The sequence below is a fragment of the Manacus vitellinus genome, unplaced genomic scaffold (genome assembly GCF_001715985.3).
Source record: "Manacus vitellinus isolate BGI_N305 unplaced genomic scaffold, ASM171598v3 scaffold_25_pilon, whole genome shotgun sequence".
Taxonomy (NCBI): Eukaryota; Metazoa; Chordata; class Aves; order Passeriformes; family Pipridae; genus Manacus; species Manacus vitellinus.
Window position 1 is genome coordinate 5,402,658 of NW_021939882.1, and position 111,935 is coordinate 5,514,592.

Below are 111,935 nucleotides of genomic sequence, written 5' to 3' on the forward strand. Positions count from 1 at the left end.
CTCCCCCACGCCTTGTCGAGGGGCTGAGCTGGACACTCTCCTCCTCCCTGTCTCCCTGTCCTGCCAGGCGCCATGTCCCCGTGGCAATGGGGCTGTCACCCCCTTCAGGCACTGGGCACAGCCCAGTGCCCTGCCACGTTTCTGCTGGTTTGTTTTGCTTCTTCCAACTCCCAGGCACTAATTTGAAGCCACCGAACCCGTCCACGCCCCGGCTGCTGCCGCGCTCCCATGGCAGAGGCTGCAATTTCATTTATGTGGTGGGGCTGGGATGGGGCTGGCTCTGTGAACCCTCTCCCCACAAGGGGCACAAGGGCTGGACCCTGAGGGGCTGTACCATGCCCTGGGTTCCTATGGGAAGGGCGGAGGTGCCTGTGCCCCGAAAGGCAAAGTTGGGCTGGTTTGGTGTTTTGGATCACTTTTCCTTTGGCTGTTTTTTGTCTGGGTCACCACAGAGCTGTGACTGGCAGTGAGGAAGGGCAGGACCGAAGGGGGATGCAGGAAAGGGATGATGCTGGGGTGGACCTCGATCCTGCAGCAGCTTGGGACTTCTCTGGCCCCACTGGTTTCCCAGGGCAGATGCTGTGGTACCGTCTCACAGGTCTCATGCCGGCTCTGCCTTCCACCAGCCTGTCCCATGCTGGCTGCAGTGAGCAGCTGGGGTTTGCCCCTACTCCTGGCTGAGGTTTCCAGCTGGTGCATGTGGCTGACTGAGAGGTGTGGTCACCCTGCTGTGCCTGCAAGGTGTGATTTTAATGAGTTGCCCCCTGGGATGACCCCTGTGTGCCTGCACCATACCAGGGTGGTGGTGGTGGCCTGTGCTGCCAGGGGTGATGCCAGCAGGGCTTTTGCTGCAGCTGTGGGGTTTTTCCTGAGACATATCCAGTTCCGGGGTTGGCGTGCAGCTTAAAACGTGAAGTGGGGTGGTGGGGCAGTTCCTGGTGGTGCTGTTGGTGTGCTGGGCTCTGGGATGTTCTTGCACACGGGTTCTGTTCCACATCTCAGCAGCATCTTGGCAAAATCAACCCTTTATAAAACGTCTGTGCCCATGGCTGTGGGGTGGCAATGCTGTACCCAGAGCTGTGCCCATGGCTGTGGGGTGGCAATGCTGTACCCAGAGCTGTGCCCATGGCTGTGGGGCGGCAATGCTGTACCCAGAGCTGTGCCCATGGCTGTGGGGCGGCAATGCTGTACCCAGAGCTGTGCCCATGGCTGTGGGGCAGCAGTGAATGGAGCTGGCACTGATTGTGCAACAGCCTGGAAACGAAAGTGAAACTTTTGCCCAGTGTTTACTTCGTTCCCTTTTGACACAAACAAGGCTTAGGCGGGTGATAAGGAACTGTTTCAGACTGGCCAATACCTTCAGTTGCCCAGTTTGCCACTGTCACTGCCTCTCCCTTCCTGCTCTGCATGGCCCCTGGCTCAGCACACTCGGTCTCCCTGGTGGGTGGGTCTGGGGGAGCCTTGACTCAAGTGGGCAGAGGACAGGTAGACTGTAACAGGGTGCCGTGCACTCAAAATGCCCTTGTGTGGCTCTGGAGGGGAAAAGCCCTCAAATGTATTGGGGGACATGCCCTGTCTTGTGCTGCTTTGTAATCCAGTTCCATCTGGAGTGTCTGGTCCTTGTGCCCCACTGGTGCTGGGGAGGAGGAACCCAAAGCCCATCGTAGGTTATTTTCATCCTTTTTGCCCTTCTGGTCCCCGAAGCCCAAACCTTCCCACCATGTTTGCACAGAGGAGTGGAGTGATCGAGGTTCAGAGGTTTAGGTCTGGCCTTCCCAGGAGCAGCTCCCTGTTTGTGCAGGTGCAAACGTGAGTGCTCAGAGCTGTGCTGCTGGCCAGGAGAGTCCTGGACTTTGCAGGCTCATGTTTGGAGGAAAAGGAGTGTTGTGCAAAAGTAACCCCCCCGCTGGGTTGCTGTGACCGCTGGCACTCGGTTCTGCTCCAGTTGTGCTGTGAGAATTGATGTTTGGCTGCTGCCATTGAGCGCTTGGTGCCAGCCGCCCACAAGCAGCATTGGGTGTGGGGTGGCCAAGGTGAGTCACCTGCGGCATCTTCCCAGAGCTGGGGAATTGCTGCCTTGCGGCACAGGAGGATTTCCCGGAGCGTCCATGCGGGAAGAGACTCTAGTCCCTTCCTGGGTGGTGGGAGGCAGTGTTGTCCAAAGAGCTTACCCTGTGCTCAGAAGGGTTTGGAGTCCCTGCCTGCACCCCCAGTGTGGTGGGTCACAGCCAGGCCCCCCTTGGTTTTCCCCCCACCTTGGCCAGGTGAGCAAACCACAGGGCTGGTCTGGGGGAAAGCACGTGGGTTTGGGGTTTGATTGGTAAAATGATTTGCTGCTGATTTTTCCTGCTTTGTTCACCTAGCCAAGGTGTAACATGGCTCCCCTGTGGTGTCAGGATGTATTTTCTCCTCTTCCTTCCTGTGGGAAATGTTTGGTGTAGGGAATACTTTGGGCCATGGAGAGGGATGTGATTACAGCCCAGTAAGTCCTGCGCCAGCAGGGCCAAAGGCACGGAGGACGACTTCTTTGCATGACCTGTGTGGCTTGTGCAGCCACATCTTTAATAGCTTGCCTGGGATTTTATTCAAATGAGGAGTAGGACAGGTGATAATACTCTGCTTAATTTTCAGCACAAATTGAAAGCTCCTGCTCTTCCTCCCCAGTGGAAATTAGCAACAGGAATGTGTTCCTGCTTGGGAGATGCTCTTTTTTTGTGATGGTGGGTCTGCACTGTGATCCCTGAAGGGATTGTAGTGCTAGCAGTGCTGGCTCCAGAGGGCTGCATGCTTATCCTACCTGGCTCTGCCTGAGAGGGAAACTTGCCCTGCCTGGATGCTGCAGTGGCTCACCCATGTGCGCTGCTGTGGTTGTGATCCGTGTTGGAGGTTCCTCACAGCTGCCCTAGGGACCATTTGCCCATCTCCCAGGGGTACTCCTGCCCCAGCCACGACCCCTCAGTTTGGGAACTGATGGTGGGAGCCAAGCTCCCAGTTGGGGTGGACTTCTCGAATCCTGTGGTAGCCACCAAACAGATGCCATGAGCTGCTGAGCTGGAGCCAGATCCGGCCTCTTGGCAGTGCTAGAGAGGGAAGCTGGTTATCAAAAGGGTTTGGGTGTGCAGGAGAGGCTGTGTCGTGATTACATCTTTTAAATTATGCTGACAGAAGTCTCATTAACAGGGCTGGGAGATCTCCTTAGTTGGGAGTGTGCCACGGAGCACCTCTGGGCACATGTCTTGATATGCTGGTGTGGTGATGGAGCCCGGAGAAGCCGCAGGCTCCGTATGTGCTGCTACCTGGCCATGGCACCTGCACCGAGAGTGTGTCCCATGCCGGGTTAAACCCAGCCTTTTGGGCTGGAGGGGATGGACTGGAATAAACAGTAGCTCTGAGAGGCATGGGCTGGAACTGCCGCAGTGCCAGAGCTGGTGTAGCCTTATGTCACACCCCAGTGTCCAGGGAGTGAATCTGAGCTGGAGGTGGATGGTCCTGGGGAAGGGCATGCGAAGGGGCAGGTTGGATGTCCCAATGTCCCTCCAGCACCAGGAGCCAAGTACCTACTGCATCCTGCTCACACTTCCAGCGTGGAGCAGATTTGCCTGATTTGGGTCAAGAGACTGTTTTTCCAAGGCTGTGGGTGTGCCATCACAGCTGCATCTTCTGTCTCCATTTGTTCTCCCTGCAATGCTGCCAGACTGAGAGGTACATGCAGCGTGCATGGCATCACCTGTGTGCCCTGGACATGGGCTGGAAGCAGTGGGCTCTTTAGATTTCCTTTCTTTTTCTTTCCTTTGAGGGTAGCAGCTCACAGTGACGTTGGGAATCCATGTGAGGAAATGCCGTTCCCATGGTTGCTGCGGGGAGGGTGGGAGGCAGCGGCGGTGCCGGCTCTGTGTGTCCCTGTGCTTTCTGCAGGTTGGCACACGTGGTGCTTTCCTGGCTGATCCCAGCCCACAGGAGCCCTTAGCTGGGATGGAATGTCTGCCCTTGCTGTGCTGCCAGCCCCCTCCCTGGCTGGCAGAGTGGGACCATCAACTCCTTTGATTTCACCCTCTCTGCACAGGCACCCTAAAAAATTGTTGTGTGCTTCTCGCTTCTTCCTGAACCCCGTGACCAGGCATGGGCTTGCCATGGCCAGGCAGCATCCCTGCACAAAACAGGGCAGGGGTGCTCAGGGGTTGGCATCCCTCCATCTCAGCAGAGGGGCTTCAGTCCCCCCACCCTGTCTGAGAGGCAGCGGCATTGTGGCCAAGCGAACTCTGCCTGTGCTGTGGTTCTGATTTGGGGTGTTCTGGGCCCCTTCTGCACCATTCAGCAGTGGGGCAGCAGGAGGATGGGCTGCTCCAGGGATCCATCACCGGGTTCGGCCTTTTTTTTATCCATCACTTTTAAGGATCTGGGTTCAGCTGCGGTGTGATGAGTAGCTGTAGCGTGACCGAGGTGGGTGGGAGGGGAGGCAAAGCGAGGGGGAGCTCGTACCAAAACCCGCACAGCTTGTTCACTTCAGCGTGAATCATCCTCCTCCTCCCCCGGGCACGAGAGCGGCTGTCACCGCGGCCGGCGGAGACGAGGCTGTTTTGCCTTTTTTCCTGGCGTGCTCCCTGTGCCAAAGGTGGCTCCACCCGCTCTGTGCAAGCGGCTGGTGACCCTGGGCTTGTGGGCTCCTGACGAGGTGGGATCTTTAGGGCATCACCCAAGCTCTTAATAGCAAGGATGGTCCCAGGTGTGGCTTGGAGAAACTGGGAATTGCGCTGCTCTGCCTCCGCTCCCACGTGCTGATGGGAGCTGGGGAGTCATGGCATGTCTGGGGTGCAGGATGTACGCTGGGGAGGGATGGTAGCTGCAGGATGCTCTGTGGTGTGGGGACTGTGGCACCGAGAGGGAAGGGGATGTCTCTGCGGTGATGCCAAGATGGTTTCTAGCTGGAGTTTGTGGGAAGCACACCAGCCTCCGGACCATCTGGCTCCCGCACGTGGAGCGGCGGGTACAGCCATGCCATGTGGGGGCCGGGGCTGCCTGTGCCAGCGTGGGGACTGGGGGCCAGCAAAGGGCCTGGGTGCTGCTTTCTCAGCCTTCCCTGCAGTTTGGACCCTCAGGCAGGGCTTGGAGCAACCTGGTCTAGTGGAAAGTGTCACTGCCCATGGCAGGGGGGTAGAATGAGACGAGCTTTAAGGTCCCTTCCAACCCAAACTGTTCTGTTATTCCATTATCCATAACGACGACAGAAGTGTGAAGGGTTCTCTGCACCAGCTGAGTGACCTGTAAAATGAGCTGGCATGTGCCTTTTCTGTAATGCTGCCTGCCACAGCGTCCCTTTGCTGTTTTTATATTCTTTTTCTAGCTGAAACAGCGTCTGTCCACAGCGATGCCCTCACTGAGCGCTGGTTGCTTAGCAATGTTTCACAAAAAATCCAACCATTGCAGAGGAGAGCACTGGGTGTCTCTCCCATGAATTCCGTAAGAAAGCCCAGGTTAAAGGCAGTGATTCCTTCCCAGAAAGAGTGATCAGGCACTGGAACAGGCTACCCAGGGCAGTGGTGGAGTCACCATCCCTGGAGTTATTTAAAAGATGTATGGATGTGGCACTTGGGAACATGGTCAGTGGTGACCTTGGCTGTGTTGGGGGAAACGACTGGATTTGAGGACTTAGAGGGCTTTTCCAACCTAAACTATTCCATGATTCTGTGATGTACTCTGGGCTGTGCATCCCTGTTCTCACCCTGCGTGCCTCCCTAGGCTCCGCTGGAGATTTTAATTTATATTTTTTTTCCTGCCAGAGCAGGAAAAATTGACTCACTTGCCAGTGATGTTCCTGTGAGCACGGTGGGATTTTTCCTGTTCTTACAGCTGACGTGGTGGAGCACTGGAGACAAAAGGATTTCCGCAGCCTCCTTGGGAGGAGAAGGAAGCTGGTTGTGCAGAACTGCTTCTGGAGGGGCTGGGAGCTGACCCCATTTCCCTACCCGGGCTGTGGGCACAGCCCCTGGGATGGGGACCCAAGAGAGGGGATGCACTGCCGCACACTATGGGCCAACTGGGATTTGCTGGGATGTCCTGTCCTGCCTTCAGGGACAGGGTGTGGGTCCCCTCCCCACCTGGACCATGGGGGTCCTTCGACCCACTGTCCCCTGGGGACCCCTATGCTTTGGCGCCTTCCCCTTGAGAAATCAAGCTGGCTCCCTGCGGCCCACCTATTAACTAATTAGGTTTAATAACAGACTAATCCAAATGTGGGGCGGTGCCTGAGGCATCTGCTCCTGCCCTGCATGATGCCTGGTGGGGGGCTCTGCCATAGCCCCCCCGTCCCAGGACCCCCCTCCCAGCCAGACCCCCGCCTGGCCTTCTGCTCTGCTAATGGGCATTGCCTCGGTCAGGAGCAAATTTCTTCTGGATTAGTGTCCTCTAAATCGATTAGCTGTCTCGGGCAGGGCATTCTGTCCTAATGAAATGTGATTCCAGGCTCCAGTCGATGAAATATTGTGGCAACGAGGGTAAAGTCATCTGCAGCCTTCCTGTAGGTTGTGCCAGGGTTTGGAGAGGAATCACAGAATTACAGAATGATTTAGGTTGGAAATGTCCTCCAAGATGATCAGCTCCAACCTGTGACCCATCACCACCTTGTCACCCAGACCAGAACATTGAGTGCCACGTCCAGTCATTGCTTGAACACCTCCACGGTTGGTGACTCCACCACCTCCCTGGGCAGCCCCTTCCAGGGCCTGACCACCCTTTCCCTGAAGAAATTCTTCCTAATGTCCAGCCTGAACCTCCCCTGCCACAGTGAGGAAAAGGCTTAGAGGAGAAATTATAGTTATCAAGGCAGTGTTACACTAACACTAACCTGCCCTCCCCAGTGAGGGGACTAGGGGAAATGGGGAGCTCTGAGAAAAACATGGCATTTCCACCTGCTTTTGGAGGCACTTTACTTGCAGGTGTAAGGCTGAAGGCATTTACACAACCTGCCTGGAGCAGCAGCAGTGGGGCAGTGTGCAGGTGTGGGGTAAATGCAATATTCAAACCCCTTGCTTTGGGAATAGTGTTCAGGGATTGGGGTTTGCAGGTCAGGCAGCTTAGTGCAGTGAGACAGCTGCACTCCGCAGGTCTGCCATCTCTCTCTGTGAGCCAGTGCTGTGCCTAAATCCCTGGCCCTGGTTGGGATACAGGGATTTTCACTGCTGCTTCCTCACATTGTTCACTTGTGCAGTTGGCTGCCCATGGAAATGCCAGCTGGGGCAGTAGTTTTCCATTTCCATGTCCCTGATGTTTTCCAGGCACTTAAGCTGTTGCCCATGTTTGCTGTTTGGATGCATCCCTTCTCTGTCTTGGAGTGGTGAATATTTACATTTGATTTTATTCAGAGACCTTACCTGCTCCCACCTGAGCTCCCGTTGCTCTGATGCTTGGCCACCTGCCCAGCAAACTCTGCTGGCTGGGACGGGACGGGGGGCTCTGTCATAAAACAACACCAGGATGTGAACGAAAATAAGCACAGGGAAAAGTGCCAGACATGGAGTTGGGTGGGGAAGTGGAGAAATCCCGTTTTGTTTTGTTTTGCTGCTAAGTGCATGAAATGCTCCGTGTCCAGGGCCAGTTCAAGAGATCAGGGGTGGCACCTCGGTGATGCTACCCTGTCCCAGGGGGCAGATGGGCTGTGATCCACCGGGAACTGTGGGCAGTGATGCTCTGGAGGCTGTGGGAGGACTGGGGTGTTGCCATGTTCATGCAGAGCACCTGGAGGCCCCCTGGGCAGGGAGCATGGAGGGCTCTACTCGGTGCTGGGCAGTCAGAGGATGGCTGTGCTGATCCGATGTGCTGATTCCCGACACAGTGATGGTCAGCCTGGAAGCTGCCTGCCAGGTTGGCAGTACCTGGCTTCAGGCCCCTTATCTTCCAGGGCCATCCTGAGAATCTTGTAGGAGTTCCCAGTGTTGCTGGCAGGGTTCTGGCAGGTTCCTGCGTTTCTCCAAGTCTGGCTGCTCCTTGCTGGGAGTGAGGACCTGCGTTACGCTGTGCCTTCCTGCAGCTGCAGACATCTGTCTCCTCAGCCTCTCCAGGAATGGGAAGCCTTTCCGGGGTTAGTTTGCATCGTTTATGGGTTTTATGTTCCTCCATGTCCTGACTGCAGGCAGGGCTGGCTTGCAGTGCTGTGTTGACCTGACACCTGCGCCGGGAGCTCTCGGGACATTTTGTCTTCCGTGGCTGTCCTTTATCCCCACTCGGCATCACCTCTGTCCACCCTCCCCCGTGTCCCTGAGCTGAGAGCTGCTGCAGCTCATCAAAATAACCTGATTAATGCAGAGCTGGGCCAGGGCCAGACTCTGCCGGGCACAAAACAGAGCACTTCACTTTGGAGTGGTTCCTGCTGAAAAATCCTGTTTGGGCAAGTAGAGAAGATCATCCAGAGTTTCCGTGCAGGACAGATGGGAGTCTCCCCACGTCTTCCTTTCCTTGTGGGATAGAGAGGTTTGATGGTTCACATGCCCAGTGCTGAAGTAAGGGTCCCTTCAGGTGGGACCCTTGGCAGTGGTCAGGGACACTTCATTTTGTTAACCTGTCCCTGCTGCCTGGGCCAGTTTCTCTCCCACCAGTGTCACAATCCTGGCGACACTGTGAGTGGGGAAAGGCAGAGCTGTTTGCATGAACTGGGCTTCTGCAGCGTCTCTGCCTCTGTGAGATAAGGATCTGAGTCACGAAAGTGGCTGCTGGGGCTTTGTTGCAATAGGAAGTGATGGACAAGTGCTAAGAAAAGATGAACAGGAAGGATGGAGAGAAGCAGTGAGACCTTTGCTCTGGGTGTCTGAGGCAGAGCAGGCTCAGCACTGGGCTTGGGGCTCCAGAGCCTGAGGAAGTCCAGGGCTGGTGCAGGGTGGAGAAGTGGGGCAGAAGGGTGAGGGCTCTGACTGACCATCAGCTTCCTCAAATCATGGGGAAATGGAAGGGTGGCTGTAGCAGCGTGAGCCAAAGGGGACAGCTTCTCCCCTCTGTGCTGCCGCAGCCCCGGTTCCACTGCAGGATGTCACACTGGACATGCAGGACTGGCAGCTCAGGACCTGACAGTCCTTCTGGCTTCATTTCCTTTGGATCTTCAGTGCCTTTCATCAGGAATATTGGGAAGCTTTGCACAAACGTCCTGGCCTGGCAAAGCTCCCAAGATAACTCCAAACATTATTGATTTGAGGGTGGCACGCTGACGTGGCCGGGTGCTGGGCTGGTGGGCAGCAGGGGATAATTTTAACTGTGCAGCCAGGCAGTCCTTTCCAAGGGAGAACTTTGTTTTTCATGAAGCGCAGAACCTTTATCTCTTAAAATACCATGGAAATAATTCATGTCTTCAGCGTGTTACTCAAATCTGATCTGCTATTTGAGCCCGGTCAATGGTGCCATTCAGCCCACAAAGGGTTCTCTGTGCCTCTGGCAAACGTGTTCCCGTATGGAGCCACGTTGAGTGTTTGAAGGGAGGCATACGGGGATGCCTCGGCCGGCAGCAGTGCCGGGCGCTCCCGTGGCTGCACGGAAAGGCTGGGCAGGAGCTCATCCTCCTGGATCTGCAGTCTTGGGGCATCTTGGACAGGTTGTTCAGTTTTTCTTGAACTTTAGCACATCTGAGCAGTTCTGGGTTTTTCCCTGGTTCGTAGAGTGTGTGTGTTTGTATACTTACTTTCCATGATACAAATTAGGTTTTGGGATTTGGGAAAGTGGGGTTTGGCCTCCCTGTGTGTGCCATTGAGCTGAGGCTTGGCGCTAGAGGCTGTGTGTGTGGAAGAGGCACCAAAATGGGGTCTGGGGGCGGTGTGGGGCCATGGCAGAGATGCTCTCCCCACCTTGGGGGTTCTGCCTGGGGTGACTGCAGGGACTGAGCTCATTGCATTGGCCATTGGGGTTACCTTGCTGCCTTTGGCACCCTCAGAGCTCCATGTCTGACGTGTGCTGAGCCAGTGCAGCCTCTTCATGGGCTTTTGTGTGGGAACATGACGGCAGAAGCTGCACTGGAGGTGGGGTAGGCTCTTCCCATCTGGGTTTATATATTTACTCAACGATGATTCAGAGGGGGAACCTGCCAGCAGCTGCCGTCCCATCCTAAATCACTGATTAACTCCAACCGCCTAGTGGAGTTGTTTAATAAACAAATCAGTGCTAATTCTCTATGGAAGAGACTTGGGGATTGGGCTGGGTCCAGAGGACTGCAGTGTCTCTTGGGACCAGGGCTTTGCTGACCTCGCTGGGAAGTGCAGAGAGGGGATTTAAACCTTCTGGAGCAAATGAAGCGTTTAACGATGCTGCCCTGATGTTTGGTGCCAACCCCTGCAGAACATGGGCTGGGACTAGAGGGTAAAATTTGATGCTGGCAGCTGCAAATGCTGATTTTTAGGCATGAATTGCTTGCTGCTGGATTCCTGTGTGAACTACAGGGCCAGGTTTGGACAGTGTCCCATGCATCCATCGGTCAGGTCCAGTTGGCCATTCCCAGCTTCGACCTTTCCCAACCCCCCATCCCTGTGTATCCCTGGGCACCAGGAGGTGTTGTGTGACCCCACAGTGGCTCACTCTGGTGTTGTGCCGGCAGCCCCGGCTCGCTGTGGGGATAGACACCATATTGCTGCTTTCTAAGCACCCTTGGCGGGCTGTAATCCGGCTGTTTTGGCTGCTGATTAGAGCAGCTGTTCCCTGGATTACCCATCCCGGCTGGCTCCTGCCTGCCATGGGATTGCTCTGTGCTGGCTGCATGGCTGGGGAGCTGAGGGGCTGCAGAGGTGCCACGAGAGTGGCCAACTGTTGTGTCCTGTTTTCTCTGCATCCAAATGGGGGGTCTCCGGTGGTGACCCCCAGATCTGCTCTCTCAGGGCTCCTGCATTTGGGCTGTTTCCCAGGGCAGACACACTTGGGCCCATGGGGCTGCTGATGGGGATAGGCAGTATCACTGCTGGCAGGAGCAGGGGACTGGGGACCCTCCTGTCCCTCTGTGGGGGCTTGTAGGGGACATGCAGCCTGAGCCTGCTGTTCCCGGCCACAGGGGAAGGAAGGGGCAGGAGTCCTGGTTCCTGTTGTCCACTTGAACATTAAATGCAGGCTATTAAGCAATTTTCTTTGCAGGAAGTGTAGAAATCCTGCTCTGTGTGAGCACAGCCTGTCAGAGCCCAGAGCCTGGAGCTTGCCTTGCAGCAGCATCCTCTGCTCCCCCTTTGCAGCAGCATTAACCCTTCATGGTCAGACCCAGCAGTAAGTTTATCTTTAACCTGAACCACCCATGGCATCGTGCTGCTCCTGCCCCTGTCCTGGGCCCAGCTGAGCCTTTTGCTTTTTCTAGCTTACATAGCAAACTGGCTGCAGAGTCAGCTGTGGGGAGATCCCTGGCCTCTGAGCCAGCAGTTTCACTTTTCTCTGGCCAACCTGATCTTTCCAACACGGGACCAGGCATTTGTCTTCTCAACATCTCATTTTGCTGTGTTGCAGTTTCCCTCTGTGTCCTGGGTCACGTTTCCCAGCTGTCCATCTAGAGCATGCAGGTGGAGGAGTTCCAATCTCTTCTCTGCTCCTTATGAATTTTGGTTTAAGGGAACTGCTCCTGCTCTTTAGCTGTCCAGGCTCTCAGCACACTTTACCTCTGTTCCCTTTGGAAAGGCCTGAAAAAGTTTTAAACACTCAAAGAGAGGTGTGACGGGGTGTTGCACAGAGGTGAGGTGTCCAGCTGAGGAATAAAGCTGGGGAAGGAGCTGGAAGCCAGTGACCAGGAGAGAGTGGCTTGTGGCAGGGCTGTGGTGTAACTTACTCCTTCAAAGTGGTAGAGGCTCCATGTGCTGGGTCATCTGAACCAGGGACGTGTTAGATCCAGCACCTGTGCCCTGGGGAGCAGAGCTGACCCATCTCACAGCAGTGTGTCCCTGGGGCTGCCCCACTGCAGCACCATCTGTAGACCTGGCTGGAATGGGGTCATCCCTGTTGTTCCCAGGGTGCTGGATGTGAACCTGGCTGGGATGGGGTCATCCCTGTATTGCCCGGGGTGCTGTGCACATGAAGGAGTGTTGTGAAATCACATCTTCCTTCTAGAAACAGCCTTTTCCAGTAGTTACAAATTCCTTTGGAAGGGGCTTTTTATAAATACCAACCATGTCAAGCTCCTTGCCTGACATCCTCTTCCACAGCAACCACTTCCAAGAAAGATTTGACTCTCAGTAGCTGAGGAGGAGGGTCTGAGGGAGCACGAGGTGCTCCCTTGCTGCTGATCCCTTGCAGGGCTGCTGGGGCCTGGAGTAGCTTTGGCTTCAACTGGGTTTGGAGGGAGCCTGGGAGTGTATGGCTGGAACAGGAATTCAGCCAGCAATTACCTGGCTCCCTGGCTGCAGAGGGAGGAGAAATGTGGGGTGACCCCTGAACTGGCTGTGAGAGAGGAGGGACAGACAAAGGGGTTAAATGAGGCTGCTGCCCTCTGTCCTGCTGGGAGCTGTCCTCCTTCCTGCTGTTCCTGTGGTGGATGTCGAGAATGGGATGCTGTGACTGTCGAGGATGCAGTGGCTAGGGAGGATGCATCACATTTAAAAGGACATTTTATTTAGGTTCTTGGTTGCCGTAGCTGTGCAGCTGGACCTCCGGCTTGTAGTGTGTGTGCCTGTTTCCTGTCAAGTGGACTTTCCCGAAGGGATCTTCCCATCCCCACCAACTCTGATGGGAAGGGGGAGCCATAGAAGGTGATGAAGATGAGGAGGAGAACTGTGACCTGAGCTGGTTGTGTTGCTCAGGCAGAATGATTTTTCAGGCTTTTTGTGGTGGTTTTCCCTGATGTTGCACTTGACTGATCAAGCCAGTGGAGAACTTGGAAGGAAAACTTCCAGAGCCCTTGGCACAGCCTGGCTGTGACTCATGTGCAGTGTCCGGGTGGTTTTACCCATGCATGAGAGGAAGCAGAAGTTTCTGTCAAGCGTTTGTAGGATTTTGGGTTTGCTTGTTCACAGCCCTGGGGAAGAAGAACCCACAGGAGCTGAGCTGGCCTGTGGGGGGGCTGCCTTGCTCTCACCATGCCTTCCAGCTTCCACTGGAGGGTTTTTTCCCCGAAATGTAGTTGAGAGGTTCCAGCTTTTAGGAAATGGGGATGCTGGGGTGTGGGTGGGTCTGACGGTGTCCCAGGGAGGACGACAGGGCCCCACAGGGCAGGCACGGGTGCCCCTCTCTCCATTTCTGACTGATCCTGCTGCTAATTTTATCCTTTATCGCTGTTGCACCAGGAGTTATCTCCATCTCCCCCTGCCTCTCCCTTGCCTATTTATAAGCACCCTGGGCCATTGCTGTCAGTGCTGCTGGCTCCAAGGGCTTCTCGGCTTCGCTCTGGCTAATGCCTGGTCCCAGAGCCCCAACCTTGTCCTCACACTGAGCAGGAGGGATGGTTACCCTGCCCTGGGCTGTGGGAGCTTGACTCTGTCTGGGTGTTCATCCCTGTGCTGGAGCAGCCTCCGGCTCTGGGGTCCTGCCCAGCTGGCAGTGGGCACAAGGGGTATCATGTGGTCGGGTTCGTGTGGGGATGTGTCACATGTAACATGGCCAAGGGCTCAGGGAGGCCACAGTATATGTGGAGAGAGTGTGGCTGGTGGCTGCTGGTCAGCACGGGGCTGCGGGGGAGGAAGTGGCTCCTTGAGTCATTAACGTCATCTTCATTATTGTTCCAGAGGAGGCAGGAGGCCACTTGGCTCTGGGACTGGTGAAAGTCCCCAAGCCCCCAGCACCAACATTAGCCCGTGGTGGGGGGTGGAAAGAGCTGCCCAGGGCTGTCCCAGTGCCCTTCACTGAGCCCCAGAGCTGGAGCAAACCCTCTAACCCCCCGAGTCTCTCTTTTCAACCCTGGCAGGAGCACTTGGAGAAGCTGCCCCTGAAAAACACATGGCTTACATCTGTAGGTGCCGATGGAGATTCCTGGCAGCTCCAGGCACTGGCAGGGTGTAAGCCGTGCTCATTCCATCCTCCAGGGAGCAAAGTGCAAATCCTGTTATGTGTGAACCTTCTTCTTGGAGAAGCCCCCCTCTGTACTTTTCCACTGGGAAAGCTCCCGGTGCCTTCCCTCTCCCTGCCTGCCATGGCTTGGTGGTTTTCTGCTGCCTTAGGAAGCAGTGGTGCAAAGGCAGCCGGGACTGAACTGGGCAGGATTAGCCCCAGGGCTGTCAGCAGGAATACTGGGAGAACAGCTTTAATGCTTGGAGAAAGCTGCCAACTCCCTTATCCCATGGGAAAAGCAAAACACTTGGATTCTATTGTGGTTATCTCTCGGCTGTTGGTGTCTGAGAAGAGGAAACGGCCTTTGTGTGCAGGCATGTTTTCCACCGGTGCTTGGAAAGGGGGGAAAAAACCACTGAATTTTGAATTTTGGGCTTTGAGTGAAGAAATGCACAGGGGACTGAGCATTGTGTCTTCCTAATACTGGCAGTGCTGGCAGCCACAACTTCCCTTTGGAGCCAGTGGCCTCACGGCGCCCGGGACCGTGTCTGTGTGTGCTGGGTTACGGGGCCGGTTCGAAAAGCCAGTCCTGGATCCGCTCAGGTCACTGCAAGTAAGAACTTAATAGGATCCAGATCGCAGAGAGAATCTGCAGCTTGGGAAGAATGAACCTCTGCATTATTGCATGTCTGTGGGGCCTTCCCTCAGCGGGACCGGGAGCCTGGCAGAAGTGCCATCTCTTGAAGGGCAGTGTCACTGTGTGTCACTATTTGCCATTGCCCCACGGCTCTGGGCCTAGGCTCCCATGGTGTTCTCATGGTGTTCCGAGGTTTTATCCACTATAGGGTATTTTGAGGGCTGCTGACAGGGACCCCAAAATGTCCTGGGGTGGGTGCAGAAGGGCAGTGCTCGGGAATTTCTGTGGTGCTGGGGGGCCCATTGAATGGGTCCCTCTGTGGGTGTTTGCCAGCTGGGATTACGTATCTGCCTGTATCCTGCTGTTGGGGTACTTTTCCGTTTCTAACAGCCCTGTTTTCCCTGCTCCCCCTCTCCCACAGACCTGTCGGCCGCCAAGCGCAAGTTCGCGGATTCCCTCAATGAGTTCAAATTCCGCTGCATCGGCGACGCTGAAACGGATGATGAGATTTGCATAGGTGAGTCCTGGTGCCCTGGACCTCACTCCAGATCCCTGAGCAGGGCACAGCGGGGGAAACACATGTGAGGACACCAAGGGGTCCAGGAGTTTCGACGCTTTCCTGTTCTCTGAAAAGGGCATATTCCTCCTGGTTCAACATCAGCAAAGCCTTTTCCAGGGAATCACTTGTTGCTTTTTGGCCTAAATCTGTCACTGCCAGATAAGAAACAGAGAAGATTGCCTGTATCTGAAACCGTCTTGGTTATCTGGGTGTTTTGCATTGGAGAGCAGGATCTGGATGTGGTTGTGGCTCGATATACTGCAAGGGGCTGTGACCTGAAGCAGAGGAGCAGCAGTCTCACTGCTGGCTGCAGGAGCACAGGGCCCTGTGCTGGTGGGAACCAGCAGTGCTGAGCCTGGCAGTGCTCCCTGAACTGGGCCTTGCTCCACCACAGAGCTTCTCCTGGCACAGGGCAACAGCTTCAGCTGCTTCCCTCCCCATTATCCTGCTCTTACCCCAGCTGGACTTTTAGAGCTTATTGTGCACATCGTCTGGAGCCAGGAGAGCAAAGGAGCTTTAGCCCTGATTTAACTTCACTTGTTTATTTGTGCCCAGTCTCAACAGAAATAGCTCCTCACTGGCTCCAGGTCCCTGTGTTGGTGAGCTGCCCCTTGTGCCCTGGGCGTAGCTGAGCCCAGTGCTGCACTATTGGGCTGGTCAGTGACCAGCTGTTGGCTAGGGCAGGTTTGAGGTGAGGGTGTTGCTCTCTGGAGGTGAGAACCTGGTCCTGGGGTTGCTCTGCTGCCAGTTGATTCCATAGGCAGCTGGAACCTTTTTAGGGAGAGAGCAAAGAGGATAAAAAAAACCCCAAACCAACAACCCCCAAAACACAGACAGACAAAAACCCCCTGTTCAGTTTCTCTCTTTCTTTAAAAATTGAATGTTAAATGCTGACTGTGTCCCTTCCAGCCAAGTCTCTGCAGGAGTTTGCCACGGTGCTGCGGAACCTGGAGGACGAGCGGATGCGCATGGTACGGCCCCATCTGTCCCTGGGAGCAGGGGGTCGTGGCACTGCTGCTGCCCACAGCTCTACTGTGGCACCCCGGGCACTGACGTGACAGTGGCTGCCACCCCAATGCTCCTTCCCTTACCCTTAGTGGAGCCACAGGGGAAGCAGAGGGAGGGGAGGGTGGCCTTGGCAGGAGAACACTTGAAAAGCATCAGAAATGGAGTCTCGCTGTTGGAAAATGGCCAGTGCTGGTGCTGGGGGGGCTCACAGGTTTGGTACAAGCCCCTCAGCCAGTGCGGAGCCGGAGGGGTGAGGCCTGTGGGTGTCCATGGGCTGTGGGAGGGTTTTTGTGGAAAGGCTGTTGAGCAGCACAGGTCAACAGAGCTGTGTCTGTCTTTGCCCACAGATCGAGAATGCCAGTGAGGTGCTGATCACGCCGCTGGAGAAGTTCCGCAAGGAGCAGATTGGGGCTGCCAAGGTAACCGACCCACTTGTCCCCTCTGGGAGCCCCAGCTCAGGCAGAGGAGCAGAGCCCAGAGCTGCACAGTGATAGCCACAGAGGTGGCCAGGACCTGGCACACTGCAGGGAGGAGGTGATGTGCTGCTGTGGGAGGGACACGGGGATGAACCAGCTCCCGGGAAGAACCTCAGTGTTCTGAGTTCACCCACAACCAAATAACATGCCAAGGGCCAGAAATCATATTCCAGTTGAAGTGAACTTTTTCCTTACTCCAAGCAAGAATTAGGATTTTCTTGGAGGGGTTCCCAATCACCCAAACCCCCTGGTCTGCACTCCCCACCCCGGTGTGTCGCACGGGAACTCAGACGGCTTCTGGCAGGACAGGGAAGCGCCAGTGTGGCTGAGAGTGGCTGTGAGACAGTCTGACCCCCCCACTTTCTTTCCTGCCTTTGTTCTGAAATGAAAACCACTGTCTGTGGCTCCCCTGTTGTTATAACAACCTGCTGCTGCCTGCAAGAAGCTCATGCCAGCGCCTGGGGCCGCGTTTGCATGGCAGCGGGGTGCCCAGCCCAGCAGTGCTGCCCTGCTTCATGCAACTGAAAACAAAAGACAAAGAGGAGTCCTCCAGAAGGGAGTTGGTTATGAGCAGGTGCCAGCATGGATTTGGTACTGGTGTGTTGGGATTGCCTGGTTGGGATGGGGGTACAAAAGAAAGTGAAGTTGACATCCTTTTTTAATACTCCTGCCATAAACAGCCATACTGTGTCATAGTCCTGAGTGACATGAAGGAGAAAGTCTTGCAAGGATTGACAGGGGTGGGATATGAAATTGTGGTAATATTCTGGTTCAAAAGCACTTTCCTCACTGTTGTCTTTGGACCAGGCCTGGTCTGTGTGTTTTACCAAGCGTTGGGCCCCAGGAGTAGAGGAGGGGTTCCCCCAACCCTCGGATTTTGGAAGCATAAGCTGCTTTCTTGTAGCTGCCTGATGCTGACAGATAAAAGCAGCTTCACCTGCTTCCAGCTGATGCCCCCAGGCCATGGTCCTGTCTCGTGTTAACTCCCACCTGGGATGTGCTGTCCTGCCATGTGCTGCAGGGATGCTGTGGGTCCTCATGGCTAATCTGGTGCCGTTGTGTTCAGCGTCACACATTTTGTTCTGTTTTGTAGGACGCCAAAAAGAAATATGACAAGGAGACTGAGAAGTATTGTGGTGTCCTAGAAAAGCATTTGAACTTGTCTTCTAAGAAGAAAGAATCCCAGCTTCAGGAGGTGAGAGCAACCTCCGTGTTTCCATGTCTGGCTGTCACTGTGGAGAGCTTTTTGAATGCCTTACCCAGCTTATAACAATGGTTCTCCTGACTGTAAACTCATTTTTTCCATCATTCTGGCTGCGAGTGCTGGGTTTTCCCCTCTTCCTTAATGAAAGGGAATGGAGCTGTTTTGGTGAGTAAATCAGAGAGATCCCAAAATGGATAGCAATCAAAAAGGAGAGAGGGTTTATAATTAAAGAGTGTAACAGAGGGGAACTGGTTCTGCTGCAGGCTTCCCATGTGCCAGCACAAATCAGGGATGTCTGATCTCCTTCTCTGCGAGTGGCTGTGCTGCTTTGGGCTCCAGGGGAGGAGGGATCAGGCTTAGTGCCTTAAACTGCTTTAGGAGCCATCCCTGACTCAGGACGTGGTTTGCTGCGGTGCCAAATGCTCTTACTGGATGACTACACTGAGTTTTCAGTCACTTCTAACAAAGTTTGAAATTCCCTGTGCTGCAGTTGGTCCCCTCAGTATGCGTGTCCTTGCCTTTGGACATGGTACTGGTGTGCTCCTGATCCCTTACTGGGGGCACTCGTGGGCACAAGGCTCCTGCACCAGGACAACACAGGTGATGGGACAATGCCCAGCAGAGGTGGGAACTTGAGAGCAGAAATACCTCTGGCATAGGTAATCTTTCACCAAATCAGGGCTGAGGAGGGGTCAGAATCCAGGCAGATACGCCTGTAAGCCGGCTTTGTCCTCTTTGCTTGTAAATAACTTCCCATATGGAAGCACCCCTGTGTCCCAGGGGATGATGGTTTTTAAATGACCCTCTGAACCCCTGGTTTAGTTCATGTTTGAGATACTGATGGGCATGGGAGTGGAAGGCCTTCTGTCCAGCAAGGGAAGGATCCACTCATGGCTGTCATGACTGTACAACGGTTGCTTTTAGAGGTGTGATCCTGTGCCCTGGACAGAGCATGGCCCTGCGAGGCTGCCTGGAGATGCAGTATGGGATGCAGGCGGGATGTAGGTGGAGGCTGTGTGTGGGATGCGTAGGCTGTAGGCAGTGGCTGTGTGCGGGATGCAGGCAGTGGCTGTGTGCGGGATGCAGGCAGTGGCTGTGTGCGGGATGCAGGCAGTGGCTGTGTGTGGGATGTGTGCAGGGTGTAGGCAGTGGCTGTGTGCGGGGTGTGTGCAGGGTGTAGGCAGTGGCTGTGTGCGGGATGTGTGCAGGGTGTAGGCAGTGGCTGTGTGCGGGCTGTAGGCAGTGGCTGTGTGCGGGATGCAGGCAGGCTGTAGGCAGTGGCTGTGCGTGGGATGCTGTGCAGGTGCATTGGAGCAGGGCTGGCTGCTGGTGCCATCTGGTGGCATCTCCCACCCCAGACACTGACTTGGGCTGTTTCTGGGAAGGCAGGAGGAGGCTGGAGCCCGCTGGAACCAACTCCCTGTTGGGGTGCTGGGGCCTGCTTCCCCGAGGCACTGGGAAGTGTACATGGTTTTGATGGCTCAGGCCCCACCAAGGGGGAGTGCCTTTGAAAGAGTGTCCAGCATGAGGGCTGTGAAATGTGGATGTGGCATTCATGACGTGGTGGAGCACTGACTCCATCTGGCACCTCCCTGGGGGCTGCCCATCACCATCCCTGCTGGCTGTGGGGCTCTCAGGATGGGGGGCTGCAGGTGTGTGCACAGGAAAGGTGCTGGTGGGTGCAGCATTTCTGGGAATTAACACCACTCATTTCTGACAGTCTGGAGCTCCACTGGACTCCCCAATTTCCTGAGACAAGAGTGCTTGTATGCAGGAGATTTGGTGGTTTCTGTTTCCTAACCTCTAGCTGTCCACATCTGGAGGGTGATAGCAGCCACATGTGCAACTGCTGTGATGAGGCGGGAAGAGGAGGAGACCATGGGAATTCTCTGCTGCTTTGGCTGTTGACCAGTTAAACAACATGCAGAGTCTAATTTGCCATTTTACTCCTGGCAGACTTACACGATTGCATCATGTTTTCTGCTTTTCAGAACTCAGGTTGCTGACTCCCTCAGCCTGCACACCGTGAGCACAAAAGCTGGTGGCAGTTCAACGAGGGGAAACGAGACATTTCATGGACGTGTCACTCAGAGAAGCAGGAACGAGCTGCTTTTCACATCCAGGAGGGTGTTTGCCAGCTGGATTTTGTAAGGGCAAAACCCCAGTGACACTCTCGGTTGCTCTATGCAAAGTGTCACTTGCAAAATGTCACCTCAGCAACCTGGTCTGATGGAAGGTGTCCCTGCCCATAGAAGGGGCTTGGAACAAGATGATCTTTAAGGTCCCTTCCAACCTAAACCATTCTGGGATTCTGTGACACATTCCAGGGATGCTTGTGTCCCTCACATTGCTTTTGGTGCAGCGGCTCCACTCTGTGTGCGTGACTGGGTTATTTTTAGGCATTGGGATTGGGGCATGTCCCTATTTTTGCTCATTTGGGCTTTCAAAGCAGAGGGGATTTGCTGTCTGCTGATCCACCAAAGTGACATGCTGGTGGTGGGTGTATGTGCCACCTGTCTTTGCCCTGGGATGCTCTGGCAGATCCCATCATGGTGCTTTCCAGAGAGAGGAGGATTGCCTTTTCTTGTCAAGTATGCAGTGATTTCCCGTTTTCCTCGCCTCTCCTGCGTGTTTTCTGCACAGCTGTCGGGGAGGTGAGAACATGAGTCATAAAAACATTTTTATTGGCTGAAGGAAGATTCATGTGAAGCGTGTTCAATGTGAATCAGGTTTATATTTATCACTGTGCCATCTGTCCAGTCCATGACTGGGGGCTGAAACTGAATTTGTCCTGCATGGCCATGTTGCCATCAGACCCAGGTGTGCTCTGGTCAGAAGGCCAAGTGTTTCCATTCAGTACTGAGCTCGAGTTTCCTCTCCAATCCATCTGCAGGCAGACAGCCAGGTGGACCAGGTTCGCCAGCATTTCTACGAAGTCTCTCTAGAGTACGTCTTCAAGGTGCAAGAGGTCCAGGAGAGGAAGATGTTTGAGTTTGTGGAACCTGTAAGTGAACGCTTAAGCTCCCTCAGCCTGCAAAAACCAGGGGATTGTGTGGTGGAATGGGGAGTCATGGGGAGCTGGGCTGTGGTGTGGGTTGTCCTGCAGTGGGGAAGCTGGGGCCCTCCAGCCTCACCCCCACAACCCCTCTTAAAGAGGGAGGTTTGAAGGGGAAAACACTGTGGGAGCCTTGGGGCACAGAGCCATTGGCTTAGTGACCATGTGTGTGCTGGAAGCATTTCAACATTTAATTTTTTAACTGTGGGGACAGTTATTGGGGTGGGCTAGGCTGAGGGACCTGAGCAATTAAAAGAAAAACACTTTTGATTGGGAAAAAACCCCAAATTATAATTAACATTCACAAGGAAAGAAGAGTGCAGAAGTGACAGAAGTAAGGAAAAAAGTGTTTTCCAAGATGTACCTTTGCCCAGGCGTTAAATCCTTTAAAGCTGCTCTGGGAGGGGCCAGACCTTCCAGTTCTTTGCAAAGGTGATTCCTGCTGATCCAAAAGTAACTCAGAGTTGGAAGAGGTGCAGCATGCTGTGCCTGACCCCTCCTGGCTCTGCTCCTGGTGACTCCAGGGCCTGGGTAATGCAGAAAGGGGGACAGAGGTGTGTGGGGTCCTGGGATGGGGTCTTGCCTTGGCTCTGGGGGAAGGAAACACAGCCTCGCTTTGGGGTCCATTTGGGGAGGTGTGAAGGTGAAATGAGGAGCAGGGCATCTCCCCAGGGCCGACCAGTGAGTCCGGGGGGCTTCAGGGCCCCTTCCCCTCAGCAGCAGCGGCTCTGGGGGCAGCTGTGGGTCTCAACTGACCATCTCCATTCGTTTTGCCCCGACACAGCTGCTGGCATTTCTGCAGGGGCTTTTCACGTTCTACCACCACGGCTACGAGCTTGCAAAGGACTTCAGCGATTTCAAGACAGAGCTGACAATCAGCATCCAGAACGTGAGTGTGCCTGTTGCTGTCACTGTCCAGCCAAGCTAACTCACCTTTTGGTGTATTTTAGTCATAGAACCACAGAATGGTTTGGGTTGGAAGGGACCTTAAAGCTTGTCTAGTCCCAACCCCCTGCCATGGTTCCGCTAGACCAGGTTGCTCCAGGCCCTGTCCAACCTGGCCTTGAACACTTCCAGGGATGGGGCAACCACAGCTTCTCTGGGCAACCTGTGCTAAGGCCTCACCACCCTCACAGGGAAGAATTTCTTTTTAACATCTAATCTAAATCTCTCCTCTTTTAGTTTAAATTCATTCCTCCTTGTCCTATCACTATTTCCTCATGTAAAAGGTCAATCTCCCTCTTTTTTGTAAGCCCACTTTAAGTACTGGATGCCCTTGCCAGTTATGATAATATTTTTCCCTTAGCTTAAATCCAGGCCCAGGAAGCAAGCCTGTCCTGTTGTTGTCAGTGGGCTCCCCTGTCCCATTTCCCACATGGCTGTAAGGACCCAGCTGAAGTCCCACCCCTTATGGTGCTTCTGTGCTGCAGAGCCCTCTGTGGGTCCATGCACTGGAGAAGACATTCCTGTTTTAATTTGCAGACAAGAAACCGTTTTGAAGGAACAAGATCAGAGGTTGAAGCTTTGATGAAGAAGATGAAGGAGAATCCTCACGAGCACAAAAACATCAGCCCTTACACGATGGAGGGTTATCTCTACGTGCAGGAGAAGCGTAGGTGTTGGGGTGGCGGAGCTGCCTGATGGGGAATGCGGTGGGTGGGAGTCTGGGGAAGGGGTTTGTCAGGGTGTAGGACACAAAGGCTGGTTCAGCAGGTACACAATCCCTGAAAGAAAGGGATTGGCCCAATGGGTGGGATATTGAGGTGGGAATGTGGGAGCCGGGTTCTCTCTGGTAGGGAGAATTACTGCCAGTGCCTCATAAAAGTCTTTCCCCTGACTAGAAGGAGGGTAATAACACTTAATCCAACTGGAAACTGTAGGTACAGGAATGTGTTATGTTAAATGATCATTAAGCATAGCAGGTTGTTAATGGGAGGGCACTGGTTCTGGGAATAAAACCTACATTTGCTCTGTAGGTCACTTTGGGACTTCCTGGGTGAAGCATTACTGCACATACCAGAGGGAATCGAAGCGGATCACGATGGTACCGTTTGACCAGAAATCAGGAGGAAAAGGGGTGAGTGCTGGCATGGAGCAGGATGGTGTCCCGAGGCTCTGCTGGGAAACACACAGCACTGCTGGCTGCAGGCTCTCCTGGGAGCCAGACTCTGTCACCTTTATAGCAAATTGACACAATGCAGTGAAGTGGGGCATATTCATTCCAGACTGAACAGGTGCCACATAGGGAATTACCTTGTCACCTTGTTTGAGAAAGAAAAAAGACAGAAAGCCCCCCCAAAGCTCAGAGATCTTTGTTTGCCATGTGAAACCACCACACTACAGCACCATGAGTGCCTGCTTCTCAGTCCCACATTCCTTCTCTAAGACCTGGACAAGAGAACCTCTTCATTATTTTGCTCCTTCCCCAGTGCCTGTAACTTATTCAAGTCCAGGTTGGATAGAGCTCTGAACAACCTGGCCTAGTGGAACATGTCTCTGCCCATGGCAGGGGATTGGAATGAGATGAACTCTTAAGTTCCCTTCCCACCCAAACCATTCTGTGATTCTTTGATGATCCTATGACTTGGCCAATGAAGTTGTTTTGTTTTGGACAGAGCCACAGGAGAGTCTGGAGCTCCCTTCAGCCCTGAGGGAATGTGAGGAGCTGGGGGACCAGCAAACACCGTGTGCCCACTGCTCCTGGGGCTGTATCCAGGACTGGCTTTGCTCCTCTATGCTGCAGGAACAATAGACTCCTCCAGAGTATTCCCAGCTGGGACGGTTTGCAAACGCAATCCCCTTGCCAGGGAGCGCCTCGGGAGCTGGACAGGCTCCCGCATGGCTTCCTGCTGGGGGGAGGGCAGCCTCTAAAATTAATTTCCTCTTGCCTTGGAGCATCTTCATTAGAGCTCAGCATTAACATATCCCAGCCCTGTAATCGTCAGCGGCTGCACAGTGTTTCATCTGGGCTCTTCCCATTTCAGGGCTCCCCCTGCACCTGGGGCACAGGCGCTGCGGGCGGCACCCTTAGCCTGTCTCACACCTTGCAGGAGCCCCACTCCAGTGCTGTGCCAGGNGGCTGCTCACCCAGGACTTGTGACTTGTGCCACCCTGGCATGGAACACTGCCTGTGCCAGGGCAGCTCTGGATGGGCCGCAGGGTCTGTTAGTGATGACTGGCATGAGCATCCAAGTGTGGAGCAGCCCAGGGGCTTGGGGGCTGTGCTGCAGGGAATTTCAGGATCTGGCTGGAGCAGGCGCCAAGGTGCTGCAGGAGGAGACCCATGGCTCATGGGTCACACAGGACACTGCACGTGGTATCAGCCGCTCATGACTGTGCCTTGAGCTGTGGCTGGAGCTGGATATTAGTGGGATAGAAGCGGGGGCATTCCCTGAATACTGGACAGGGAGCTGGGCAACGTGGGAGCAACCTGGTGCTGGCAGCAGGCCAGGCTGGGAGGACCAGGGGCAGGTGGCCTCTGCTGAACCCTGGGGAGATGCACTGCACAGAGCTCTCAGGTCTGTGAGCTGGGTTTGTTCTGGGTTCCTTGTCTGGGACATGAGGCTTATTCATATGTTAGAAACCACAGAAGCACGTGAGAACGGTCACATAGGAGTTAGGGCTTCTTCCCCCAAAACGTGGTGTGTCCTGCAACATGGGCAAGGAACAGGAGGTGCTAGAAGCCAGCAGGAAAACTGTGGCATAGTTGCCATCACGGAGACATGCCATGTGTGGACATGGGTTACTGGAGGGCTTGACTGTTCTGGAGGAACAGTTGAACTCAGTGATCTTAGTGGTCTTTTCCAACTTAAACGATTCTGTGATTATAAATATATTTCCTAGAAAAATGAGGATGTCAGGGAACAGGGTGGTCAGCCAAGGTGTCATCAGGAACAGCACAGAGAACACAGAAAAGTGTCCGTCTCCAGGAACTCCTTTAGAATTCATTTTCTCTTGAATCATCAGTGGAATTTAACAGTTGCAGGAGAAATGTCTGTGCTGGCAGGGGCTGAGCCAGGATTTCCTCCAGCAGAGGACAGCAGTGCACATGGATCCTGCAGGATTGCTGCTCAGCCTGTGGAAATCCAGTACAACTTGGACACAGAGAGGCATTCTCTGGATGAGAGAATGATTTTGTCGTTGCTTTGTTATATAATAAACATTTTAAGGCATGTTTGCTCCTGTTAAGAGTCCTTGTGTGCAGAATGCTGCCAAAAATGCAGCCTGGAGTGAAAACTGACAGCCAGGTCTATGGTGTGTCATTCAGCAATGGAAAATAAAGCTGACTTTGCCCAGAAGTTGTGGTTCAGCACTCCCTGCTTGCCTGAAGCATGGGCTGTGTGATGCTTAATGCACAGATTTGGTTGAGGGCATCCTGAAGGGAAGGCTCCTCCTGAAAGGTTTTGGACCAAACAAGAGTGAAAAGACTACTCCTTATGTCAGAGGTATAAACAGATATTTCTAACAGGGTGATGTTCCCAAATCCCCCCGGTTTGAACCTGTTCATTGACAGCGGTGGGTGCTGGGGACAGGCAGGTGTTCTTGGCCTCACCTGCGATTTTGTCTCTTCTCAGGGAGAAGATGAAGCTGTTACCCTGAAATCCTGCACACGGCGGAAAACAGACTCGATCGAGAAGAGGTTTTGCTTTGATGTGGAAGCTGTGGATCGGTGAGTGCCGAGGGGACACCCCCGGGGTTACGGTGACCGTGTGTAGGGAGGGGCTGTGCTCATCTGCACTTGGCTTTCCTGTGCAGTTCCCACGTCTCTCTTCTCCTTTAGTCATATCCTCTGTGAATGGAAAGCATTAATCCATGGAATCACACCTCTCTCTCAGCCAGGTGCTCTCCGTATATTGAGTTGGTGCTTAAGTTTACAAGGTGCCGAGTTTACTCAAGTCTCTCTGATTTTTATGTTGCTTTAGCACTTCTGCAAGGCTCTGGCCACAGAAGGGAAATGCTTGTCAGTCTGGAAAAGATGCTCTGTGAGTGTTTTGGCAGGGATGTGATGCCTCTTTCCAGCTCTGGGTATGTGTTGGTCAGCTTTTGTGCTGGAGCACGGCTGTTGCTGGTCCACCAGATAATGGATGTCTGGCTCGTGCCTCTGGGCACTTTCGATTCACTTCTTTTTCCTGAAGGAGTAAAATGCTGCTGCTGTGAATTCTCACGTAGCAGCTGAACCAGAGATATGTGTGGATTCATTCTACAGCACCTAGGAATGGGAGCCTGTTACCATATCTATTAGCATTGTGCATGGGTTATGTATATAAACAGGAAAGCCAGGCTGGCGTTTGTATTCCAAACGGAATTAGTCACTGCCTTGGATCTCCCTCGCTGCAGGAAGTTCACATAGTTCACAAAAGCCCACTCCAAAGCCACTCAGTGTCTGTGTCCTCCCAGTTTTCTGCCTGTCAGTGGTCCAGCTGTCCTCCCCTCTGCAGGAATGCCCAGGAGGTCTTGGAAAAACCCCAGCCCATGGAAATCCGAGGTGTTGAATAATGCTGGAAAAACCCACGGTGTCTTTCCAGCCTGTGCTTCGGCAGCATTTCGGTGCCAGCCCATGGCAGGGAGGGGTTGGGGTGATGGAGCTGTGCCTGTGTTGGCTGAGGGATAAGATAACCCGGGGCTGCCTCCCACTCTCTGGAGCTGTGCTTTCCTCCAGAAAGCTGCAGTATTTCAGCTGACACAGGGATTTTTTTTTTTTCCTTTGCCCTGAGGATATTTTTTTATAATGTGAAAATCAAACTAAAAGTGGGAGGAGAAGAATAGAACTGCCACAATAGTTTTCTTCTGTAGCATGTTCAGAGGCAAATGAGCCTTCCCTTGATGTTTGGAGCCTGCCAGGCATGGGATCAGGAGCTTCTCCAGAAATCCGCCTGCTCCATGTAATCATGGCAGGGGAGTGGCACCTGAGGAATAGCTCCTTTCATGTACAAGTTCCTGCTGCAGGAATGTGCTCCTGTCCAAGAGGGCAGGGGAGCAGGATGCCTGAAAGAAAAGGCTGTTTCTCCCCAGTGTACAGGTAGCTCTGCATACTTTGGTTATCAGAATTTTTAATTAGTTATCTAAAATATTGATTATTCCCAAGATAAACTAAGAAGAAGAGGAAACAACAGGTTTTGTCATGTCTAAAAGAGAGTGTGATGTGGGCAACCTGTCTCCCCCTTCCTGGGGTGGATCTGGGTACCATCAGAGCATTGGGTGATGCTGTCAGTGCCAGGGTTTGCTGGAGATCACCTTCACCTTGCCTGGCACTCAGGGTTTGGCCTGTTTTACAGAGCCCTGTGTGTCAAGGAATGGTTTCCTTGCCAGTTTAGGGTTATTGGGGCTTGGCAGTGTGTGGGTGCCACCGTGCAGCCACCCTACCAGGCCTGGCCTGGCTTCACTGTGAGGCTCTGGGGACATGGGGGACCTGGAGCTCAAGGTGCAGAGGGGTCTGTTTGCAGCTGGAGCTGCTGGGGCTCACCTGGGAGAGCCATCCCACTGCTCCAGAGGGCAGCCAGGCTCAGACAGCAGGGAGTTTTCCTCTCTGGAAGCATCACTTTCCATTTCGTGCTGGAGGAGATCATCTCCAGCATAAGGACCCGAGCAGAGGCAAAAACTTCAGCTCACACTCTCCACCCAAGTGTGGGACCACGAATGATGGAGTATCTTTGCCCAAGGACTGGCTGGAGCTGTGCCTGTGTTCGCAGAACGCAGAAGGCTGATCTGTGGGCTTTTTTCCCTCAAGCTGGTTTTTTTTGGGATAGTTTGCTGCTTTTTTTGGTGGTTTATTATTGTCTCTACTATTAGAGAACTTAGAAAGTTGATGTCTTGTTCCTCAACCCCATGCAGGAAATCTGGATACAATGAAGGCAAACATGCCCAAGATGCTTCTCTGTCTCCCATATGCACTGGGTTTGACTTACAGCACTTCTCCCCTTTTGCAGGTGTGACTCAGTTACTCATCTCACTTGTTGCTGTGGGGACAACGTGAAGTCCATTTCCTTCCCAGACCCTCCTAAAGCCTATTCAGTCGTGTTTTAAGCTCTCTGTGCGTGGACTGGCTTAGTTCCAGTTTGTTTCGTTTTGGCCTGGCAGGTTGTGTCCGAGGTTGTGTGTGTCTTACTGACTGTCCGTGCTGACTTGCAGGGTGCTGTGGGACACAGTGCGATCCCGGTGCTGTGCTGACACGGGCACACGGGCCGGGAGCTGGAGCTCCTGGATCTCTGTACAGCCTGGAGGTGGCAGCCTCGGCTGGTCCTTCTCGAAAAAGGCATCGCACAGAAACGAGCTTGTTGTCAGTGTTGCATTTTGGGAAGCTGGTACTCAGGCATGGGGTGCAGGGCGGGAGTTTATAAATAACACCCTAAATAGCAACAGCTAAGCTTGTTAGGGGGGAAAAAATGTGGTTTTTTTTCTCCTGTAAAGATGATTCAGCATTGTTGAGATGAAAAACTGGAGTCTAATCTGTTATTACAGCATTGCTTCCTTGTCACAGAATTACAGAATCCCAGAATGGTTTGGGTTGGAAGGGACCTTAAAGCCCAACTTATTCCACCCCCCTGCCATGGGCAGGGTCACCTCCCATTAGACCAGGTTACTCCAAGCCCCATCCAGCCTGGCCTCGGCATTGGCAAATAGTTCTGTTGTTCACTGTAGCAAGTTTTTTATTGCTTTGTTACAGCAAAATTAGCCCCAGAATGGTGTTCTAGTGTCTGGCTGAAATACACCCCCAGTGTGATGGATACTGTGTTTTACTCTTAATGCTCTTTTTTCATTAACTAAACTTATTTGCAGTCTCTGCCTATTAAATCAGGTTTGTAAACAAAGTAAACAGGGATGACAGCCAGTGTCTTACAAAATGAGCCTGAGGAGGAGGAGTATCTCATTTGACTGATGACAAAAGCTTTGTCATTTAGGATAATGTAGGTCACTGCTCTGGGCCAGAAGCGAAGTGCTTCTACGTGCCAGTTGGCTTTTATGGGAGCAGGAGGTTTTCAAAATGGGGAATTTGGTCTCCTGGTCATTCATGAAGGCAGTGAGCTCTGCAGGTACCACCGTTCCCCTGGGCTGTTCCTGAGGGGTCTTGGCACTGTGTTCTGTGGGCAGTCTGATTGTAGAATAGAATCCCAGAATCACTGAAGTTGGAAAAGACCTCCAAAATCATTGAGTCCAGCCTGTGACCAATCCCTACCTTGTCAACCAGACCAGAGAGCACTGAGTGCCATGTCCAGTTGTTCCTTGAACATCTCCAGTGGTGGTGACTCCACCACCTCCCTGGGCAGCCCGTTCCAATGTTTGACAACCCTTTCCACAGAGAAACTGTTCCTGAGAGAAGAATTGGCATGGCAATGGCTACGTGGTTGCCTTGGGGTGAGTGAGCTGCCAGGCACCTGCCAAGCATTCCCCTGACCAGATGGTTTTCCCTAGGAAGACTGTTGGCCTTGCTCTGGGTAAGCACCTGACAGGTCTGCATGTCCCTGAGAGCCACCCTGACCGTGGCAGGACCTTCTCCCCTCTTCCCTGTGCTGAGACTGGGAGGCTGGCAGGGACCCCACCTCTGCTGGTGTCCGCAGCTCTCGCCGGTGCTCTGGACAGCACGTGCAGTTCAACTTGTGCTTGTTCCTCTGCCAGTGTCGCCTTTCCAGTGACCTTTAAAACAAAGCGTTGGGGGGTTGTCACAGGCAGGCTGGTGATGAGGGATGAGGCTCCTTTCCTTGTCAGCGGCCACAGGGACCCACAGAACGTGCTGGTGGTTGTTGTACTGATGGTGCTTTAAGCTCTACGCGGACACTGAGACTTTCTGAATTCAGGAACACAGTCTTCCCCTTATTTCCATCTTTCCTCATCTGTGTTTTGGGTCCACATCTGCTGCCCTGACCCGTGGCTGTGGGGACTTGTCTGGGGTCCTTGCTCTGCTCAGATTGGGACTGTGAAGATCTCTGCACGTTCGGCTCTGCTCAGCCCTCAGCCCCTCTTATTAATCCGCTCTTACACGTTTTCATCCAGCAGTTTAGATTGTCTCACTGTGATAAGCTACTATAAGAGTTGGAAGTTCTTATCTGTTTCTATTGCTTTCCTTATTTATTTGTTTTTCTGGAAGAAGGAAAAGCTATTGGACTTTCTCATTTTCTCGGCATGCTTAGTCACAGCTCCTTAAGGCCAGGCTGTTTGTCACAAAAGCTGAGATATTGAGAAAATTCAAATTTCCTGTGTGGTCTCACATGGAAAAATCTTCCATTTTTAGATTGTAGCATATTGAAAATATACTTTCTTGTGAAGTGTTTGCCATGTTCTGCTGTGGTCTCACCCTCCTGCACCCACTCCATTTAGAAATGGGTTCCTTCTGATTCCAAATCTCCACCTTGCATCCCAGAAGAAGGCAAAGGGGTTTGGTGCCTGGAGGTGGAAATGCAGGATGCAGATCAGGAATGAATGAACAGGTCCTTGATCTTGTTTGACACAAGAACTCCTGTTTGTGCATCTTGGATGACAGATCCAAGAGGGCATCCTGCTGTCCCGATGCCACTGTTGTGGGCTGGCTGGGATTGGCAGGCTCCTCCGTGTGGATCTGGGTACATCCCACATAAGGTTTTGGGAGAGGATGGGAGCTGCCCCGCAGCAGAATGTGTATTTGCTGTGTATTACCTGTATAAATAATTATCTGTATAAATGACCCCCAGTATTCAGGGTGATTTGTTGGGGGGGGACAAGGACAGATCCATTTTGTTTATTTTTTGGAAAAGTCACAACAGGATATCTTCCCCATCGCTGGATAGCTGAGATATCCCTAATCTAACAAACACACTTTGGGAAGTAGTTGATCTTCCAGGAGACTCCATGAGGATGAGGCTGACTGCAGGCAGTATTTCAAGGCGGGCTGATGCTGACAGTGTTGGCAGGAGGCTGATCCAGCGCCAGCCATCAGACCTGGCTGTAAGCACAGGGTACTCCGTGGGCATGGGCCACATCAATTATGAATGAGGTGTAATGTGTGGGTGCATTTTAAATTTATCGCAGCCAGGAAGATGGTTCTGCTCAGGAAAGTGATGCAATGGGTGCCCTGGCAAATAAACACTGGGGGAGGAAATGCAGAGCTATTTGCAAGGGAAATTTGGCTTAATTCAATTTTGCGGCCCCTCCCCTCGTGCTGGTAAAGAAGTTTGACTTTGAAGTGAAGCCAGAGGAGTTGTTTGTTATCTGCTCAGACTCAGAACAAACATTTTCGTGTTATCACCTCTGCCCTGCTCTGAGGGAACCTGGCACGTCAGATACCAGCACTGCCACACCAGGACCAAACGCTGCTGGTACTCTGCTCTGGTGTACCCTAAATGGAGGGTTTAAAATTCTTTGTTTTAATGTCTTGGCTAAAGAGACATAAATCCCAATATTTTATTTTCCTGTGTCTCCCTAGCTGAGCAAGAGCCCTTCCAGGGCTTTCTGCCTGGGATATCTGTGCCTTCAGCAGCAGTTTGGCTTAAACTCAGACTTAAGCCCTGGCTTAAGTGACCATTCAACTCCCCAGGTACCAGTTGCTTTGTACCTACACAACAAGGAGCTTTGTGCCGTATTTTGAACATATTTACTGTTGGATGTGGAGCATTTTCCCTGTCAGATGGGGCAATGGTTAAGTGGTTTCCTCTTCCCTTCAAAGTGAGTAAACTTCCAAACCACTAAGCTGGTGAGTATTGACTGACTCACCAATGGGATTAACAGAGATCAAGCACATTATGTCTGGTTTTCTTGGACCCGGGCTTGGTGCAAGGCTGAGCACACGGCATCCACTGGTGGGACAATGCTGAGCTGCTGCACATGCTGAAAGCCAATGGCTAGGTGGGTTGGATGGGGAGCTGAGTCAGGGAGAGGGTTTAATCCTCTGTTCCTTGCCTGTACGTGCCACAAAGCAATAGAAGACGGGCCAAACCCACCACTTGAAAGCCCCCGTTGTTGTTTACTCTTCTAACAGAGGACTGGCTCTTATCAAGGACCAAAGGGCTTCTGCAGACTGTTGGTGCTGCTCACGTTCTCCTCCTGAATCACCCTTGGGAAGTGCAAGTTGCAAATCACCCCTCTTCCCAGGCTTTATCAGTTTTTGAGGATTTAGTTCTGAACAGAACCTACGTGCTCTGTGGAACACTCTGTGGAACACTCCTGCTCTCCGCAGGCGGTTGGCAGCTTCCAAGGTTTAATCACTCTTCCCACCTTGTGCCCTGGCATCCTGGTATCCCAGAGCAGTGATCCTGACTCGTCTGCCATTCTGGAGCCTTGTATTTTGCCGTGAGTGGGAAGAGCAGTGTCAGAGGTGTGTCATAGTTCCCATGGATGAAACCCCAGGAGCAGAGAAGCACCAGCAGCCCCCCCGAGCCTGCTGAGCCACGCGACGCTCGGGCCGTGCCTGTGTCTCCCCGTTGCCAGGGATTCTGCCTGCTCTCCTCCAGCAGGAATAGCTGCTGTGCTCTGCTAATGCGTCTGAAAATAGCCCGTGAGGAAGCAGCAGGGCTGGAGCAGACACCCAGAACAGATCTCACTGTCTGGCTGAGCCTGGGGGCTCTGCCCAGCCCTACTGGGGGGAGCAGCAGTGGCACGGGATGCAGCCACCCCTTAGGAGCTGGAGACCCAGTTCAAAGACATGATGCTGAGGAGGTACAGCAGTAGCGGGGCTGTGTGTGGGGATCAGCTGGCTGTGGGATGAGCTGGGATGTGGAGATGGAAATCCTGACAGCTTGCAGCCAAGCGAGGTGCAGTGAGTCGCCAGCCCACGACGTGGGAGCACAGCACTGGCTTCAGTGCAAACACACACCATAACTGAGGTTGTGCAAACACTCTCCAGAGTGTTAAATACATCCTGACCTTGCTGGTTGTGCTTATCAGAGCACGTAATTGAGGTTTAACTCCTTGCATGGAAAGGATGTAGCGTCCACTCCGAAGCGTGGAGGTGGCGTTGGCCCTCAGGCGAGGGCGGGACCAGTGCTGTCCTCTGGCTCCTGTGCTGTGTGTGCAGCACTCAGGCCTTTCCCCTTCTCATTACAATAAATGAGCCATCATTTTCTGAAGGCTGGATTTACAGGGCAGCTCAGGGCTGTTGTGTGTGTGTGATGGCAGGGGCAGGACCAGCACCCTGGGGCAACCAGGGCTCCTGCAGTGCTCCCCTGCTGCTGGAGGGGTGCACAGACCAGGATCACCTCGCTGCCACTGCTGCCTGTGACAGCAGGGTATGGGCAGGGTCAGGGCACTGGGACAACCGTGCTGGCACCAACGTTCTGGGGATGTAATGCTTCTCACAGCAGAAGGTCCCCCCCATGAGCTGGTGCATGGGGTGGTGGTGGGACATGGAGGGCTGGGATGTGTGGGGCTCCTGCTTGCTTGGTTACCTTCCTTGGTTACCTTCCTTGCCTTCTTCTGTTGCTGGATGGACCTGCTTAGCCTGGGGCAGGCTGAGGGCCAGAGGAGGAATTTGGCATCCAGCTCTTACACTAAACCCACTGGAAAGGTGTGTCAGTCATTGGAGATGTCCTCTGCTTGCTGGCTGATCCTGGTCAGGACCTGCAGGGATGTCCATGGAGAGGTCAGGCTCGGCTCAGCCCCATTTTCTGGGACTTGGCTAGAAAGAAGCTTGTCCTCTTTCCCTCTTCTTCTCATGGGAAATTTATCTTTGCTTATTTTATTTTATTTTGCTTTCCATCCGGCAGTTTATTTACGGCGTCCCCTTTCTCTCTGCAGGCCGGGCGTCATCACCATGCAGGCGCTTTCGGAAGAAGACCGGAGGCTGTGGATGGAGGCAATGGATGGCCGGGAACCGGTGAGCAGAAATATTACCCCAAAAGCAGAGAAAATTGTGGAGAGCTTCTGGTAGCCCAGGGCAGATTGTTTGCTGCGGATCCCGCTGTCACGCAGCGCCTGGCAGCCGGTGTGAGAGCTGTATCTGTGGGGCAGCTCCTGCCTCCTGCCAAGAGAATAGTTTAATCCCTTGGTTAAATATTTGAGGTAATACTGTATCTCCTGTGCTTGGATTGCTTGAAGGTGCGGTGGAGAGGAGGAGGGTAGGCTTGGCCAGCACAAACACGCTGCTCTGCCGTGCTGAAAGGAAAACATGGCAAAAAGAGCAGTGGAAGGAAATGTGCTGTAGATTTCCAGGGCTTTTTTGAGTCCTGCGACTCCTTGGCAGCCGTTTCTCAGTCTGGTAGAGAATTGCACGTTTCGTGTGAGCGGAGGAGCGTGGCCCCTGTTCCTCGTGTTTGCTCTTGCCCTGCCAAAGGCTTTCTCACCTCTGGAAGGGATTCTGGAGTTTTGCAGGTTGTTAGTTTTTGTTTCTGAATGCGTTTTCAAACCTTCCTGCTGGCTCGAAAAGTTGGCCGGTTCCAAGCGGGTCCCTCGGAGGGTGCAGGTACTGGTGTGGCCCGTCCTGGCTCGGCATGGGGGCTCTCCCATGGCACACACAGCAACACTGAGCAGCCAAGACATCAGCCTGTGACCTTCATTCCTTGGCGTGGCCAAAAGCATATCAGGACACGGAAAGAAGCCGTGCACAGAGCCAGAGCAGCCCAGGCTGTTCCATGACAGCTCGTGTGGTTTGGAGTTGGGTGTCTGTGCTCCAGGCTCGAGTCAGGCTCTGGCAGTTGGAGTGGAGTCCATGTGGCAAGCAGGGTGTCAGATCCCAGCACAACCCACTGCCACAGACTGGTACTGGTTTGAGCAAATCCCCCCAAATCCATGGAAAGGTTCTTATTTACCACAGAAAATGTTCATTGAAGCCAGGTGAGGTGTGGATACGTGGGGTTGTTCGGAGAGTGCTGGAAACCACGTGCTGGGCTTAGTCAAGCACTTGCTTTTAGAACATGCAGCGGTTCAGAGATCAGGAGGCTAGGTGTGGGAGGCTGCTGCCCTGCATTTCAGGGAAAGGATTGCATTGTGGATTACAGCCAGGTCCCAGACTGGAATTTTAGATCCATCACGTAATTCAGGTAGGACGGGAGCTCATGAGGTTTCTAGTCCAACCTCCTGCTCAAAGCAGGTTGCTCGGGGTGTTACCTGGTTGGGACCTGAGAGTATCCAAGGGAGGAGAGGGCACAGCCTGCCTGGGCTCAAACCTGGCTGCTTCCCCAGCCTCCTCGTCCCCTGACTGAACCTCTTCTGTTTGAATTTTCACTTGCCCAGAGAACCTGTGGCTGCCCCATCTCTGGAAGTGTTCAAGGCCAGGTTGGACATGGCTCGGAGCAGCATTGTCTAGTGTAAGATATCTGCCAATGGCAGGGAGTTGGGATTGGATGAACTTTAAGGCCTCTTCCAATCCAAACCATTCCATGATTCGATGAATCTGTGACAGCCTCTGCTCCCTTTTTCAATCACCTGTTGAAACCTTTGCTTGGGATGACCAGCCAGCTCCTCCACCTTGACTCTTGAGCCCTGGGAAAGCTGTACTGAGACAACCCTCTCCAGCTCCGGGTGCCAGCTGTCTTGATCCCTCTTAAATGAACCCCTGCTTTGATTCTTGTTGCACCCCGAGACCAAATAGATAATATTTTCCATTTCTTCAGAAGCAAAATGTACATTGTTGCTCCCAGTCTGAGTGGAGCCTTGTCCTCCTCCAGCCTGCTCACCTGCTTCCTACTGCCCACCTCTGCTGGGAGCTGCTGTTGCAGGGATGGGAAACCCAGTCACCTGCAGCAAGAGCTGCCAGAATATGGTCATCCAGTTGTGTGTTGACCTGTAGATGTTACCAGGATGTGACACAAGAGCAGAGCCACTCTGTAGAGGTGCAGACAGAGATTTTGGGTGCTTGCAAAATGCTGTGCATGTGAAAGGAGCTGTGGAGCAACCAGTACAGGACTGCCTGGATTATCCTGTTCCAGAATGTGGTTATGAGAATTCCTTCAAAGACACGCAGGTCTTCGTGCCGCCTGTGTGTTGCTGTTCCTCTCTATCGTGCCCATCAGCTGAGGGCAGCCTGCTCATCCAGCGTGTCAGGGGTTGTGGCTGCGCATTAATGCAACACTTCATGGCACTTAAATGCTAATGGCTTAAACTGGCCTTCCAGGTGTGGAGTGGGAGCCATGGGAATGCAGCCCATATGGAAACAGATCCAAGAGGCACTTTACTGACGAAGGTGGTGTGTGTTGACAGATGAGGCACCTCCTTGTCCTTAGATATCCTCCTCCATCCATCAAAAATGGAGTTGTGGGCTGTTCTGTTTGGGTTCTTATCTCGCAACACCAGGGTGTGGTGTGTTACCTCTCCACAGAGATTTCCTTGAACAAGAGACAAGGATTTAACCTTTAAACTCCTAGAAATATCCATCCTATGCTTTCACTGTGTTTCTGTAACCAAAGAACCCTACTGGAAAGGATGTCTGGTTTTGACTTGACTGTTGAGTGTGGGGAAGGCTTGGCGCAGTGGGGGCAGTAATTCCATGTGCAAATTCAGGCTGTGAAGAGATTAACGTGGACTGGAGTTCGTTTCCTAATTATAATGAAGAAAGTAAACCCAAATGTCAAATTACATCTTAGTGAGATCTAAACATAGAATGTGGCTGCATTAGCCAAGACATTTGTCACAACTTGAGAAGATTTATGCTGTATCTCACAGCTGGAGCAGCCTCCAGACAACTCTCATTGCGCCGTTAACTCTTACCACTTGTTATTAATTTGGATAAACCCCCTATGTTGACTTTGGGTTTTCTTTGGTATTACAGAAGCTGGAAATAGGAGAGACTGCTAACTCCCTGACGGGTCAGTGGTGTTTGGTTTTATTTAGATACTGAGGTCAGTTTCCTATGGATTTTCTCCTCTGGTGATGAAGTTTGCAAATACAGGTGGTGGAGGCCAGAGTAATTCTGAAACTTCCTTAGAACCTGAGTCAGGAATAAAAGCTATGTTGGCTGATGGTGGTTGTGGTAGGCTGCAAGATTAGGAGAGGCACAAATTAGACAGTGTGTTTTGTGGCAAAGAACAAGGTAAGCATTTTGGTAAGGTTGTGGCTTTCTTGCAAAGCCTGTAGCTAGAGTGGAAGAGGAGGCTCAAGGGAGACTTTGTCCCTCTCTACAACTCCCTGACAGGAGGGGGGAGCCAGCTGGGGGTCGGGCTTTGCTCCCAGGGAACGAGGGACAGGACAAGAGGAAATGACCTTAAACTGTGCCAGGGGAGGTCCAGGTTGGGCATCAGGAAGAATTTCTTCCTAGAAAGGGCTGTCAGGCATTGGAAGGGGCTGCCGAGGGAGGTGATGGAGTCACCACCACTGGAGGTGTTAAAGGATTGACTGTGTGTGGCACTCAGTGCTCTGGTCTGGTTGACAAGGTGGGGATCTGTCACAGGTTGGGCTCGATGATCTTGGAGGTCTTTTCCAACGTAAATGATTCTGAGACTCTGTGCCAGCCCGGAGAGATGTTGGTGCCCTGCAGCTGCTCCCCACTAGATGGCAGCTGAGACCGGCCACTCATGGCACTTGTGACGTGGGGCTGGGCCAGGACCCCCCCACGCTCCCGGGCTCTGCGGCGTTGCTGGGGCTGCCCCTCACCCCTGTCCCGGGGACTGGAGGTCTGAGGGAGGGACGTGCCCCCTGAGCCTGCCCCCAGTTCCTGCATTTAGGCTGCTCGGGGTGGGGACAGCGCTTGCTTCCCAGCTTTATCCCTGAAACCCGGCACAACCCCAAATCAGAGCCACTTCTCCCTCCTGCCACTACACAAGAAGCCAATAGTTTTGGGATGGCAGCGTTTAATCTGGGTACACTGAGGGAAGGAGACCTTTAGAAGGGTACACAGACCTTCAGAACCTGTCAGGTCTCTGGGCTTCTCCCTCTACAGCTGTGGGTGTCTTTCCCCTCTCCCTGCCTCTCCATGTCCCCCCCGACCTGAGACTGAGTGCTTCCACAGTGACCACTGCCACCGTTCTGGGAGCCATGCTGTGGTGGTGGTAGTGGTGGTGGGTTTGGGTTGGTGAGAGGAGCAGAGGTGAAGCAGCAGCAATGTGGTTGCATCTCTCCACCCACTGCCAGCCTGGGACCGTGGGGCAGGACTCCCTTCCCTGTGGGTTTCCCACTCAGGGTCTCCGTTGGTTCGTCCACATGGGCTGGGTGCAGTGGCTCTCCAGGAGCTCTGGCCATGCACTGAGGCTGGTGGTGATGGGTGGGATGATGCCTCTGGAGCTCCCCATGCCGTGATCCTGTTCCCAGCTCCGCAGCCACGCTCCTGGTGGGACAGCAGGTCAGTGGTCCAGGAGCTCCTTCACCCCTGCCACTCTGGAGATGCTGTGTGGTGTTTGTGTGCCCAGCAGTGACAGCAGAGCCCAGCCCCACATTCCTGCCCAACGCACGTCCCGCCTCCTCCTTAGATATTGCTGCTGGGAATTCTTTCTGAAATTGTTTTTCATTTTCCTTGTCTAATTATACAAAATGGTGAGGGATTTATTTCCCAATGGAAATGATGTCTTTTGAACTCACTCCAGTGCTTTCAACCTCGGCATTCCTGTCATTTTGGCTCATTCAAAAAATAAATTAACTTGAAGGACTTTGGTTCCAGCGCCCGTGCGGCTGCTGGGGAACAACCTTGCACCCACCACACCCCTTCCCAACCCCCCTCATACTGGGCTGGGACTCACTGGAGCTGCAGATCTGCTTTACCCTTTTAATTCACTCCATCTAAGTTGTCAGAGAAAAATCCTCACCCAGAGCATCTTTTTGTACAGACGGTGTCTTTGGCTGAGTTCTCTTTGCACGGGGAGCCCATGGACAAGTGTTGGAGTGATCACCGTGTTCTTCCCCCTGCTCTCCTCAGGGCTGGGTCCGTGTCTGTCTCTCCAGCTTGTTTTCTCACAACCTTTTCCATGCTGATCTTTGTACGCTCCCGATCCCACAGACGTGTGTTTTTGTCAGCTTTCTGGAGAAGATGTTTTTATTGTGTACGCTTTATCTTGCAGGTTTTCATGGCCTTCGTCCTGCCTGGGTTTGTTTTCTTATAGCAAATTTTTTTTTTTTGTTCTCCATGACCTGAGTCATTCCCATTGTTGCTTTTTCATCTCCCTGTCTCTCTCTCTTTGCTGAACAGAACGTTTTTTCCCTGCTCTGCCTGCTCTTAATCTCTAAGTTCACCCAGTGAACTTTCCCTGAACTGGAGCTCAGTCTCTCCATGCTTTGGGAGCATCCGTGCTGCCTCCCAGTGCAGCACCACTGCCTTGGTGGAGCCACACTGGTGGTGAGTCCCACTGGGCCCCAACCTGGCCCAGGGGAGCTCCTGCTTGGCCTATTTTTGCATCCCAGACTTCAAGATTATTGCCCCAAAAAATGCTTAGTCTTTTTTGGAGACAAGGTGGTAGCAGAGGATCCTCAGAGAATCAGCTGGAGCTTTCAGATGGAATGATACATCACATTCCATGTTAGTTCTTGTATCACATGCTCTTCTCACTGTTCCCTCCCTCTCCCTCCCCTCTTTGGTAACTCATTTAAGCCTGTAATAACAGTAACTTTACATGGAGTTCATAAGCTTTTATTTTGTTTCTAAAGCACTTAAGCCAGTGAGGTCTTAAGCCTTGACTTCAGGCTTTTATTCCTGGTTCCAACAACTGCTGCTTCACTGGCTGTCGTCTCGCCCAGCCACAGTCACCACTGGCTGCAGGCTGGCAGGTTTTGTCCTTTTCTTAAGCTACTTGGCTGACAGAGAGAACAATACTGAGAGAAGCATTCTAGATGATTTTTAAAAGAGAAAAGAGCCCTCTGGATTGCTTTTACACACCTAAAAGTGCTGTGCCACCCAGTTTTGGCAAGTTTGTGACCTCTTCTTCCCGCTGTGTTGTTGGGGATGTGCAGGAGTAGAGCAGTAGCTCTCCTGTGAATACCTCATAATTTCTTTAATGCATTCCTTGCTCTTCCTTGGGGGTCTGTGCTGCAGAAATTGGCTACGAACATTTGGCTTTGCCTGAAAATGGGTTCATTTGGTCCCAGGAGACCAGCTGGGTTTCACTCTCCCTTTGGCAGATGATGTTGGCTCTGCTGCACGTCTCCTCCCATGTTGTGTCACTGCTGATACCCCGCAAGGGAAACTTGCAGAGGGGTGAGAATGGGGATGTGAGTGTAGGTCCCATCAATGATCCACAGGGCATCATACAACACTCATCTCCCCTGTGGGACACCCACCAGCTTTGCTGCACTATGGGTTTATTGTTTTGGGGGTTCAGGCCAGAGGTGAGCGTGGTGGTGAGAGGTGGGTTGAGTTTGCAGAGTTCCTGGGGAATGGTGGTTAATTGAACCTGGATTGCAGCACAGTGTGTGGAACAGGACGGATCAGCTGCGTGTGGCAACTTGTTTGTGAGTCTGGGCCTGGAGAGGTGAACCAGCCTAAGGGAAGGGTGCAGAGGGGTTACATCCAGGGATTTCGTTGCATAGTTTGGTGAGAACTTGCTGTCCACCCTTTGGCTGTGCTGGCACCAATGTAGGGAGGCACAGAGCCTTGGCTGGAGTGACAGATCAAAGAGTGTGTGCTCGCTTTGCTTTCCTCTCTGCTCTTCATCACCTCTGCTTAGAATTATTTGATCAGGCAATTCAAGAAACATGTAGAAATTCAGGGAATAGCTTGTTTTTAGGAGAACAAACTCCCCTGCCAATTTGAATAGACTATTAAGAGTATTGTTTCCTACTTTAAATTAAAAATTAAAGTGAATGTTTCATTGTACAATGAGTTGCAAAACTGCCCTCTTCCTTTATTTCCTACTTTATTGGTTCTTACATTTGGTTCTTACATTTGGTTTTAAGCAGTAATTTCCTGTCCTGCTGCAGCCCCACCACTGTCCATGACCCAGGGGTTTTTCGTCTCCCAGCTGCAGCCCCAAGAGAAGGTCTGTCCTTTGAAACTCTGTTTTAATCATCTTATTTCTGTCCTTCTGGTCTCTCTGTTGTTCCACCCTTGATTTGCCATTTCTGGCAGATCCCTATGTGGAGCTGGGAAGCTTGGCTCTGGCAGGAGCAGGATTGGGATCAGGAGCCCGAGCCAGCAGGCAACAGGCTCAGGCCACACCAGTGTGCAGGTAGACATGTCCCACGCTGTCCCTCAACCAGTGTTTGTTGGATGCCACATGGTAGAAATGCTGCTCACGAGTGCTGTGCAGCTGTGAGTGCTGGGTACGTGCTGGGGTGAGTGATTTCCCAGAAAGGTTATTAGTTTTGTAGAATTTCAGGTTCTGTCTGGAAGGGGGTAAACATCCTGCTGCAGTTTTGGAGAGGGACAACCACCATTTAAGCCTCCGTCGGGCTGGCTCCCAGCTCCGGGGAGGAACCCTGTGCTGTGTCCCAGGGCTGCTCTGAGAAACCCTCTGCAGCCACCCTGGGCTCACAGGGGTCTCCCTGGGAGCAGAATGATGGAATTGTGTCCCCTTTCTGCTGCCTTTCCCAGAGCCTCAGCCACGTGGCTGACCCAGGTGTCCCCCACCAACAGCTGTGCAAACGGGGGACTGACAGTGGTCTCAGCTCAAGGACTGCACAGTGTTTAAACCAGCAGCCAGTGGTAGTTTAACCAGTGCTGGCACTAAGCCACCAGCGTTGTTCGGAACACCCGGGCAGTGTCAAACCTCTTTCACAGAGGAGGAGCGCCAGGCATGGCTGTGTTACAGTTATTTTAAAAATAAAGATGACACTGCCATTTAAAATTAGGCTGGTTTTGATGTGTTGAGAGCCTGTGTTTGTCAGCAGACGTTGGGAGGAGGAAGGGTGTGTGTGCTGGCTGGGGCTGGCTGGGCTCCAGGGCAGAGCTGCTGGAGGAGGATGTGCAAGTTGTTGCTCAAGCATCCTAGAAAACTTAGGGGAAGCTTAGACTAATAGAAGTTTTCAGTTTTAATCAGTCATTCGAGTGATCCCAACATATCTGCTCTTCTGGACTTGCCTAAAAATGCTGCTCTGGGAAACTTTAGGCGCTTTAGTTATTCCAAAAATGTATTTTACTGAAGCAGTTGACCTTTAGCTGCGTTATTCTGAGGCTGCCATATATCTGACATGCTCTGCTCTGTTGCTTCCACATAACCCCCAGAGTAGGTGCTGCTGGATTCCCTTTCTGCAGTTACACATGGGAAGTTGACAGTTTGACCCAGGTAATTTTTTCCCTTAGTTTGACCCAGGTAATTGTTTCCTTGGGTGACAAACATGGTGGGTTATATAACTGAGCTGAGCTAAGCAGCCCAGCTGGCTGGCAGGGAGCCCGGCCGGCCTCGGCTCCGGAGGCCCTTGGGAATGCCTGCACTTGTAATAAAACGTGGGCTTGTTTTTAATTAGAACCATCCTTTAGTTCAGCTCCGAGAGACAGGAGAGCAAGACCCGTGTAGAGGATTCAAGCCCCCAGATGCTTCACTTCTGATAGACTTCTTTTCTTCGTCTTTTAATCAGGCCCAGAGTGTGAGTTATGAGCTGAAATTTATGTTGGAAGGAAGGAGGAGGAGACAGAAAGGGGGACACAAGGTGGGAGATGACTCTGACAGTGATGAACAGTAGGTTGTGAGGAAAGGAAGGAAGGAAGGAAGGAGCTGCCAGGGTCCCTGGCCACCCTCTTCCAAATGAACAGCCTCGTCTGAATGACATAAACCAGCATTTCACAGTGGGTTTCTGCTGCCCTGCCAAGTTCTCCACTTGGGAAGCAAGGCATATTTTTTCCTCCCCTGCCACTGCAGGGAGGTTTGCAGGGATGTGGGCTGGGAGAGATCATACTCCTATCGGTATCCTTCTGGCTCGCAGAGCAAGGAAGGTTATTTCTAACCACAACACAGTGTAGTCTAGCTCTGAAAATCCTGCTTGTACTACAAAAACCTGGCTGTCGGACAAAAATAGAACAGGGTTGATAAGGCAGAGCCAGAAACAAGGGCTGATTTCATCAAGGTTGCCAGGTGTCCTGCTTTTAATAAGGAAATAGGCTTTTTGTACATGATCTGCCCTGCTTTGCTGGGATCCTGCTACTGGGCTGTGTCCCAACGCAGCATCTCTGCAGTGCTGTGCCAAGCGCGGGTGTCAGGTGCAGAGGATCCTGGCGTGGCACATACCTGTGCCATCTCACTCTTCTCTTCTCCTTTATTCCTTTCTATCCTTCCTCTTTCCTCTTCCCTCTTCCCTGTTGCTGCGGGGACAGGATATAGGGTGTCCTCCCCTCCCCAGGCTTGTTTATGCCATCCTCTGAAGGTCTCCCTGGGTGGTCAGAGGCTCTGGCCCCACTCTGGGCATCCCTGTGTGCACCATGGATATGGCTCTCTGTGGGATATGCTCTGGAGTGCGGGGACACGATCAGGTGCATCGCTGGTGTCCGAGTGAGGAAGACATTAAGAGGAAAGACTTGTTCCAAGTGGATCTTCTGTTGTCGGGCAATTAACGGGTGGGAAAAGGGATGTATGAGAGTTCCATCCCGTGTTTCCCAATGCTGGGCTGAGTGAAGCCTTGTGCAGGGGCTCTGCTGGAGCTCCAGGGTACTTGGGGTGCTGCAGACACCCCCCAGCACCAGCTGAGTCAGTCAGAATGGCTGGACACCAGCCTGGTTTTCAACCCATTTTCCCTTTTCTTTTATAAAAGGGTTACAAAACACCCACATGGAATGTCTGTGCTACTCCTGCCCATATCTTCCCAGCCCATCCTGGGTGGCTGGGAAACCACTTGGGCTACCAAATCTGAGAGAATATCTATTTATACCCTTTTGGCTTGTGCATCTTCTGAGCTGAAAGTCGAAAGATTCGTTCCTGGTTGTTTTGAGGATTTCTGAATATGAATCACAAGGAAATTGCATAATACTGCAGCATTTCCTCCCATTGCTCTGGGCCTTGCAAACACTGTGCTTCTCCAGGGAGACCAGGGAATTCTGGCAGGACTGGCCCCTTCTGATAGTCCAAATGGAAAGTCTGGATTGAAGGGAAGGTCCCGGCACAAGTGAAAGAAGTGTGAGGTCGAATCTTCCACTCCAGGGTATAGTGCTTGAAATCCTTCTCAGATGGAGGTTTCACTTCTTCCAAACCAGGTCTGCTGGCCTCTTGGTCTCCAAGGCTTTCCTTAAATCCCTGTTCCCTCTGAGAAACTGGACAATTCTTTCCTCTAGATTTTAGCCATTGTGCAGAATTTCATGCTGATGTTGGAACCTGAAGGATTTTTGGAACTCTGCTAAACACTGTGCAACCTCCAAGGGATGCAGCTTAGGTTGGGCCATTTTGGATTTTAAATTTTAAATGAGAATTTGCTTTTTGTATGAAATATGTGTTCACAGAAGGTTCATGGCACCCCTACAAGTGCCTTAAGAGAGCACAGTCTATGTCTTGTGGAGGTAAATGGACACCATGGGCAACAGTGTGACCCCTGAAATGAGGAAACAAACATTAAATTACCTAACATCATCTTTTCGTAGTTCCCCTTCCAACCCCCAGCTACTTCCTTTTCCTTTTCTTTTCCCACAATCCAGTTTCATCCCAAACCACCCACACACCCATTTGCCCTTTGCACACTCACATGTGTGATTTATTTAGGATCAGGTTGGAAAACTGATGGATCAGATTCTTCTTGGTTTATTTGTGCACAAGCAGAAAGTGCCATCAGATGATGAATAGTGGCTGTAGGACTATTTTAGGCTCTGGATGGTGGGCATCAGTGCCCGTGGAAGTATTTTAGGCTTTGTGTGGTCACTGTTGGTGTCTATAGAGTATTTTAGGCTCTGGATGGTGTCTCTAGAGGTGTTTTAGGCTCCTGATGGTGACTGTCAGTGACTGTAAGGGTATTTTAAGCTCTGAATGATGGCTCTTAGAGCATTTCTGATTAGGAAAATCCACAGCTGATGTTTGAGTTACCCACAGCTCCAGTGTTGTGTGTATGTGTGGTCATGGCAGGACTGAATTTGGAGGGGGCAGGAGCAGATGCAGTGTCTCCGTTGCTGTCTCTGCCCAAACTTTGGTGCACATGAAGTTGGGGACGTGGATTGAGGAGCAAGCACTTGGCTGTGGCTGTAGGTGGATGTGAGTGAGTTACCCTCTGGCTCAAATCACCGGCTCCGAGGGAGCAGGATGGCTGGTGGTGCTTCCCAGGCTATGTGTTCCTCTAGCACACCTTTGAACATTGCAGACCTCTTAATCATCCCTATAAAACCATTTCCTCATTTTATAGGAAGTGTATATTTGGTGAAATAATCTCACCAAAGGAAATAACTTGTTTTTTGATGAATTATCTTAAATATCAAGTTCATAATTGAGCATAGTGCAAGTGTCAAAGTAGTCATGAGTTGCAACTGCTGTTGTGCTCTTATAAAATTTATCCTTCTGGATTACTTAGAGATGCATCTTAGAATTTTTCAATAATAACTCATAAAGGCCTTGTTTAAACCTCCAAACAGCAGTGATCCTACAGGAATGAAACAACAGTAACTTCTTCTGATAAAAAAAAGATACAATCTGGTTTTGTTCAGGATATTTGGCCATCTACAGTATGAATTTAGGAAACTAAATTCAAGTCATCAAGGTCTGCAGATTTTTCATTAGGTTAATATATATTTTTTCTATACACATCACTTCTGAAACTGCCTAGTAAAGATATTTTGACTCTGAAGATACACTCAAAATGGGAATAATTAGTGAGAGGGTGATGTTAAAGCATCGCAGTGCTGCAGGGCAGGGATTTGTCTGCACGTTAGTCACTAGCCCCAGTTCTGAGTTTTATAACCCAGCCTGTTCCCACACGTGTCTGTGGGACATGGACCCTTCACCTCTGAGTGATGTTCTTTCCCTCAGATTTCCCACCCTTTGTCCGTGACTAATACTGAAAAGTGAAAGAAGCTTTTTATTCCACTGCAAGCTTCCTGGGTTTAGGTCTGTTTTCTCCAAAGTGTGTTAACAACAGGAAAACAGCGTGTGGGTATAAAAATACACTTATTTAATGGTATTTTATTGTCTGGCTCGACGCTGGGTGATGTGTGTGTCTGCAGAGCTCCTGCCTGGCCTTTTGCTGTCCTTGGCAGCCCTCCCACGTTGGGTGTTTGTTGGGTGCTGTCACCCTGTGAGGTGTCACTGTGCCATCCCTTTGCGTCGGAGCCCCATGTCCCGGTGCTGTATCCTGTGTGAGGCAGCCCACAGCCAACATGAGCATGGGAATTGTATGCAGACATGCAAGAGAGAGGATGTTGGGTGGGAAAAAAAATCAAATCCAGCCCTTGGCAGTTGTTTGGAAGAGGGTCCAGAAGAGGTTTTCCAGGACCATGTGTTCCCGGCTGGCTGCCCATCTCTCCTGGGACAAGAGGTGCTGCAGGCCCAGTCTTGGTGCTGTGTGTGTAGTGTAGGGAATAGAAGGAACCTCTTTAAAATTCCACACCCTTCCACAGGGGGAGGTTGGTCCATCAACTGACTGTCTTATATGTGAGGCTTAATCTTCAGAAGCATCCTTGTGCTTTAAGCCTGTAAGCATGTAAGCATGTTATCAGAGCTGTTTTGGAAAGAATAGAATATTAACATCCCGAGAGCCAAGCTGGGCAGGAGCCCAAGGGGTTGTCAAGGGGGCAGATGTGACCTTTGGGGCACTGGACAAGCCTCACTCTTGGACTTCTTGGACCTCTTACACAGCAGCCCCTTCCTCAAACTTTGAAACTTTCTCTTATCCTGAAAAATCGCTCTCCAAAAGATTTGAGGCAGTATAGGAAAAGTATTTATTTTAAAAAGTAATGCTTTTCTTGGAAAACAAAAGGATATTACAGATTTGAGGCTTGTTTAAAACCCTGATGATGTAGAGTAGTGTTAATGGATTAACACAGATGATGGATTAAAGGTTTGTCCTCAATAAGATGGATATAGGATCACAGTATCTCCTTGTTTTATGGTTGCACTTGACCTCTGCATGAAACTTCCTTCTCGTTGTGTGCACACTTTGCAATTAATGGCATAAGCATGTTGTTTCCTTACCTGCCCTTTTCCCTTGTTTTAGGAGCAGTCTCTGGTGATTAACAATCTCTATTGTTTTATGGATCCAAACTGGAACAGCGAATGCACAGGGTGATGATCTCCCTGTATCTGAGGTGCTGTGCACCATGACTCGAGCAGGATGGTTTGGGCTGGAAGGGACCTTAAAGCTTGTCTCATTCCACCCCCTGCCATATGCAAGGGCATCTTCCACTAGACCAGCTTGCTCCAAGCCCCATCCTTCACTGTATATAGTGTTACCTGTATGTCTGGGGTGAGCCAGGGCACGAAGCCCGCTTGTGATCCCAAGGAAGGGCCATGTGTCTCCAAGCCTTTGAGTAGAGTCACCTCAGGCTTTGTCCCTGGTCCCTTCAACAGAGGCTGGAGAGAAAAACCTCCTTAGGGAAGGCTGACACCATGGCTGGGGCTGCTGGGCAGTACCATGGGCAGGGGAACCAACGAGTGGTTTCCTTCCCTCTTTTCACATATTTTATTTTCTTGATATAAACACTGTTCCTAGAGGAAAACTCACATGCTGACTGCAGCTGGTTTTGCTGCTGAATCATCCCCCGCTTGCCAGATGTGGCCTGATGGATTTTCTCCTGCAATTAATTGTCTCTAGTTGGTCTTGCATTGCATAGCCAAGTGCCCTGAGAGGGAGGGAGGGGAAAGGTGTTCCTTGGAAATATCCTAGGAATTAGCATTGAAGGGTCGGTCTCTGCCCAAACCCCTGGTTTTGAGCTATTCCATTAGATCTGTGCTTCCCAGAGCGTGTCCTGGGTGGCAGATCTGATCCAAGGTGTCCTGCTGCCCTCTGGCTGGTGCCCAGACAGGCAGGAGAGCACAGGAATAGCCTGCGTTTGAGTGACCTGCAAGGAAAGAATCTGTTTATGTGCCCAAATGGTGACATGCTGTGTGACACACAACCTTTTTGGGGTGTTTTTGGTTTGGGTGGTGGGGGTGTTGGGCTGGTTTTGGGGCACCACGGTGAGCTCTGCTGTGGTGAACAGCGCGTGCCCGGCTGCCGCTGGCACTGAACCTTTGAGGACACCACAGTCAACTCCTCAGCCTCATCCTTCTGCTGGAGTTCCTAGGGGAGATCCCAGCAGCAGGGACACCGCTGGGAGCACAGACCCTCCCATTTTCAGTGTTAGTGTCAGGGATTGGGATCCCGTGGAGGGAATGCCGAGCCTGCAGCCCGGCGCCTCTCCCGTCCCCGCTGCCGAGGCTGTGCGGCTGTTGCTGCCGGTGTGTTGCTGTCAACACGGCCTTTGGAAACCTTCCTTCCCCCCCCGGCTATTTTGAGAGGAAGCATGTGATGCAGGCAGCTCCCTGTGCCGGGCTCCCTATGGAAGGGGCTTCCAGCCCTGTTCCCAGCAGAGGAAGGGTGTGAGCGATGCAGCTCCAACAGCCTGCATCGGCTTTTTGTCCTGTCCTATGGATGGTGCAGCGGTCAGCTCCAGCTGGGATGCTGCTGGAGCTCTGGGGGGGGAATGTGTGTGTTCCTGTAGGGACTCTGAGTACTGAAGGATTATTTTAAGCCATTTTACTCTGTTGAGCTGGAGAAATACAACCTGTCTAAGGCTGATCTTCTTACAGCTGCTCTTGGCATTATGCTGGGCTTTTAAACCGCCCTCACACCATGATTAAAACCTTCTGCCTGTGTTTTTCCCCTTTTAGTTGTATCCACTGAAACATCACTTTCGTCTCAAGTAGCCAGGCTGTAGTAGTGATCAGGATGGGAGAAGGAGCACTGATATTTGAAGGCTGGAGAGGCTTGGGATGGAGTCCGGCGGTGGCTCTGCTGCGGGCAGTGCTGGATGCATTGCCTCATCCTGCTGCACTTCATGTCCTCTCTAAGTTAATGACATTTCTTTTCCTCTTGTACTCTTTGCCTGACTCATTTGCTCAGGCTGTAAGTACCTGAAGAGGGTGGCTGCTTGCTCAGTGTCTGAGCTGCACCTACCAGAGATTCCTGTAATGCCCGTAAGGGAATTGCCTGCTTTGCTCCAAGGTTATATCTCCTTAATGTGTGTCTTTTAGAAGAGGAGTCATAGAATCATGGAATAGTCTGGCTTGGATGGGATCTTTAAAGGTCATCTAGTCCAACCCCACCTTCATTTTGTTTAAAAAGCCCTGTAGTTCTGGTTTTACCTGGTCCATCCCATTTGCATTCTCTTGTTGTAAGTCCTGTCCTAGTTATTATTTTATGACAATTCCAGAGCTGCGGCCTTTGGGTGCAGAAAGTCATGGTGGTCTTTGGGGACCTCGTTGCTGGGGGAGGTGGAGGCAGGTCCTGGCAGCAGACACCATTGGGGTGACACCAGGCATGTCAGCAGGCCCTTCCCAGCTGGAGCCCAGGTCCTCATAATACTTTCCTCTTGTGTTTTCCAGGTGTACAACTCGAACAAGGACAACCAGAGCGAAGGCAGTAAGTATTTCTTCTCAAGCCTGACCCCTGAGAGGTGACTGAGCTATGTGGGGAGTCAGCAGGAGAAGCTGGTGACACTGGGCTGTACTGGGCTCCCCTGGGCCAGGGGGTGACAAGAATTGGCATGGGGACCACAGGGTGACCCAAGGAAAGCTGTGTCTGGCACCCAGCAGGGACCAGGGGCAGAAACCTGATGGTGGGACCTGGGGCCATGGGGAGCAATGTGAGGCAGTTCCCTCTGCCCCTTGGGATGTGTCCCCTCCTGCCCCAAACTGTGGTGTCTCAAGGACAGTGCAGGGGTGCTGGTGGCCTTGGGACCTGCTCCTGATGCTCAGCAGAGGGTTCAGGTGTCACCTGGGACCAACCAGCTTTCCTTTCTGAGCCAGAATGTACAGTGTGAATGTGCCTTTCCAGAGGGGAATTGGAGCACAAATACAGGAGTGAGGAGGTCCTGTCTCATCAGGATTGACAAGAGCCCTTAAAAATAAAAAAGCTGTTTTTATTGTAGTTCAGGCAATCAAAGCCTTGAGTCAAGAAAGCACTTGTTTTTCTTCTTAGAGGAACAGTCGCACCTGGTCCTGCCTCTTATGTCCTGTGTTTTAAAACCCTTAATTGAGCCATTTCCCAGTAGGTTTGATTTGCCATAATTGCAATACTCCAACCCTCAGTCCCTTCCCTCCTTCCCTCAAAACCGGTCACGTGGTGGCCTGGGCTGACGGTCAGTACATGGTTCATTTTTGTGCTGCCTCAGACACGGCATTTTCATCTTGAGCCGAAGCATTTTTCTCACAGTAATTGGTATAATTTGCAGCTAATGTTCCTCACACGCATTTCAGCCCTTGCACAAAGCAGTCTCTTCCCCCTCTCTGCCATGGTTTTTCGTTCCCTTTGGTCCTCCCTGGCATCAGCTGCACATCTATCCTTTCTTTCCTCTGTGTGTTCCACCTGGCTCTGTGCATCACAGGTCATCCTTGCAGAGCTCAGTGCTGTGCCTCACACTCAGGAAGGGCAGCATGGCCAATGCCCTGTGGGGTAGGAACTCTGCTAGAACAGCTCATCTTGTCTCAGTTTTCCAGAGGGGCAGAAGGGGTTTTTGAGACACAGAGACCAGGACTGGCTCAGCTGCATCCTACCTGGCCGTGAGCTGTCACCGCTCTGTGTTCCCTGCACACAGCCCCTGGCTCTGCCAGGACTGTACCTGGTGATTTGGCTTAAGAGACCATTTTGATGGTCTGTCTTAAAAGTGAGAAGGATCTTCCCTATCTGCTCCACAGACTGTCCTTCCTGGCTCTGGAAGAGGGTTGGAACCCTTGGCTGTGTACATAACAATGCTTCTGAACCCTCCAGTTGGGCTGGGCTGGTGTGGTCAGAGATCTGAACTGCCTCAGCCCTCATTAAATCCGTGTCTTGGATCTCTGCTTGCCTCACCAGCCACTCTAAAATTGATTCAGGGACTGGCTTTCTGCCAGCAGCCCTTGATACAGGAGCTTCCTATAAGGACTTGAAATGAGTGCAGTGATTGAGTGGGTCCGGATGCAATTCCTGACCCTGGAAACCTCTATACCTCTGCTTCCTGCTTGTACTTATGGGAGCGTGACAGCACCTCGCAGTGCTGTAGTGGCACTTTTTGGCCACTGTCTAAATTTACAGAGCTTTTGGGTTTACATCCTGCTGAGTGGCCAGATGGCCATCGGCCCACAGGTGATTTATCTTAATCTGCTTTGGGAGGGGGGAGAAAGCCATGCTGAAGGGGTGAGTGGGTGTCACTGAACTGCACGGGCCAGGAGGATTTAGATGCACTAGTTTGCAAACCAGAAGGACTTGCCCTGCTCTGTGGAAACAAATCCTCCAGGCCATTTGTGCTTATTGCATGGAACAGCACAGAAGAACTCCTTTCCCTTCTCTCCCCATTTCCCTCTCCTTTTTCCCCTTCCACTTGGTTCCCCATTAGTTGAGGACCCCATCAAAACTTGTCTTTATTTTCACAAGCTCTTCACATACCTTGAGACCCTTGGCTGCCCTGTCTGCTGTGCCCTTGTCTGTGTGGATCTGGCCACCCCAGCAGGCACAGTCACGGAATCTCAGAATGGTTTGGGTTGGAAGGGACATTTAAAGGTCATTTAGTCCAGCCCCCTGCCAAGGGCATGGGCACCTTCCACTAGAGCAGATTGCTCCAAGCTCTGTCCAACCTGGCCTTGAACACTTCCAGAGATGGTGCAGCCACAGCTTCTCTGGGCAACCTGTGCCAGGGCCTCACCACCCTCATTGTAAAAAACTTCTTCCTTTTATCTAACCTAAATTAACCCTCAATCTTCCTTTCCCAAACTTGGCAACTCACTGGTAGTTTGAGACTTGAAAACTCATTTCTGGTAAGACTTGAAAACTCGTTTCTCTCTGGTCTCTGCTTCTTGGTTTCTCCCCGCCTCTGTGGCTCTTATTTCCTTGAAGTCTTTGAAACAATTCAAGCCAGTGATCATTTCATGGCACAGAAATGTGTGGTGGGGAGGCAGAGGAGCTGCTTTGACCTTGCACTGCCACGACCGACACACAGCTGGAGCCAGCCAGGCTTCACAGAGCTGATTCAGTCCTGCCCCCTTCCTGATGCTCTGATATGCCACATCAGCGTAAAGTGAAGGAATTAATGGATTAAATAGAAATAATCTGCTAGGCAAAAATAGAATGGGATGAGACCAACTCACCAGCACTAGAGATGTGATGCTACTTGAAGGTCAGATGGGTGTGGGGGTGTGTCTGGGCAGCAGCTGCAATACAGGTGATGTGTATCACTCCTGCCAATGTAAAATGTTACTGTGATAGATTAATTACAGCCTGGCTAGTACATCTCCTTGGCACTGGAATGCTGCTGCTGTAGGAAGAGCCTGGAGCTGAGTCTCACATCCTTCCCTGTGGAAGGAGGGCCTCAAAGGGGGCTCTTTTACTTGCCCTTGGACAGGCAAACAGGGCCTGTTGGAAATTAGGGTTGTCCAGCCCTGGCTCAGGCTGCCCTGGGCAGTGATGGAGTCCCCATTCCTGGAGGGATTTAACAGATGTATGGATGTGGCCCTTGGGGACATGGGTTAGTGGTGGCCTTGGCAGTGCTGAGGCAACAGTTTGACTCTATGACCTTAGAGGGCTTTTCTAACCAAGATGATTCCATGATTCTGTGATGTGGACAGCAGTAGATCCAAATCTGCCTTTGATCTGGGCCGTTGCTGAACTGAATCATTGGGTAAATGACTGAGATAAAGAGCAGCTGCTCTGTGAGAGGGGAAATCAAGCTTTTACAATGCTCATTAAAAGTTAAATTTAAGGATGAATAAAGGCACTTTGGATATTTAATCAGATATTATTTCTGGATGTAACTACTGCAAATAAATCCCCGACCTTTCCTGATCCAGAGCTCAGCAATGAGTGGAAGAGCTTATTCGTCTGCTTAGGGGGATTATTCCAGGTCACTTCCATCCAGGGGGACTGCTGGGTTTCCTGCCCCTGCTATTGCTGCAGGGAGGTGGGATCCCAGCCCTGCTTGGCCATGGGGCAGTTGGCTCTGCAGGGTTATAGAATCATGGAATCAGAGAATGGTTTGGGTTGGGAGGGACCTTAAAGCTCATCTCATTCCGCTCCCTGCCATGGGCAGGGATACCTTCCACTAGACCAAGTTTCTCCAAGCTCTGTCCAACCTGGCCTTGGGGGTTGGAGGTGTCTTTTGCTCAAGTCCAAACATGTGAGGGACAAAAGGAAAATTGTTGTTTTATGAAATCATTGACACTTCCATAAACCAGGCACTTCAGAGAGCCTGAAACAGTGATCTGTGTTGGCTGGACAGCACCATGCAGGGACACCCAAAGGTCAGGGTCATATCAGTGCCAAGCCAAGGCTGATCAGACCTGCTGAACCAGGTTTGCTGGTACAAGAGTGTTTCCACACTGTGGTTTTGTGCTTCTCAGGTACCCTTGTACCTGAGTGATCTGAGTTATGGCAGCTGTGCCCTGCTGATGCAGAAGGCACGTTGGTTTTATGCTGCATCTGTGTTTGGGGAGTGGTGCTTGGAGCCCTCCACGTGCCCAGGAAAGGGCACTGCAGCTTCTGGATATCCACACGTCCTATGGCACAGGCATCCTGCAGCTTGTGTGCTTATGTTGGCTCGGCAGGAAAGCCTGCTTGCCCAGAAAAACACAATAGAGCTGTTTTACTTTGCACTGTTTTGGGTCCTTGTGCCATTCATCAGACAAAGAACACCCCCAGCAGAGAACTCAAAACAAGGGATTAGGAAGGGACTGCTCCATGCAACCGTGAGCTGGCAGCTGGTCATGGAGCAGCAGTGGATCCATGTGTGAATAACAGTGTGAGCAGGGGGAATGCAAAGGAGGGAAGTTGCACGTGCCTTTCTGTGAGGGCACTGCCAGCCCTGGGCACTGGTCCCTTTCTGCCCTGCTCTCCACAGAATGACTTGTGTCTCTCACAACAGGGCATTCTCTGGAGTCTGGAGCCCAGGGAAGCTTTGCACACTGTGGGTCTCCTTCCTATGGAAGGTTTCCCAAACCCTTCTGTAGGAAGGAAGTAATTTTCCATAACAAATAGCTGTGTGCAGCGTTTTCCAGGCAGTGGTGGAAAACTGTCTGTGGGATGAATTTTTCCAGCAGGTGTTTGGATCTGTGTACAATTAATTCCTTGAAATTAGAAGTGAAAACCTGCATTGGCACGAATGAGTTGAGTTGTACATCCCATTAACTCCAATGTTTTAGCTCTCAGTCTCAGGCAGAGTCAGCTGCCTTCGGGACACCCTAATTTGCTCCAAATAAATATTTCATTTGTGCTAATACAAGAACCTGAACCGTGCACATCTGTGCTGGGTGAGGCTGAGTGGGATGTGTGTGGTGGCTCACAGGACAATATTGTTCAGCTGGACTTTTGCCTTGCTGGGGGCAGGAGTGGTTAGGGACAGTGCTGATGGGCACCCCAGGGGCAGTTCTTCTCCCACTGGGCATAGGAGGTGCTTCAGACAGAGATTTGACCCAAAATTTATTCCCGTCTCCCAGTTCCTAATGCTCTTCCACTGTCATGTGCTGTCAGCTCTCTTCATGTGATGTTTTTACCTCTACGTTTTCTTAGAATCACAGAACTGTTTGGTTTGGATTGCTCTCCAACACATGTGTGGCTTGGTTAGCTGGATGCAGAGCAGAAAGGATGTATAGGAATTCCCTGGGACTCATCAAGAATGCTACCATTTTGGGGGATTTGTTGTGTCAAAAATATATGATTTCCTTTTTTCCAAGCAATCTGTTGTCAACTTTCCAGACAAGTTTGGGTTATCTCACCTTGATACTAAAATAATTTTTGACCATCCACAGAAGTAGATGCCTGGCTGAGCCCAGGGCTCTGCTTCTCAGTGGGTGTGGAGGGGCTGGTTCAGAGGGATGTGAAGTCTGGAATGACGGTCAGCGTCTGTGCTTGCCTGAGTTACACCTGGTACAAGCTGCTGTACTCAGGCTTTTCTGCCCTGAACACCTCATTTATCTCTTTCTCCTCCTCCCTGCCCCATCTGGGCAGTGGTGCAGCATTGCTGGGGATGGCAGGGATTCAGGAGCATTGTGCTCTGTCCCTCTGCCAGGTGTTCATCACTTCTCTCTTCTCTTCCCCTGCAGCTGCCCAGCTGGACAGTATCGGCTTCAGCATCATCAAGAAGTGCATCCATGCTGTGGAAACAAGAGGTAGGGCAGCTTTGGGGCAGCCCTGCAGCTGTTGGTAGTGGAGCAGTTGCTTTCCTGCTCTTTTCATGGACAAAAATGACTCATTAACCCTCAGATCCACATCAGATGAATGTGCTCGAGCCGATGCTGTTGCCGAGACATGTGTTGGCCCTGTGGTTGGACTCAGCAAACATTGGGGCAGAGTTGGGCAGTAACACACTGGGTGTGCAAAAGAGGGGATGGGACCAAAGCCAGGGGTTCATTTGAGCATCCTTGCTGCAGGAACACTGCAAAGCACGTCCTTTCACGTGGGATAACAAGAGGTGGGCATGGCAGTCCTTCCCCAAAGCCTCTTGTGAAGACTCCTTGTATACAGATAGGATTGTTGTGAGCCTCTTGGCCCTACATGAGGGAGTGAAGAAATGCAAAAGGCTCAGACCTCAACCTGAAGAATGTGGCACAGTAAAATTTTCCCAAACTTCCCTTGTTAAGTGCAGATCCTTCATGGGACAAACTGTTGCTCCCCTGATGGCTGTGGGGAGGAGGAAAGGTATCCTTAGATCCTTATTCCTGAGCTAATTGAATGTAACACTTTTATTACGTGAAATCCTTGATATCAAACCCAAATTTTACCCTCTTCTATGATTTTTTATGTAATTGATGAGAAGGTTTCAGTGGCTTTGCTATTCGAGAAGCCAAAGAAATGAGAGAAATATTAGCAGCTCTTGTGACCTTCTCCTAATAAGCTCCTTGTTTTTCCTAGGGATCAATGAGCAGGGTCTCTACCGGATTGTTGGAGTAAACTCCAGAGTTCAAAAGCTGCTCAGTATATTAATGGGTGAGTATCTGGTATTTTGTTAAAGGCAAGCTGACTGTGCGGCTTTGAAGTCTTGCCAGCTGGGAGCAGAGGCTGTTGGTGGAGTCCCTAATTGTGGTGAATGTGCCCTTAGGAGCATGTGCTGGTAGAGGCTGGGAGGTCCCTGGGCACCGTTGGCAGGTCAGAAGGTAGGACTCGTGTAGGACGTTGCTTTATGAGGTCTCTGGTGCAGTCACTGGTGTCCTGCTCATATGCACTCTTTAGTTCTGGCAGCCTTCCCAAATGCAAAGCAAAATCTTCAAAGAAATAGCTGAAAGCTTTGGGTTTTCATCTCCTACCTGCCCCCCTGTTCCCAGCACACTTTGAAATTATTTTCTCCTGCGTGTTGCATGCTGCCTGTGACTCTTCTTGCTTTCCCTACGGACCTTCTTGTGCCTGTTTATCACGGTCTTGCCCAGACCTTTTCAGCATGTGTTTCCCTTGTGCCTGAGGCATTGGACCTTGCAGTTTTGGATGCTCAGGAGAGAAAAGCTGCTGGATCACACTGTGACAGAGCTTGGTGATGACATTTTGGGGCTCCCAATGTGCAGCCCCCTGTGTCTGCCTAGCAGCCTCAGAGCCTCTCACCTCTCACAGGGTGTGATGACCAGAGAGAAGGAGGTGTTTGCTCCCAGTGCATTTGTGCTCTGAACCAGCATTCCTGTGGGCTGGATCTGAGCACTGGAATGTGTAGGAGCAAATAGGTCTGGTGTCAGAGAGCTGGTCTTTGTTCCTGACGCAGGTCTGGGGCACCATGGCTGACTTTTCCTGGACTGGTTCCTTTTTTGGAAGTATTGTGTTTCCATCACCCACCATGGTGCAGAGCCCTGTGTTGGGTCGCACTTTTTGGGATATACTGGAGAATTGTTATCCTGACTCCCAGCCCAGTTCTATGTCAGCTACAGCCTGGGGGTTATTCTTGACCCAGAGAGGAACTCAGCCCTCCCTCTCTCTGCTCTGTTTACTGCCCCTCCAGTAGCACCTTCCCTGCTCCCTGTGCCCTTCCTGTGGTCCAGGCTGGTGCTGAGATTGGCTCAGGCTGTGTGGGACAAAACCATTTCAGCCCCTGACCTTGCAGTTAGCATTTCCATCCCACAGCTGTAGCCCTAGGCAGTCTGTGTGTCTGTCCAGGCATGTCTTGGACACACAGTTGAAGAGAGAACACATCTGAGCTGGAGCAGGGCAGCTGCCTCTCAGCCAGTCCTGTCTGGTGCTGCTCAGACTTGGCAAAACCACCTATGAAATTGTTGTGGGAATGGGGAAACAAAAGCTTAATAATTTGTTAGCGCCCTATTAAATGTGTTTGTTACTCCTTGGGGGAAATAAGTGGCATTTCTGGTCTCTTTCGTCTTTCCCTTCACTTATTAGCATTCCTTTGCTACAAGACTTCATTTTCCTTGCCCTCACAAAACTCCAGTGCTCCTTTCTCTACACATTTCTCCTCACAGGAAGTTTTAATCTGTTATGTTTCACTTTAAACATCTTTTCCTTCTCCTTTTCCAATTCCCCCTTCTTTTTACACCATTGAGGTGTTCACTGATCCAAGCCCATAGTGGCTGTTACTGCTGTCAGCATGAACCTATGGAAAATTGGTAATCCAGGGGTGATTGGAGCAGAAGGACACAGCACTATATCCGGGCTCAGGGGACCTCTGCGTGCCAGCTTTGCTCTGGCATTTGGAAAGTTTGCTGCAGTCACAAGAGCTGGTGACTGATGCTTTTATTAGAGAAGTTTGGCACAGGCTGTGGGACACATGAAGGTGCCCTGTGGCCCCCCAGGTCCGATGGGGGAGCCAGCGCTCTCCCGTGGCACACGTTGGGCACGGTTGCTTTAGAGCATCAGATGAAGAGCATTGCTCTGGGGTGGGTGCTCAGGGGTGCAGCAGGCCCACAGGCAGGTCCTCTAGTGGTGCTTGTTGTGCTGCTGCACCTCGTCCCGTGGGCTGGCAGAGCGATGGACCCCGAACTCTCCTCTAAGGGAGAAGGGTTGGTCTTGGTGAGTCCTGGGGCTGTGACAGATGGCAAAACTCACTTGGGTGAAGAGCTCTCAGGAGCTGGGAGGGATCCAGTTTTGGACGCCATCCAGCATCCATTATCTCCTCGGCGACTGAAGCCACTCAGCTGTCGACCTCGTGTCTCATAACACGGTGATATATTGCTGGTGGTTTTCCTTTGTCCTGGTGTGTCCTCGTTACTTGTTGGTGCTGGAAGCCCTGTTACAGGCGAGTGGAGGCTGGAAGCAGGACCCTCTTTGGGGATCCCCCGTGCCGTCAATCGTTGGGATGCTTTGCAAACCCATGACTCCATATCTTTCCCCGAATTGTGGGTGATCAAATCTTCATCAGCCCCAGTGTTTGGGCTGTCTGTGAAGTCAGTGTCACGCAGAAACATGCCCCTTGTCAAACCCCATCTGTTCTTGCTGCCCTCAGGGCTCCAATATCCTGCTGGCAGCAGCACCGCTCTGCTCGGACACTCCCGTTTGGATCCAACCCTTGTGAACGGAGGAACCAAATTGTGCTTACAACATCAGGTTTCCCTTATATTTAGAAATGAATGTGGGCAGCGTTACTGCTTCACATACAGTTTAAATGGCAAAAAGATCAAGTTTCCCTGAGCTGGTGTCAGTGACACTGCTGGGAAGGGCTTTGGCATGAGGTGTCCCTGCAGGAGGTCGGTGCAGGGACTGTGGAGCACCAGCTCCCCATGGGCAGCAGCTGGATCAGGGACAGCCCCAACCTGTGGGTTTCAGGTTGGGGCAGCAGAGCTTGTCACTGTCTGATCCAGTGTGAAGCAGTGAGGGGGTGCTTCCAGGGGCAGGTCATCTCCCCAGCCTTCACCAGCACCAGGTGCCATCAAAATGAGGACAAAACCCAGCACCTAAGCAAACTTTTATCAGTGGGAGCTCTTGTAAAAGGATTTATTGTGGTAGTGTGTCAGAGGACAGTGGGGGCACCAGCAGGTCTGAATTCAGCACTGGCATGAGTTACAGCATCTGATCTGCTCTTGCTCCTATTCCCTGTGGGCCATAAGGGTGGGGAGTGGGTTCCTTCATGCCCCTCACTGCTGGGATGAAACGTCCCTGTGGCTGTTTTGGAAGTCTCTTGGTGAGAATTACAACTGGGTGATGAGGTAGTGCCCCAGGTGATTCCCCTCGCCCTGGAGAAATTCGTGAGAGATATCAGATCAGTGATTGGCAGCAAAAAGCAGCTCCAGGGTTAATGCTGACTTTGGGCTAGGGGTGCTTTTCCAACCCCTATCCCACATTGACCCCAGTTCCTGTGGAAGTGTGTCCTTGTGGGAGGCAGAGCTGCGGCTCTGGCTGCAGCATCGCTGCCTGGGGAGACAGATGCTGCAGCTGGAACCCACGGCGCTCACTTTTTGCAGACTCATAAATTTGAAGGTCAAGGGGAACTGATTAGCTGCTCTGAGCCTTTTCATGGGACCGACTGTGGAATTTCACCTCGTGTGCCATGATCCTGCCTAGAAACTGCTAGATGAAGTTTTGCAGAGACACACAGTCCAGACTTGTTTGTTCTACTTAGGTTAAAAAGTTTTGTTTAAAAAAAGGTGGAACTTTTGGGGGGTTTTGTTTTCTTGTGTTTTTTTTTTTTTTTTTACTTTGCCAAGCTTATTTTGACTCTATTAAAGTTTCCTCCTTATAAAGGCAGTGCAGTAGGAAGTTTCCTCAGCATTGACATGGGAGGATGGAGTTCATTTGCGTGATCATTGTGTGAGACACGCATGATCTTTGTGTGAATATACATTTCTCACATGTTTACTTTTCCAGGTGCACCTCTCGATATTGTTTTTGAATTAAAATAAACCCATTGCTCCAAGGGAAAGCCAAACTCTATTCAGGGCATTCTTTTAAGTAGGTTGAAAATTACCCAATGCTTACCTGGGGCTTTAAAATTCAAAAGTGCATTATTTGTGTCTGTGAAAAGGCAGAAATACCCCCTGAGCTGAGCCTGTAGGAGCAGATGGTGCGAGCAGCTGTGGCTGTGTCAGCCTTGGCCTTGGGCATGGTGGGAGCCCCCGCGCCTGCGCCGCTCCCCAGGGACGCTTGGCACTGATGGGATCCCGGGATCCCCGCAGAGGCTTTCCTGGGATTTTGTTGGGAGCAGGATCCTGACTGTGCTTCCAGCACTGAGTTAGCAAAGCGTGTTCGTGGAGGAGCATCCACGTGGGAGAGATCAGCACATGGGGCACATCCATGCCCTGCCTCTCCCTGGCCGTGCTCCTCACCCCGGCACGGAGCCATTGCCGTGTTGGGACTCAGTGCTGTGCCTGAGGTATCCATGGCCAGGCCACTTCCTGCTGGCCTGATGGTGGCTGTGCAGGAGATGGGCTGTGATTGCCTCGGTGGGGAGGCAGATGCAGGATGACGTTTGGCATCAGTGGGAAGAGGGTCCCTGTGTCCTGGGTCTGTGTCCTGTCTGTGCCTGGCCATCACCGCTGTCACTGAGCACCACAGGCTGCTGTGCCCTCTGTCCTGTCACCCTCAGAGCCAAACTGCCCATGTCCTCGCTTGGGATGGATGATTCCCTTTCCTTTCTCTCCTCCCATCCCAGTGAATGTGGCCCATCCCAGGTGATGGACCCCACTCCCCTGCCAACATGTCTGTGGGGATTGGCTGTGGTCCCTGGGCTGGGAATAGTGAATAAAATGGGACATGAGAGTCTCTCCACACAGCTGAGGTGGCACAAAATGGAATTGTTTCCACTTTGCTTCACTTTTGTCTTTTTTGTCTTTTTCCTTAGATCCCAAAACAGCCACAGAGACAGATACAGAGATCTGTGCAGAGTGGGAGATCAAGACCATTACTAGTGCACTGAAAACATACCTGAGGTAAGGAGAAAACCCTCACCTGGCTTCAGGAGGGGTTCAGTGGTGGTCTGGGACATTACTGCCCCTTATTGCAGACCTTTAGCAACAGCACTTTGATAGAAACAGCAGAAACTGCTCTTAGGTAATTTATTCTGGCTTTTCCCTGACCTTCCAGCATGTGTGAGTATAATCTGGGGAACACGCTCATTTCTGACAGATGCACATATCATGCCAACATGATTTTAAAAGCTCATTCTTGCATCTCCTGCTTTGATTTAAGCTTTTCTCTGAGCTTTTCCCAATGGACTTGCACCTTCTGAGCTCGTGGCAGGAGCTGTGTGAAGGGTAGCGGCTGTAGAGCTTTTCCAGACGCGGTGCTGAGCTTTAGTGTAGTTATAATTTCTGTGTGTAAGTCGATGCCTTTATCGTCCTGGGTATCTTCCCACCGGGCTCGGGTGTTGGCAGCCGGCAGCATCTCATTATCCACAACATGCTTCTACCTGTTGTGACCACAGCTCCTTGCTCCCTGTGGCTGTTGTGTGCGTTGGGTTGTGTTTGACAGAGTGAGGGAGCACAAGAGAGAAGCTAAATCCAATTAGGCTGGTGAGGGTAATTAGCATGGTGGGTCTCAGCCTAGAAAATCACAGAACACTACAGAATTTTGCATGATTGGCAACATTTGCTCCAGAGTTTGAACTGTTGGCAAAGCAGAGGAATGTGGGCAGCACCAGTGTGACCCTCTGAAGGGATGCAGCAGTGGGAGGGGACAAGGGGAATTGAATGGGAACAGGGATTGGGAAAGTTTTACAACTAGTCTTGTTTATCTTTTTAATTTATTTTTAAATTTACTTGAAAGTCAAGGGCTTGGTAATGCACTGAAACTCCATGTTACTGAAGGAATGCTAAAATTAAAGATTAATTTAGTGACGAATAAATCAAAGGTACTTGCATAGATCTTATTCTTTCTGATGAGGGGAATTAATTAGAGTTGCTGTTGCTTAATTCTGCACTTTTCAAAATGGAGCTGAATTTGTGGTAGAGGCAAAGCTTTCTGTGTGTGGACTGTGTTCCCCAGATGTGTTTTGTGCCTGTTTCCTTTTTATCTTCTAGAATGCTCCCAGGGCCCCTCATGATGTACCAGTTTCAAAGGAGCTTCATCAAAGCAGCGAGTGAGTTTGTTGATGTTTATGGCCCCGCTCCCAAAGTGGAGCCTCATTTGCAAGTTACTGAGATTCCCTCTGCCCTGCTGCCTCCCCACCGACCTCCCGGGCTCCCGTCCCAGAAAGTAGAATAAGAATGGAGAGCCACGGGGCAGGTTGTTGTTTGGGAGGTGACCAGATGAAGAGGAAGCACAGATGGTGCTGGGAGCACAGAGCTGGCGGTGGTTCCCGCTTGTTGTGACCATCAGCTGCCAAGGCGGGGGAGGTTGTTGTTCAAACAATGCCCACGGGTGTTCGATGGCACCAGTGGTGGTTCAGATGTCTGTGCTGTGTTCCTGTCACTTTCCTGGGAGAAGGGGCTTTGCTGGGAGCAGGTAGCTCTCTTTTGGCAGCTGTACAAGGAACCAGGGCCAGGAGGGCTCACATAGTCCATGGCCACAGTGTTGGTGGCCTCTCTCAGCAGCTCCCACTTAGTACCCGTGGATCCAACTGTGGATGCTCCCGCCTGACCTTTGCTGGGCACACTGAACATACAGAAGGGGAACGTGCTGATATTCCTGTTGCTGAAATCACTCTGGTTTACAGCCAACCCTGCCCTGCCCTGCTCACCACTGGCTGTTCACAGGCATCAGCTCTCAGCTCACAGTTTCAGCCCATTAAGTGTCTTCCTTTGGATTCAACTGCTTGGAGATGGTAGTAAGGAGCAGTGCCATGGATAGTATCCACAGCATGCCTGGGTGTGAGCAGGTCCTTGGGATGTCTTTTGGAGTTAGTGTTATGAGTCTTCCCATAACAAGCCCCTGATGCAGAGATAAATCATCTTCTATTTCCCATACAGAACTGGAGAATCAGGAGTCCAGAGTGTCAGAGATCCACAACCTCGTTCATCGGCTCCCGGAGAAAAACAGGCAGATGCTGCAGTTGCTCATGAACCACTTGGCAAAGTATGTTTATGACTGATGTGTTTTTCTCTCCTTTTTCCACTTCCTCTGAAAGTTAATAGTGGTGGAAAAGTTTCCTTGTGTGTGTGTGGTGTTGAGTCATATCTGGTTGGCGAGAAACTGGAAACCTGAGTCTGAGTGAACCAAGGGCTGAGCGACAGAGTGGAGTGGGAGGGAGGAATGAGAAGAGGAGGGATGAGGGAGGCAAGGATGAGGGAAAGGGGCTTCCCGACCAATCCCCAGCCCTGTGTTGGCACCAGGAACCCATAAGCTACTGGGAATCTCGTGTTGCTTTTAGTGACCTGGAGTGGGGTTTGGCTGCCCAGGAGGCAGAGCAGATGTGAAGCTCCTCTCGGGGTTTCCAGTCAAACCTGGCATTAAAGGACTAAAAGTGATTTCTTTGCCCAACAGACAACTGCTCTGGGGTGTATTTTCTGCCTTTATGCACCCCAATGAATCAGTATTTCTGGGTGACCTTGAAACTTTGCGAGGGCAAAGGAATGGAATAATTTTTTTTCTTTCAGTGATAGAGCTGACCTGTAATTTCCCATCTTCTTCCTGCTCCTGCAGGTTCCCATAGAAACCTTTGATTAGTGTTTTAAAAGTGAAAGCATCATCAGATGTTTGTGACAGCCTCAAGGCTGGGGGGTCAGACCTGCTCTTGCAGTTTGCACTGGTGCTGCAGGAGCAGCAGGGATGAGGCAGGACTGGGAAACCTGGGGAATGAGTTAATCGGGATGACTGCTTAGGAGAAGGTCTGGGAGAACCCAAGTTATCTGTTTAAGGGAAAAAAATAACAAACGGTACTTGAAATAGGCTTAAAACCAACTCCAGATGCTTTCTTGTGACATGGGTTTGTGTCTCCATGGACTCCCTGGCAAGGCTGTTTAAAAACCAAAGAGCTGGTTTAGGTGTTGGTTTCAAACCTTCTGTATTTACAGCCTGAAGCCAGAGCCAGGCTCTTTCGGGTGCTCCCCTTGGCCAGTTGAGATTGCCCAGAAAAGTTTTGGCTGCCCCATCCCTGAAAGAGGGGTGGAATGAGATGAGATTTAAGGTCCCTTCCAACCCAAACCATTCCAGGATGCTATGTGTGCGAAGAATCCAAAACTGTTTAAATGTTTTCCATTTAAAGGAAACCCTGGTGATGGAGTGAGACATGGAGGGGGAGGCAGGTGTACAGTGGGGTTTGTGCTGTTTTGGTGGGGAAGGAACTGAAACAAAACAAACAGCGAGTGTGGTGGTGTTGCTATTTTAGGAAAAGAAACAGCTCATAGTGTTATTTAATAGGAAAAAAAATTATCTCAGAGAAAGGCAGGAAGCTGAGGAGCAAGAGCCTGCTCTGCTGAGCTCTCCCAGCCCTGGTGCTACTCCTGGGGGATCCTGGGCTGTGGAGGGAGAGGCTCAGCCAACCCCAGGCATGGACTCACAGCATCCCTTTAGTGTCGATCCTGCAGCCCCTGCTCCAGGAGCATCACCCTGATCTGGGAGCAGCACCCTGCTTCAAGGAGTACCTGGGGAGCAGCTGGGGACAGGGCTTGTTGCCACAGCTCTTCTAAATGAGCTGTTTGAGGCTGCAGTGCCATAAAGCCATATTAAAGGCATAAGTGGAGATAAATCTGCACATCTGCAGCAGATGTTTGGAGGGAGGGACCGTGTTGCAGAAGGGATGGGGCCTGGCTGTCCCACAGGGATGCTCTGAGGGTGGGACCAGCCAGGGTCTGGGTGCTGCTGAGAGCAGGGCACCCACAGCTAACGTGGGCAAAGCCAGGGTCCACTGCCTGGTCCTGCCAAGCTGCTTGGAGGGGATTGTCTCATCTGTTTCTGTTTGGGTTTTTTATTTTAAGTAACATATGAATAATCAAGATTTGCGTGTTTATCAGATGAGCTAAAAAATATTTCTCACAGTCTTGCTGCGGAGATTTCTGATACTAAAAACAGAACTTGGGCTGTGTCAGTTGAATAGAAAAAGAGCCTGTTCTCGCTGGTCTATGGCTTCTGGGTTTTTGGGGTGTACGTGCACTGGTGCACTGCTGCACTGACGAGGGACGTGGGGCTCCTCATGTGATGGGGCTGCAGTTATTAACAGCAGTAAAACTGTGCTAAGAAAGCTGATACATTCAAAAATGGCAATTATTAACACCAGTATCAGACAGGATAAGTGCCTCTGAGGTAATTTAGCAGTACCCTTCCTCCTGCATAGCAGAGAAATGCAGTGGGTTCCCTGTGGCAGCTGGGTGCCCCCCAATATTGGAGTGCAGTGAGAGGGACTAGCAGAGGAAGGAGAGGACAGATCTCAGAAACAGGCACAGATAGGATGGAGAGAAAAGAGTATATCAATAGAAAGTGAACATGATTTCTGCCTCTTACTGCATTTCCAAGACTGTTTACACTATCTCATGTCTGTGTGTCCAGGCAGTTATCCATTAAGACACACAGAGCAGGAGTGATTCCTGTTCATGCTCTTTCATCAGGAATGTAATGCTGCAATTCCCTCCCCTGCTCTGCAGACCCTAGTTTCAGTGAAACTTGCTATTACAGTTTTATTCCTTGACCCATGAGTAGGTAAACCCTTTAATCTTCTTTGCTGGGACATGTTCACACTCTCAGGATCCCCATAATAAACCCAGCTGTGTTTTGCTGTTCCTGAGAGCAAGAAGATCTCTTTGTTCTGATATTTTTCTGAGGAGATCTCAGCAGGGAAACCTAAGCACCCACAACCCAGACCGTCCCCTGAGCCTGTGCCTGTATCCTGATGACAGTCAGTGAGACTGGATAACACTGGCGCAGGTTTCCCAGAGAAGCTGTGGCTGTCCCATCCCTGGAAGTGTTCAAGGCCAGGTTGGACGGGGCTTGGAGCAACCTGGTCTAGTGGAAGGTGTCCCTGCCCATGGCAGGGGGTGGAATGAGATGAGCTTTAAGGTCCCTTCCAACCCAAACCATTCTGGGATTCTATGATTAAACCAATTTTTTTTCTGTCCAGTAAGTCAAAGCTAAGCAAGGCTCCCCCAGTGGTGCTGGGCTGGCAGTGGCACTGCCAGAGTTGAGCTGGTTGCAGAAAATTGCCATTTTTGTTTGTGGAGCTGCAATATCATCCCTGTCTCTTTCTTCTTTTTTTGTGCAGAACAGGAGGATTTCACTCTGTTTATATTTCAAGCATTTCAGGAGTTATTTTTTGTGCGTGGCCATAATTTGACACCTGAGCTTTGCTTTGTTCTCGTGGCAGTGAGTCCAGCTCTCCAATGAAGGTGGTGCTGGGCTCGTGCATCCTCCGCAGGGCCCCCAGACCCTCCCGTGGGTCAGCATTCCCCCAGCATCGCTGCCACTGCCCCAAGTGTCCCCTGACCTGCACACCCACTCCTCTCCTGGCCAAGGTCAGGACCGTGGAGCAGGCTGCAGCCAAGCTGTGTGTATGTGTATTTAGCAGAATTAATTATCTCTAATCTCTCCCAGCTGCAACCTGGCCAACACCGACTGGTTCCCTATGGTTTTACTCCGGTGGTGTTTTCTAGTTTGCGTTTTTTAACCAAGAAGACAGTGATTGTTATCTCTAGCACAAATTGTTTGCCGCTGATCAGCACGATGGTTTCTGATGGTTTCCGTGGGCTCTGCAGGGCAGCTGCTGTTGGGGATCCAGCAAAACCCACGTTGGCGCGACAGGGCAGGGGCCGGGCACGGTGTGCGGTGTGTTCCGGAGGGCTCGCTGCTGTACGAGGGATTGTTGGCAAAGGAGAAGAAGAAAAAAATTCCTCCAGGTCTTCTGCCTAAAAATACAACCCGTGCTTGTTTTCCTCGGCGTGGAGCAGTCCTGGCCTTGGCAGCCCTGTGCCGCGCTCCCAGCCATACTGCCCTGCAGAGCCCCTGGGAACTGGTCCCCAGTGCTCACCACGGTGGGCTCTGTGCCCACGACTTCAGGAACCCACCGAGGCACCTGCATGGGACCAGGGGTGGCAGATCCCCCAGAAATGTGCTTTTCCTTGGTTTGTTTTCCTGGTTTCCCCCGAAGGTGCAGCCGGCAAGGAGGCTGACGCCTCTTGGCACAGCAGGTCTGATTTCATCCCCATGGCAGCTGTTTATGCTGCTGTCTGGTAACTATTCATTTGCTTGATTTATGTATTGCTTCCAGTAAGTCATTCTTGTCCCGGACATTCTGGAAATTTCCACTAGCCACTGAGGCCTCTGAGATGCTCCGCTCTCTTATACTCCTCACTTGATTTGGCTGCCAAAAGCAAACAGGGAGCATTCTCTGAGCTAGTGTACCCCAGGCCAGGCAGTGGTCCTCATTGCTGCCTTCGGGAATGCCATTTTTTTGCCCAGTGCCTGTTTTTGCTCCTTTTGGATCACAGCACTGCTGGCTCCTGGGCAAAGCCCTGGGAGTTCGGGTGACTCAGAGGATCTAGATATTCCCATAGGTAGCGAAAGTCACATGGAAGGTGACTCCCTGTAGGCACGTCCTGCCTTGCTGGAGATGGGAGAGTCCTGTCTGGAGCTCGACTGTCCTGGTTCAGGCTCATGTCAGTCTCCTGCCGTGCTTTCTTTGCCCGTTTTTCCTTTTTCCCTAGTTGGAAATAGGTGGGCTTTAAGGTCCCTTCCAACCCAACCCATTCTGTTGGTTCCATGATTGTATGATTTGTGCTTTGGAACCAGAGGTGTCACAGCAACACCTTTGGTTTCCCCTTTGCTCTCCTCTACCTCATGTGTTTTGGTGGAGGAGCCGGTGATGCTTCCACAGAGCCCAAACAGCACAGTGTACCCTGCAGCACTCTGTGCATGCCTTCCCCTTGCCTGCTCTGCCTTCCTTTTACTTCTCTGGTTTTGTTTTTGAGATTCTGCAGAACTAAAAAGAAAAACCACGACAAAAAGCCCTGTAGGTGTTCTCTGGGTTTTTGGGCTTGACTTCCTGTAATGTTTAAATTAGCTATCTGCTTCTGCAAATGAACTTTTAACCCCCTCAACCTGGATTGTCCATGGAGCAGCTGTGTGTGTGCTGGTAGCTTTTCCTTCCAAGCTTCTCCAAAAGGTCCTTATGTTTTCTGCAGTTTCCCCAGTTTTTGGCTGGAGAGGAATGAGCTCTGGAGCCTACAGCACCTCTCGTTAGGTTCTTCCCACACAAGACTCATGTCTATAGGTATGATAATGGGGGTCTTGGACTAAAGCTGATGTCACCAACCTGGCATGATGGTTTAGAAGCTCGTAATGCAGCACATGCCTGGTTAGCTGTGGAGTTTCTGTGGTTGAACATCTCTGCTGAGCTCCCACTTGATGCCTGGGATCTCCAGGAGCAGCACCAGGCATTTTGCATTCCTCAAGTGTGAATGCTTGTGGGCTTGTGTTTGAACTTGGTGTGGTGGGATAGAGGTTGTTGATAGCACATAATTATATCTGGATTCTTTTTAATTGTTTATCACAGTGAAACTGAAACTGTGTATGGAAACAGATTGAAGTGAGAGTGAGCAAAAGATTTCCAATAACTGGCTGGTCTTTCCCTGGTGGTGTCTGTGCCGTTGCCTCAGACAGAGTGGGATGGAGACGTCTTAATGAGCACATCCCTTGATTGCTCTGTATGAATAGACCCAGCACATGGACCAAACTCAGTGATTTTTAGTCCAATCTTTTTTCAGCACGAGGAAGGAGACCAGAAATCATCAGCACCAAGATGTCTTTGAGCAACAGTTTTCCCCATGATCTCCAGCTCACAGAATCAAGAAAAGTTTGGGTTGAGAGGGACCTTTAAAGCCATCTTGTTCCAACCTATATGTGTGTGGCAGGGTACACAAGACTGGGGGAATGAGGGATGTTTTCAATCATTGGAAAAGGTGGGACAAGCATTTTTCCTGCTGTTTTTCGCCATGACTTATTCTGCAAAGCTGGTTATTCCTGTATTCTCTTTCTTCTAAAATTGTTGTTCTATGAAATTCAGTATTTTGGAGGAGTGGGCACTAACCTTTCCTTTGTGAAGCAAATGTGCTCCAAAACACCTCTAAGAGGAAAAAAAAAAGTCAACCCCCCTTTTTGTTCTCCTTCCCCGTGGCCACTGTACTCGTGTGAACGTACAGGTGTGCACCAGGCACCTCCTGCATGTGGCCCCACAACCTGGCTCCAGCTGGGAATGATTCCCTGCAGGGATGGTGGGAGGTGCACTTGCTCACCCCAGTGCCAGTTCCTGACAGGAGGCTCCCAGGGAGCCCATTTACTTTGGCTGTTTTCCACGCAGCAGGTTGTAGACTTCAGCACAGCGCTTACCGTGGCGGCAGATCTTTCAAAGGATTGTTTGTAACTTATACCTCTCCTTGGGGCTTTCATTGCCCTGCTGGCCGTGTGGGTTTCTTATTGCAATGTGACAGCACCAGCGAGTTCTGTTTTTGAAGGAAAACCTGCCTGTTCAGCAGGGGCTTTGCCGGGGTGCTGGGGTTGGGGATGGCAGTGGCACAGGGGATGGTGTTTGTGGCCGTGGCAGCCCCCATTCCACCCTGTCCCTGGGGTTGTTTAAGGGTGAGGCCCCTTTGGCTGCTGTATTTGTGCAGGTGGAAACCACAGTGACATTTAACATCGTGGCTGTACCTGTGGCTTTCACCAGGGTGTCAATGGAAACCTGCAGTGCTGCTGATGCTGTGATGAGGTGCAGGGAATGTGCCAGCCCGGTGCCACTCAGCCCTGGGCTGAGGGTCGGTGAGCAGATCCGAGATCCCTCTGAGATCCCCCATCAAGCTCAGCTTGCCCAAAGCCAGAGAGGACGGAGAGGATGGCTTTGGAAACCACATTGGCTTGGTCTGGGAAGCCTGAACCAGAGCAGCGTTGCAGGTCCCTGCGTGTTTTCCTTGCAAGTTGCAGCACGTTTGGAATTCGCACTGATCAGACTCGCTGATACTGAACCTCACATTTGGCCTCGGCATCTTCTCAGTGCAACATGAGCCTTTTTTTTTTTCCCTGGGAGTGAACCCAAGCATCCAGCTGTGGCCAGATTCACCCAGGAGAAAAAGAGTCTTGTTGGAGCAAGCCAAAGCACCCAGAATCAGTGCAGGCACAGTTTTGATCCTTGCCTGAGCAGGAAACTCGAGAGCAGCGTGGCTGCTTGCTGAGACCCCTTTAGTCCTCAGTGTTGCCTCTGAAGGTTTTTGCTTTCAGCAAGTTTCCCCTTGTCATTCCCTGGTGATCTGTCCTCCTTCTGGATCCGCTGGCCTCCATCTACATTCCTCAGGCTTGGCTCTCCTCTCCGGAATGGCGGGGCTGGGGAGGGTGCGGAGCTGTGAGCTTGTGGCCTGCGGAGCCTGGGCTGCCAGCAGCAGGGTTTGTCTGTATTCCAGATGTTCCCAATTCCCACAGATGTGGCTGACTGAGCCCAATGACCTCCTGCCACTCCAGACTCCTCTGGCCCTTGCAGAGCTCCCTGCATCCAAGAGCAGCCCAAAGAGTGCAGTCATGTCCAGAACCTCAAGAGCAGGATAAAGAGGCGGTTGTGCAATTTGGAAGTGTGGCAGTTCTGTGCTTGTGTGCTCCAGCTTGGGAATCATGGAATCATGAATGTTGGAAAAACTCTCTAAGGTCATTGAGTCCAGCCGTTACCCCAGCACTGCCAAGGCCACCATTAACCCATGTCCCAGGTGCCTTTGGAACATGAGATGAAGCAGAGCTGGCCAGACTCCTTTGAGGTGCTACACTCCTTGGTTCCCCAGGGCTGTCTTCCAGCAACCACTGCAGACCAGTGTCCCTGTCACCTCCTATGATGCACGTAGCCTTTTTAGGAATGGTTTAGGAATGTGTGATTGACCAGTTTAGCTGCCTGGTACACCAGCGGGCGCTGCTACAGGTGGAATTGCACCGGTGGTTTCACCAGCTCTGCGCTGGGCACCGTGGTCACAACATGCCTGCAATAAACACCTACTGCATTCCTGGCCATTGGACACGTTCCCAAGGCTGGGAGACCCACCGTAGGTTTGAGCAAGAGTGAGTCATCCCCAGGGAGCTGCAGGGCCACCATCTCCTGGGACACAACTCTGCCAGCCCCTCGGAGAGGGGTGAAACCGAGTGGAGGCCAGCCCAGTCCCTCAGCTGCTCTCCACCTACATACACACTCATACACTGCAGCCCAATTAAACTCAGTAATGTGCAGGGATGAGTTAAATGCACCCAGGAACATTTCCCAGAACTCATTAGATCGTATCTGATAAATACCAGCAATTGAGTGCGCTCACAGCCGCCTGTGTCCGTCCGTCCATTCCTGGGTGAGATCCAGATTAAATGGCTGGAAGTGGGGGCAACTGGGAGCAGGGAGCTGTGGGGTTCCACCTGGACAAAGCTTGGATGTGCTGCCCCAGGAGGGATTTCTGGATCGTGTCCAGAGACAGGCAGCAGAGCTGGGGAAGGGTCTGGAGCACCAGGAGCAGCTGAGGGGCCTAAGGGAGGCTCAACCTGCAGAAAAGGAGGGTCAGGGAGGACCTTCTCATGCTCTACAACTCCCTGACAGGAGGATGGAGCGAGGTGGAGGTCTGGTCTTTTCTCAGATAACAAGCGACAGGACAAGAGGAAATGGCCTCAAGTTGTGCCGGAGGAGTTTTGGGTTGGATATTAGGGAAATTTCTCTCATGGAAAGGATCGTCCAGCCCTGGCACAGGCTGCCCAGAGCAGTGGTGGAGTCACCATCCCTGGACGGATTTAAAAGCCATGTAGATGTGGCAGCTGGGGACGTGGGTTAGTGGCGACCTTGGCAGTGCTGGGGGAATGGCTGGACTCAATGATCTTGGAGAGCTTTTCCCACCTGAATGATTCCATGATACTATGATTCTTTGGATGAACTGGGTGGGAACTTAGCTGCCGCCCTGGTGGGCTCTCACTAGCATGGGGTAAGTGCAGTTCTGCCATGCACCAACACCCCACCCAGGATGGTGGATCCACAGGCCCCCCTCAGATCCCAGCGTGCTGCCTGCACTCCCTCTGCTTTTTACCTCTCATGCACATCCAGAGTCAAAGGTGAGTGTTTAATTTCTGTCAAACTACCCAAAGCAGCCTAAATAATTTTGGGAATTACTGGCCTCTGTGTGACTGGCTTTTCACATTAAACAGCTCTATTGGTGATGGCAGACAAGAGATGGATTTTTACCTGTAGCAATAGGAATTAGCTGCATTATTTTCCATCCTCTAAGGACTTGCTAGGCCAGCCACAACAAGCACTTTGTTTTCAAAGGTTTGTCCCAGGCATAGAAATAGAAACACTCCAGACTTTGCCTTTGTTCCCTTCAAATGGTTGTTTGCTCAGAGATTTTTTTCTGAATCAGGGAAGATATTTGAACTAATAATGGCACTTTGGGCTGATATGCAGATACATGTATTTTATATATAAAATACATACACAAAAATTTTTATATATATATAATTTTATACACATATATAAAATACATGCACAAAGTATGTATTCCAGACACAGGAAACAGGAGTTCTGTGGGGAGCAGAGCCGGGTGCCCTCGTGGCATCCACTGGAGCAGCCCCCATGGAGCTCTGTGGCTCTTGGTTCCCAGTGTGCTGGGCAGGGGCTTGGACTGTGTCCACCAGTGTCAAGTGATCCCACTGGTGCCAGGTCAGAGCCCAGAAGTCTCATGCTGGTCTATTTTTTGTTGTCCTGGGCCCTGTGCATGATGTTCAGCTGCAGTGCTGGCTCTTAATGGGAGGACTGGAAGCACCTGTGTAGTTTGCTGGAGAAGCAAGTGAATTCTTTAACTGGGTCTTAGTGAAAATGAGTCTGAGCCATTGAGCAGGGTGAAAAGACCAAATTCATTAATCTTGGTAAGAGGAGTGAGGGCCCACGCTGTGCTGCCTGCCCATGGCACCCGCTGCCATTCTCCTCTCCCACATAGTGCCGACCGCGAGCCAGCGCAGCCAGGGAATATTTACTGTTCCTGCGCTTTCCCTGCGCTGAACCTTGGCTACCAATTACCCTGTATTAAATTGTGTTTGGTCATGGCAGTGATTATACGGTATCCAGGCAACCTGGGCATAATCTAATTTAACACACAACATGGATTTACTCCGCTCCTGTTCTCCTTTGTTTTGCTGAAAGTGAGTGTAAAGTGAGCGGCGTCCACAGACACCCTGGGGAATGACCTGCTGGGATGGAGCTCCCACAGGAGCGCTGGGCTCCTGGCCCAGGGTGTCCCAGGCTCGGTCTCAGTGCCATTGGCTGGGTGCTGGCAGCATCCAGCACAGCTCCTGGGTCAGCACCAAGTGGGTCAGGCCTTCATGGAGCTGCGCGTTGGTGAGGCACTGCTGAGCGCAGATATTCCCATGGCCAAGGACTGTCCCACACTGCCAGGCTGATCTCCCACTGATCCTGGAGGGAGGCATCATGTGTTGAGAGGAGGAGGCACAGCCCAGAGTCCAAAAGCCAGTGGTAGTTTGGCCTGTTGGGAGCCCCAAGCAGGAGTGAAGAGGTTCTGCACATTCCTCCATTAATTGTTGCTTCTTCCCTGTGCTGGATGTGACTCCTCCAAAGTGGGTATGGAGAGGGAGTGGGAAAAGGACCCATCAAAGTTAATGTTAGTGCAGTTCTTTCAAAGTGCACTGAGGACTGGAAAGAAACAGCAGGTTAAAAGGAAAATACAGTGAATGCTTGGAAACCTTCTAAAGGGCAGCTCAGGAATGGCGCTGCCAGTCCCTGCTGAACAGCCCCAGCATTAAGCTCACTTTGGGCTGAGAACACCCCATCTTTAGAAACTGTGGCATTATTTCCTAGTACAAAAGATGATGAAGAGGTATAATTTAGAGTAGATTATCCTGTGGGTAATGGTTGTGGAATTTGAAGGATGTGAAAGGTGAATCATGTTTTGGAGCACAGCTGTGGTGACCCAGTGTGGGGAAGGCTATTGCTGGAAAAGTACCCAGGATGCAGATCAGTTCATGTGCCACTAAGGTTTATTCCAGAAAGGAGCCAGATTGCATAGCTGCAGAATGGCTCCCACACTTCCAGAGGCAAAATAAAACACAGTGGAGTTTGGTGATGGAGGCAAGGGGCCACCCGTGTGGGCATTGCTAGGGCAGGTCCGTGGCTGGTGCTGCAGGATCATGTCCTGCCTGGGAAGCCATTAATAGCTCAGTCTGAAATAATTACCAGGGCCACGCACAGCTGCCTCACCCTAATGAGCTGGTGACAGTGCAATTTATTAGAGTGATGTAGGACATGGTAACGGTAATGAGAAATGGAGGGACCTAATTTTGTATGACTTAGATCAATTAGATTGTTTTTTTTTAATAAATGAACATTGTTTTACTAACCGCAGAAGATCACTAAAATTATTATTTTATTAGTACTTTTCAAAGCCATTTGAATTGCAGCTGTGTTTTTCCAAATCGAGTTAGGAGCACGTGAATGTGCGTTTGAAATGTAGATGTTGCAATTGGAAAATGTCTTTGGGGTTTGTAAGTGTCTTGGTGAGGAGATGGGTGGGAGTGAGGGGAAGGTTTGAATCCTCGTAGAAGTATTATATAGCATATAATGTTTCTTACTGGACTTCTGCCTTTCTCACTGTTGCATGGGGTTGTGACTCCCTAAGGAAAGTTTGCTCCCCCTCTCCCAGCTCTGCGGGTCATGGTGGGTGGTGCCAGTGTTGCAGTGCACAGCTTGGTGTACTCTTGGCTGTGGTGAGGATGGGGATGGGGATGGGGAGAGGCTCCGTGCCCATCTGGGGATGGGAATGTCCAACCTGGATGGGATGACAGCAGCCCTGTGGGCAGCACATCATCTCAGCACTGGCAAAGTTGTCATCTCTGTGCTGGAGCCCGTTTCCAGGGCAGCCCATCTCCCACAGCGTTTACTGACACTGGAGATTTCCCGCACTTTTGTGATAAAATATTCAGAGCTTCCTGACAGTGGGGGGAGTTACGGGTAAGAGGGAGGTTCCACCAGCTCCTGAGGGGCTTTGGCCAGGACCTCCCACCTTTAAGCGCAGACTCGGTGGAGGTGACAGCTCTGCCTGTTCTCCAGGGATGTAACATGCACCGAAGTGAGGCTTCTTGCCTGGGCAGTAAGTAGGGCTGATGCTGCTGTTGGGAGAAGCTAGACCAGCAGCACTGAGCCCTACTCTGTGCTGAGGTCCCCATCTGCTGCCTGAGGAGCTGTATATAGAGATGAGGAATGAGTTCTTTCTGGTTCAAGTGAGATTTGGATGGAAAAGGATGGAAAGCATCTTTTCTTTTAAGCCAGCCTGTGCTTACAGTGTGCTGAAATACACTGAGTATGCCCACAAATATCTTGGCCCCAAGATCAATAGTAAAAGCTCGTGGCAATGAATTTTTGGGGCAGTCCAGCCTCACTCTGTGCTCCTCCGCTGCATTTATCCATGGAAACAGGAGAGAAAGAGTGAAGGGAAAAGACACTAAAACCCCCTTAGGCTAAAACTGTGTGAGCACACAGCCTGAAGCTGCTGTGTTTCCTGGTTGAAGAGGTGAGGAGAAAACCACAAGAAAGACTCGGGGAGACGGGGCTGCAGGGCTGCGCCGCAGGTCCCGGCTGCGCCGCCCGCACGCGTGTCCCCGCGTGACTCAGCAGATTCCATGGTACCCGGCGAGTTCTGTCCATGCCACAGCCAGGCTTGTGCCACGGAGCAGCCGAGCACCTGGTCCCTGGCATCCATGGTCTGACATGGATGGGGGCTACTGGGCTGCCTCCTGCATGCAGTGTGTCCTCAGTGCACGGTATCCTCAGGGTGAGACAGAGCATAGGATGTGCCCCATTGGGACTGATGGGGATTTGCATCACTAAGACCAGGGACCAACTGGAGCTGCTCCAAGTTAACCCCTCAAACACACCGTGGCACGTCCTCAGCGTGAGCTGCTTCACTTCTCTGAACTGGTCTGTGCCCTCGTGAACAAAAAAGAGATGGAGGTGGCAGGGAGGAAGCTCGAATATTGGTGGGTCCCTGGGTGAGCGGGTCCTCATCTCAGGTGGGTTCCTCAGCAGGATGGAGAAGGGCAGACGTGGGCCATGGGGATCTGGGGGTAAAGACCCATTGTCACCTCCCAGCCAGTCTGGATGACCTGGATGGGGCTGACCTCTGGTGCAGCCCAGCGCTGGAATGGCTGAGAAGGAATTGGCCTTTGGAACATATGAGGTCACTCATTGAGTTGGAGAGCAGCGTGTGTCAGAGGTCCAACAATTTGTTTTCAGAAGGGTTTTAAGCATTAATGATTCAAGATGTTTTTCTGGGAGTGGTTTGCAGCATGAGGCTCGGTGGCCGGTGCAGGGTTGGGGTTTTGTGGGATTAGTCAATTCATGGAGGCTGAAAGGTCTCCAGGAACACAACAGTTAAATTTGTACTTTTCCACATGGCTGAGCCTTCAAGGAGCTCACCAGGAGCGTAAAAAATGTAAACAGGGTTGTAAGCCTTGTGCCAGCCACGAGTCAGGGAGAGCAGAGAGGGGGTTCCCTGCGGATTAGTTCCATCACCTACTTCATTTTCTTTCTCTTTTTATTTTTTCCCAGAGTTGCAGATAATCACAAGCAGAACCTGATGACTGTTGCTAATCTGGGTGTGGTGTTTGGGCCGACGCTGCTTCGACCTCAAGAGGAAACAGTCGCTGCCATTATGGACATCAAATTCCAGAACATTGTGATTGAAATTTTAATAGAAAACCATGAGAAGGTAATGGCTTCCCTGGCTTCTTTCAGTGTCAATTATTTATGGGAAGGAATTGGTCTCTCTTTCCCAATGGGAGCCCCCTCTCCCAGGGCCCCCCTCATTCCCTATAACCAGCAGCACTGGCAGCTTTGCTGCAGGTGGGGGGGCTGTGCCAGGGAAGGGACAGCCGGCACCTCCCTGGCACTGTCACTAGTGAGGGACACAGCTCAGGAGAGGGCACAGAGGTGCCAAAATTACCTGTTCCTGGGGTGCAGTTGGGTAACCAAGCTGTTCCTGGCATCCCAGTATGAGTCAGCATGTCTGTGCCTCCATCACAGAAATCCCCTTTCTCCCCCTTTTGCACTGTTTAGTAGAAATTTGTCCTTGGTTTCAAGAGAGATGAGCACTAAAGGAAGCTAGTGCAAGATGTACACCTTGGCTGGCTCCTGCTTTGCTGACTAAATCTGGTTTTATCAAGTACTGGCTTTATCCATAGCATTGATCTCCTGAATCCTGATGCATTTGTGTTTGTTGGCCATGAGGATGTTGTTTGTCAGTGGAGCAGTGGTGGCTCGGTGGGGCCATCGTGCTGGCTGTCCCTCCCAGTTGGCTGCATGGGGTGACTGCATGTGCTAAAATATACCATTTTCTTCTGAATTCATCCAGTTCCATGATTATGCTCTTTTGTTAGTCTGGTTTTGGTTGGAAAGAAGTAACTAATTTGTGCTGCAAAGGTAGAAGTAGAGACCAGCTTGCCCTGACCAGGGTGGTGGTGCAGGGTGGCATCACAGCTGTCACATGGGACTTTGCTCACAGGCATCTTGGGGGACATCTTGGACAGGTTTGTTGTGTGTTCACATGCAAGGCTGAACCTCTGCTCTGTGTGGTGTGGGCAGCAGTCCTGGGGCACAGCTGCATGGGGCTGCAGTGGGGCCTCAAACATGCAGCCATTGGGGTCAGGGAGACAGGATCTCTGATTCTTGGAGATATTGCTTCTGTGGGCACAGAAAGGCTGTGGTATTGGTTTGGGATGGAGGAGCTCAGGCATGTTCTCCTCAGGAAGATCCCTATGCATCAAGGTGTTACATCCCTTGCATTTGTCTTTAAATTAGAGCTACCATTGGGAACTGCTGTCCTTTGGGCCAGTCTGACACCAGATCCTCTGGAAATGTGGAATAACCTTGGGATGGGAGTAGGATTAGGGCTTGGAGAGGAAGGGACGATGGCTCTGTTTGCCTGCCAGGTGTTGCAATGGAGCAAACAGGAGCCTAAGGAAGCTGAGCAGGAGCCACATGCCCTGCTCTGCTGCCCAGCACTTCCTAACGAACCCCAATGCCACTTACCTTAACAGGATTTATCCATGAGTGATTCTCGGCCTTTCCTCCATGTGCTTGTGACTACAACACATTTATGTATTATAAAAGATATCCTAATTCTCTGTAATGCCTCCTGCGCTGCCCACACCTCTCCCTGCCTCCACAAGAGCAGCTGGAGAGCCTGTGTTGAGGGTGCAGTGCAGGCCATCGGCTTTTTGGGCTGACTGGGGGCTTTAACAGAAATGCAAAGTTATGGTAAGATCTCAGTGCTGAAGGTTTTAGCAAAATAATGATGTTCCAGCTGCATTTGAAATGAGGCTGCTTTTAGTCACTGAGTTCCTCACTGAAGAGCATTTGTATCTTCTCTTGTTATAAAAGACCAAAAAAACCCCCAAAAACCTGAAACAGAAACCTGGAAGTTTATTTTCAAGTGTGCCGTGGGAATTGTTGTGTAAAATGCAATTCATAAATTAATGCTTTTATCTTGCTTGGTTTATATATTTCATTATATTTCCCAAGGTGAATTTATTACTGAAAAGCAATTTGAAAGCAGGAGCACATTAAAGCAGGCAGTGGCCGTGCTGGGTGTGGGGAGTGGAGTCCAGGGCAGGCAGGGTGCCCTGGGACCGATTTCAGCCCCTGTGCTGAGGATCCTGCCTCCCAGGAGCTGTATTTAGCCTGCTGAGCACAGGGCTCATGGTGAGGTCCCAGAGCCAGGGAAGGCACCTGAAGCATGTGCAGCTGTGTGAGCCACGAATAGCCCGGCTAACTGGGACTGTGAGATGTACTGGGCAGGGCTGGTGAGGTGCTAGGGTGGGCTGGTGAGCTGCTGGGGGCTGGGGAGGGCTGGTGGGATGCAGAGAACATGGTGCATCATCCATGGAAGAGGCTGGGGAGACACTGGCCCCCAGACTCCAATGGGGAGACTGGGAACCAGCCATTGCGGAGTGGGAATGGCTGTGGGCAGGCGTGTGGGGTGACAACATTTGGTGCTTCTTGCAGAGAGTGTGACTGGGGCAGCCTCTCTCTCCACTAATCCCTGAGCCCATGAGGAATGTGTGAATGAGCACTGCAGAGCTCCCCAGGAAGGGCTCCATGATCTCTCCGTCTGTCCCACTGTGCAGTCAGATCCAAGCGCTCACAGGGCCGGTCAGGGGTCCTGCTGTGCACACAGGAGCTGGACACAGGGATTCAGCTCCAATTCCTGTGCCTCACCCCAGCTACCGGCTTCAGGGCTGATCCCGAGCCCAGACAGGGAGTCCCTATGGACAGAGAGACTGGGGAGCAATGTCCTCAGAAAGGCCAGGGAGGGATGTCCTTGGCCATGTGATGCTTGATCCACTGGGAACGGGTCATCAGCTCCTCTCGAGGGCCGAGCGCTGCCCTTCCCACTGCCCCTGTGCACTTTTGGGAGGGATAGGACATTGACATTTTTGGCTGAGGCATCCTGGCACTTAATCAGGGATTTTTAGGAATCATCGTGGAGGGCTGGTGTGTGTGTGTGTGAAGATGATGTTGTTGTTTCATGAAACAAACCCGTTAACTGCTGGCAGCGGCTCCGCTCGCTGGTGGCATGTGGTGGCCACTGGAGAGGGCTGATGGTGACCGTGGTAATGGCTGTTGGTGACCATGGCCATGGCTGTTGGTGGCCACTGTGATGGCTACCAGTGACTGTGGCAACAGCCATGTGCTCCAGAGGAGCCACCCCATGCTGCAGCGGGCAGTGAACTGTGTCAAAATGCAGTTTTCCTGTTGGGAACCTCTGTCCGTGCTGGTTGACTGTCTGGCTGGGGCAGGTAGAGCAGGAAAGACACTGAGGGATGGGGTTTAATGAGCTCTAGCAATGAAGTGAGACCTTGAGAGAGCTGGTATGGAGGCTGCTGTTGTCTGAGCCTGGGGATCCAGAAGAGGAACAATAAAAAACCAAATATCAACAACCAACAAAACTGCTTCTCTTTGGGTTCATGCAGTTTTAAAATTCCATCCCCTTGAGAAAAATGTGATTACTCAGTTTTCTGACAGCTGTGGCTGAAAGTTGCAAAGACTTTCCCAAGCTGGCCTGCAGGCGTGGGAGCGTGGGCGCCGAGGCTGTGCTACAGGGGGCATGGGGAGGGTGATGGCTGGTCTGTCTGGGACACTCGCCATCATCTGCACCCCCAAAAATTCAGCAGAGTGCCAGAGTGTCAGGGTTCTTCCCATCCTGCAATGTGCATCTTGGGTGAAAAATAGAGAAGAGGAGTGCAGACAGAGCAGGAATGTAGAATTTAGGAAATTCTACCTAAAATATTGCCCTGTTGAACACATATCTTCCTCAGAGGCTGCGCTGCAGAGTGGCTGTAGAGTAGTGCAACCCAGGCAGGTGGGCAGCTGTCCTGTTCGAAGGATGATGCCAGAGAACAACTTGTTTATTATTTTTAACAGATATTTAACACGGTGCCAGAGACTCCGGCGTCGAACTCACAGCTGCTGTTATCCCGCAAGAAGAGCATGGACTCGAAGCCTCCCTCCTGCAGCGAGCGGCCGCTGACACTCTTCCACACGCCCCAGCCCAACGAGAAGCGTAAGTGCCCAGCCGCCCTCTCAGCCCTCCATATTTGCCCTAATCATGCCTAACAGATTGTCATTCCCATGCCATTCCCATGCAGTTCTACTGCTGTCAGTGGAAGAGATGATTCCATAACAGGGTCAGGCTTCAGTTTCCTCCGCTGTTGCATCAGTGGGGAGTTTGAAGCTCTCCTGGCATCTGAGCCCTTAACCAGGGTTCGACACAAGGCTGCTGTAGCACGGGATAAAGTGTTGCTGTCCCTTCCCCACCTGACTGGCCCCTGCGTGTTCCCCTTCTCATGTTCCTCGCCCCCATCATCGCTGTCATCAGCTGCCGGGACGCGGGTGCCACACCTGTGCCGAGGGTGGCCACCCGCCGACATCCCCACAGGGCAACCCTTTTGGGATGCCCTCAGGCACTTTGCCTTTTACAGACAGGAAAACTTGGCCAGGAGGTTTGGCATTTTCCTGAGGATTATGTACCATGGCAGTTTAAAAATGTTGGAGCTCATCTTTCCATTTCTGTCACTAATTGATGCTCCAGATATCTGGGTGAAAGAGCCAAGGCCCCATCCCTGCTCATGGGGTGGCAGAAATGTGTCTGCTCAGGCTGTGGCTTCGCCTTACAGCATAAACCCAATTCCCAGCTCTCTGGTTCATCCAGGCCATGTGTTCCTGGAACCAACTGGGAGCTCTCCCAGTTTGATCAAAAAGCAAGAGAGTGCCCTGGTGAGCAGAACAAGCACGCATGGAGCAAGGAGCAGGGGAGGGCTGGAGAGAACCCAGCTTCCCAGGGTAGACAGAGTGGTCACTGTGGACTTTGCTGACTCTCAAAACATGTGGGTTTCTCTGATTGAGTTACTGTTAATTACCAGCCACTGTCATTTCCGAGGGTGTCGAAACAATCCGTGTGAGTTTGAGGAAGCAGTGGTGGCACCAGAGCGTGCTCTTGGAATGGTGTAGCACAGCTGTCGGAGGAGCCTCAAATATCAAAAGTTCCTTTTGAAAAATTCAGTCCTAGTGATTTATTTTCTGCTAACTAAGCAGTTGCTTGTCATACTCCAGGGTCAATGGGCTGCTGGAACCCTTGTGTGCCATCCTCCCCATGCCTGGAAGAGGAACTGAGCTCATGTGTTTATTTCTGCATTTATTTATTCCCAAATGAAGCAATGTTTTCTCAGTTTTCCTCCTGTATCTTTGGGAAGCCACTACCATTTTATTCGGTGTTTGCCATCCCTGCTGCACATGTCACTTGAGGAATAATGTGAGGTTTCTTTTTTCTTTATTTCTTCTTCCTTTCTTAGTCCTTTCTTCTTCTTCCTTTCTTCTTTGTTTTCTTTCTAACTGGTCCAGAGATGGGCCAAGGCTCAAAGTCAGGTTGAAGCACGAGGGCTTGGGCAGCAGCTCAAACACAACTGAGCACCACAGAAATTGAAAGCTGAAAATTGAAGCTAGAAATGTTCAAAAGGGGAACAAGGTGCACATTTTTTAAGACTGAGAATAATTTTACCATAAGAAGTGAAGTGGGACAGTGGATTTTCCATTACTTGAAATTTGTTTATCGAAGTCCAATATCTTTGTAAAATTTTCAGTAGAATTCATCATACAAAGCTGTGTGTAAGTCGAAAATTATCATGTTCAACAGACAGGGTAATGCAAGAGAGTGGATTAGATCATTATGTTTAATCTATGATTATAGTGATTATTTTGTTGTTAAACATTCCCATTTTTGCCCACAACTGACCCAGGGGGGGTCTAAGAGAGAAGTTGCAGGTTTGGTTTATTAACAGAAGCTCTTGCTCTTCTTCTTCTTTGCAAAGTGGCTCTTCTCCCTTCTGCACTCTGGAAGTGCTCTTTAGCTGAAAGGCAGTTCTGCTCTTGTAGCTGTAAGACCAAATTAAACCTCCCAGCAAAGAATCCTTCACATAAGCATTTAAAAACATGAAGCAAAACACAGTTTCAGCCTTTTAAAAAGGAGGAAATAAAATAAAGCAGGAGTTTCAGATTCTGCCATTCATCTCCCTTCCCCTTTAGCTGAAACACTTCCAGTTCTGTGGCTGACGGGGACTCTAATTTGATATTGGCTGGTGGCTGGTGTGGAGATTAGGCAGACAATCCACACTGATCTGTCAGGCTTATGGAGCTTATTCCTGGACTTCAGTCTTGGGTAGAAAATGTTTGGAAATAATAAGCTGTAGTGTTAGTCCACACTCCAGGGACTCAGGTCGGCCCTGGGTCCAGCCAGGCTCAGCGTGAGCAATCCCTGAGCTTGGTCATCTGTGTTTAGGTGGTCTGTCACAGGCTGCCCAAAACCTGCTCTAGCAGACACAAAAATAGAGGGATTTGGGGTTTTTAGGTCCTTAGGCAGCTTGATTTCTCTCTCATTTCATCTACTGGCTCCCATGTCTGCATGTCAATACTTGTGGAGCTCAGCGTTCTGCTTTTCTTTACTTTTCCATCTTTGTCTTCTGCATGGATAATCTTTTTCATCACAAGGTGCTGGTGCCCTCTGAACCCAGAGGTTTCAACTTTCACAGAGTTGGGGACAGAGAGGTGTCTGTGCTGCTTGTCCCCATGGTGACTCATTGCAGATCAAGATCAGGGAAACCCAATTTCAGGAACATGTTGATGCGTATCAACATAATTAACACATCCTTGACCTTGGCTCATCTCTGGCAGATAAGCTCAACCTCAGATAAACCAAGGTTTAACCCTGTCCTGCTGCCATGTAGGTGCTGATTTTGTCCAGGTATCTGGGAAATGCAGCAGCTCCAGCAAAGGAGCAGGACAAGGATTATCGGACCCTGCTCTGGACATCCACAAACCTGTGGCTGATGTGGTTTTTCCCTTTAGAGCAGTGGCAGAGCTGCCCCAACACTCTGAGACAACGCTCCTGCCAGGCTGTTTTACAGGCAGTTCCTTTCTGCTGTGTGCTCAGGATTAACTTTTCACATATCCCAGGAGTTCCTCTTGCACTCTTATCCCTCTTTAAATGTGCGCAGGATACGGATGCATATTGCACGTTCTCCTTGCACAAGCAGAGATAGCAATTAAGGGAGATTGAGAATGAGGATTTCCATATTTCTTTGTGCTTTTTGGTTGTAGTTGGACCATATTATTGTGCACTGGAAAAATAATTTTGGAAAGATATATCCTTGAAGTAGGACTCTCTGTGTTTTCCAGCAGGTGCCTGTCTTTCAGGAAAGCATCATCCCAGAAGCAGCAGTTCTCTGCCTGGGGCTGCTGTCGTGCCATCAGTGTTGCTAATTGCTTCTCACAATTACAATTACTGCTCATATGGAAAAAGCTTCTCCTGGAAATGAGTTAATGGGATTTTAGGGGATCTGGGGCAGAGATGAGGAGGGGCCCATGCTGTGGTGTCAGCTTGAGATGCACAATATTGTCAGTGCTCACTGCTGAAGTTACACAAATAATGAGGAAATCTCTTAATGTGATTGAGAGAAACAGGAATCTCTGAGAAGCTCTGGACTGTCAGCAGAGCAATGATCCCAGCACCAGGGGATGCCCAACACATCCCATTCCTTTCCAGATCCAAAACCGGGTCTTTGTCCCACCATGGCTCTGCATTTTGAAAGAGCTGAGCTGAAATGGAGCAGAGACTCCATTCCCTTTCCCCTTTAGACCTGGACAGGAACAAGCAACAGTAGTGATGTCAAGTATGAGACTGAAGCATTTTTTGCTGAGATAAACTTAGGTCCTTAGGCAGCTTAGGGTGATCTGTCCTGTTCTTGATCTAAAGTGTTGTCTTGCTCTGTTGTCCAAACACTCCATCCCTTGGGAGCTGATTTCAGTAACACAAATCCATTCCTGTGCATAGTTTGCATTTTAATTTCTTTCAGGTTGGGGCATTTTAGATGTCTTTGGGAAAACAAAATGTTAATGCATTGAGAAAAGTGCGTATTTGCTTGCTAAAAATGGTGCTTATTTAAATGTACCTGCATCTTAAAACCAAAAGAACCAAAGAGTACCTGGTATTTTCTGTGGTTTAATGTATAATATCTCTGTAACTAACTCTGAGCTCTGGGTCGATGCTCCCAGTTTGCATTGGGGCAGGGTTTGCTGGGAACACTCGATGCCTTCGCAGTCATTTGCTCTTTACTTTGCCTTCAGTGGCAGCTGATGGTTCTTGGATTTTGGTGTTTTTTAGAGGAGAACAGGAACAGTATCATCAACTCCAGCCTGGAATCCGTCATCTCTTCAAATGTAAACAGCTTCCTCAACTCCAACAGCGCTCCCCAGCCCAGCCTGAACTCAAGTGATCTTGAACTAGAAGTAATTAAACCCAACAGGCCAAATTCCCTGTAAGTACAGTGGTAATTAGTGTTTTATGGACTCTCCATCCTTAATCTTTAATCAGGGTTGTTACTTACTCAATCCCAGCAGTTTGCTGAAGAATACAATTTAACATTTTAATTTTTAATGGGCACCAAGCATGTGCCCTGCATTTTTAACTTGGTCTAAACGGTGGAATTTGTTACTGTGGGTTACATCTGCCAGTGAGTTCCAGCTCTGGGGGTTTTGCCCATGTGGAATATTTTTGAGCAGAACTTCCAGGGCTGCCCAGCCCATCTGGTGATAACTCCAACACACACAAAGGACTTTTCTTCTGAGTTCAATTCTCTGACTGTTGTCAGTACAGTTGATCTCCAGCCAAATCTGTGCTGTTGCTTCTGCTATTGCTTCCTTCATCTGGAAAGTTCAAGGGAAAAAACAGCGACCTTAGCAATGCCTCCCTGGGGATGGCCGAGTTATTTACGAAGTCCCTGAACTCGCCACAGCAGAGCCCTCGCGCGATGGCGGCTCCGCTGGGGGAATTTCCTTCCTGCCGTGGCTTGGCCAGGCCCGATAGCATTTTCCCACAGAACCTCCCCTCCTTGTCATGTGAAGATCTGCTCAGATCTTCAGGAGCTGAACCCAGTTTCCCCCTGGTGCTCCTCGGCACGCCCCTGCGCATCCCTGCGGATCGGCCGGCGGGAATGCTGCTCCCACCACGGCCGCTCATGGCCTCGCTGCACGCAGCGACCTTCTCAGTTCAGGGAGACCTTCCTTCCCACCCCTCCAGTCCTCCCACAGGCCTCAAACACTTCCAGTTCCTGTTCATCCAGAGCAGCCCCCATCCCCTGAGAGCAGACAGGGACATTCCTGATTTAGCTGGATGCTGGTGGAGGGCTCGGCCAAGTGCCAGGGCAGGTGCTGCAGAGATGGTGAATCTCGTTGTTGTTGGCTTGGCTGGCACCGGGGTTGGGTTTGGAGGTCTGGGGTCCAGCCCTCACTCCAGCAGGTGGGATGCCTACGGGCCCTGCCCATCTGAGTACTCCCAACGGGAAGGTAAGTGTGGAGCAGCCAAGACAGGCTTCATCCAGCTTCATCATCTGCTCTGCCTCCCTCCTCATCATCGCTGCCACTAAACCCTCAGCTGCATGAGCACCACACTGACCTCTCCTCAGCATTCCTGGGAGCAGGACTGTGAGGCCCAGCCCCACGCCATGCCTGCTCCCTGTGGATTTTCCCACTCCGAGTGAGCTGCCTGGCAGAAGCGCTCTGGGGGCAGGATAGAACATCCAAAGGTAGGACACTTCCAAATCAAGATCGTGCTTTATATGTGTTATATGCAGAGTAAAGATGCATCTCTGTCTCATGCCTGCTTGAAGCTCTGGAGTCAGTCACGTCCCATTCCCCCAGTAGGATGGTTTTAATTTATTTATCCTTTAAGGAGAAAAAAATGATGTGGCTTATAGAGCAAGGTTTGTGAACCCAGGTCTTGCTGGGACCTGACAGGGATTGTTTGCCACATTCACAGTTTTTCAGATTTCAAGAGTTGCCTCTTCCTAATAATTTCTTTCTTAACAGAAGTTATAAAGAAATTCAGCAGGATAAATCAGTTAAAACTGTGTGACACTTTGGAGAGCGGAAGCACCATGCTGTTCCCAAGGGATTAGGTGAGCAGCCTGGCACTGAACCAGGTGCATGTGCCAGTTCAGGGGCCTCTAGTTCTGCAAAGTAAAACAGGGCCAAGCAGGGCAGCACTGGCAGCTTGTGGCTCTGACAGTGCTTGTGGCATTCAGTGTTTTTCCTCAAATCCAGTGATTATGGGATGATTTGTGCACATGCAGGAACACATGAGTTTTTGGTCCATGTTGAGCTGAAGTTTGAAAAGTAAGTGTTAAAGTGAATAGTACCACAAGGCAGATATTCTCTATGACCCCAAATATTTAAATCAAATGCCTTTAATCCAGTCTTCCAATGAGGCATCTGACTTAATTGTATTGTGATTAAACTGTGTGTACAGACGTCACTCACCCCTCTGTGCCTGCTTGCCCAGGAGCAAAGGCTGTGCTTGTGGTTTTGACAGCTCCGTGGGGTTCTGCCCTCCATGGGCAGTAATTGTGGGGGGGTGGCTTTGCAGTGGTGAGGATGAGGAGAGTGAGCAGGGCTGCCAGCAGTGGGTCTGTCCCCACCCCTGCCCTGTGGCTGTGGGCTGGGTCGGGGCAGGGTGTCTGAATGGTGCCAGTGTCCAGTGGCTCCGTCCCCGCTGCTCCGCGGGGCTGCCCAAATAATGTCTGTATAAAGCTGCTTCTGTTTTTCCAAGCAGCTGAGTAATCTGGGCTTTGCAGGAAGCCTCGGGCAGCCACACGCTCTGCCGCAGGCTGTGGCATCTGGTGCTGCCATGTGAGGGTTTCTGGCACTCCCCTGGAATTACCAGGCCCACAATTAGGGACTGTGGCCACAGGGAGGGTCTTGGGGTGCCTTGGCCTTTGAGCTCCTTCAAACACTGCCAAATTCTCTTCTGGTCCTGGGAGACTCATCTCTGGGCTCTGCTTCAGGACTTTGGGTTTTTTCTTGCACTCTTCAGTATTTTCTGTAATTTTTTAGCTGTGGACCAGGGCCATCGTGTTGAGGCCCCGTTCAGGAGGGGTTGGCTCTCCTGGCAGCCCCCACGAGCTGACTGACCACTGAGCTGGGAGCCTGCACTCACCCAGACTGGGGAACTGCAGGGAAAGGAGTTGGGTCATTTTGGTATTCTTACTTCTTACTAAGTTGAAAACCGATGTTCTTGTGGAAATAACTCCTGTGGGTCTTAGTGGGAGGCTCCTTGGAGCACAAGCGTTGAGGCCTGCAGGTCTGGGGGATTTCTTGTGCAGGGAGCACCGATGTGCCCAAGGTGGCCTTTAAATGTGCAATGCTGTAAATTGTGAGCACCATCTGTGAAATGAGAGATGTTTGTTTGAGCTTCTGTTTACAAAAGCCTCTTGGCTCCCTGTTAAATGCTCATGTATCCCCCAGGTCTGCTCCACCGGGAGCTGCGCCAGTTCCTAAATCCCCCTCATGAGCGTGTGTCGCTTCTTCCCTGGTCTCTGGGCATGATGGTGTTACAGCAGTGGCTGGGGATGAGGTCCCCCTGCCTCAGTGCTGGTACCCTTGTCCCCCTCCCCAGGGGAATGGGGTCCTTCTGACATGCCTTCTCTGGAGCACAGTCCTCCTTCACCAATCCAGAGGGAAATGGTTTTGCTGCAGGGCGCAGGCTCTTCCTTCCCAGCCACCAATCGGGCTTTTACGATGGGAATGCATTTATTTATTAAGGCTGGGTTTATTTTTATGGAAAAACTGCTCTGGGCAGGAGTTGTACTGGGTGAGTCAGCGGGACTGTCCTGTGCCAGGAGCTGTCACTGGGCTGTGGGTGCCTGGAGACCGCAGCTGGTTCCCGGGGCCACCAAACCCCAGGGAGGCATTTGTGTCCAAAGCAGCAGTGTTGGGTTTCTGTATCCCACTGGGTTTCTGTGTCCCCTCAGGTTTCTTTATCCCATCAGATTTCTTTATCCTGCCTGTGTAGAAAACATGGCAAAACCCAAAGGAGAAAGCACCGTGTAGCATAGACACATACTTCAGCTGAAGTGGAGGAAGTTTTCAAACTAAAATACATGATCATGAAAATCGAAATATTTAAGGCTGTGGGTTTTAAACCTTTTAAGAGAAGCACAGTGCTGTGGCAGCTCTGCCTGGACAGCCTGTGGTGTGGAGGTATTGCTGTAGATAACCAACACCTTGACTGGAGTTTGCTTGTGTTTTTTCTCCTCTGTTTTATTTGTCCGTTGGTCTCATCTGTGTCCCCTGTATTGTTCAAAGCCTTCCCTGTGTGAGGGCCCTGCTGTGCTGGGGTTATGAGCAGCTGCTTGGCATGCTGAGGGCAGGTCAGAGGTGGGTGCTGCAAACACGGGCAGCAGTAGCCAGGTCGTGCTACACACACAACCTCCTTAAAATCACCTTCTAGTGCTTAAAATAACCATAATGCCTCAGTCTGAATTAGCTGTTGGGCAGTACTGGGTGCTCCTGGCTGGCCTCCTGTCCCGCTGTCTGCAAACTGAGCAACCTGTGTGTGCAGCTTGGGGAGTAAACAGCAGCCAAAACAGGCTGGAGGGGTCAGTGGAGTCACAGGAATTCAGTGTGCTCTCACAGTCATTTCTGGCTGTGCAGGGCTGGTGAAGGTGGGCTGGGGCCAGCTGAGGGTCAGCCAAGAACTCTATGTGCGAACGGTACCCACGGGCTGCTGCCTTGGCTTTTCGGATGGGAGGGAGTGCCAGAGCACACAGGGACGGCTGGGGTGGTGACAGAGCACTTAAGATTCCCAGCTGGCCCGTGGGATGCTTGCCTGGGTCCCAGGATGCCCCGTTTCAGGAGTAGCTGTGTACCCCTCTGTCAAGTTGTCATGGGAGAGTGCCAGGATGAGCTGCTCCATCCACCCCTTCTTGCTGCTGCTCCACAGGAGGGGAAAAGGGGAAACAGCAGTTATTTTATGCCCAGCAAATGGGACTGTAGCAACTTGCAGTGTCTGAAGGGGCTCCAAGGGAGCTGGACAGGGCATGGAGTGACAGGACAAGGGGGAATCACTTTGTACTGCCAGAGAGCAGGGGTAGATGGGATATTGGGAAAAAATTCTTCCCCATGAGGGTGGTAAGGCCTTGTCACAGGTTGCCCAGAGAAGCTGTGGCTGCCCCATCCCTGAAAGTGTTCAAGGCCAATTTGGACGGGGCTTGGAGCAACCTGGGATAGTGGAAGGTGTCCCTGCCTATGGCAGGGGGTAGAGAAGGAGATACAACACCACCCTAATGCCCCTGCCCGTGTTCAGCAGTGTCTCTTGCTCTCCACAGCTCTCAAGGCCCATCAGCATTCCCAGTGGTGATGTCCATTCTCACCCATGGGCTCAGGGCACTGGTGGCATAGGGACCAGGCTGAGCCCCTCGTACTGCCAGCCTGCCCCACCCCAGGCTGTTTGCTGCCCCTCCTTCACCACAGGGACTTGGCATTTAGGGAAATAGTAACCTTGGGAAACTCAGATTTAGTCAGATCATGTCTATTTGCATTTAACTTTATTTTCTCACTGACCAAGTATGGCTATTTCTTACCCTCCATGGGTATGGAAAGAAATGAGCAGCAGATCTAAGGTCTAGTGGTCATGAAAAAATAACCCAGTTAATCCAAGGAAGAGCAGTTATTCCCACATGCTTTTGATTTACAGGACTGGAATAAATCTTCATTAAGCATCCCAGTTAAAATTGAACATTTCTCCTTCCGTGCCTGAAGATGAGAGAAATTTCAAATATTACTGTATTTGCAAAACAGCCTCCACCAGGGACTTCTCTAAGTGGTTGAGAGGGAGCTGTGGGGCAGTGGGAGAGGGAACAGCACGTCAGAGCCATGGGACTGGGGCGATGCTGCACCATGTGAAAGGCAGCTCCTTCTTCCCATTGCCCCATCCCTCTGCTCTGCTGTGAAGTCCCTCATCATCCCGAATCCAAGTCCAGCAGGAAACAAACTGGTGCAGAATCATGGAATCCCAGGATGGTTTGAGTTGGAAGGAACCTTAAATCTCATCCAGTCCCAATACCCTCCATGGGCACAGACACCTTCCACTAGACCAGGTTACTCCAAGCCCTGTTCTGGCTTTGAACACTTCCTGGGATGGGGCAATGTATCAAACAGGATAGGGTAGGGTTGTTTGGTATAAATGATCCCTTGAAAATGCAAATAACTTTGTCAGTTATCAGCTGTGACATACAAAAGCATGTGAGGAGAAGTAAATAGACCTTTAAATGCTGCTGGTTCCTCCCTGGAAGAACTGGATGGAGCCTCAGGAGAGACCAAGCAGTGCCCACTGTGCTGTGTCTGCCCATCTGTCCTCATCCAGAGGGGCTGTGGTGTGCCAGAAATGAGCCCTTAACCTGCCTGACCTCCAGTTCCTTTCCCTTTGCTCCCAGGCCCTTGTTATGCTGAGGTTTCATGGCTCTCTGTTCTCTCATTCCTGTTGTTTATATTCCTGAAGAATAATGGCAATTAGAGGTGCAGAGGCGCAGGAGCAGGTCCCACCCTCATCCTGCCTTCCTGGCAGCCACTTTGGGAATGGCCCTCTGAAATGGTATCTCTGGGACTTCTGTTTAAGGAATCTGCTTATAAATCAAGTGCTCCTGTCCCCAAGGAACCTGGATTATCACCCGCTCTTTCGCACCCTGATATTCAGCCCCAGTTTTGATTTGGAAAAAGACCAGGAAAACACACTGGTGTTTTGTATTGCCATGTGTCATGATAAGAAATGGGATGTTTTGTGCTCAGAAGAGTCCAATTCAGGAAGAATTTCTTTGCAAAAGGGTTGTCAGGCATTGGAAGGGGCTGCCCAGGGAGGTGGTAGTCACCACTCCTGGAAGTGTTCAAGAAATGATTGGACATGCATGGCACTCAGAGCTCTGGTCTGATTGACAAGGTGGAGATCAGTCACAGGTTGGACTCAGTGATCTTGGAGGTCTTTTCCAACCTGAATGATTCTGTGATTGTGTGAATTCCTCCTGGGTGGGAGAGCAGGTGCCCAGGAGGGGATTTCAGGGGCCAGAGGCTGGCAGGGATGGGGCTGCCAGCCTGCCTGGAAGGGTCCTGTATTTCTCTGGACTCTAAATGCCACCCGGGTGGTGCCTGCCATAGTAAAGACATTTCTTTTTTACTTCGTTTTCTGTTTCTCTGACATGGGTGGAAGCTGCCTGGTGCATTTGGGGTGGAGAACATGGGACTGCGAGGAAATAGGAACTTGATTAATTGCAAGGCTTTGGGTAAAACAAAGCTGTTTCTTCTTCCTTCCACCGCATTGTGGCCGCCTGGCCGGGAGCCACGGTGGCTCCAGAGAAAGCTAAGAGCTGGAGAGGCGTGTCAGGGCCAGCAGCACAGGGCTGGGGTCCCCCTGGGACCCTCATCTGCCACTGTGTGTCCTCTACTGCCCTTTGTCAGGGGAATTGATTCTCTGAGCACTCTTAGGTGAGGTACAGCGAACCCCAGATGGAAACTGGGGCTGGAGGGCAGTGTCTTCCTCTATCCTAGCTCTGTGCAGACATGCAAAGCTCAATCCAGACCCCAAAACTCTGGGTTTCTGCCTAATCTGGGTTTGGATTGCTAAGGCCAGCCCCGAGGGTCGGATCTTTGGACTGCCAAACAATAAATGGCATTTTTTAGGGATTATGTGAAATCTTGTAATCAGAGCTGCTCCGGAAAAGCCTTATCTAAATTGCTTTATAAGAGGAGCAGACCTCTTTCCAGCTGCGGTCGTAGGCTGGGACTGGGGGCTTTACACCTGGAATCTGTGGTCCCATTGGGGTGGGATGGCTGGAGCTGGTGCAAGAAGTGCCCCCAACCTTGGGTCAGCAACCCTGGCTCCTCAGCAAAGTTGCTGCTCACAGTGTTGCCTTCCAGGCAGTGCCACGATGCACAATTATTTTTTCTCCCCTCCCCTTGATACCTCCTCGTGTGGCTTTTTGGGATTTGCGTCTTTCTCGTCTTCTCACAGAGGTCTGAGGTGCTGTTGCTTTGCTCGTGGGAACAAGGAAATACCCTGGGACACCCCTAAAACCAGATCTGCTCATCATTTTGTCTGGAGGGCAGAGTGGTTGTGGCCAGGAACTGTCCCAGCAGCTGAAAGTCAGCCTGTGGCATTTGACATAGAGTGGACTGAAGTTACCCCAAATGTGTTTCCTCTCCTGTTTGGAGTGACAGGAAACATTAAAAGTTTATGAGAAAAGAATAGGGACAGCACAGCAAAAATGAGGTGTCAGGTTCTGCGTCCAAAAGAAAACCAGGTTTGCTGCGGTGGCTCATCATGAGCACAGTGAAGGATGGTTGGCAGCACTGCAGGGTGGGCTGGGGCCTGGGAGAGGAGAAAAGGCCAAATTTGGGGAAGAAAAAGGCAGATGCTCCAGCCAGCAAAGCCAACATCCTGCTCTGGGGATCTGCTGGAGGACCTGGGCATTCCCAGGAGCAGGGATGTTGCAGGTATGGGGCAGGGATGGGACAGAGATGGGGTAGGGATGGAGCAGGTGGCACCAGGCAGTGGATTTTGTGTCTCAGACAAGGGTTGGTTTGAGCTCAGGAGGAGCAGAGATCATTGCCAGGTTAGAACAGAACCCGCCTATCTCCCAGTCCTCTTAGTTATGAAAAGCTCCTTAAATTCCCAGTCTGCTGCTTGGCTGATTCCAAATGACATAATATTCAAACTATCTTATGACTTATTTACTTTTTTTTTGGTGCAGACTGTTTCGAGGGTGTCTGCATGTTTGTTTCTTTTAAAACAGTTTTAGCTTGGGAGTCCTAGATCGTGCTTGTGGTGAGAAAGCTCAGTAAACCAGAGTGATTCAGGGCTCTGGCAAATGTCCTTAAACCTGGCTCATGGAAAACACAAGCAGCAAACTCAGTAAACTCCACAGATAAATATACCTGAGACTTATTTGCTGATGGCCATATGTCTTAAATTTTCTATATATATACATATATATCATACAAAGTTTGATCTTGAAGGTCTTTTGCCAGATCTTGATGATTCTATGAATTCCTTCCCATGTTGCATTCAAATATCCAGAATTTATTTCCTGAGCATCTGTGTGCTTCCATGAGGTATTTTAAGATGTGTGGAAAAGAACGATGCTAGTGGGCCACAGGAACCAGGATTTGTTTTGAGAGGGGAGAGGGAAGTGACAAACTTCCATTCAAAGTGGGATATTTGGGCAAGAGAAGCCCTGTGCCGATCGGATGCCGCCTCCACCAGCCCCTCTGGGCTCGTAGGAGGAAAAGGTGGGATCTGTTCCTTTGCTGTGTGGGATTTTCACATGCCCTGGAGTTTGGCACAGCAACTGTGCAAAGCTTTGGCTCTTTTGCTTTTCAGTTGGCTCTTGGTCTAGAAACTTTCCACAAATTGAACTTGAAAATTAAGCCAAATATTCTCATAAAACAAGTCTCCAGCCCTGTGGCCAAGCCGATGTGATCCAGTGGTTGTATGTCAAAGTATTTTCTCCAGGCTCATCCATTAAAACAAAAATAATTTGTCAGACTGAGAGCCCTTCACCAATGGGGTCAGGTGCCCATTATTCCTTTCCCAGCTTTGAATCCACTGCCTTGCTGTGTCTGTGGGTGCTGTTTCCGTGTGGGATGTGTGGGTGGCTGCAGGGGACAGACAGACCAATGGCCTCTTCAGAAGCTCCACGCTCCAGGTCATCCTGCAGCTCCTCTAGCCTGACTGCCATCATCCACAGCTTTTCCCAATGCTGCCTCTCAGGAGACTTCTGAGAAGTTTCTGCCTTTGAAGAGAACTGTTCTATTTGGGTGATGCTCTGGGAACATCTAAGGGTGCTTCTCGAAAGCTGAATTAAATTAGATTTCCCTCCAAGAGATCTAAAAAAAGCACCTTAAATTTCAGCAGCACATGATGCTTAAAAGGCAGCTTTCTGGAAAGCCCTGGAAAAAAAAAATACAGACCTTGCATTCCCATTGCTTTCCTAATTCCTGTAATTAGTGTGGAGATCGCTGCATAGCAGCATCTTCTTCAAAGAAACTGCCTCAGACAAATATTGGCTGCTGGAAATTTTACTTTCAAATGGAGCAGGATTTCAAATACATCCCAGTCATTGTGGGGGTCAAAGATGCTGCAACAAAGCCTTCCCCGGGGCACTTGCAGGCACTGTGTGTGCCTGTGATGAGTGCTCTGCACTGGTGTGTGGAGCTCAGGATCATCATCCTGCCTTTCCTTTTCTCTCTCTCCTCTTCTGCCTGCCTGCCCCCTTTGATTTCAGAGTCCTGGGATGTTCTGTTTGGTCCGGACTGCTCAGCCTCCTTACCCAACCTCGCTCCCAGCTCTTCTCTCAGTCGGCATCTGAGTTTCCCTTGGGCAGAATCTCAAGCGCAAGCCCAGCCAAAATTTTTATTGAGCCTGCTGAAAGCAAAATGATGGTACATTAGGTCTTCCTGCCACCTATAAATGTCACCTTGGATGAAATATTTTAGTGAAACGGCCGAACGCATTCTTTGGTTTCTCTTTCTGTGGGGAGATCGAATTCAAAATCGAGGATGTAGCCCAGACTCTGTCTTGTAAAAGTCTTTTGACGGCTGTGGGAGTGTTTTTGAGGCAGTGCTGGCCTCCAGCAGCACCACACAGGCACTAGAAGTGCTGAAAACGTCCCAAACCTCCCCAGTGGCCCGGCAGCTCCAGCTGCCAGGGCTGGGAAGGAGCTGGGCTGTGGAGCGGAGCGTGAGCAGGGTTCAGATGGGGACCACCCCCGCGGGGCGGCTGTCCCGGGGTGACCACCCCTCCTGAGCGATCCGATTTCCCAGCAAAGGGCTGACAATTCCCCCTGAAGGGGCCGAGGAGAACAGGGCTGCTCTCTCACAAAGACATCCTGTCTCCTCTGAAAGGAGATCCCTGTGCCTAATTAACTTTATAAATTAGCTGGAGCTGTAACAGCACCGCTTTATCTCACCTGGGGGTAACCCAATCCCCTGGCCGTGCTCACCCCGCTGTGCAGACACTGGTGACAGGGCTGTGCTAAGCTGGGACATTGTCAGGAGCGCAAGAACCGCTGCCAATTCCCTGCCTGCCCCCGCACACTGGCACTGATCCCACTCCCGGCTCAGCACCGCGGCTCTGGAGGGAGTGAGGGATCCACAGGCGTCCAGCAGGGAAGGTGTCCTGGACGGTGTAGCCAGCAGTGGGAAAGGAACTGACAGGAGAAAGGAGCAGTGTTTCATCTTTTGTTCTTGCCTGCACCAACACTTGCTAAAACATGAGCACCAGTGGCTGTGTCCCCTGCAGAGGAGAGGAAAATACCTCTGGATTCTGACCACACCAGGCTGAGGGCTGGGAGAGGGGAGAGGGGAGGGAGATGTGGGCACAGAAAGCGTTGCCTGCTTCAAACAATGCGTGGGGATTGCACTAGAGACTGACTCTGTGGGAACCCTGAGGAGCAGGGAAAGTTTATCCCCTTTTTTTTTTGCTGCAAAGATGCTCTGAAGGCTGGAGCCCCTCTGCTCTGGAGATAGGCTGGGAGAGCTGGGGCATTCAGCCTGGAGAAGAGAAGGCTCTAGGGACACCTTAAAGCCCCTTCCAGTGCCTAAAGGGGCTCCAGGAGAGCTGGAGAGGGACTTTGGACAAGGGCTCGGAGTGACAGGATAAGGAGGAATGGCTTCCCACTGCCAGAGGGCAGGGTTAGATGGGATATTAGGAAAAAATTCTTCCCTCTGAGGGTGGTGAGGCCCCTGACACAGGTTGCCCAGAGAATCTGTAGCTGCCCCATCCCTGGAAGTGTTCAAAGCCAAGTTGGACAGGTCTTGGAGCAATCTGTTCTGGTGGAAGGTGTCCCTGCCCATGACAGAGGGATGGAACTGGATGGTCTCTAAGGCCCCTTCCAACCCCTGCTTGAGGAGGAGGTTGTGTTGGAGACCTCTGGGGGGACTCTGGGCACAGCAGTGGGTACAGCACAGGGAGATTTGGAAGAGCACGAGGAATAAGAAGTGGGAGAATAACCAACCGAAAGAAGTGAATTGAATGTAATAATCTTTGCTGTATTTTATTACTGGGAAAGGTTCTCCAAGGATACATGTCCAGCTTGGTGGTAGGGAGAGGAATTGAGGCTGGGCCAGTAAACTGGGAGGGTTGTGGTGCTCACACCTCCCAGCTGGGCTGCACTGGGAGGGGATGTGCGACTGGAGGAGGAGGAGGAGAGTTTTGCTGGTGAGAGATGCTGAGGCAAAAATGTTCTTACAAAGTTTGGTGTTTTCAAGTGAAAAAAGGATGAAAAAAGAAAGAACAGAAAAAAAATGGGATTTCTTTTGATAAATATGATAAAGCTGGATCATTTCAGTATTGTGTTTGTTGGGTTTTGCAGTGAAATGCCCTGCTCAGCTTTCGTAACTGATGTTTGCAGAAAGCTGCAAAACAAAGCAGCACGAGGCCAGATGAACAAAAGGAAATCAGGGAAATCAAGTAAATGCAGAAAATTATTATGCAGTGGCTTTACTCATCTGTTATTCTTGAATCACCTTCTCAGGCCCAAATAATCCCCATTGTTTTTCCCACTGCATGTGCCCTACGTGGGCAGGTGTTGGCTTCTTACGCTGCGGGGAGAATATTTGTATGGTAAAAAATGAGAGTTTGATGAGGCTTAAATAAACTGTCTTTGTTTTCTGTTAGGATTTGAGCCTGGAAATGGCCTCCTATCAAGTTATGCGAGGAATATTCCTTAGCCAGGAATGAGTTTTTTATGGTGGGGAGTAGCTGTTCTGGTCATTTCCAGAAATTACTTAAAAAGTAAAGGGAACTTCTCTCCCTTTGGAGAGCTGGCAGTACTAGCTCGTGGGGATGGTTGCTGCTGCCGTCCTGAAATCTCTGCTCTCCTTCATCCCAAAATCTCTGCCCTCCTTGGGTGCTTGCAGAGCATGGCTTTTCCTTTGGGGCTCCTGTGAGAGCCTGAGACCCCCTGGGACAGAGCAGTCAGCTCCGGGCATCACTTCCCTTGGGTAATCCCTCCTGGCTCCCTGCAGTGGAATAGCTCTGCCAGCAAAAGGGAGACTTGTTTTTGGCAAATAAAGACCAAATCCCCTTGCCCTGCACTCAAAGCTGGGCTCCCAGGGCGGTGCTGCAGGGCTGGTCCTGACAGAGCCTCGGGCAGGGGGTCGGGGCTGTCGTCCCCCAGTGCAGGGTGATGGTGGCTGGCAGCAAGGACAGCATCGTTCCATATCAGTCACCTTCCCTGCAGCTCCAGCTTCCCGAAATGAGGTCACCCTCAGCCACATACCTCAGGTCTGAGCTGCTTATGTCTGGCAAACCTGGCTCGGCATCGGAGCAGGGCTGCCCAGTGCACAGGATATGTTTAGCTCAAATATTTGGTCCTACCAACCCCTCCTGGCTGATCTGGGAGCTGTGCTCCCACGGGGACTTTAATTTCCTTCATTTTCCAAGAATCCCATATGGTTGTTGGGGTGGCAGATGGGAGAGTTTTCTTTTCTGGGGGGTGTAAGATAGCAGTGCATTGAATGCCAGGGAGAATGAGAGATTTCTGGAGGACTGTTGAGCTCTCCTTAATTGTGAACACAATTTGTTGGTGACTAATGCACCCAGACTTGCAGAATTACCTCGTGTTAGAAGCTGCAGCACGATGGAGAAGCTGTGACTAAGATGCTGGCTCCTGATTTACCAACACTTCCCTTCTAAACTGCCAGTTTGGCTTCCTACAGCCACATTACGACTTTTCTATTAATAATTAAGAGCTTTAACACAGTTTGAAAGCACTCAGTTCAACATAAAACTCTCCAGCTTGATTTTGAGTCTGCTGAGAGCCTTTTGGGCAGAAAGGAAGAGTTAGGGGGGAATATTGATGGAGCAGAAAATACAGCTGCTGAGCAAATGGTGGAGCGAGGCAGAACATGCCCCTCTGCCCCACTCAGGTGAAATGCCACCTGCAGAGCTGCCTCCAGCTCTGGGGTCTCAGCACAGGAAGGACATGGACCTGCTGGAGCGAGTCCAGAGGAGACCAGAAAGGAGATTAGAGGAATGGAGCACCTTTGCTGTGAGGAAAGGCTGAGAGAATTGGGATTGTTTCACCTGGAAAAGAGAAGGCTTCAGGGTAACCCAAGTGCCCCTTCCAGTAACTGAAGGAAGCCAGCAGAAAAGATGGAGAGAGACTATTTGCAAGGCCTGGAGTGACAGGACAAGGGGGACTGACTTCCCACTGCCAGAGGGCAGGGTTAGATGGGATATTAGGAAAAAATTCGTCCCTGTGAAGGTGGTGAGGTACTGACACAGATTGCCCAGAGAATCTGTGGCTGCCCCATCCCTGGAAGTGTTCAAGGCCAGGTTGGATGGGGCTTGCAGCAACCTGTTCTGGTGGAAGGTGTCCCTGCCTATAGGAGGGGGATGGAACTGGATGATCTTTCACATCTCTTCCAACCCAGGCCATTCTATGGCTCTCTATCATGTCTAGGTTGGGTGCTGGGTAGGACCCAAAGCCCCATTAGTGTGGATCTGTGGTTGCCTCCATTCCCCTGCCCTGCCTGTCCCACTTCAGTGCTGGTCCCACATAAGAGCAGTGACTGGTGGGCCGGTAACTTGCTGGTGATGCTGGTAATTCTCTGTTATAAATGAACTTTGTGACTATTAATGAAATACTGTTCCATGTTAAGATGGCACGATGCTCCCATCACCTGGATCTCACCTGCTGGGGAGGACACCTGTGCTGACACCACGCTGGTCCTGCAAACTTCCTTCCTGCAGTGCCTCCAACGCTTACTCATGCTGAAAACACATCCATTGCTTATTCACTCACTTTCTCCAGCATTAACAGCAGGCTGTAAGCTCCGTGCCAGAATTCTGTACCAAACCAGCACAGTCATCACATCCCTCTGCACCACTGAGCACCATCCGGCTCCGTTTGGAAATGGGAATGTCTATTAAGTGAGACAACAACTCCAGCTCTCCTTCCCAAAGTCAGAACTCATCTGGTCTCTCTCTTATTCCAGTAGAAAAGCTTTTAGATGGTTTATGAAATGACTAAAACAGGGAAATATTTCTACATGTGGGAACTCAACCAAGCAGCAAAGTGACAAGACACACCCATGTGCTGGGTGTCACCAGGATTACAGAGGGACACGTCCGTGCTCTTGGAAAGAAGATCCTGTAATCTGTGTTGATGGAGATGGGAATGGGGAACTGGTAAATGGAGATGTGGGGAAGGTCCATGCTGAAGAATTTGAGCTTTTTTTTTGACCAGTTTGGTCAAACAATGCTGACCACAGGGCATTTTGGCTGCTTATTTCCCTAAATGTGTCATTGTTTTCACCCAAATGACCATGCAGCAAGATAACTCCCGAGAGAATAACTCTGGAGAGAATTTATCATTTTTCTTGTGTTAAAGTACCAAACAGAGGAAGAACCCTGCCAGTCTGGAGCCCTGTGAGCTGGTGGTCAGGTATGGGGTGGTGTGTCACTGACCCACAGTGCAGCCAGTGCCCAGGAGCTGCTTCCTAGAGCCCATCCATCTACTCCAAGCTTTGCTAGGATCTGCAGCACTGCATGAGCTCCATGAGCTTCCCAACCCAAGGCTGCATCCCATTTCATTCAGGCAAAAGAGCCATGTCTGCTGGGGACCTGCAGTCTTGTCCTTGTTTCAGCAGAGTTGAAGTGCCCTGGCATTACGTAAAACTGTAATTTTCTTTTTTCTGGTTATCTTTGAGAAGAACCTTATGTTCTGCAGCTTTGTTCTAGAGGAATGGATCAGGGAGTAAAGGGCTGGATGATCCTTGATGTATTATGCTTCAGTCAGGTACTGATCATGTCAGAAAGGGAATATTGTTGTTTTTCTTGAGGTGATTTCATGAAAGGGCTTTAATCCCTCAGTGGGCTCTGCCCATCCATAGCTGTGAGATGTTCTGTGTCAGAAATAGCCCCAAGTTCCACAAAAATAAACAACAAGTTGTAAACATGTTTGAAGTGGAACCGATGTCCTCTCAGCCCAGAGAACAAAGCAGCAGAAGTTGTCTGGAAACCCACTGAGAACAGTCCTTCAGAGCTGCACATGCCTGGAGGGCCTGAGCTGGGTGAGGAAAGCGAGGCAGCCGGGGCGGATTGCAGAGGAAGAGGAATGAAAGAGGCAGGTTATGAAAACAGGTTAGAAGAGAGATTTTTTAGCTCCAGCAACTCCAGCAGAGTTTTAAAGCAAGAGTTACTGCTTTTTTTAACATGTTTGGGCAGCAAATTAGACATCTGCATGGGAAAGGCAGTGTGTACAGCAGGCACGAGAAGCAGGGAGGAGGATTTAGCTCCTAAATTCATTTCTAAGTACACTGTTTGCTGGAAGAGTGGGATTGTCAGAGGGATTGCCACATGCAGTAGAAGGTGCAGATGCCCCCGCAGAGGCTGTGGCACAACACCCTCCTCACCCTGCCTGTTCCTGGCAGAGGTCCCTCCCCACGGGGTCTCAGTCGCTGCTTCCGAGGGCACAGACGGACCAGCAGGAAAGGCGAGAGCCTCGGGATGCCTTGGGCTACAGAATCATGGAGTTCCCTTGGCTGCTTCTGCTGAGGAAATGTCCATTCCCACCTTGGAAGACTCTTAATTTGAGCCACTTCTTTGTTTGCTGCTTCTGGTGGTTTTGGTTCTTAGCAATTTTCTCTGTTTTGTTTCCACTGTGCACCCAACAGGAAGAGCCCCTCGCAAAGCCCTCCCGAGTAAGAAGAAAGAAAAAAAAGGTCCAGGTGACATTTGCTGCCTGCAGGCAGCAGCCAGCACTTCCCCCCAGCCTCTCACCACCTCTGCTCTTTTCATGAGAAACAAAGGAAATTGGATCCTACAAAAAACTGTTTTCCAAAATGCCAGAGATGCTGGGATAGTCCGTTTGATCGCATGCACTGACATCTCCAATGAGACAGGACTCGGGTCTTGCACTTAGATAAGCTCGGAAAGGTGATATTCAAGCAGCATCTTGAAAATAAATACCTGTATTTCATGGAAGGGAGATGAACTCTTTGTGTGCATCATACGCTGAGGTCTGTAAGTGCTGGGCTGCAGCTCAGGTGGGTCCTGAGGTATCCATGGGTTCTTCTTGAGGAAATGTGCTGGACGGACTTGCAGAGCTGCACAGGAGCAGCTCGGCCATTGTAAGACCATGTTCATCTCTTCTGTGAGCAACCTGATGGGAACAGAGTGGTCTGCACACCAATTAGTTAACAGTTCTCTCTGCTGGTTTGGTGGGCGTGGAGAGTGTTTTCTTTGCCACCAAGGATCCAAAGACACCAAAATCCTACTCCAAATTATTGATAACTTCTTAGGGAGAGGCTGGCCTGAGTGCCAGTGCTTGCAGTCGAGCTTTTTTACCCACCACTGCAGAGACATCTAGAGTCCTGCTGATTGCATTCCCCACTGCCATTAGTGTAGCGGGTGCGCAGTTGTGGAGCGATGACAGAGCGACTTTAGGGGAAGTGAGAGCTGCATTCTTTTGATATGATTTCATCTCAGAAAGTGCATTGGGAATTTCTAGTCCCAGAGCCCTGTACAGTTGGATTTTCCTTCTGTCGTGCAGTGAGGACAACCAAGGTCAGTGGCGGAGGTGGTGGCTGTCCCATCGTTGGTGCACCCCGTGGGATGTCACGGTGCCCCATCCCACACTGACACACCCAGTGAGATGTCCTCTTGCACCCCAAGCCCTCTGCCTGGAGCCACGGTGGGTGCAGTGGCAAGAGGGCTGGTAGGTGTTGGTGGCCACTCTCAGTGGGTCAGGCCCAGCCACATTTTGGTCTCCAGCTCATTGCCCCTCCAAGTTCCACCTTGGCCAGGCTTCTCTTGGAGAAGGGAATTATTGTGCCATCTGTTCACAAGAACTGGTGCTTGAAGGGTTAATTTTGGCAATTTGGGATGACTTGGTGGTCTTGGTAGCACCTTTGGAGGTGGCAGTAGGTCGAGTATCTGGTAAGTACCAATGGCTGTCAGGTTCGCTAAAGACCAAGGCAAACAGGTCATTTTTCAAATGACAGACAGTTTTATTGATAAAAAATGCAAAAAAATTGTTCTTAAATAACGATTATTATTAGCAGAACATTTTGAGGATCTCTGGTTGTAGCCTGTCTGTGAGCATTCCCTGTTTTCCAGCCTCTGGTGCTGCACTGTCGTATCCCATTTCTATACTCATATAATCCTCTGACATAATAAAGGTGTTGCCTGTAATTCATCAATGTCTGTTGAATCCAGTGACACAGCTCCTATGAGGAATAAAGCCAAGAGTTTGGCCTTAAGCAGGGGTGGTCCAATTTCCAGGGGGAAAGTGTCCATGTCATGAATATCCCTGTGCGGTGGCAGCCAGAGGACACTACAGAAGGTTAAATTGTTGGTCTGAACTGCTCCAGCAGGGCTGAGGTTCTCCCACATGTTCTGTATCCCTTCCCTCTCCCCTGGGAGGCCCCAGCTCAGGGACAGGGATGAGGACATCCTGGGGGTTGCTGGTGGGTTGTGCCCACCTCATCACAGACCTGTGTGATCAGAGGTACTGTCCCTCTCGCAAGGGAAAAAACATAAACCATGATGCTTTTACAAAACTTCTCACTTTTACAGAAGCATTTGCAGTGGGGAGAGGATTTTCTGTTGTTTTATCAGGGATAGAGTTTATAATCTGAATTGGACAGGGAATACCAATGAGTTCCTAAACATAGAAACAGTAGATGAATCAGAGTCAAATTGGTATTTTAGTACAATAATTGCTTTTCAGCGAACCAGAGAATGACCTGAATCGAACAGTTTTGAAGGAACCAAACACTTCTGCATGCATTTACCAGTTCAGTAAATTGATTCAGCTTCAGTTGACAGCTGTGTCTTGAAAGTGAAGAGCTGTTTGCGTGAGGGGGAAAAAAAAAAGAGTTCTGCGATGTAAAACGTGGAAAACATAATCAATGACAGTTTTATAGCACCAACTGCATGAGCACTGCAACAAGTGACATACAGAGGGGGTGGAGGCTGGTCACAGGCATCATTAATGTCCAGAACTACCAGCAGCTATTTCTGGCAGCACTGGGGGAAATACAAGGCAGGTAAGTGGCTGGCTTGCCAGCAGTGAGACCCCTCCTTGGCAGAGGGGACGATGGATCAGGGGTTAATTGGAAGATCCAGCTCTTGTTGTCCACAGAAATGCAGATCCGGCCTTGAAACACTTCCCAAGGTCTTGGCACTTCATTTCGTAGCTGTGTCTCATGCTCTGAATATTCCCAAGGCACTTGCTATCGTCGGCTGTCGTCTCACTGTCTCTCGGTTGCTGTTTGTTGCTGTGGTTGCACATTGATAAGGTCTCTGGTTATGTCTTGCAGCCCTCAGAATCCAAGCCCAACGTCACCCCTCTCACCGTCCTGGCCCATGTTCTCCGCGCCATCAAGTCCTATGCCCACCTCCTCTACGTCCAGCGACTCATCCCCCATCAGGTCTGTTGCACAATTCGCTTTGCTTTTTGTTGCTTTTGCTATTTCTGTTTAATTTCCCCAGTTTCTCCCACTTCACTTCCCTTTCCCTTTGCATCCTGCTCAAACCCCTGCAACACAGCTGTCTGCACTCAGCAAGAGAGGAGCTTTCAAACCCTTCTGCCCCAGGAGAGAGTCTTTGAACCCCCCTGGGCCTCTGGGAATCTCCTGCCCAGGCGAGCAGGAGCTGGTGCTCACAAGGTCGTGGCCGCAGTGCCCGGTGTCGCTGCTGGTCTTGGTGGTTTTCTCTGGCCACTTCAGCTCCTGAGTTGGCTTTACTCTGCTCTGCAACAGGTAAGAAGTGTACTACAAGGAGTAAAGTGCCTTTGAAAAGCACAGTCATCCCCCATTTTCTGGCCTCTGCTTCATCTGGGATCTGAGGAGGGTGAAGGACATGGGGCAGCGCAGGTGTTTGCTGCTCTGTGCCCATGTCTGTGCTCTTGGGCATCTCTGGAGCAAATTGGTCCTGGAAGTTGCAGATGGACCAATGGAGGATTCCCAGTGGCCCCTGGAACAGTGGGTCAGGCTGTGCTGTGTGCCAGCCCTGTGAGGTCCCCCCGGGGTGCCAGGAGCTGGAACGGGTGCTGCAGTGCCATTGTGCCACATTGTGGACACAGGGCCTGCACTGCAGGTCCCAGCAGACACTCAGTGTCACTGCTGGGCCATGTGCTGGGTGCCCTCCAATGGAGTTCCTCCTGTCTGAGCCCACCCTGGCACAGTGGAGCAAGAGGCTGTTGCCATTCCTGGCGGATCGTGGCTCCCAGTCCTTGGCAGGTGCAGAGCTGGGGCACCAATCCCTGCACTTGGGAGATGTGTCAAACCTCTTTGGTGGTGCCAGGCACAGGCCAAGCTCTTCCCCCACACCTGCAGCCACACAAATGCTGCTGCCCCTTGGCAGGGCGTTGATTTGTTCTGCTGCACATCCGTGGAGGCTGCCAGTGCGTGATGCCCTGCGAGCAGCCTTCCTCCTCAGGGACAGGCTCAGCATCCTCCAGGTGCCCACAGAAGGGCAGATGGGTGATGCTCTGGAGTGCCATGCTGGCCTTGGACCATGCCTGGAGGCAGGAACTGAACGAGAACAACCATCAGGGTCCCCAAAAGCCCCACAGGGCTTGGCTGGGCACAGTGGCAGCGAGAGAGAGCAACCAGTGGGCAAGGGGCAGGTTGGGCCCAGGGACACCAGGCTGCAAGGGTTGGTTTTTGGGGAGAAAACCAACAACTTGAGTAATTCAAGGTAGTAAGCCTGAAAATACCTTTTGTTTTTCATCTGATGGTCTCTTAAGCACTCCACGTGAGTGGTGCCTCCCCAGCAGTGAAGGACCCTCTGGAGTGGGAGGACTGTTTGCCCATCCTGGGTTTTAAGTGTTTGGGAGCTGCTTGTGTCAGGCAACTGGAATTTTGAGAGGAGAGACCTTCATTTCAGGGCTCTCTTCACTGCAAAGCCAAAACCATTCACAGCTCCCCTGGTTTGGGGTTTGCTGTGAAAGGGAACTGGTTTTGCCACAAAGCACTGCCGAATCCCTGGGCTTGCTCAGAGGGAACTCTGAGGAAGTTCAAGTCCTTGGAAAGATAAAAGCTGGTGAAAGCACTGACCTGAGAATGGTGACGCCTTGTTCCCCACCCCAGCAGCTCCCAGGGGCACTTCCATCACTTCTCTTGGCCGTGTCCCAGCCGAGCAGCCTGCAGAGTGCTGGATGGAGCTGGCTGGTGGGGTGGCCCAGTGCCTGGGCAGGTTGGCACTGTCACCACCACCGTCACTGTAGCGTGGCAGTGTCCCAGCTTTGCACCAGCCTTGCTCCAGCCCAAAGCCATGAGGCTCCATGTGTGGGGACAGCTTTGTATGCCTGCACTTTGCTGGGGGGACCGTGAGGTCCCTCATTTTCCCTGCTCTGTCAGTGGATCGCTCCATTCCTGGCTCTCTGCACTCTGGTTCCCTCCCCCGCAGCGTGGGCACGCTGACACTTCCAGCAAAATCTAATGGCTGTTAAATCTTTTTTACCTTCAGGTACAGTCTCTAAAGAAGTGCAGCAAATTCTTCATGGACCTGCTTGGTTTTCTGTTTTGAAATACCTTTCCCCCAGTGCTGATTTTTCTTTGAGAAATCTTGTGGTTGCAGCTGCACCCGGGAGTGATGGGTTTGGCAGAGCAGGGCTGGTGACACCTTTGCTCTGTACCAACCTCTGGTTGGTGATGGCCCCTCAGAGACTCACAGAACATTCCAGCTCCAGCCCAGTGCCTGGAGTTCTCCTGGGGACCTTGGCTTGGGCTGCTGCTGTGTGGGCACCAGTCTGGGCTCTAGTCCTCGTGGTGCCAGCTGGGGTCAGATTGGGATTTACCTTGTGGTGAAATGTGGCTCATCCCCAAGAACCTTCAGCCTCATCTGGTGTCTTCTTCATGCTTCCCCCAAGCAGTGTAGCCGTGGACCCTCAGAGCAGCAGAGGCCTTTGGACCCCTCTTCAACAAGCAGGTGGCCGCCCCTGGGCACAGCAGGGGGTGCTGGTCTGTCTGGGTGGTTTTGTACCAACCTCTGCCCTCTCTTTGCAGCTCCCCACTGCGCAAAGCCCGCGCGCTCTACGCCTGCAAAGCCGAGCACGACTCGGAGCTCTCCTTCACGGCTGGCACCGTGTTCGACAATGGTGAGTCCTGGGGGTACATGGGCTCATTTTTCAGTGCAATATTTAGGATGTTGTTCCTGGAGTGTTGGGAAAGCAGGATGGCGAGAGCTGTGCCCGGTGCCACCAGCAGAGCAAGGCTGTGTGACCGTGCCAGGTCCCTCCCATGGGTACAGACCCCTCTTCTGAGCCATTCCTGGAGGGCTTCTGGGTAGAAGAGATTAGATTCCACGTACCAGCACCAGAAATATTCTGTGCAGTTGCTGTCATGTTTCATGCAGAAGATGGAAAAGTATCATGTGCTTTGTCCCTCTGGATACTGAGCACTGGAATAGGTGGGCTTTGCTTAGTGAAAGACAACATTAATGAACACAGATTTTTCTGTTTCCTGCACCAAGTAGCTGTGCCCCATGGAACTGAGCAGCTCTGGCTTAGTTATAATCCCAGTGTAAAGAAAAGATTTTTTACTACTTTCCAAGTAGTTCTTGGCTTTTATGTGTTATGCATTGTCATTTGGGAAGCTGCTACCACAGACACTGGTTTTGCCCTGGGATATAGAGGAGAATACAGCAGAAAGGGGAAGATAATGAGTCCATGTGAATTAAAGACAACCCCTCATCTAAGCAGCTCCATAGTCATCTAATAAATAAACATGGTCTCCCCTTTGAGAGCCCGTGGGAATCAGAGCAGCTCGGAGGGGAATTAGGAGGGGAACAAGTTTGAATTAAATACATTATGTTTGCTGATAAAAATCAATGGATTATTCAAGGGAAAAAGTACACAGTGTGTTCCAGTCACTCAGCAGCGCAGTCGGGGCTCATGTTGGCTGGAGTTAGAACCAGCACAGCTTGGTGGGAGTCTTGCTGTGATCAAGGGGCTTTACAAACCCCAGCAAAGGCAAACAGATCTCAGAAATACATGCAGACAGGTACCGGTTGGACTTTAAGCTTTGTGACCAAGCAGCAGCTTAATCCAATGGGGATACTGGGGTACTGCTGCCCACAGTGAGCAACACCCACATGGTCAATAATGGCACATTTGAGAGCTCTGGTTAAACTCGTGTCTTGTCCAGGTTGGTTCCAGACATGGCATGAACAGTCAGACCTGCAGAGTCATGGGAGGCTGGGGCAGCCCCGAAACACTGCATCAGTGTAACCCTGGCCTGGCTCTTGCAAAATCAGCAAATTTGCAGGAGTTGATTGAATAAAGAAAGGCTTTTGAGGACTGATGAGGTTTCTGGTTGCACACAATCAGATTGCAGGGTTTGCTTTCCCGCCGGGAGCATTCGCTAATGCAGTTTCCCTCCCAGACTGGGCCAAGGCCGAGCCGGGATGTGCAGGGTTACGATGTGACCATGCTCTCCAACCTCAGAGAGATTTTAGCCCAAATCTGGAGAAAGTTTTGAACCCCTGTTTTTATCCCAAATGCTTCACTTCCCTCAGCCCAGCAGCTCCAGATAGTATGTGGACACACCATCTGCAGCTGAGTGTGCGGCTCACTTGGTCGTGTGGTGGGATTCACTTGGGGAAGGAAAGGCCGAGGAGTCCCCCGGGAGAGCAGGCACAGACAGAGCACTTCAGCTGTCTGAGCCCCTTGGTGTGTTCACAGAATCATCGAATGGTTTGGGTTGGAAGGGACCCCAAAGCTCATTTTTAACTCTGTTAGTTTTCCTTTCTTAAAAATAAACACAAATTAAAGGTCTCACTCTCTTCCAAGAGCAGCTTTGATGTGGTCAGCACACAAGGAGCAGCAGCCCCCGTCCCCTCCTGTAGTGACCTGCCCTTTCCTTCTCTCCACAGTTCACCCATCCCAGGAGCCTGGCTGGCTGGAAGGGACCCTCAACGGCAAGACAGGATTGATCCCCGAGAACTATGTGGAGTTCCTATAACTGTGGGTTTGTGCAGCGCCACTGCTGAGTGTTCCATGGTATCCATGGCAGAGTCCTGCAGGCCCCTGTGTGACGTGGGGTGAGGACATCGCTGTGCCCGCTGGATGGATGTTTGTGTGGATCATGACATGCTCCTCTCCTCCCTGTCCTCCAGGGCTGCATGGGAGCAGTCCTGGGGAGATGGAGAGATGCCCGAAGCCTGCATCCCAGTGATGAGAAAACCAGGAAAGGGACAGCTCCACACTGCAACCAAGTGCTCCAAGGGGCCGAGCCTGCAGACTGTGAATGGCACAAGAGCCCCTGAGCAGGATGTTCCTCACAGCAGGACCGTTCACTGGCTGCATGGAGCATCAGTGGGAGCTGGGGGACTCCCACTCACCAGTGTTCCTGCCAAGGAGGAGCGACCAACAGCGAGTCCTGTGCTCCCAGATCCTTCCCTGCATTCCAGCTGGCCTGAGCGACACTCTCCATGCTGCCAGGGAGCACCCTGACCTTGGGGACAGGGGAAGGGTTGGGGTGCTTTCGGCTGACACCAAACCCCAGACTGGGGCTGCAGCAGCGCTTTGAGGGGGCCGAGCCCCCGTGGTGACTTGGGCAGCCCCTGTGGTGACTTGGGCAGCCCCCGTGGTGACTTGGGCAGCCCCGGTGAGGCGACCGCCCTCCTCGTGCCACCGCAGTGCCGGGTCTTGCAGGCGAGAGTGAGCCCTGGGTGGGCTCTGTGGGGGCTCAGGGCTGGTGGGGCTCAGCAGGTGCTGGCATGGCAGAGTAAGGATATTTTGGACCAAACCTCTCAAGCTCTTTTTTTTTTTTTTTTTTAAGGATTTTGATTTTTGTGAGATAAACCTCAGTGCTGGGCGAGGTGAGCAGCCCACACTGCCTTCCTAGTGCAGCCCCAGACAAACCCTGCTCCTGTTTTTTGGCTATTTGGTACCTCCACTTCCTAATTCCCATTGCACAGACACATCCATGCTCCCACCAGTGCCCAGGCCGCTGATGTGCCGTGTTGAAGCTGTGTCTGCCACTCTCCAGTGCTGTTTTTTAGGCATCTCCTTGCTTGCAGCCTGGTGTGTTGTCTGTCCGTGCCAAGTCTGTGCAGTGCTGCTTGTACAAGGTGAATTATTTCCATCCTCACAGAGCATTTGCTGTTGATGTGGCCAACCTGGGATCTGTGGAGAGCAAAGGACGAGTCCTTCAGCTCCATCTGCCCTCAGAGGATGCTCCTGCCTCCGTGGACACACTGTGAGGGCTCGGCAGAGCGAGTGTGCAAGTCCCTCATCATTCCAGATCATTTATACGGGGGAGGGTGGAAGAAGGAGCCCTGTTTGACTGCAGAGCCAGGATATTGAGAGCTTGAATTATTATATTTTATAAAAGAAAGTCTCAAAAGAACCCCCAGCCCGCCGTGGTGAGTCCTGCACCAAAGCGCCGCTGCCACTGCCCTGGGGATGGATGTCGTGGCTTTTTGTAATAATTTTTAAGACTCTGAGTGACTGAATTGCTGTATGTGTCACTTTTTATTTTTGAAAGAATTAATGTATAAATAGAGTATCTTAAAATATTATGAGGGAAAGATCTATATTTGATATTTTTAGAAGAGCTGTAATGAGAGAAGTGAAGGACATTTGAAACCGGTCACAGAGACGCTCCCAAACACCCGGATCCCCCAGCTACCCCAGCCTTGGGCTGCTGCTTCGTTTGCTCTGTGGTGTCACTGAGAGAAGAGGGAGCTGAAATTTCAGCCTTGTTCACGTTTCTTCCACAGTAATTAAACTTCCTGGGCTTTTGTCTTGGGGAAAAAAAAAAAAGAGGAAAAAGTCAATCATTTTTTTTCTGCTTTCCGGGGCAGGCAGCACAGATTGTTCCCAGGGGATCACACCCTCTCCATAACACCCCAGTGCCTTGAGAGATGCTCTGGGCTCCTCACCTGCCTGGTGTTATTTCAGCAGGGGTGAAGTTCCCCACCTGCCTGGTGGTCTCTGCTCTGAGGTGTTGGAAGAAGAGGGTGAGAGGTTTGTAGTGTTTCAGTGTTTCAGTGGCACATTGCTGGTTCATGTCCATCCTTGGATTTAATAGTCAACATTTGTGCTGTTTCTTGGTTTTCCTGAAGCTGAGGATGGGGCCAGTCTTTATCCAGTCCTGGCATCAGATGGGGCTGGGCTTTATCCAGCCCTGGCATAAGATGAGGTCTGGCTTTATCCTGCCTCGGCATCACTCCATGGCTGCGGCTGGTGCTGGGACCTTGGGGCTGCTTGGAGCTGGCACTGGCCCTGCCTGGGGCAGGTGTAACAAAACACCTTCCCAGAGGGTTAGGAGAGGGATGGGAAGGACTAATGGAAAGGATTTTTTTAAAATACTTAATATTTCCTGTCACCACTCTTTGCTTTTGTTTGGGACTGTCCCATCCAGAGCTGCTCCTCCATCATCACTCCTGCCTTCGCGGGATGCTGCCAGAGCAGAGAATGCTGTGGATGAATGGGAATTGCAAACACGCCAAAACCACTCCAAAAGGCATTATTTAGGGACATGGTATTTAAGGGCCTGTTTAGCGATGCTGTGTGAGCACCAGCACAGCCCACCCGGTGCCAGGAGGCTGTTGCCAGCCGTGTCCCCACAAAACCTTTCCATGCAGTGTCCCCCTTTGGCTCCTCAGATGCTCCCGTTACTCTGAGACGGGAGTAAGTTCCTTTTCCGAGGCACATGGGAGCTTTTGGATGTGCTACCTAGAGGGTTTCTGGGAACAAAAGTCCCATGCAGACATATTTACAAGACGTCTCCTGGAGGAAAGGGAAATCAAGCCTAAGTTATTGCTCTTACAGGAGAGCCAGTGGAATATTTTTTTTAATTAAAACTTTCCAAAAAGAAAAATTTGGCTGGAACGCTTACTAAATGTTCCCTTTTTGGGCCAGCTTTAATAGTGTCGTAAACATCAGTTTATTCCAAGACAAATTAAAGATAGGAAATACTTTTTTAAACCAGCCTGACAGGGCATTTGATGCTTAATATTAAAGTCATCAGTCAAAGTGATATGAAAGCTGGGTGGTGGCATTGCCCATAGGCAGAGCCTCTCTCATGGTCCCTGGCCTGTCATTTTGGGCATTAAACCAAAAAAAAAAAGAGATGGTGCAATAATATCTGTTGGAACTGACATTGGACAAGTCTCACAGTGCAGCCCTGCCATGTTTCAGGTCAAGGACACAAGTCTCACAAGTTGGCCATGGCCAGGCCACCATGGTCCAGCCTTGGTCCCAGTGTCCCAGTGGCCACTGACACATGTGGTGTTTCTGTGGTCAGGCTCCCCTTGTCTCTTTACTGATTTTCAGGACTTTTGAATCAGCAAGTGAAGCAACTCAGATGGTTTGAGAGCGCCCAGACTACTGCCACTGTTCCTGTCACACCTCCCAGTGCCCTGCTGGGCGCTTTGGGTGGGGTGGGTTGGATCAGGTTGGGTTTGGGATTGTGTTGGGTTGGGTTTGCATTGGATTTGGGTTGGATTTTACTTGGATTCGTTTTGGGTGTTGGGTTGCACTTGGATTGGGCTCGATTTGGGTTGGGATTAGGTTGGGTTGGATTGTGGTTGGATTAATTGGGTTGGGCTGGATTTGTTGGGTCGTGGTTGGGTTTGGGTTGGGATTAGGTTGAGTTGAATTGGGTTTGGTGTTGGCTTATGGTTGGACTGGGTTGTTTGGATTGGATTGGGTTGCAGTTGGACTGGGGTTCCAAAAAAAGCATCCAAACCCCCTGGTTCACTGACAGCAGTTCAGCACATCGAGGGATCAGGTGGGTCTGTAGCCAAGGGAAGACTTTACCTGCACAAACCCAGAGCCTGGTGGTGGAGGGACATGGTATTTTATCAGCGAGCGTGTGGTATTTTAATTATTCTAATGAACCATAAACCTCAAAGCAATTATAGTTTGTACATGTGGGCTAATTCAAAATTTTAGCTTTTGGGAAATAAAGATTAAAAGCAAAGGGGTTTTTTTAAGAAATAGCTGTTTAAGGCTCTATTCTCTGGGTGAGGAACTGATTGTTTGCAGATGAGCTCGGCAAAGCAGCTGGTAAT

At 51.2% G+C, this 111,935-nt stretch overlaps 1 protein-coding gene and 1 long non-coding RNA gene across 2 annotated transcripts; both read left to right on the plus strand.

Annotated features, from left to right (window-relative positions):
* The first annotated feature begins 14,976 nt into the window (after positions 1 to 14,976).
* On the plus strand, positions 14,977 to 107,955 carry ARHGAP26 (Rho GTPase activating protein 26). The gene is made up of 22 exons (XM_029960282.1): positions 14,977 to 15,071; positions 16,023 to 16,084; positions 16,469 to 16,540; positions 17,691 to 17,792; positions 20,695 to 20,805; positions 21,641 to 21,745; positions 22,339 to 22,468; positions 22,833 to 22,933; positions 25,431 to 25,525; positions 33,556 to 33,634; positions 49,098 to 49,134; positions 54,780 to 54,845; positions 55,588 to 55,662; positions 60,440 to 60,527; positions 61,617 to 61,675; positions 62,505 to 62,610; positions 76,073 to 76,232; positions 79,946 to 80,084; positions 84,237 to 84,390; positions 103,229 to 103,339; positions 105,920 to 106,011; positions 107,787 to 107,955. Exons 2-22 carry the CDS (start codon positions 16,076 to 16,078, stop codon positions 107,873 to 107,875), a joined length of 1,980 nt encoding a protein of 659 aa, XP_029816142.1. The 5' UTR covers positions 14,977 to 15,071; positions 16,023 to 16,075; the 3' UTR covers positions 107,876 to 107,955.
* A 725-nt stretch (positions 107,956 to 108,680) lies between these two features.
* On the plus strand, positions 108,681 to 109,434 carry LOC108639873. Its single transcript, XR_001920780.2, has 2 exons — positions 108,681 to 108,734; positions 109,010 to 109,434. It is a non-coding gene; the product is annotated as an uncharacterized LOC108639873 (long non-coding RNA).
* The last annotated feature ends 2,501 nt before the right edge of the window (positions 109,435 to 111,935 follow it).

What these genes read in the sequence shown, in the direction of transcription:
- ARHGAP26 (XM_029960282.1), top strand. An exon ending in TGACAATCAGCATCCAGAAC is followed by an intron (nt 21,746 to 22,338) that starts GTGAGTGTGCCT and finishes TTTAATTTGCAG; the next exon opens with ACAAGAAACCGTTTTGAAGG. An exon ending in TAATAGAAAACCATGAGAAG is followed by an intron (nt 76,233 to 79,945) that starts GTAATGGCTTCC and finishes TATTTTTAACAG; the next exon opens with ATATTTAACACGGTGCCAGA.